Source organism: Polypterus senegalus, chromosome 14 (genome assembly GCF_016835505.1).
Source record: "Polypterus senegalus isolate Bchr_013 chromosome 14, ASM1683550v1, whole genome shotgun sequence".
Taxonomy (NCBI): Eukaryota; Metazoa; Chordata; class Cladistia; order Polypteriformes; family Polypteridae; genus Polypterus; species Polypterus senegalus.
The window spans coordinates 32244853-32389031 of NC_053167.1; the positions used below are offsets into that span (position 1 = coordinate 32244853).

Genomic DNA, 144179 nt, shown 5'->3' on the forward strand with positions numbered 1-144179 from the left:
GTCTAGGAATCTCCCAGTTTCTAATAGTAGATCCACTTTCCTAACATCACTGAAAGAAGCTAAAATCTTTCTACAGCCCATGTCACATTACATGACTTTTCCAGTGATTTTCAGTTATAGCCATCATTTTCATAATCCTAGTGAGTACGAGGCAGTTGGAGGCATATTATCGTTAATGGTTGTGTAATATGACATGCACATCAGCTCACTAGAACTAGTCTGCCACTTGCTCTAATAAAGTCAAATAGATTTGATCTAGTCTTTAATCATAGGGGCAGGCTGTATGTGCATGAGAGCTTACCACCAATGAAAGCTCATCTGGAAGTACAATGCATAGAATATTGCAACGAGGAATAAGAGAAATGCATGTTTTGTGCCTTGCAAAGAGAGGAAAGGCTCGACTTTCTGATGTGTTATGTTTTATGTACTAAATCAAAATGGAAAAAAAAGAGGCAGAGACTGTGGCTGAACTAACTGTACCTGTTAACTTGTTAACCCTTCATCAGGCAGCAAAAAGGGGCAAGCATGATTGTGCTGGAAGGCTGGCACTTACCTGGTAAATGTGACATGGGCAGCAGTTTTCAGTTGTCTAAATGTGACATCAGCTTAAGTAGCCTATCAAGAGAGCCTATTAAGAGAAGAGCCTACCTGGAAGGTAACCCTGTCCACCACATGGCACACATACATGCAATCACTATTAACAGCTTAGACTCTCAGATAAAAACAGTGGAATGACTTCCAGGAAACAGACAATACATTTGCAAGTCACCCATATTAAGCAACCAAACAAATGTCTAATGTTGTAATTTTCTGTCTCAGTTGTTGAAGATAGCAGAATCTATCCTCACCCAGACACTCAACTGTACCATCCTTTCTAAGTTTCTTTGTAACAAACTTTATTGTGCTTTAGAGGATTTTCTGTGCGTTGGGAATTATCTTACAGTATACTCTTTTCCTGACTAATAGGTTTGAATGGCCTTGATTTTAATGTCCCTTTGCTTTTATAGATTTTTTTCAAATAGCGTGACTGTTAGTGGTACTGCCTCATCAGAGGCCTATGTTAAAATCGCATTTACCCTCTGTCCAGGTTTTACACATTTTCCTGTTGTCCAGGCAGAGTATCTCTGTATAGTTCGAATTCCTCCCATATCCCAAAGACAATTACAGTAGTTTTGGTTGATTACTTAGGACACACTAGCCCAGGATTGAGTTTGGGAATGTGAGTAAGTATATCACATGGATGACAGGTGTTCTGATCAAGGGCTAACACAAGCCTTTTACTGGATACTGCTGGGATAGGTTCTGCCTCAACGTGATCCTGTAGTTAATAAGTAGGTTTGGAATATAGAGATGGATGGAGTATACAGTATTTGTTTAGCTACTATACTAATCAGCAGTGAGAACTCTCAGCAACAGGTTTAGGTGAAACACCTTTATCACTCAGAGGTGACTTCTATTTAACTTTATGACTCCAAAAGTTAAGGGAATATCTAGGAGTTTATTTAGGATTGTGATTGAAAGGAAAATACTTGCAGAGGTTTGGTTTCACTTTCACATTATATGTCACTTTGTGTTACTTATTGACAACAAATTCATGAAGGTTCTTCAAAATGTTTCCACGCTTTCTGTTTCCAAGCTATTTTGCGGGGTGCCTCAGTGAGATTTTGCAACACTGAAACCCTTACTCTTACGGTTTAGCATCCTGCTGCTATTGACCTTGTTGCCAGTGTGTGTGAGCTGTTACTTACTTTGCTGCAAGTCTAACAATATCCACCAAAGACAAACAGAGAACAGTTGTTTTATTTTTGTTGGCAGAAGGTGTAAAACGAAACTGAGATTCAAACCTGTTCACACACTCAGTATGGAGACAAGACTTAACCCTGCTGAAGTGTATAGAGATGTGCAAAAATGGTCAGACAATTATGATGGATATGAATTGCTTGGGACAACTGTTAACATCAGCCACTAATGAGAAGTAGGAAGAAGCCAGGGACACTATTCTCACTGACAGAATAGTAGTGATAAACGAAAACTGCATTACAAGAAGGAGAGGTTGTCAGTTTGCAGGTGATGATAAGTGGAGCAGAGGCGAGCATAACTGGTTGCACAATCAATAAAAACCCTGTTTTTTCGGAGTCTTCTTGTCAGTTGATATAAGTGCAGTCAGATACACAGATTAATCAAATTACAAATATCTCTAATAAAAATAGCCTATTTTTGAAAAATAAAATACTAAAACTTTTTGAAGATTGCTTGAACATAAATCAGTCATGTCAAGTTGGGTCACTTTTATTGTCACATAACTTAAATACAAAGGTACAATTGAAAAACGTGTGCGAGGCCAACAGTAATAGAGCAATATTATCACAGCAGAGTATGCACATAGTAAATATATCTATACATATAAAAGGCAAAGCCCTCACAGACTCATCACTGAGTCTCCCACTTTCCATATAGGTGAGAAGCTGAAATTTCGCGAGCTCATTCCTTGCAGTGTACTTACAAAAGTTAGGTATGTTTCATGTCCTATTGCAACACCCAAGGGGGGGAAATGGACATACCCCCTAAATTGTATATATAGATTGGGGAAACTTCTCCTCACTATTTCTGCGACTTCCAATATACGTAGGAAGCCCAAATTTATCATGCTCATCCTTTACACTGTACTGACAAACGTCAAGTACGTTTCATTTCATGCTGTGCCCTGTAACTAACTTTCGAAAATAGTGTCTTCTTTTTGGTGGTTCTCACCATTATGCTGTAAGGAACTTTCGGAACTGGCCTCTCCTTTTGGAAGTTTCAATTCCTTATTTCCGTTAACAGAGGATTTATTTCACGGCAGAGATGCACCTACCACGTGGTTGGCTCCCTGCCCTGCCTATTTACATTAACAATATCCTATGCTCATGTGCCTCCTCATTTGCTTCCTTACTTTCCTCAACTGTTCGTCGTGCTCACTGCTTCCTTCTTCTTTACTCCACCGCTTCAAGGGTGGAAGGACTCCTCATTGTTCTTTTAGGCTACCTCTAAATCTCACCTGATTCCAATTCAAATGCCTCCAATTTCCAGTAACAGTATGCTTCGCGATGACAATAAATACGTCTCAGGGCCCAACTATAGAAAAGGTTGCCATTGACTTGACACAAGTTTGCTTCTCACATGGCCAACTGTACGTTGCATGCTCAAGAGTAAGCACAGACAGCATGGTCATTTTACTGCCTGAGAGCAGAACTGCAAACGTCGTTTACAAAGAGATCTTTACATCCTAAAAATGTGCATTCCTCATACTCAACATTTACAATCATAAATTAAACTCTTTACAATCCCAAATTAACTCTCAATACTAAAATAAGCCTACGACAATTACATTGACAATCATGTTCCGTTACTTTTAAAATGTTTCCTTATCTTTTTCATAACTTCTTTAACACACTACTTCTCCGCTGCGAAGCATGGGTATTTTTCTAGTTTAAATATAAATTCACAAATCACACATTGTGGTAAAATAAGAACATTACAAAATGCTGTGCAGAATTCAGCACCCTGAAATCTTGAAGGGAGAAGATGTCCAAAAGCCTGCTCGTCTGGGACCTGATGCAACAGTATTGCCTGCCTGAATGTAACAGTGCACTCTGTAAAACTACAAAAGATGAAGAAGTCTAAATAGGGCAGAAATACTTTAAAGATTTTTTTGTAGAAGATAACCACTAACTGAGAAAACCATTTGAACAAACATTTGGACTGGTTAACTACTAGCTAACAAAATCGATCAAATGCTCTCATTTTATTTAAAATGTATACTAAATGGCTTCTAGCAAATAAGTAAAAATAGTCATAAGTGACATGTGACATTGGTATGATTCAACAGTAGCAGCCATGCCCAATTAGCAAGTTGGAGTTCCAGTATTTGATAAAAGTTTATTTTATCTTTAATTTGCATTTCTGCCTAACAGCTCCATAGTCCAGAGTTACAAATGACAGCCCAGACACTTTCTATGCAGAGTTAGCACATTCTCCCAGTGTCTTTGTAGAGGGTCTTAATGGAGTTTGGTTCCTTCAGAATCTGAACAATGTTGTCATTCATTTAACTACAAACCGGATTCCAAAAAATTTGGGACACTATACAAATCGTGAATAAAAACTGAATGCAATGATGTGGAGGTGCCAACTTCTAATATTTTATTCAGAATAGAACATAAATCACGGAACAAAAGTTTAAAGTGAGAAAATGTATCATTTTAAGGGAAAAATATGTTGATCCCAAAAAAGTTGGGACAAGGCCATTTTCACCACTGTGTGGCATCTCCCCTTCTTCTTACAACACTCAACAGACGTCTGGGGACTGAGGAGACCAGTTTCTCAAGTTTAGAAATAGGAATGCTCTCCCATTCTTGTCTAATACAGGCCTCTAACTGTTCAATCGTCTTGGGCCTTCTTTGTCGCACCTTCCTCTTTATGATGCGCCAAATGTTCTCTATAGGTGAAAGATCTGGACTGCAGACTGGCCATTTCAGTACCCGGATCCTTCTCCTACGCAGCCATGATGTTGTGATTGATGCAGAATGTGGTCTGGCATTATCTTGTTGAAAAATGCAGGGTCTTCCCTGAAAGAGATGACGTCTGGATGGAAGCATATGTTGTTCTAGAACCTGAATATATTTTTCTGCATTGATGGTGCCTTTCCAGACATGCAAGCTGCCCATGCCACACGCACTCACACTGAGCGTTGATAACAACTTGGGCTGTCCTTGTTCTCTTTGGTCAGGATGACATGGTGTCCCAGATTTCCAAAAAGAACTTCGAATCGTGACTCGTCTGACCACAGAACAGTCTTCCATTTTGCCACACTCCATTTTAAATGATCTCTGGCCCAGTGACAACGCCTGAGCTTGTGGATCTTGCTTAGAAATGGCTTCTTCTTTGCACTGTAGAGTTTCAGCTGGCAACGGCGGATGGCACGGTGGATTGTGTTCACTGACAATGGTTTCTGGAAGTATTCCTGAGCCCATTCTGTGATTTCCTTTACAGTAGCATTCCTGTTTGTGGTGCAGTGTCATTTAAGGGCCCGGAGATCACGGGCATCCAGTATGGTTTTACGGCCTTGACCCTTACGCTCAGAGATTGTTTCAGATTCTCTGAATCTTCGGATGATGTTATGCACAGTTGATGATGATAGCTGCAAAGTCTTTGCAATTTTTCGCTGGGTAACACCTTTCTGATATTGCTCCACTATCTTTCTGCAACATTGTGGGAATTGGTGATCCTCTACCCATCTTGGCTTCTGAGAGACACTGCCACTCTGAGAAGCTCTTTTTATACCCAATCATGTTGCCAATTGACCTAATTAGTGTTTATTGGTCTTCCAGCTCTTCGTTATGCTCAAATTGACTTTTTCCAGCCTCTTATCGCTACTTGTCCCAACTTTTTGGGATTTGTTGACACTGTGAAATTTTGAATCAACATATTTTTCCTTTGAAATGATACATTTACTCGGATTAAACGTTTGATCTGTCATCTACGTTCTATTACAAATAAAATATTGACATTTGCCATCTCCACATCTTTGCATTCAGTTTTTATTCACAATTTGTTTCGTGTCCCAACTTTTTTGGAATCCGGTTTGTAAAATCTTCAAATTGGGTCATGCATGTAAAGGTGTCCCACCCAGTGTTGTTCCCTGCCTTCTACACAATGATTTCCTATGACCCTGAAAAAACTAAACACATTTTAGAGAAAATGGATCCCATCTCTCAGTGTGCTTTCCTAGTCCAATTGATGCTTTGTGCACCAATCCAAGGAGGAACAGACACAACGGGTAGGATCAGCGCAAGATAAGGTAATTAAGTGATGGTTTGGAAAAAGGCCTATAAAAAGTATATATAACCTGGCTGAAATATTTGTATACATTAAAGTATGTTTCATTAGTTAAATTAGTAGAAAAAGACAACTAAGTGTTTCCTTGTTCCTTAAGTCACTTGTAAAGATAGGAAAAATGACACAAAAGGTTATCTGTAATGCTTTAAAAATGAGGAAGCACATACTCATAAATGAAAGTCATATTTATTTTTGTTATCTGTAATAGCTATTATCAAAATAAAAACTAACTCAGTAATAAGTGGTTGAGGAAAATCCAGAAGGTATTTAACTACACCCCTCCACCTATCCCCCATGAACTATTCAAGAGTAATAAAATGGAAATGTCATAAACACTGCGTCATAAAGTGTGGTATTGTCACTTCCCAGTGTCTGAACTCCACAACGGACCTCAGCTGATGTGATTTTCATGTGGAGTTTGCAAATTCCCCCTGTGTTCAGAAAATACTGGTTTAGTCCTACAGGTACAATAATTGCTGCTATTTTAATTAGCTACTTTAATTAAGGATTCTAACCTAAGTCTTTATGAATGTGGGAGCCTGTGTGAAACCCACTGCAATATTCTTGCATCATATTTAAGGGCTGGTTCTTGCATTGTGACTGTTGTTCCAGAAATCTGCTATAGCTCCTAACAACCATCACCATGAGAAAACCAGGTAATAATCTTCACTGGAAAGGAAGAAAAAAAGTAAAAAGAAACTGTCGTAACCCCAAACTCCACCCCAACCAACACCCCTTTACCAGTTCTGCCCAAAAATTCAAACAATAGGATCATTCAAAAGAAAAACTTAACTTTTAAGCATCACAAACTATGAAAATGTGAACAGAAAAAAAAGAAACTCTAGGAACATCCATCATTTTTTTAACCCACTTCTCCAGTTTGGGATCACAGTGGGCCAGTGCTTATCAAGTTATCTCAGGTACATAATGGGAACCAGTCACAGGCTGAGCACCAGTCTATAACAAAGAACACTCATGCTAACATCCACAGTCAATCAAAGTGAACTAATTTAGAGTCATCTTTTCGCTTAACCTGAAACTCTTTAGGATGTAGGAAAACATGGAGTACTGAGTAAAACCTTCTGAGGCAAGGGAGGACATGAATTCCACACAGACAGTGCAAGGGCCTGGATTCAAATACTGTACAGGAAGATAAAAATGAACATAAAATATCGAGAAGTGAATAGGAGAGCAAATGAACTCCCTGACTTGTCTCTGTATGCATACAGTAAATAAACATCTACTCAGTATTTATGTTACATTAAAAACAACCTCACAAATGCATTAACTGCAGATTATAATTGTTCAGTATTTCACTGACACTATAACAGCAAATCGCCACAATGACTGGTATCGATAATGGTCAACACCTCTGCTTCCTTTCAATTTTAACTGCAGATCTCAACATTGATTTTAACGCTCCATCTGGCACTTCAAAATGTTATGTTTACAAAATTTGAAGTACAATTAGCCATAGACCCTCCACAACTAACAGGTAACAATAGACATCAATCAATGGCATTTTTGACATTACCTGAGTTAAAATGTGCTGTCTTTGAAAGATGTTTCGGCCATCAGAAGTTCAATTTTTCACTACATGATACTGCAAAATGTTATTAAAAACACAAGTACTTTAAATACTCTATTAATACATGCAATTACTATTTCCTTGGACATGACTTAATGACACAAAAAAATTGAATAAACAAAAATGTCATGTTTCTGTCTTTTGTCACGTGTATAAACAAAAACTACAAATGCTCTAATACTGTACTTTGGATTAGGCACTACCTATCATGCATCTGTTAGTCCTTTTATTCAGCAAGACCTTAACAAAATCTTCTTTGGTCTTAATAATACTAACAAAACATGAGTAAAGTGATTGTTCATCTCTCTGCATATTAACAGCTTGTAATATGCTGGTACAATTACTTGTTAATATGAGAAATCCGTTTGGTCTGACTAAACACTAAGTAAGGATTCACAAGCTTTATACTGAATTATGCAATATTGAGAGATATAATTTCCCAGATTTAAGCCACCAAAGTAAGGTAATTTTAATGTGCCTCTACACATATAAAGTATTGATAAACTGGTTATTTATCTATATGTTATTAAGAACAAAGGAAGCCTTTGCTAATGTCTTGTTATACAACAGTATGTTAAAAAGTCCCCAAATGCATCCAATTATTACATCATGTATAAATATTGTAATTTGTTGCCTCGGGAGATATTTAAAACAAGACTTACATGAAGCAAACTTAAGATTTTATAATGCCTTACATACCTCAATTAGGCAGAGTTGGTGCAGTAGTTAGTACGGCTGCTTCCCTGCTACAAGCAACTAGGTCTGAAAACCATTTGTGCATGGGACTGAATCTTTGAGTGGGTTTATGTACCAAAGCCATGCATATTAGGTTCATTGGCAACTTTAATTTGGTTCCATATGAATAACTGCTTTATGTGTGAGTATGCCTGGCACCCTGACCAGGGCTGGTTCACTCCAAACATCTGCTTTAGGTGCTAGGACTGGGTGTGGCTGTGTAAGATCCAGAAATTTGAAAGAAATGGACAGAGAGATGGATGAACTGTACAATTTTTAAAAGGTTACTCATAACATAGACTGACAAACGTGTTAAATCTGTTTGCTCTTCTTTTCTATCATGGTGGAGAACGTTTTTCTTCCACAAGCTGCATTTCCAGATGGAAAGCGAAATGTGAGCTGTGCATACTCAAAACAAATGGTAAGTGCTGGGGGATGGGGTTGCAATGGACTATTTTTATACCATGGATTTCCACATTGCTCTAGAGTGGCTAGGTAATGGGTCACCAACAGAAGGCTCAGGTCTGGCACAGAGCATTCCGATAATTTGCAAATGGTTCTTCAAAAAAACATAACACTCCATTTATATTTAACTTTATTCAGAGTATACTTGGCTTAGTCTGGTTACCATGTTTGAGGTCAGCTATTCGAAAAAAATTAGGAATTTGCTTTTACGGTCTTCAATTTTCTTTCATATCTTTCATGTTTGCAGTTGCTTTAACTGCATGTTTGTTACTCTAACAAAATAAAGCCAATCAGGGTAAACTATTTTCACAATTTGTTATCTTACAATAGGTATTTGAATAAAACAGTGACACACTCATTATGGCTGATATGCAAGAGATCTAGCATCCTGGCATTAAACCCTTCAACATATCACTGTCTTTACATATTTTTTTCTTTGTTTCCATACGATTGTCTTAGAAATTTCAGTGTTCTTGCTACATCCCAAATGTGTACATGCCAGTTTACCTGGTAATTCAAAATTGGCCCCATTTGGGTGGGTAGACTGGCAACCAATTTAAGAACTGCTCCTACCATGTGCCTGATGATGTTAGGATAGCCTCCTGCCCCCCTGAAATGGATTTTGTGGCTTTAAGAGTCACTGTTTATTAATTGATCTGTTAAACTAATGAATTATTTGATGCCTCGCTGCAGACAAAAATACAAACAAATTCATTTTTAAACTTATTGAGCATATAGTTTTACTTTAAAGCTATGACCAACTTAGGGTATGAGAAAAGAAATCAACTTTTGGTATCACAAAGACTAAAAAGCTTGTTATTTTAATAGAGCAATGCCTTAACCTACTTTGAGGCACTTTCTAAGCAGCTGTCCTCTCATTTAATGCCTGGACAATGAATTGTTTTGTCAATGCCTGCCATTGACCAGTCTCCAAACATGAGGGAATCTTTGTGCTTGTGTTAATTTAGTCTAGGTTATCGAGCTCAGCTTAGAATTAACATGACACGTCACAGTAAAAGAGGCAGTATTACATTAACACTTGAAATATATACAGTATATGAAAGCAGTGCTGCCATTTATACACTTTCAGGATTCATTTAACACTGGACGTTCTGTGCTCATACAGCTATGTCCTTGCACATGAACATTGAAATAATTAATATAATCAAGACTCACTGAAATATGTTTTATTATTTCATCCTAAACTCATTATATACAGAAATCAGTTATTTAGCTGGTTGATTTCTTTCACTCGATTGAAATATGCTGAGTTTTAAACACATCTAAAATATCCAGACATAATACAAAGAATGTAAAGAATGGTTTACTATTTCAAATTATGTAAAACTTATCTCTTGCTACTTTTCAGACTGGCAGCTATGTGTCCCTGGGGTTGATAACTGATATTAGGTACACCCCAAATTCACATACTGTATTAAAAAATAAAAATTTAAAAGATAGATGCATGGGGCGGCACGGTGGCGCAGTGTTAGCGCTGCTGCCTCGCAGTCAGGAGACCCGGGTTCGCTTCCCGGGTCCTCCCTGTGAGGAGTTTGCATGTTCTCCCCGTGTCTGTGTGGGTTTCCTCCCACAATCCAAAGACATGCAGGTTAGGTGAATTGGCGATTCTAAATTGGCCCTAGTGTGTGCTTGGTGTGTGTGTGTCCTGCGGTGGGTTGGCACCCTGCCCAGGATTGGTTCCTGCCTTGTGCCCTGTGTTGGCTGGGATTGGCTCCAGCAGACCCCCGTGACCCTGTATTCGGATTCAGTAGGTTAGAAAATGGATGGATGGAAGATAGATGCATTCCATTCATTCATCTATCCATAACTGAACCTACTTAATCCAGTTTAGGGTTGACAGGTCAAACACACATATCCATTTTTCTTAATTTGATGATAAATTTGAGAAATTTTAGAAAACAGAAGACAATTTAATTTTTCCAACCTGTTTGTGTCTATGATAGCTACAGTGTTGATATTCATGTATTTTTTTTTTACTATTATTTAATTAATTAAAAACAAAATTGTTTTCAAATACAGGTCATGGTGGGACTGGAGCTTATCCCAGAAGAACTGGGTACTAGGCAGTAAACTACCCTGGATGGACCATCAGTCAGTCACGGGGCCCACTCTTGTAAACACCCAAACATGTTAATTTAGAATTGAAAATTAACTTAATCTGCATGTCACTGGGAATGTGAAAAAGAAAGACTGAGTGTCCATAGGAAAACCCATATGGACAATGGAAAAACAATCAAACTCCACATTGGACAATATCCAGATATGAGTTTCATTCAGTGAGAATGTCGAGAACCCTTTTGTTGAAATAACAGCCTTAGTTCTTTTGGGGTAAGTATATACCAGTTTTGCACATTGTCCAGGAGTAATTCTTTCCTATTCTTCTTAGCAAAATTTATAGAGACAAACTAGGTTGGTGGGATGGTGCCTCTGAATAGCAGTTATCAAATAGTTCCACAGATTCTCAATTACTGCTTGCCCTTGAACCATTTCAGGTCATTTACTGGACTGGAACTACTAAATCTTCAATAAAATTAGAAAAATGGGGGTGTTCTAAAACTTTTAAATGTTAGTGTATTTATATACTGTATATAGTGGGCTGTAGAAGGTCCTTGTGAATTGTGCTTGAACCCAAATGACAAATAGAAGGGCCAAAGTAACGAAAGAAAAGGGATTTTAATAACAAAGAAAGTTAACAATTAAAGTAAACACCAGGAAAAAAAAACATAAGGATTAAAAATAACAAAACCTAACCCTTGTTGCATCCCTGCGTACCCCTTGCTTAGTTCACTTCACCATTTCAACCTTCTCTGTTGACTTCTGGCCTCTTTGCCTATCAAGCCATTGGCAGTGGCTATCTCTCAAGTCCAAGCCCCCTGTATACTAAATTCAAGGGCGTTTACAGTATACCTATATAGGTCCTATAACCCTCCTGCGAAAGCTTTTGCAAGAATTTCTGGGTTACCTGGCCAGCACTCAAAAGCTGCTGCTACCCCTGAGGAACCCCTCTCAGCACCATCAGGTTTCCCTGTGGGCTCCTCACACCACAGAATGTGACTTGGTAGGGCCTGAATGTCTGTACTATCCAATACTCCTGTGAGTCTAACATTTTTATACATTTGCTGGGCTATATACACTCCAGGTTCCTGCTCTGGATAAACTTGTTTAGGAAATGGATGAATCCATCTATCTATCTATTGTAGAACTAGAATGGGCATCCCAGCCAGGAAGGAGGAAGATTTATTACCTGGATGGGAGGTCAGTGAGGAATGACAACTAAATTAGCTGGCGGAAGGAAGAAATAACTTTGGGCCCAGCTGGTATGATACAGTGGATGGACCAGTGGAAGCCAAGAGTGGGGAGCTGTTTCATCCCTCATATGCTAGGTGCCAGTGATCTCCGGCAACCCAGTTCGTACAACCATAGGGGTGCTTGGTAATTGGAGTCCAGAAGTGCAGCCCTGTCTGGTTCCATGTTTCCTGACAGAGGGGGCTGTTGGGGGAGTACTTCCTTACATTCTTTATGGCCCAGAAGTGCTTCCTGAAAGACAGGGCATAGCACCTGAAGCATTCCTGTGTCCAGCTTTAAAAGTGTAGCCCGTTGTCTCACATCAATGAGTCACAGTCGGGAGGCAACACTCAGTGGAAGTAGAAAAAAGGAATACTTGTTTGCATTTATTGTACAATTGTGGCTGCATTTGGAGAGGTGATTGTAAAAAGGTGCTGTGTTTGAATATATACAATTTATTTTATTACAAGAACGAACGTGCTGGAGATTACTGTGTCATGGATGTGGGGCTTGGTGGTGCCCCCTGGTGGTTAATATCTATGTGAACAGTGAACATGTGATAATAATCATGTACTGTATATACAGTAATGTACTTATGCAGTATATACAGATCAGATCACCTTTCATAGTGAATACAGTTCCAAAGAACCTTTACGGGTAACCCTCTACTGCTATTCTTTTAAATGGCAGAATGCTAGCCCCACTATTCTTGCTGCCCTGGAATTTATCCCAGTGGTTACTAATACAGTATAATAATGTCAAATGTAATGTAGCAGTGTCTATTTCTGATAAAAAAACATTTTAAAGTTGAACACAAATACGACGAATTTTCTTCTCCCAAATTTGTTAATAAAAATGACTAGTGCATTGTAAAAGGATAAAAACATTTATAATTACGCTACATTCAAGTGCCTCTGCCAAAGTTTTGAATCACTACCATATATAAATGACATCTGACCAAAAATTATGTTTCAAAGATAAAATACACCCGCAACAGCCTTTTTTCCTAGCTACTGTAAATTCGCCTATGGGGTTCCTTCTACTGCGGTGGGCTGGCGCCCTGCCCGGGTTTTGTTTCCTGCCTTGCGCCCTGTGTTGGCTGGGTTTGGCTCCAGCAGACCCCCGTGACCCTGTAGTTAGGATATAGCGGGTTGGATAATGGATGGATGGGTCCCATCTATTGTATACTACTGAAGGAAGAACTGTATTAATTTCATGCATATTCGTTTCTGTCTCCCAATTAATTAGGATTTCCGATTCCTATATGCAAATATATTGCGAGCATCGACATGTTGCCATTTTTGCCAGGTTCGAGCTATTAAAAGTAGAAGCTGGAAGCTTTAGTTTAGTATCATGGGCTGCTGAGGACATACGCGCGTGCGCTAACGTTAACTACATAATAAAATATCGATCACATATAACAAGGATTTCTTTACGTATGATCGTGCCATAAACTACTTCAAACGGAGTTTTGCCTGCACGCTTACCTGGCTGTAGTAAAGATAGCTAACATTAACCTCCGGCAACGATGTCAGTTATTCTGGTCTATAAAAACACGTGTTTCAACTACTGTACGGCAGATGGCTTATGAAGTGGTCAGTGTTTTAACTTAGATGCCACATGGTCCGTAAAGCCCTTTACTTCTGCTAACAGTGAAAATGCAAGCATTTCATAAAGGGGCGGAGCTACGACGGCTGTACGCAAATGTTACCCATTTAAACGAGAATGAGCATGCGCACTTGACGGAAATCGGGACTTAGTCTGTTACACAACTGCTGTCTCCTTCATTCTGCTATCTGCATTTCACCGGCTCCAGCTCTGTAGATATCTAAAGTTCTTCCCTCTCTTTTAATTTAAATTAATTTTAATCAAATAGTTGGTAAGCAAGAAATGAGTGGGGATCAACTCCATAACGACTCTCAGGTAAAATAATATGTATATATTTAGGATGACAAAAAATGTCATGTAGGGTAAAAGGGCGACTGCGAGTTGGAATATTAGTAAAACTGAAAAAGAACAATAATATGTATTATAGACAGTCTTTAGTTTGTCAGAATTAATACTTTAAACTAGTAAATTTCAGAAAAGTTTATGGGTTTATCTTTTAGCTTAAAACCATGTATGTATAACATTTTGGTTAACCTCGATTGAAACTTACGTACATTTTTCGAGACAAGAAAAACGACAATTTTTAAAGCCTGTGTCTTTCAATTTATTTTACAGATCGATTCTGGTTCTCGAGTTAATGGTGAGTATTTCTGAATGCCTATAGACGCTTCAGCACTGCCCTTTTAAACGGTTTTCTTGCCTGTTTTCTCTCGTCTGGCTCTGATTCTCCAGTTAGTTTTAACGACAGACATGGCGTCCCAGAGACTAAGTCCCCTCTCCTCTACTCACAAGCGCCTATTGTTCAAATGGTGGGCTTAAAAATCCCCTTTAAATGTGTATTTTTCGCATTATGGACCCGGATTCTAATAGAGGGAGAAACTAATTTTAGGATCAGGCCTCCAACTGGCTCTCGGAACATATTTTAGGGCCTTATTTTTGAGCCGAAAGTTGGGGTTTGGGGATTGAAGACTTAGTCTCTACGCCATTTTCTTTTTCCTCTGCTTACCGTCTCTCTCTCCTTCTGTAAGCGAGCGTGAGTGAGTGAGAGAGAGCGAACAAGCAGGCAGAAGCGAGCACAAAGTGCCGATCTGCCGAGATATGGAGGAGGAGGGGATGGAGGAAGGGAAGCAGAAGGCCCGGGCGAGATTCGTACAGTGGCTTGGTTTGTACATAATGTTCTTTGGCCCACGGAGTGTAAAAAAATGAAAGTAAGAGGTCGCCGGTACACGGAGCATTAGCTTTCCTTGGGTAAGCCACCCGTTCGTGGGCCACACAATTTACATTTTAATAAGTGAGTAAAGTAAGTTTTAGCAAACGAAAAAGAGTATTTTAAATTATTCGACCTTTAGAAAATGTGAATGCCCACTTCATTTTCTTAAATATCTGTAAAACTCCGTTCACTTCCACATCGTACTCGTTTCCTGCATCTGGTTGGTTTTCATTTGCCAGTTGGGTTACAAACTTCCAATTCTCGTCTGCTGCTTCCAGTATACAGTCCATTGACCAAAAAAAGTTTAAATACTGCTGGAGCGCGTTTTGAGTTATCGTTTACTTTTTCCATGTTGTGCGCTCGGTTCCCTTAAGAATCGGGAATACTGCCATGTACATTGGAAATGTGTAGGGTAAACGTGTAACAAGAAATTATACCTGTTTTACATCACGTTTGAATCGGCAAAATTTTAAGACGTTTGAGTCAATTTAATATATAATCTCAGTCCCGACAGGTTTTTTTTTTTTAAACTGTTTAAATGTATATATTTGAGTAGGGTAACCGCTGTGGTGAGGCCTTCACAGCTCAAGGAGTCCCGTTCACATCCCAGCCTAAGCGTGCACTGTGGAGTTTGCACACGGTGTTCATTTTCACAAAGATTTTCTTGGGGTTCCTCCTACTACTTGAGGATATCCGACTTGGTGTACCTTAAGACCTGTTGTTTCCTCCCCAGTTTCAGATGGACACCTTTTCCCTGTATCCTTGTAATGATAAACCGACTAGATGGATATTTTGGATTAAAGGCATCATTACTTATATCTTCATTACTTGGTGTTTGCAATAACTGCCTTAGTAGTTATTCCTAGGGTTAACTTTGGTTAGATAGGCATTACATCACCTTTAAGTTTTCTTTCCCTGCTTTTGCTATATATTCCCCATTGTTTTTTATGGGTCCTACCAATCCACATATTAATACAGTATTGCCCTCTGCCTCCTCTTCCAAATCTCCATCACTGTACAACTCCTCCGTCTCTTTTTCTTCATGATGTGACTGTTCCTCTGTGCAGCAACTCTTTCTGGGAGGACTCTGCCATGCATGTGTCACCTTGTCATTTCTTACTTTTGGGCAGATACCCTGTTTTCCATTTGGCATACTAACAAAGCAGATTGAATAATTTTTAACATGCTGAGTTAAGTATTTGAATGTGTTTGTAACAAATGAGCAGTGTGCATTTTTTTAGAAAGTGAGAAGGAAAATCTAAGCAAATTTAGCGTTAGATTATATGGCCATTCTGTTACCCAAGTGTGAGTGTTAATATCTGTGTGAGCGTGCTTAAGATGGCCTGGCACCATGTTTATAGCTTTGTTATGCTTTGGCGTCCATACACATCAATTGAGTTACGTGTTTCTGTTTTTGATAACACCAATCTTTTTATAGTATTTCCCAATACAAAGTATAATTTAAGATACTTTACAAATATTACTAAGTGGAAACAAAGAAAATTTATCAAATAAAGTAAGTATACTGAGGGTAAGTTGGGAGAAAAAGAAAGAAACCCCATTGGACAAAAAAAAAAAAACCTCTGGGGTTCTTCTAAACTAGTTTTTAAGTGAGTAGGTTAAACTTTGTTGTATTTTTATACATCCAGAATTCCTTACTGATGTATTTACTTGAAACCAATTGAGGATTGGCATGTGTGTTGTATATTTAAACCTGTTTTTTTTTTTTTTCCTGACACTTTTCTGTTGATAGATTTTTATGTTTAAATTTAGTGATCAAGTTAAATTTGTAAGTGTAAGAAGTTTCTTCCTAGTCACTAAATTTCTGAAGAGCTTTAATAACATTTTTGAGTAGAGAAGTAGTGAATGGGTAGAAGTGAGAGTGAGCGAGAGTGCTTTATGTAGCCTGATTGACGTGCTGAGTAGGACTAAGATGGCAGAAAGGTAATCTTAAGACAGATCTGTGTTAAATGGTCACTAACCTATTTGCTGTCTGAAACCAAGCAAGTCCAGTGTGCCTGTGCTACTGGTTTTTGTGGGTATGTGGTGTAGCCTTTACCACCTCCTATCTATTATATCTTGATAGTTTTCTTTTTTGTGCATGATGTTTTTGTAAGGTTCACATTTCTTGAAAGATATTATTGATGAGGAGTGCTTGGTAAGTGCTTTTGCCAGCCATAAGGTGGCAGAGCACCATTTGTGTAGATTATACTGTCCAAAGGTGTAAACTATGTTTTTTTGTTTTAGTAAGCCGGTGTTCTTGATGCTCTTCTTTGGGTAGTTGGTGTTTTTGACCTCATTATTTCTGCTAGTGTAGTTTTAGGGTCTTAATGTTAAAATTGAACATTTCTTAATTATTGGCAGCAGCAGATGTGATGGACTCTGCATGACTGAAACTCCACATAAGTAATGTCATTTAGTTGTTTGGATGTTCTGTACAAACTAAGGTGAGCTTAGCTATTGCTGAAACTGCAAGCAAACTTTGAAGACCTTTTATTTTGCTTTTAATGTAATAGTTTTATCAAATGTTTTATAAGTCGCACTTTTCCCAGTTTTCTCCGTGCATGTATAAATCATGTGTTCACTAAATCTTGGAAGCATTTTTTGTGCCACTTGTTTTATTTTCCTTTGTTTGATTTACAATTTAGAAGCATGTGTCTGTGAGAACTAGACAAATTCCAAAGAATTCATAGGCTGCTTCCATGACTCCAAATTGATCCCGTGGGTGTGCATGCAGGGTGTGCTTCTGTTTGACTTTGCTTCTAGATTATATTCTGCCAAATATGACTACTGTAGTATGTGGTGTACAGATTGAAGGATTAAACAATTCAGTTAAGGCAACAACATGAACAGTATTGGCCATAATAAAAAAAAAAAAATGATGCACAGGTTTGCAGCATTTCCAAATGTTGAGTTCCATGTAACTCATTTGGCAAAGGTTGTGGTTAGCAGAGCTGTTAACAGTTTTGTTGGGCATGATTAATTTATAAAAAAAAAAAAAAAAAAAGTTTATAGTATTTTGGGGAAAAATGCATTGTACATTCCAGAATAAATCTTCATGCATTTGTTATCATTTAATTTTGGATGGTGTGTGTGTTTATTTTTTTTTTGGCCTTTGCTTATATACTGTTAGCCTTTTGAATGATGATTTTGATATTGCTAGTGTAATTTGAAAAATGTTCACATTTTATTTGCTTATATAAACGTTTTTTTGTTTTGAAATGGACATGTAAAAACTTGTCATTCTCATTTGAGAAAAATGGTTAACTTACTATCTCACAAGTTAGTGGTTTAATGTGATATGAAATCCAGGTAAGTAACTTCTGTTCAAATGCCCTTGTTATTATGAAGAAAATGGCCAGGAAGCGTTTTTATTCTAGTGTTGGAGTGCTGCTTTGCATCAAAACTTCTCTCTTGATATGCAAAAGTCCTCCAATCACAGCATGGTTTTTTTACTGCTTAACCAGTGCTGGCTGTACCCAATGTGTCAGTTATTTCTCCTTTTGTTATTGTACTATTTAGATCCCTCATTTGCCTTCAGTGCAGTGTTATTGTATTGAGTTGATTGTCAACTTAAGGTCTTAAATTCTTGTACAAGAACTTCAAACTACAGCCTGTTTCAAAATACCACCTCCCCAGTTCCTCTATACAAAAATTTAAAAGGTTAAGCAAAGTGTTCGCTGTATTTGTCATCAACAGTTGACATTGAATTTGGTTATGTTATTGTTAATTTAGGAAAATAGCTACTTTTTGTGTAGTTGATTTAAATTTAGGCCGTGGATTTTAATGTAATAGCCCCAGAATCTCATCAGCCATGAATGTTCTTTGCGGTAAAGGAAAATAAGGTTTATAGATTCAAATTTATATGTGGTGGACTTAGGTATGTATGCTCAAAGCGTACAAAGCAGGCCATTTCTTACTTGCCAAACTGCATTATGGAGAAAAGCTACTGTACTTTCATAACTGTAGAGTTTGTTGAACTGGTAGTATAAACTTCTTTGTATTGTTGCAGAACTTCTTACCTTAGAAGATTTTATAAACCAATTTCTCAAATCCCATCGTAACTAAAGTAGCACGTTGAATGCTTTGTTTTGTATTTGATCTTCTATATGCTCTATGTGTGTGAATCACTATGTGCCTCCGGGCTTTCTCTTCCTCCGACAGGACACAGAATCCATTACTTTCGTAATATTACAGCTCTCTGAATAATTAAAATACTGAGATGTATACGTGATATTTTTATGATGACTGGAGTTAAAGCATATTATTAAACATGGGAACACAGTGGCGCAGTGATGGTTCATGCCTCACACAAGATGCTTGCTGCGCCTTGCGCAACATTCGATGAAATACTTTATTGTAGCAGTACTGTCTCTTTCAAACATACTAACCAATTTGTGTCCTTACTTTTCTTTCTCCAAATACCCAATCACCATACAATCATCTCTGTAATAGACGTTAAGCCATGTGTAACTTTAGAACGCTGATTCTTTGAATCTTTTAAGGAACTTTGAAATATCTTCGTAGTACATGTTTAATTATTCTATCCATCCAGTGTTGTGCCAGCCCCAGCAAATATACATTGCGAGGTAGGAACAATCTGTGAATGGAGCGCCAGCAGCTTGCTAGCACTGCGACACCGTGTCCTCACATGTTTAATTATTAACAATATAGATTATTTAAATGAAGTTAATTTTATCTGTATAATAAACATATTTTGCTGCATTTCATCTTAAAAATATTGTCATCATATATAAATACGCACTTTGAACTGCAAGGAAAGGCTCTGAAGCGTTTGCCATATGAGTGCAGTTCGATAGACAGCATGGCTGAGGCAGTGTGTGCTTGATGCTGTATACTGATAATTCTCTTTCCGATCAGCTGCTGTACAGCTGTGATTCACACTCGGATACAGTGATATAAATACTCTGAGTGGTGCCAGGAGAGTAATTTGGGAAAAAGTTGATCTGCTGTGGCAACCACTAACGGGAGCAGCTGAAAAAAGGTCCGAACCATTATATTGTTGCAGGTCAATTGCAATCGGATGCATTAAACTAATAAACAGTATGCAGTTAACTCAGTGTATAAAGCCACATCAGGGTTGTGGATCTGAAAAAGGAAGGGTAACCACACAAGGAACAGTAGCACTGCTTTGACGCAGGGTGCCGCCAGTCTGCAAAACCGAGCGCAGAACTTGCGTACGACAGGGTATGAGCTACCGTGAAAATGTGCGTGGTTTTACGCCAAGTGTAGGTTTTATACATCGCAATTTAAATGTGGAAACATTCTTGCGCAACATTTTTGTGCGTATGCACCGTTTATACAGGAGGCCCCAGGTCATGAGCTCAGTATTCCAGCCTGTTAAATTTGCTGAAAGTGTTCTTACTGATTCTGTTGCAGGTTTAATTTGCTTTCATAAAATGACGGGTGAAACTAAAAAATATCTGCCTGGAATTGGTACCCAAATTGAATATAGTGAATTAACAGCACTATTGAATTGCTGTGATGAATGTTTTAGAATCTTGTGGTGTTGTGTATGTGAACACAATTTAAACACACTAATGTTAAAAGTTAGCACAAGATTCTCCTCAAATTAAACTGTATTATTTTGCATTCCATATTTAAGATTTTACTACTGTATAACTGTTTTGTCCTTAGGAACTATTTACATTTCATAGTGCTAAGTAGTAAACTAAGTTAGTAAACAGCATGTTTCTTTTTTGTTTTTTATAATTGGAGACCCTTGTGATGAAATGTATATTTTCTGTTCAAGGCTTATAAAGGCAGCTTTCTAAATTATGTACATAAAGGGGAAGATAAATGATTTGCCTACTTTCCAAAAAAACGCGAGTGAGCATTTTAGTTGTTTTTAACTAAGATTTCCTCTGTCATTCATCCTCCATGAGTCTAGATGGTTGATGAGATGGATTTACAAAACATCTCATTATTTCCTCATCTTGTATCCATTGCAGTTATGTTCTTCATAGTCTTAGGATATACTGAAGCCTTTGAATGAGACTTTTAATCCAGTGGTAAATGTCGGAAGTTTATAACGCAATCGGCAAGTTTATGCCAAGAGTTTCATGTCACTGTCAAATTTATTTACATCGTCAAAATTTAACTGGTTTTGAGTATTTATCAGCTTATGGCTTTTATTGTTCCTTTCTGAAATGCTAAGGTGCACATTGTAACTTGCATAACAAAAGGAATATTAGAGATTTGTATTAGTGCATGTTTTTTTTGCTTTGGGCGTTGGTAGACATTTTGATAAACATAATCTTGTATTGATCTGTATATAACTTGAAAGCACACATCAATATATAATTGTTTTTATTCAGTCTAGCAGTAGAAGATTAAAGTTCAATTTCTGATGATACATCTTGAATTTTGAGCAGACTGTTTAGGGGAGAGGTCGTCTCTTTGGCTTTTAGTAAAATAATTCAACAACCCTACATATTGGGGTTAGTGAATGCTAACATAAATATTTTGTAAGGGCAGGTTTCTTTACTGATATAAGGCATTACCTGTCAACTTTAATTCCCTTTGAAATTGCTATATATTGAGGAGCAATATTGAAGAAAAGATGTTCAGATTTTTTTTGAAGAATCCATTTGAACTGTAAGTATATAATATGCAATTAGTGGTAAATGAATGGCACCTTTCATAAACATGAGCATACAGTGCTTTGAAATTGCTGGTACACACTGGGGTCACTGAGAAAAGAAGGGTGCTCATGGCTTGCCTTGAAAGAGGAGCTTTGTCGTCACTTCTTACAAGAGGCGGCAATGGAGAAAGCAAAAGAGAAGCAAAAGAGGATGCATCATCGACAAGCTTCTGTTCCAAGACCGCCGCTCCCCCCAGCATCTTCAGTGTAATAGTAACCACAGCACAGAGAGAAGTGTGTACATTGCAACAAGTACACATGTCATAAATATAGAAAGCACGGTCCTTGGGTGTGTGTGAACTGTTAAGATTTGAATCTGATGATTACACATAGTGCAGAACTGACCTCTCTGTACTATTCATTCCTCTGCATTTCCTGGAGTACAAAAGAGAAAGCACCATGCAACCAAAAGTGGACACTGGCAAGATCGAAAGAAAACAAAACAAAAAAATGCGGTCTTGGGGTAGCTCGCTTCCAGATTATCAAGGCAGGAACTGGGAGAACTTTTTGCCCGTTCTGCAGGGGGGATGGGCTGGGGATGGTATAGCAGGCTGCATGGGCTTATGGACACATTTGGAAGGCGAGAGGTGCGAAGGGTTTTACGAGTTTTTTCATTGGCTCTGGTAATTCTAGTGTTAATACAACAGAGGTTTGTGATTTAATTCATTTGGCGGTTGACTTGTAGTTCTTAGTGACACATTAAGTTGGTGTAGAAAGTGCTCAATAAGAATGCTACTGTAGTTATAACAAGTTTTAAATTGGATGGTTAACATGTTACATTTTGAATATGTGCTTCTTTCTGCATAATATTTTCCATTAATAAATATTGGAGTAGAGCTGTAGAGTAAAAACCCAGATCCCATGTAGATATGTCACAAGAACCAATAACAAGTCAATAGAAAAATTCTGAAAACCTGTTGTAAAAAGCCCAGCATCCATTATTGGATTTGCTGAGTGAAAGTCTGTACTGAACTTGTGTGTCTGCAAGTAGGTTAATTACTTAGGAAGCCACAATAATACTTGTCAGTAAAAACTACATATAAAAATTGCTTGCAGTGGTGATGAAACATTGCATCTATGTGTCAAAGGAAAAACTGCATGTCATGTCTCAGGAAGTGCTTTGTTTTGAAGGTAAAAATTTCAGCACATAATTGGGGGAATTTTTTTTTATTAAAAAAAAAGCCTATATATAAATTCACACAGCCTTTCATTGGTGCCACCTTTATTGCATTTTTTTCAATTAGTTTAGAAATAGATTTGTGTGTGCATTGAGGGGACTGATCACATGCGAGTTTCAATTGTTTAACTTATGTCATGAATTTGTAAAAGGAGATGAAATGATGAGATTTATTGTTTTTTTTAATATAGTGTCCTGCACACTTCCGAGCGGGAACCTTGCATGTATCCACGATCGCGCATGTAGGTAGGACTGTGAGATATGAGTGAACGGGGAAACGTTATACATCTAAAGCTTCAGGTGTTTGTGGAATTTGACACTGGCTTGAATTTGAAACAGCCAGAGTTGCATTGGAATTTGCTAATTCAACAGTACAGTTATATTCAAATTTTTAGTATTTTAAGTAGTACTTTTCAGATACTGGAAAGAGAAATGTCAAGATAACAACTTTTAAAATATATACATGGTGAGATTTCAACACAGGGTTTATAAATATTCCAAGTTTGTTATATGCCCTCACCTGTTACACTGGGGAAAACTCCACATGTCTATCACTCGTTCAGATTCAAGCCTGCATTCTATTTTGATATGTATGAATGCCAATACTACAATATTTTACTTAAAGAATAAGTTGAGTATTTTTCAAGTCAAAGTATTTTCTATACATTTTTAAAAATCCATACCCTGGCATTTTTATAATGGAACCTTGGGGCACGAATGGGAAATGCCTTTAAATTTGCCCAGAATGTCTTTAAATTGGCAACAGTTTTGATATAACAAACCATACATTAAGTTTGTGACAGCATAAGGGATCTAGACATATATCCGGTACTACTTTTCTTGGGGTTAAGGATATATTTTCTATTTCCAACTATGGTAGAAGTAGCCTTCCTGGGAAGAGTTCTCACATAAAAATGGAAGTAAATCAATATCAAACCAAGCACCTGGCACGAACAGTTTACTGTGATTTGTTTCTTGAGAGGAAACTACACCCTGGGAAAAATGAGCACTAATGTGGTATGCACAGCTTGTTGTGTTTTAAAATGGCTGAATTTCATATATATTTTTTTTTCATTCAAAAGGGACGTGTATAAAGCTGTATTACGCTGTTTGTGTGTAATGCCGCAGACATGGATTAATGGTCAACCAACCATATTTTTTTCAAAAATGGATGTATTCTGGAAGATTTTAGGCTTTTTTTTTTCCTGTGTGTGGGTACCATCCCCCTTTGTACTTTATAGAATGCATTTAACTTTTGAACAGTTGAGCGACTTGCATTTTGAAAAAATACATCTTTAAAGAAGATTTTATCATTTAAATGAGACTTGGGCAACTTGATAAAATACTAGGGATACCCATTTCAGGAAAAGGTGTGATTTATGTCAATAAGGGAAGTACTTTTAATAAAGATGCATTGAATGGGATTTCAGTTCTTTGCTACTTTATCGAATAGGTATTCAGTATAGTAAAATTTCAGTGCTATTGGTATCAAACACAAACATTCTGACATTGTGGCATTTCTAATTCATTATGTCTTATGCTTTGAAATGAGTTAATTTTCTGCTTATTTCTAATCACTTTTGCTCGGAATATGAATCATGAGCAACTAGACGTGCATTTTGCCATTTGTAATTTACTTAGCAATATGTTGACTTAAAAAGCAATAATGGTTCTGCTCCGCTTTATGCAAGGATTAAAAGCTACTATAACCTTTTCTATGTGGAGAGATGTTGACTAACTTTTGTTGCTATAAAATGTGTAGAATGACATTTGGCAAAAGGATTACTACTTAATTAAATTAGTGCAAGGAAGGTACAGAGCTCTTACAGTGCATCCGGAAAGTATTCACAGCGCATCACTTTTTCCACATTTTATGTTACAGCCTTATTCCAAAATTGATTAGAATTCTGAGGGAAAAAAATGAATTTACACACAACACACCATAATGACAATGTGAAAAAAGTTTACTTGACGTTTTTGCAAATTTATTAAAAATTTAAACTGAGAAATCACAGGTACATAAGTATTCACAGCCTTTACTCAATACTTTGTTGATGCACCTTTGGCAGCAATTACAGCCTCAAGTCTTTTTGAATATGATGCCACAAGCTTGGCACACTTATCCTTGGCCAGTTTTGCCCATTCCTCTTTGCAGCACCTCTCAAGCTCCATCAGGTTGGATGGGAAGTGTCGGTGCACAGCCATTTTAAGATCTCTCCAGAGATGTTCAATCAGATTCAAGTCTGGGCTCTTCCTGGGCCACTCAAGGACATTCACAGAGTTGTCCTGAAGCCACTCCTTTGATATCTTGGCTGTGTGCTTAGGGTCGTTGTCCTGCTGAAAGATGAACCGTCACCCCAGTCTGAGGTCAAGAGCGCTCTGGAGCAGGTTTTCATCCAGGATGTCTCTGTGCATTGCTGCAGTCATCTTTCCCTTTATCCTGAATAGTCTCCCAGTTCCTGCTGCTGAAAAACATCCCCACAGCATGATGCTGCCACCTCCATGCTTCACTGTAGGGATGGTATTGGCCTGGTGATGAGTGGTACCTGGTTTCCTCCAAACGTGACACCTGGCATTCACACCAAAGAGTTCAATCTTTGTCTCATCAGACCAGAGAATTTTGTTTCTCATGGTCTGAGAGTCCTTCAGGTGCCTTTTGGCAAACTCCAGGCGGGCTGCCATGTGCCTTTTACTAAGGAGTGGCTTCCGTCTGGCCACTCTACCATGCAGGCCTGATTGGTGGATTGCTGCAGAGATGCTTGTCCTTCTGGAAGATTCTCTCTCCACACAGGACCCCTCAAGCTCTGACAGAGTGACCATCTGGTTCTTGGTCACCTCCCTGACTAAGGCCCTTCTCCCCCGATCACTCAGTTTAGATGGCCGGCCAGCTCTAGGAAGAGTCTTGGTGGTTGCAAACTTCTTCCACTTACGGATGATGGAGGCCACTGTGCTCATTGGGACCTTCAAAGCAGCAGAAATGTTTCTGTAACCTTCCCCAGATTTGTGCCTCAAGACAATCCTGTCTCGGAGGTCTACAGACAATTCCTTTGACTTCGTGCTTGGTTTGTGCTCTGACATGAACTGTCAACTGTGGGACCTTCTATAGACAGGGGTGTGCCTTTCCAAATCATGTCCAATTAACTGAATTTACCACAGGTGGACTCCAATTAAGTTGCAGAAACATCTCAAGGATGATCAGGGGAAACAGGATGCACCTGAGCTCAATTTGGAGCTTCATGGCAAAGGCTGTGAATACTTATGTACATGTGCTTTCTCTTTTTTTTTTTTTTTAATACATTTGCAAAAACCTCAAGTAAACATTTTTCACGTTGTCATTATGGGGTGTTGTGCATAGAATTCTGAGGAAAAAAAAAAGAATTTAATCTATTTTGGAATAAGGCTGTAACATAACAAAATGTGGAAAAAGTGATGTGCTGTGAATACTTTCCGGATGCACTGTATGTGTACATTATTGAAGGTTCTATGAAACAAAGGATGGCACTGACTTTTAGCTACTGATGATATTTTCCCCATGAATGACAAGACACATTTTCATTGGTCTCTGAATAGTATATACAGTATTTTACTGACTTTTAAAGTTGATCAGTAATGTTTTTAGCTCCAGAGAATTCTGTATAGAAACTACAGTAGTACTATGTAACCTATAAAGTATTTAAGTATTACCTGATGGTGGTACTTTTGCTATTCTGACAGGGAAAAAAGGTTCTTAACTTATTTGTATCAGGGTGGTTTTCGGAAGGACTGACTTTGTTGTCTTCAGGGCAAATGTGTCAATGAGTCAACCCCAATGTAAGGTGTCTGTCTGTGTCCAGCTGTGTAGCTCATTATGATTCTATTTTGTCTCAAATGATGCATGTCTGCTGAAGGGGCAATTCAGTGCTTCCTCATAATAAGACTATTTTGTCTGCATATATGCTTGACAGTGAGCACCTGAAACCACATCCTTTATGCAATTATGCATGTGTCATGGAGCAATTCACAAGTTGTGAAATTGTTAGTTTTTTTTTTTTTTTGAGGGAAACATTGCATTAAGTGGTGTCAGTGAAGGAATACAGTTAAATGATTTTTTTAAAACTTTTAGTAAACAATATACTGGGAAACTTCTTTAAAGCTATCCCTTAAAGGCTTAAATGATTGGATGTTGTGATGCTTAATTCCTTATGCTGGAAAATGAAATATAGCTCTGTAGTAGTATTTTAAGCCTTTGTTCATTTGTTAAAGCCCATAATTTTAATGGTAGCTATGTATCTTAAATATCTAGTATATATTATCTTTACTGGCTCTGCGCTGATAAGAGTCAATAACATTTGTATCTAACTTTATCCCAAGTTGGTGTGGTATGTGCACCATACCATACCATCATAGGACTTGTAAATGTTTCCTGTGTCACACACAACATTTTTGTCTTGATTTAAGCAAACAACTCTCCTGGCATGGCATGTTCCTTGAAAGTAGTGCTTCAGGTTGGAAAATGAATGGCCTGGGGTGAGGCCTGCAGAATCAGATGGGTGTGACATATTTTTAAATCTATAGATTTGCAGAGAAGCCTTGGCAGCCCGTACAGTTTTGAGTGGTATTGGGAAGCAGAAAGGTGATTGTTAGCTTTCTTTATTGCTGTGCACATTTTAAGTCATATAATCAATTTGGACTACTCTGCCATTATTATTGTGTACATGATTTTGCCATCACTGGTTTAAGCTGTGAATTTCTTTGCTGTTGGACAATTCATGTTGCTTTCATTTTTTTCATATTATTTTTTTTTTTTTTTAAACTGTTGGCAATAGTAATGATGCGTTCAGGCATAATCCCTAGTTTTGAAACACTTGTTGAATTTTTACCACTTTAAACACATTAGCTTGAAATTCTACTTGGAATAATCACTGTAATTTTTCATTTTAAGAGTCCACAGTCCAGCCAGCCACTCGGTTGGCACAGATCCTTTCCCAGAGATGAATGGATTTAACTGACCAATAACTAATTCTTGGAGTGTCTATTTCTTGCTCCTTCACTCTTTGACGCTCCCTTGCAATTTGCTGTCGGGTGGCAGTACTTTTTCTCCCCATCCTCCCACCTAGTCATTGATGTTGTAGGCTGAGCTAATCACAGGCCTGCTTTGAGAGATGTCATCTCATGACACAATTTTGTAGTCCATTGGACTGGTATATAGGTTGTCTTGTGTTAGAAACTTTGTTTCATGTGTTAAATTGAGAAAGCAAAGTACAGAGAGTGTGCAAGCGGTTGGCAGAAACAAAATCAAGCTCCAGTTGTCATTATTCCTAGAGATAATATATCTTTTGCTGGTCCTTGTTCCTTTCATTTTTCCTTAGTCAGCCTGACTGCTCTTGAACAGCTGGCTTTGCTATACATTTCCAAGAGCGGTCTGGTCTGTTTCGGCAGTGGTAAAACTGCATTAATGCCATAGCCTTAAATAAAAATTGCTTCCATAACTCTAAGCAGATTGTTGATTTAAGGACCATAATTTGGATTATTAAAAGCGAGTACGATTCGGGATAGTTTTTATTTTAAATTTGTTTTCCTTGAAAATGATGGCTTTAAAACAGATTCAACGTATTTTAAAGTTGCACAGAAAGTGTTTGTTGGCTACCTTGTAAGATGGCAAGCATTATGGAAGTGGAGGGCACTTACCAATATCCATGCATACGTTTTTGAGGTAGAATATTCTTCACCCTTCCCAATAATACTCTTCCTCTGGTAACAGTCTTTTATGTGAACTACTCATATACAGAAGACCATAAACCGACTTCTTAAAATTTTAAAGTTTATAAAGTAAAATTCTTGGCTCCTTAATGCTTGTCACTCAAAGCTGAAGTTAATGGATGAGTAATCTTCGTTTCAGGCCTGAGTCGTGGCATGGAATAGACTGCTTACTTAAAGGGGTGTGTATTTTAATACTGAGTTTTGCTTCCACAATCTTGTGATCTCCCAATATCACCCATTATTGTTACTGTGTACAGAGTCTCTCTATCTCTCCATTAAGTTCTCCCTCATTAACCTACCAAATGTTACTTAACAATGGGCATTTCTATACCTGCAGGAGGGTTTTTTTTTCCTTTCCCTCCCTTACCTTGTTAAAGGCATGCTCTAGGTTAACCTAAGAAATGAAGATTCATCAAGTTCATAATAGTTCCACAAAATGGAATCATAACCAGTGCTGTGCAGTGTCTGCAAGCTTTAAACCCTGTGACGCATGGGATTTCTTAACTCAAAGTATTCTCAATAATTTGGTATTTCCCCTTTACCTTATTTTGACGACTTGACCTTTTGAGATTTTTTTTCTCTGTCCCCAACCTCTTGGCATTGTTTAGTCTTGTAATAGCTACCAGCAGTGACTAATATTTATTGGTGTAGTGTCTGAGGAAAGGGAAGATCTGCAACACTTAACCCAAAAGGACTGTGTGTGTGTGTGTGTGTGTTTCCCCTTCACCCAATTGTATTTTTAAATGTTGCACTGCACTCAAACTTACAAGAATCCCATTCATCACATTTTTTTTTTTTAATTCTTGGAATAAATAATGGATCCAGTGCAGGACTCTACCCTGGTCAGGTGAAGGGAGGAGCTGGAATGCCAGGAGAACTTTACAGACACGGTGAACATGCAGGTTTCCACTCGGGTGTCTTGGTGGGAGATTTGAACTGAAGATGTCAGATCTTCTAATCACATCTCCACTGCGCTGCCCACCTCTATATATACTTTACATTAAATGGAAAAAAATGTCAGTTTATTTTAGCAGAAATTATTTCCCCTCCTCACAATTACTAGCCTCTATAAAACTGTGCACCCCAATTTCTAACTTCTGTATTTTTTTTTTTATTATATAAATGTATCATAAGTTAAGTCATTTTAATTGTGTTAAGAATTTTCATTCATTAATTTTTTCCGAATGCACCTGGAGTCCCAATTTTAACTACTGTCAGATATTGTCATTGGTAATTTGAGTTTGTCGTCTGACTACTCAAATACTGTTTTTGTTTTCACACTGCCCCAATGTGTCTTTCACAATTTGTCATCTTCGATCGTCTGCTTGATCTCTTCTTTAATATTTGAGTACTTTGCCATATCTGTTTTCAGGTTTTAGAAAAATATCATCAGTGCTTTGAGGTTTAGGAATGAGCAGCACTATATTCTTACTGTGCGTTACACTGCATAGTTTGATGCCAAACAAATTCTATCATGAATATATGATTTATTAAGTGTTCTAAATGTGCTTGCACAGCTTTTCCCAAGTTGTTCATCTTTTAATTCTCATCATTTTTAGACTTTGACATAAGGCCTCCTTTTGGCACTTTTTATAGCCCCATTAAAAAAAATTGTTTCCCCACTTTTTTTTTTAAATAGTGGACATCACTGTGTTGTCTGATTCTTCCACCACCAGATCCCACGAAATACTGCTTCTTCACCCTAGTTAGAGGGCATTGCTTATTTCTCTTTTGGGAGCAAGCAGCTATGAACCATGTGGTTTACAACCATGCACAGATGAGTAAACTCTTCAGTGTGCTTTGTGTCATTAAAACCAAAAGAAGCATTTGTTATAGTCTTGCCACATAAGAGTAAATTAGTAATAGATGCATCTTTGCAGTGCCCAAACTAAAGTGTCACCAGTTTAACACAATGTTCAGTCCAGGAGTATACACTGGGATAGAAGAATCTTTCCCAGATTGTATTGTGAGAGGGTGTATTTCAGAAACTGAAGCCTGTCAATATTAAAGATGATACAAGTTGGCTTTCAAATATGCAAATAGGTGCAGGCTTAATTGAACTGGAAATGATGTGCTAAAACACATCTGTAAAATAAGATGAGAAAATTAGTGTGTGGTAAACCTTTTTTTAATGCACGTAAATATGTCCTGTGCAAAAATCTTAAACTCTAGGGTTTTTTTTATGAAAATATTTATTTTTGTGTCTCTTGCACTAAGGTGTTAGCAGTAAAGAGCACATTTCAGATTTCCAAACATTAATTTTTCAAATAATTAAATTTTAAAATTTCTGTGTTTTGGTTTAAAAAATGTAATTACTTTGTAGCTCTGTAGCCCTGTTCATGATTAAAACTATGGTAACAAATAGGTGCTAATGATGAATGAACTTATGAAGAGTTTGAACCAACTTGGTTAACTGAAACAAACTGGTGTTGAAGGAATTAAAGTAGGCAATCAAAGACATTCATAATAAGTGAGATTTTCACAGATAAAACCATTTAGCTTTCAAGTCATCGGTTCTGACACCATGGCAAGAGTGAGCCACACCAACAAGACACAAGGTGGTTATCTTGCATTGTTGAACTCTCCCAAACAGTTTCAAGATGGGCTCTACAAACGCCACTGAAGAAGCACGAGTAAATGGGCACGGTTGAGGAAGAGAAATAATGGTTAGCTTTTAAAACATGAGTGCAACAAATGAGAATCATGAAAAGTGGCATTCCTTTGATATTAGAAGTCCACCACTACTTCTGTCAGGTCTGAACTTGGTAAAACCATGGGAGCCCAAGTAAACCCCTCTACAATCTAGAGAAACCTTGAAAGAAGTGGGCTTCATGGAAGAGTTGCTGCTAAAGTGTCATTCTTCTAAAGGTGAAACAAAGCCAATAGTTTTGTCTACACCTATAAACACATGAGATATGACAGGAATTGCTCTGGTTTTCCAAGTCAAAATTGCCCTCTAATGAAGCAGACAGCTTTTCATGGAGGATTGTCTGCAGCCAAAAGTGGAGGGCTGCATTTCTGTAAATAGAGTTCTCATTCTGGTATGGAACCCTCAGTGCCGAGTATAATCGGATTCTTATCCATCCCCATAATATCAAGCAGAAAGGTATCGGTCATTATCCCAATCGCCCCAAGCACACAGTCATGGTCATACAGATCTTTCTCCTAGCATAAAGAAAACTGAGTTGAGCACAGAGCCCTGAACTCAACATCAAGGCTGTCTCATATTACCTGCAGAAACCGAAGCAGCGAGAGAGCCCAAGTCTACAGAAGTACTCGAGCAAATTCTCCAGGTTGTTTGGAGGAAGCTTCTATTCCCACCTCCCCCCCAAAAAAAAACTGCATAGCAGTGTACCTTGGACAATTGATAGTTTGACATATTTATTAGTGTTTAGAAACTTCATTTTTGACAGCATCTACACTTTACAGAATGAGTGTAAGAATTCCTGCCTTGTGGTGTGTGTGTGTGTACACAGTATGTAATTTCTCTATACTGTATGTATGTATGTATTTAATGCACTTGTAACATTTTCAGAAGGTTAATCTAAAGCTTTGAGAGAAACCTGATGTAACAGTACATATGACAAAGGTTCCAACTAACACTTGTTTTACAGTGCGAGACTTAAGTGGTTCAGTTTAGAACAGGGGTTTTCAAACTCCATCCTGGGACCCTCTATGGCTGCAGGTTTTTGTCCCAACCAGCTTCTGTTTTTAATTGGACTCCTGGGCTAATTAAGTGAACTATTATTTCCCAGATTCTATGTTTCTGGGAATAATATATGGAAATTAAAGTGATGTTTGGTTAAAAAAAACATTAAAATGTACTAAGCAGTTATATGGGAATACCATTTTATTCTTTTTTTCACCTTATTTTCATTCTATGTTTTTAGGTGTTCTAATCGCTTAATTCATTATTTACTAATTAGTGGGTCTGATGCTAAAGTAGTAGCAGTCTTTCATGATTCAGTGTTTGCCTTACTGTCTGCTCTGCTCTTTTAATTGTTAAGATACAATGAAGAGAACAATCTGCACAGAGGAAGAATAAAATTTAATGAAATTTACAAACGAGTTGAACGTTTAAATCTATAGCAAAAACATATTTCTTCGAAATGTCCTTATAAATGTACAAATCATGCTGCTGTGCTTTTCTGAATGTAGAATAAGAAGAAAAAAAATGCCAGCAAATTAAATGCGATTAGTGTTATCAGTTGTTGTCACTGATTATGAATGTGGTTAAAGTAAAACCCTGAAGCCACAGTGGGCCGCCACAACTGACTTTGAGAACCTCTGGTCTAGAACAAATTAAACTATCTGCATTGAAGATGCTTTGTATACATATTGAATTTTAGGAAAAATACCTGTTGATCTGTAGCAGAAAAGCAAGCATAGTGTCATAGAAAACATTTTGGCTGCACAAGACTTCTTTATGGTTAGTTTAATATTAGGTGCATTAAATGGTCAACATTCAAGTGGGTGTCACTTTTCCAATTAATGTTTAATATAGCAGGGAAGTTCTTCAATACGTAATCTGCTTAATTATGGTATTTTGTTCTCTGTATGTCTGTTTCAGATTCACACAAAGTGAAAGAGAAGCATAAGGACAAAGAACACAAACATAAAGATCACAAGAAAGACAAGGAAAGAGAAAAATCCAAGCACAGTAACAGGTAGAGTAATCATCATGCATAGCCATATTGATAAAAATAGAGTTTTTACCATAAAACTCAAGGGATGGATTAAGCTGTTGTTAAAGCTGGGAATACCTGTTTTTATGAGTTTTAAGGTAGAGGGGTGAAAATCCAGAGCCGCTTCAATAGGATCTCTTCAGTCTACAAGTCCTCTCTTCAAAACGCTCAGGATATTTGAATAAAGCACTTTTTTTTTTTTTCTTCAGGACCTGGTTGTACAGGGAGATTGACTCGAAAGAGGCCCAAATATTCAGTTGTAGCCCCATTACGATGAAGCAATCTGAACCAAAAACACACTATATACTTTAATGTATGTGTAATCGATTACATTACATGCGATGCTATAACATATCTGCAAGTGTCTTGTCAGGGGCAGTAGCAGGAGTTTCATGTTGGATGGTTTCAAATCTTCCACAGTGAAAGGCTTGTTCTGATGCACTTTTCCTTTGAGCATACCCCAAAGGAAGAAGTTTGGTGGTGGCGGATCCGGCGATGGTGGCCAAAGCCCCTTTGAAATTGCCGAAGGACTCCAATTACTGCCATGCTCCTTGCTGATGTGTGACACGTTGCTCCAACTTGCTGAAAGTAACCTTCCATTAACTTGCAGTCAACAGTTGATTCTGACATTGCTTAAACAAATTGGTGACCCAGTAGGTTAGCACCATGAAGACCTGCTGCTCAATACAGTACACCACTATCCTGATGAGAAGTCAAGTGACTTAGTGAAGGGGTATGGGTGGTGTGCACCCAGAAGTTGCAAATGGAGGTTAAACATCACAACAGCTGTCCAGCACCTACCTCGTCGCTTCAACGCAGTGGCGTCGCAAGCTTTCTTGAAGCACCTTGTACTGAGTAGCACATTGTTCCGTTCAGTTTGCTTCATCTTAGCGAGAGCTATTACTGAATATTTGTGACCTCTTTTGAGTGAATCTCCCTGTAGATTACTGAAGACCGCTTCCCTTTATTTAGCTTGTGTGGTGGAAACCTTTTTTCTATATTTTTAGTTTTTACTGCAAATATTTTATTTTCCTTTAGTATTGAATATTCACAATCATTTGTAAGATGATTAAAACACTAGGGGTTTTGTAAATTCCGAAGACTGAGTTGCTAATCTACTTTGTTAGTGTGTGGTTTTTATTTTTTTTTATTTTTTTTTTTACTTTTTTTAAAAGACGATGTCAACATTTTATTGTACAGATGATCTGTGTTATTCTTTACAGTATTCTTGTCATTCAGACTATTCAAAAAATGTTCTCCGATTATGCCATTTACCATTGCTAAGTAATTCTACTTTAGTATGTGACTCACTTCATTTTTATAAGACTGCATAAATGTTTCTTTGGCTGTTTTCCTTTTATGTCTGTAGCATGTTTGTATTTTTGGACTTTATTTTGCAAAAAACCTACTATTTGAAAGGTGGTCTTGAACATTTATCTGAGAAGAGAACAAAGTGGGAAATGGATTATTTTAAAATTTGAAGTAACTATTTTTTGTGTGTAAAATGTTAAATTGATTTAAAATAATGTGGCCAATGTAAATCTGCATGTATCTGTGGAGTTTTTGCAGTATTTGTTAATTACTCCAACTGCTGAACCTGAAGTATTCATGACAGAATGGCTAAAATCCTTTTGATCATAGATAACTGAGCCTGTAAAATGTATTTGTAGGCAAATGTTTGCTTTGTGAAAGTGTTGCATCAGTAAACTGCTCTAGGAAAGCAATCTTGGCTATTTTTGGTGAGAGAGCAGCTCTTCATATTTTATTTTGTGAATTTAGTGAATCGCACACAAGTGAAAAGGGGCTAGCACTACCAGTTTACTGGTCTCCTAGCACTGCTTTTATGATAAACTATCTGGGGACCTACATTTGTGTGATTTTTAGTTCACATCTTTAGATGTATGTGTTGTTGAGGTATTTATAATCTGTAAGTAATTTCTGATAGTTATTTTGCTGTATTCTTTGTAGAAGTTTATAATGTTAAGCATTCTGAGTACAAGTAAGGCTCTTTTTATCAATGCATTTGTCTCATTGTAAATACTTCAACATTAATACAACAAACAATATACCTAATTACTTAGAGCTGAATTCCTTTTTTTTTTTCCAAAACTTGTTGCACTGTTCCATGTTAGTGGTGTCTACGAAAGTTATAATTCTGACCTAATTTTGTCACTTAACCAAAGAAGACTATCTGCAGCAGCCATCTCCTACAGTATGAATTAATTTGTGGTCCTTGAAACTGAAGTAGTTTTTCCTGGAGTGTGGTAAATCACTGAAACACTGCAGTTTCTTCTCAGACCTAAGTTACTTGCTTCAGTGTTGGTATTGTGAAGCACCCTGACAAGGCACGGCTCAGTGAGAGCTACTATTTAAGGAAGATGGTAAACAAAAAGAATGTTTTGCAAACTCTTCTATAATGTTGTCTACTGCTGGTGTTATAGGAATTCTGTGCCCTCACTGCCACATTAATGCATGCAAGTTTTAGTATGAATCATGTAGCAGTTTAACAATACATAAATCCCATGATGGTTTTCTGTATTGTGAACCCAACATCGAGATGCATATTTTGCTGCCATTGTAGTTAACAAGGAAACCATGCTAACTCTGATTTGAACCTTTATCAGGTGAAGTACATATTTAAGAATGGTATTAGCTGTAGTTACTCCCATTTTTACTTTCTTGTGTACAAAGTATAGTGAAAGTATTGTAATCATCCAATAATTTGATTTTGATGAATCTCAACGTTTTAAAACTCCCTGACTTTCTCATATATGAAGTACTGGGAAAGCTTTAGAATCCTCCAAAAATTCCATTTTGAGATTTTTGATGAATCTCAACATTTTAGACCTCCCCGAGTCTGAAAATACCATTTTCGGATTTATCCCTGTCTCTGTGTGTATAAACACGATAAGTTGAGTACGCTTTCTCTTGGGTCAATCAAATTTTGCATACAGGTATTAGGTACAGAACATAGATTTCTATCAACTTTTTGGCAATTTCTGCAAACCGGAAGTGGTACTTTACCTTTTATTTCAGGAGTGCACATTAGGCATGAAGCTGCTGTTTCTGCAACCTTGTTAAATCTGCTGTTTTGACCGGCCTTGTTGCTGCTATGCTTAGTAGATTGGGTATGGTATTATGCATGCTTTATTTTCATGAGATGCATTACTAAGCAGTTTAAAATACCAGTTTCTAGCATGTAACATATACAGAGCTCTGAAGAAGTTTTGTGTTAAGAGGAGGTGTCAGTTTTTCGTTAACATGCTACCTACAGACACACATGCTAATTTACAGACCTATAAATACCTGGGAGTGCAGCTGGATGACAAATTGGACTGCCAATACTGATGCTCTGTGTAAGAAAGGTCAGAGCCGACTATACTTTCTTAGAAGGTTGGCGTCCTTCAACATCTGCAATAAGATGCTGCAGATGTTCTACCAGACGTTTGTGGCGAGTGCCCTCTTCTACGCGGTGGTGTGCTGGGGAGACATCATAAAGGACGACCTCTCACGCCTGGACAAACTTGTTAAGAAGGCAGGCTGTATTGTAGGAATAAAGTTGGACAGTTTAACTTCTGTAGCAGAGCGATGGGCACTAAGCAAACTCCTGTCACTCATGAAGAATCCACTGCATCCACTGAACAGTGTCATCTCCAGGCAGAGGATTAGCTTCAGTGACACTTTTTTGTCACTGTCTTGCTCCACTGACAGACTGAGGAGATCGTTCCTCCCCCACACTATGCGACTTTTCAGTTCCACCCGGGGGAGTAAATGCTAACATTATTCAAAGTTATTGCCTTTTTTTACATGCATTTTTAGTACTCTTTAATTTTTAATATTTTTTTTTTTGTATCAGTATACTGCTGCTGGATTATGTGAATTTCCCCTTGGGATTAATAAAGTGTCTATCTATCTACTTGATGTACAGAAAGCAGTCTAAAATGGTTAACTTGGCAGTGTCTGCTGCATTGTATCTAAATAAAATACCAATGTACAAATGTCTGATGTTGAACATCAGTACTACTTCTTAATCATGAATATTTGTGGTTGTGATTCGGGTCATGATTTTTTATTTTTTTTTATCTACTTGTCAAATTCAGTTACTTTTCCAATTAACTTGTACTTGCAGGCTGCAGTTTGGGTGTGGGTTAACAGATTTGGGTTTGGGTCTGCTGTGATTCTTAAATACTGGATTCACACAGGACTCTTATATTATAAGGTGTAGCAACAGCCTTGGCTAGCAAAATGATATTTATTAGTTCAGTTAACTGCTTATCTTGCAACACAACAATTGAGGGAACATAGCTGATTACCTGTTTCAGTTCAAATTAATACAATTTCCTGTAAAGCCGTATTTTGCAAGTACCTTCAACAAAAACCATGTCACTAGGAAAAGGCAGGAATTTTATCAAATCCTGGAAAGTTTTATTCATGGAGAATTGTGGACAAGTGTAAGCAGCTCCAGTGACCCAAAATATATTATTTCTACTACTTATTATTTGACTGATGTTTTATGCAAGGCTAACTTGCAACATTTGAGATACCACTGATTAAATTTCTTTTGTTTTCCAATTGGAGCATAGGCAGATGAAGTAATTTGCTCATGGTCACACAATGTCAGTAGCAAGATTTGAGTCCACAACTTCATGGTTTGAAGTCCAAAGGCCCAACCAGAGCAACACACTGCCTGCCAATAATATTAGCCCTTGGTGTTTGTTGTGTGTTTTTTTTTTTTTTAAAGTTCAAATATTGCATACTTATGATGTACCCGCTTAACTGACAGCATTGTAACTCACTCCCATTGTCTTATGAAATTTCCTGTGTGAAGCCAGGTAACACAGCAGTTTTGTGCTGTTGTTGAGCGTTAATACCTTTTGGTACTTGCGTTTTAAAAATCAATCGGGTGTTCTGCCTCTCAGTTAAGTAAAAATACTTTTTTCAATTTGTTCTTTCATTGTACTACTTTTATCTTGTACTGAAGTGCAGTCTTGTTTTCACAATGAAGTGGTTAAAGGTGGTGCATTCTGTTAATGATGATAGGTCGCTGATCTGATTGGGTAGCAGTGAATTATATCGCAAACCTCTCATTATTCCGAGAAATCCCCAACACAAATCCCAAAACGACGATACGGCCACCTGATTCATAGATGGGTCTATAACCCCATACACACACCTAAAGTAACATCCAGTGTTTTTCCTCACCTTCATACATACACGGGGGACAAGCTCGTTTTTAAGTATCATCACTGCTTATTTGTTGAGACCTGCTTTGTTAGAGATTTTGCTTGGAAACGATTCACTTATTGACTCAATTTCAGTCTACCATTTTCTTTTCTCTTCTCACCCCCACCCCCTTTTTAATGGAGTAAATGTGGACATTGTTAGGATATTTCAGTTGTGATATTAATCTAAACACAGAAGTATTCATAATTAATATGTACTTTTTGAGTACCTATCAATAAGGTAGCACACTCATTTGTTTGGTTGAGACTTACTAGGCAACTGATAATGATTGATTCACTAATGATTTTTAACCTGGGGGTTGAAATTGTGTTTTAGAAACCTAGTTGATTGGTTACTTTAATATACAGTGTCTGTGTATAATTTTTTTTTTTGCCCTTCGCAGTGAACACAGGGATTTCTCAGAAAAAAAGCATAAAGACAGAGAAAAAGATAAAGCCAAGCATAAAGATGGTAGTTCAGAAAAACTCAAGGACAAACATCGGGACAAAGAGGGACATCGGGAAAAAGAGAAACGTAAAGAGGAAAAGGTACATGTTGGAGGAATTTGTCATTCATTACTGTGTGCTTCGGTTAATTTTTTTTTTTATTTTTTTTTTAGTGCAGTGCAAGTGCAGAAATAGTACTGCTTGGTTCTTTCATTTGTGTTAGATTCTATTGCTGGCTGACTTAACTGTCTAAAAGCCTTACTGCTCCAGTGTTCTCAAATGCACACTGAGGAACTTGGTAACTCAAAATATAAGTCTGCAGTAGTATATGTTCGTTAACTGTGGAGCATCATCCACTTTTATAAGTGACGAGTCATTTACTTTGGTTATCAACCTCTCCACCCCACAGTTTGTCTGTATGAAGTACCTGCCTCCTGAAACCTCTGTTCATACTTGAAGAGCTAGTTATTTTTTTATGGTCCATGTGTTTCCTTCTATCAGTAATATGCAGTAGGGCTACACCTTTTTCATTGGGGGAATACATCACTGGACATCTTTTATCTCCTCTTATAGCATGTGTTCTCCATTTTGGTTCTATGAACAGTGGTGGGGGTGGTGGGGTTTAAGATTCAATCCAGGTATGTTCTTGACGAATGATTTCAAGTTATAGCATCTGTATAAAATAAGTGAATATTTTATTTGTGTTCTAAAATGACACTGTTAATTATGGAGTGAGCACACAGATCTTTGTAAAAACTAGGAAACCAATATTTTTGAAGGTGTTTCCCCCACCACACCCCCTCCCCAGAAGTTGCAGCGGAATGAAATTAAATGAAAGTTGAAGATGCACAATGTTAGGAACACATCAGAATAGGTTTTTACGTAAAATTAAGCATAGTGTCTTGTTAATGGTGCAACTGCTGTTTCTTGAGTAAATGCATAAAAATTCGGTTGTAATTTTTTGATAAAACTATCATTGTAGTTGTTTTGCTTTTAACTTTTGTTTCAACATGCTGCCTCAGGGAGCCATTACCTCTGTGTTCTTATGAATTATCCTTCATTTTACATTGTACCTAATTTTAGTATTTTTTTAAGGTAATTCTTTTCTCTTTCCTTTAGATTAAGTCCTGTGGTGATGTTAAGATAAAGAAGGAAAAAGAAAATGGTTTTCCAAGGTAGGAAACCTGTTTTTGATTTGTTGAATTACGATTACGAGCCCACCTAACCACCTCCCTATATAAATTGGTAACATTATGCAAATCAAACAAAGGTTTATTGTTCATGCACTTTGAGGAGAGGAAGTGTTCAATAAATACTAAACCGCTAATTTGGCACTCGTAAGATATTTTCTGTATTTTTCAGAGGCCAGCAATAGTATTTAAGGTCTTGTGTTCAAGTGCTGGCAAAACTAAGCATGCTCTTCATATTGTGCTAAATATCTTTTTAATTTGTGCTGTGCAAACTTTACCGTTTTTATTTTAGTCCTGTTCGAATCAAAGCTGACCCAGAAACTGATGGTTACTGCCTTTCTCCAAAACATGAGAAGTCATTAAAGAGAGAGCGAGAAGACGACGGGTATGTAATATTTTGAGCTATGTGTGAGCACCTTTTGGTTATGGTGCTAATATTCTCTAAATGTCGTTTTGTTTTCTCAAATTCTATCTGTATATTCTTTTTCACCTTTCCAATTATGCTTTTTTTTGGCTATCTTTCACAGTTGAAAGAATTCAAGATAGACCTGTAACAGAAGGTTGATTACACACAGAATTCCTAACCTTTTTGAATTTGTTGGCTTACTATAGGTCTAAAAGGAATTGGACTTGACACTTCTGTAATACCAGCTGGCTGCTATTTTTGAAAGTGATTAACCTTGGTTATACTTTGAAATAAACCATTCCCATATCATTTTAAAGAACTTCACATTAGGTTTTATTTTTATCTCTAGAATTCACCATGTAATGTCGCGCAGTATAATAGTAGGAATGAGACACTTGTAAAAAAATGTCTGTATATCGTTTTTATCACAGTTGAAGATATCAGGGAACCACATTTGTTACTTGTTGCAAAAGAGATGGTGCATGGTTGGTCTTGGGCATTTTTACCTTCGGACACTCCCAACACTACTTATTCATAATGCACAACCACATCTCCAGTTTTCACTCACTGAAATTATTAGATTTGATGGTGTCTTTGGACATTGAAGTGGACCATTCCCAGACTTCTCTGATCACTGAAGATCCAGAGAAAACTGCGTATGGTTATTTGTTTGTCTTCAAACACTGATGATGATAATTATGTAGCCCTAGATTAAGCACATACTTGGGGCTCCAAGGGAAATGGAGCAGCACAGACTCACAAAAAAAGTACATTGAAAGTAGAATACAACTAAGTATTGGGGAAAAAAAAGTAATATGTATGCAACAATAAGCATTATATTTTACATGTTTGAGCCATTTATGTTGAAATGCTGTATACCTTCAACATTAAAAAACAATGGAATGAGAGATGTTTTGTTTCCTACAAATGTTTCTTCCCATTTTGAAAATCAGTCGAATGAAAAGTATAAAAGATTTCTTTAGTTGGCTGTTTTGTAAAGCTTGGTTTTTGCTAAAGCTGTATTCAGTCGATGGAGATATAAATTTTCATTGGTTTGTCGTTATACTGTATTAAATTAAAAAAGAAAGATTACTGTCTAGTTAGGTTTGCTTGTTTTGGTTCAGGGAGAACCATTTGAGTTGGCAATTAAGAATAGCTCTTTGAATATATATTTTTTGTCAGTCTTGTTTTCTTGCTTCATAGCCTATACTGTATCCATTTTCAAAAGATACTTTGTGTTTTTGATGGTATGTGCAATATTTTTTTTTCTTATTCAGCTCTTATTTTTTATTTTGAACAATGAAGATATTCTGAATATAAATTAGATAAGCTGACTCAAATCTTTCTTTTAAGAGACAACTTAAAACTCATTTGTTTAAGGAAGGGTTTTATTTATTGTGACATTCTGACTCGCCCTTCAAGAAATACCTGAATAGAAAGGTAAACTGGGAGATATTTTTTATTGTGGCTTACTGTTTGTTCTCAATTTCAGAGTTGTTTCCTGTATTTATCTTTATTTAGTATTTTCTGCATATTTTGTCTCCAGTGTTGTGTATTTGATATTTTTTTTTCTCTGCTTCTTCCCTGTTGTTCATTCAGAAAATCTGTGAAGCGCTTTGAGCATGGGAAAGGTGCTGTATGAATAAAATGTATTATTATTACATTTATTGATTTTAAAATGGTCCTACAAAAGAAATATCACAATAGAACTACTCACTGTTAATATACAAGATTGGGCTAACAAAAGCACCTAAACTGGATTCAGTCTGAAAAGTATATATCCATGGGTTATAGCGCGATTTTTATATTGCAGCCTTGATAGTTTTTAATTATATTGTAATACAAATTTTTGGCCATACTGCCCACCCCTATTGCCATGCATATGTTTAAAAAATGCAGCTGAAAAGCACTTTATGCTTTACAAAGGAAAAATTCTCTTTCCCACATCACATTTTTTTTAAATGAAAACAATAGCTTAGGTTTTGTCAGTTTTCCAATTTGAAAGTTTTAGGAAAATGTGGAGAGAAGTACAAGGAGGGATTGTTTGGGAAGAAATGTAGAATTAATGTAGTTGTATGGCAGTACCTGTTATACTTTGGAGTAAAGATTTTTATTTCAACGTAAAGCACCTTTGGGTCTCAAGTATTTCACAAGGTGATATTCAGAAATAGTGTGCAACACCAAAACATTCTTAAGCTTATTTAAATTTACATTCACTTAATTGTTGATGTATGTTTTTATTCTATTGCAGTTTGGAGTTTAAGCCTAAAAAAATCAAGACAGAGAATGAAAAGAAACCAAAAAAGCTGAAACGTGAGCTGGAGGTGGAAGAGGTGGTTCTTCTGTTTATTCACCTTTTAAAAAAATAAATCAATAAAAATTGTGATCTATTGTTGCATTAAAGTATTTTGATAGTTTTAACATGTACATAGGAAGACAGTTTGATCCTTTGTTGTATTTTCTTCAAGATTTTATACATTGTACTACTACATTTTTCAAGCTCTCTTTAATGCACAGCCATAGTCATTTTGATAGAAGCTTCTTATGGGGGGATTGAAGCAATATGAATTTTGCCATTTGTGTTTAACATTGTGTTGCTTTACCATTTGCAGGTAGTTAAATCAAAAAAGATGAAAATGAAGGGACAAGAAAAAGAGGGCAGAAAGAAAATCAAAAAGGAATCTGAAGAAAAATGGAAATGGTGAGCTTTATATTTCTGAAGACCAGTAACTTTATACTGAAAGATTGCCAGAGCAGTAAAATCCATATGTTGATATGGTTTTTATATATTTTAAGCCCTTATAAACTCTCCCACACTCTTATAAACATTTCCCGCACAGTTATACAGCATAAACCCTTTATATTCTCTTAGATATTAGGTAGGATTCGTTGAAATTATGTATGTAAACACACTGTTTATATACTACGCACAAACATACGGATCGTATATCATTGAGTTTTATTTAATACGTAGTATAGTTTTAAACACATTGTAATTGATTAGGTAATATATTTACATGTTGTAGATTATTTTTTATAAGTAAAGCCTAAATGTTATTTTAAAGATATCAAGCATCTCCGATATCATATATGTTACAGTCATTACGATAGACAGGCCACCAGCAATAAATACATACAATGCAAGAAATTTGTATAAAATGTGTGTACAGTTACACTAAACGTACGTACATGTACTAAGTACATGTAGAATTAGTTATGGGTACTCGCCATCAATGACACGGCGACTTGTCCGATAACAATGAGATAAATGTTACTGCCCAACAAACGAGAGCGTTGCAGCTCTTCTAAAGGAGCCTCTTCAGGCGACTGTGGCTCTTGGGCACGGCTGCAGAAGCAGGAGCACATTGTTTTGGAGACATAATGAAGGGCTTGACTGTGCACAAAGATAAACCCAAAAGAGCACAAGAGTTAACTCTTTCCACAGTGAAACACGTTGATGCTGAATGAGCGAAACGAGATGCTGGCTAACGCAAAGCGGAATCAAATGCTGCTCTCCGTCATTGAGCCAATCAGCACCCAGGAACTTAAGCATGTGCTCTGATTGGGTAGCCTCTCAGCCATCCGCCAATAGCGTCCCTTGTATGAAATCAATTAGGCAAACCAACTGAGGAAGCATGTACCAGAAATTAAGACCCATTGTTCGCAAAAATCTGCGAACCAGCGAAAAATCTGTGATATATATTTAGATATGCTTACATATAAAATCTGCGATAGAGTGAAGCCATGAAAGTCTAAGCGAGATATAGCGAGGGATTACTGTGTGTGTGTATACATATTTATTTATTATATATACACATACATTTATGTGACTTTAATGGTAACATGAACTTACAGTGAACTGACTCTTTCAAACCTAAGCACTCATCTGTAATTATTTTTTAAGCGAGAATAGTAAAACTCTGTGCTTTGATCTTCCTAATTTTCATAGCCAAACTGTCCAGTCTGTATATCCACATTTGTAACTGTTGTACATGAAGGAGATGAAATTTGTAGGTCTTTTGTTTGTCCCCAGGGGGAAATTTGGCTTTTTACTGAATCTCTTATAAATAAATACATATATGCATAGAGAAATAAACACACATACATTGGTCTGAGTGCACATCAGAATGACAGTAAAGCGAGAAAATCTATCACTTGGCTGTCATTCCAGTGATGCATTATGCAGACGTATTGCTGTTGGTATAAATGAGCCCCAGTAGCGTTTCTTGTTAAACTTCTGCAAATTGATTTGTCAGCAGAAAGTACTCTGTTAGTGTGTAAGAGAGAGGATGTACAGCATTTTTTCATAATGGCACCCAGTTTTGTTTTAATTCAGTCCAACCTGCTGCTGTTGTGGACCCACAAGTACTTTTTAAAAGTGGACCAACTCTTCATCCATTCTTTGAAAAGTGACCAGACATAGATGCTCCTTAGTGTCTCAAAAGTCAATAACCAGTTCCTTAGTGTTGCTGATGTTAAGATGTGGACAATTCTTTTTGCACCAAGAAGCATAACTTCACTACGTGACTCCTATACTCTTTATCATTATATACCCCATTTATTAAGTTTTTGAGTAGTGATCATGCAAAAATTCCAGACAACTGTAGGGATATTTACACTATAAAGTTAATGTGTTACTTAATGTACTTTAAAAATAGAGGAATAATATTGCTAATTATGCAAGAGAAACCTAGAGCATTATTTCGTTAGTTTTCTTGCAGGTGAAAACCAATCAAGAGGGTACTTGAGTACATAGGAAAGAGAGAGAAAAAAAAAAAAAGATATAAGAAAACTGCAGTTGGGGGTAAGGGCTTTCAGAAAGGTTTTGATAGGATAATTTGTGTGGGGCTATTTGTGGAGCAATAAGTGGCAGACAGGTGTAGAACAGGCACAGAAAATTTCTTTTCTCAGTTGGAAGAGGTTAGAGGTGCTCCACAGCAATTGATAAATGTTCAGGAGAGCTGATCTGGCAGCTTTATAGGTTAGTATTTTACCATGTTGGGGTATGTGTGAGCAAAGCCAGAAAGCTGTCAGAAACGTAAAAAGGTTGGATATCCTCCAAACACACCATGCTAAAGTTCCTATCATTAAATTGACTAAGGGACTGTATTTTAATAAGTTAAATGTATCATTTGTACATTATAAAGATTTTTAATTTAAGATGCAAGAAAAATCCATTAAGAATTATATTTTTAAACATGAAAATACAAACATTGATTTAAAATTGAATACAAAAATGTTCTGATAATCGTGATTACATCTTTAACCTTAAGTTTTTAAAATAACATTTTTCCAATTAGCTTGCGATTGTTGTGATGGAACTTCACTGTAAAGTTCCATTATTAAGATGAACAGCAAGAACTTGGTTTGATACTTGATTTTTGGCAAGAAACACTAGCTTTATGGCTGCAGAATAATACACCTTTTGTAGTCATTCATTTTGTATTGAACATAAACATTGCATTGTTAAAAACTACTTTTGGAGGCTGTATCACTATGAGGCTTGCACTCCACATCAGTTGTGATTTTATTTATGCCTACGGAATCTTTTAAATACTAACTCCATCAAAGTTCTTTAACAGACTGCTCCCATGTTCTTTATTCAAATTTTGTGATTTTTAATTCCGATTAAAGCCTTCATTTTTTTTAGAGTTAAAATGCCACAGTGTTTCCTTGAATCCATTTCAGGGTTTCTGGGCTTTTTAATCAATATAATTTCTTGGGAGTTGTATTATAACTTGTTTGTTCCACAAGATTTCCCAAAAGGGTATGTTATTGAAATCATCCTTTTATAATAAGCAGTTTGAAACACAGGCAGTTGTTTTTGAATCGTGTATGTATGCATGTTTTCATTTTTAAAAATTTTTCAATTTTGCCTCTTTTCTATGCACGTGGCAGTCTTCCTGTAATAGTCTGTGAAAAGAAAGACTTGACACAGTTTCCTAGAACCATCTGACACATTTTGTTCTTGGATGCTTTTCAGATAAAAGATCTGAAATCTGCTGTTTCTTTAGATTTAACATGAAAGCGGTGTACTGCATGTATTTTCTATAGCTGGCGGCTGTCAAATTGATGTTTGAATATGTACTTAAGATCAGGCATGTCCTTCTAAAAATGTGCATTTGATGGAAAATGTAGTATTATGTAAGTGAGGTCCCCCTTAAGTAAAAGTCATTAAGTAGTTTTTGAAAGATTTGTAGGTACTTAGAGGGTTAAATGCAGGGTTGGTCTGAAGGTGTCAAGTGGTCTGTTGGCCATATCTGAACTTTTCTGTTTTTGCTTACAGGTGGGAAGAAGAAAGGTACACTGATGGTGTTAAGTGGAAATTCTTGGAACACAAAGGACCAGTATTTGCACCTCCTTATGAGCCTCTTTCAAGTAAAGTTAAATTCTACTATGATGGTGAGCATTTTTAAATGCTATGTGGTTTGAAACATGGAGAAAGAGATGGTAATTACATGAAAGTATTGCTTATAATAGTTATTTTAAATGTTCACGTTCACTTCTATTTTTAAATTATTTCAGGTAAACTTCTTAAACTAAGTCCAAAGGCAGAGGAAGTTGCTACATTTTTTGCCAAAATGTTGGACCATGAATACACTACCAAGGACATTTTTCGGAAAAACTTTTTCAAGGATTGGCGGAAGGTAACTTTTGCTGCCACAGCAAAACAGATCATCTGAGGAGATGGAAATGAGAATTCAAAATTTAATTTCTTTTTGTGTAAAATTGTTTCTTAGAACTTTCACTCCCCCCTGCCTGTGTTTATTGGGGCACTGTTTAGGGTTTAAGGGTATGGCTTAAACATTTAAACTTTAAATAATGAATAGCCTGTTTATGTTTGAAGGCTGCAAAGCCTGTTGCAGATAAATTTAAAGGATATGTTTTGGTATTTTTCAAGTCGGTTATTTCTTCACAGTCATGGTATATATTTGCCAAATTGTTCTAAAATGTAGGATATTTTTAAAAATTAAAAAAAAAAAAAAAGCTAGCCTTTTATTATGGAGCTAATGGGTATTGGGCCCGATTGTAAACATAAGCTTTAAAACTTAACAAATATGTCCACTCTTCAAACCAAAAATGTTAGAATGTTGACCTGCGTCTTAACTACACACATATTGCAAAGCATTATCAATGTTCTTTTAAGAAGATTATGGGGCAAAGCCCCTTGCTCGCTTCCTTCACCAACCCCCCTTCCGCATGCATAAGTGGATTTCACTTTCACCAAACAAAAAAAAATGTAATTCTTGCGGATAGGCCTCTTCATTTGGAAGAAACACTACTTTTCCTTGATGGCAACACTAATTAGAGATCTACAAATGTCCGATTTAAAGTTTAAATCCAAACAATATCTACATACTTCTGTCAAATTACCTATGTCCATATATTCAATCTTTTTTGCTTTTACCTTTTCATCAATATCGCATTGAATTTTGATTCCATGTTTGTAATTACATTGTGACAATGCAACATATAACTGCCCGTGAGTGAATATAGTTTCTTCATTAATCCCAAGGGTAAATTCATAGCATTCGCACAAATGAGAAATGATTGAACCGTGTGCATGGTTATGCGGGCAGGACTTTTACGTATCTCTTTGCATAAGTTCTTGTGTCGCAGGGCTTAATTTTTTTTTTCTCGTGGAATTTCACGTTCACCAAACAACAAATCTTTTAATTCTCACAGAAACACCTCTTCTTTGGGAAGAAACACTACTTTTCCCTGATGGCAACACAAATTGGATGATCTACAAGTCTCCGACTTAAAGTTTAAATCCGAACAATATATTTGATCTTTTCGCTGTTCCGTTATTTCACTGAGTAATTTCAGTTTGTTTGCGCTAATGCGATCTTTACTATCCTTTTTTTGAGACTTTTACATTTTTGTACTTTATCTCTAACTTGCTCTGCATGTGTACCACGCCTACGTTTTTGAATTCTTTACGACATTCTACTTTGTCATCTACTCTTTGTCGTTTATTTCCGGCCCCAGGTGTGGTTAAATCTCTTGGCATAAAGTCTCAACTCGTGGGACTTGAAAGTATCTGTGAGAAAATCGTATCTCATCTCCTTCCAAGATTATTTTTATAATAGAGAGAAAAAAGTAAAAGATTATTGTGGCATTCAGCCATTTTGAAAGGAGATCGACTGTGTTTTTCTGGCACCAACCCAAAGGGCATGGATTCACTTGGGGAAAGTCCATCGCAAAGTGCTATTACAGACAGTAATTGTTGATGCCGAAATGTGAATTGCTGTCTCTGTTGTGTAGATAGTTTAAGTGATTTTTGTGTATATTGTCTCACTCTATATGGAAGCTTATTTCATCATTTTGCAAAGTTATTGCCACCTGCTGCTGGATTAATATTGCACAGGTGTGTTTCTTTGGGAGAATGTTGTGCACGTATATAGCATGGAGTCAAGTGACGAGAAATGAAAAGCTGTTATAAGCATATGTACAGCCATCTATGCCTCCTAACCTGTTTTATGCAGGGTAGGGTTCTGGGTTAGCTGGAGCTGATCCTATCAAAGATTGGACACAAGGTAGAAACAATTCCTGGACAGGGCACTAGCCCATCATAGGGCGAACACACACAGAGGCCACTTTAGCAGTGCCAGTTCACCTTGTTTAATCAGGTTGAAGTTTTCTGATGTTTTTACATAGGTGAAGTGGTACTGCAGTGCTGGCATTCTTGCCTCAATGCACCAGATTCTACATGGAATCTGTGTTCTCCCCAGGTATTTACAATCTGAGATCTGTGAGTGTTTTTGAGTTTCCTCACTCTAGAACTTCTTCCTTCATTTTATTATTGCCAAATTCTCTGCAAGAGCAACTCATCATGCCTTAAGAAAAATTTGCAATTGGTTTGTGGTGCATCAGTCTGCTCTAGGGATGTCAAAAGAACCGATATTTTTGTTACTGAGTGATGCCAGTGTTCCAAAAACCTAACAGTTCCAGCATTGGTGGTACTTAGACAGTCGTTACTATGCTCATCAGCGATTGCAAATAGACAAATTACTCCAGGAAGCAAAGTAATGTGTGAGAGAAATGTGACCAAAAACTACATGTAAAAGTGACTTACAGTAATGATGGTACAGCTCCGCATCACCACATGTCGAAAAGAAAAACAGAACTCACATCTAGAAATACTTTGTCTTTAAAACAGAAAAATGTTGGCATGCAACTCTGCAAATGGTGCTTATTATTGTATAGAAAATTGGCCAATCACACACTGGCTTTCGTTGATATCACTTTTATCGCATTATGGAGTTAATTCATAAATAGCTCTGTACATGCTGAAAGCATGTATGTCATATATTTGAAAGATATTTTTGAATGTAATAGTCTTATCAGTTAAACCACAGGTCCAGCTGATTTTCTGCTTCTGGACTAGTACACAGACTAAGCAATAAAGTCTGATCAGTCATGCAAGATACTTTTGAAAACGGCACAACATAGGGCGTTTTTGCAGGAGTTCTTGAATAATAAATTGCTGTAAAGTTGACAAGATTGATTTCACACAGAAAATTGAGTTTGGAAAGTAAAAGTTCTAGGATTTTGTGACATTTTAAAATTGAATCGGTTTGACTGGCTTGTTTAGTTTGTTTTTAAACAGCAAATGATGCAAATATAAATCTTACAATAGCAAATGCTAAAAGTATTTAGTTACAAAAAACGTTTTTTTTTTAAATAACTTGGAATTCACTTGTTCAACAGTACATATATAATTTTTGATGCGGTAAGCAGTATTTATTTTCATTTATTGAAGAGAATAAGTCAGAATAAATTTGTAATTTGTACATGGTAAGATAAATTAGCTAGCCCATGTTGAGCATCCTTTATAATCCTTATGTCAAAATCCTCCTAAATTATAACATTTCCCCCATTTGTTGTTACACTGGGGGATCCCCCATGTGTTTCACACAATGAAATTCATGCCTTGTATTGCATTTTGAGCTTTATGAATGTCAGTACTAATTTACTTAAATGATAGTTGGATAAGTTCTTGATGGATATACTAGTATTTTAAAGGAGCTGTTACTGTTGTGGCAGTGTGGCTAAGGCTTTGGACTTCAAACTCTGAGGTTGTGGGTTCATATCCCACTACTCATACTGTGACCATTAGTAGGTCACTTCACTTGTCTGTGCTCCAACTGAACAAACCAAAGAAACGGAACTATTTGTATTTTTGATGTTGTCAATTTGGGTAAAGATGTAAGCAATAATCAGGAAATGTATTAAAATTAATATTCAATAAAACCTTGATTATCCATCGGGGTTGGCACCAAGGCCTTGATGGAGAACAGAACAGGACAGTTACTTTAAAAATGATATACTGCAGATTAGTGTAGCAAATAGTCTTTTTTTTTTTTTTGTGTAAATAAATGACTAACCTATAGTATTAACTAAATATAATTCAATTTATATACCATATATACTCGCTTTTAAATACTCCCGCAGATAAGTTGGTGCTTGATTTTTACCGTATAATTTTCAGTATTTTATAATATTGGTCGTACAAATCGATTGTGGAAAACTCATGCTATTGGTCCAAGAGATTATGATATGCTAACGCCCACCTAAGAGAGTATAACTACACTGCCTCTTTTTTTTTTTTTTTCCCGTGTATTGTGCTTACGTGACCACACGGTAACTATTCCGCATCGACGTTTGCGTTGTTTTGTTGTTTTTTTTTTTTGGTTGGTATCTTACACCCTCATACACCTTTATCGTAAGAGCATTCCTTGTCTATGATGAAGCATTTGATCAGAAGAAAATGTGAAGCTGGTTTTAAATTAAGTCATTGAAGTGGCAAAAGAAATTGGTAACTGTGCTGCTGCAACAAAATTCGTTGTGTCTGAGAAACTGGTGCGAAATTGGAGGAAGCAAGAAGACCCGAGTATATGCGGTAATACAACTCCGAGGTACTAGTGTTTTCTACGTTTTACTTGAATCTATGTTCAGTAACAAATGGAGACCTGCTTTATACTCAGTTATTTGGGTTATGGAGCGCACCCCCATAAACATAAAGCTTTCCCTAACAATCAGTTTATCTCCTGCCCCTTGCATTCCTTTTTTTCTCTATACTTCAACCACTCCTGCTTATTGTCTCCTACCTCCCTACTCCAAGCTTCCTTTTTCTCCTAACTTCTCCTGTCACTCATCTCCTAAGAGGTCTGCCCTTCACCCAGTCCAATCACTTACACAGCATTCTGCCCTTTCTACTGCCACACAGCGCATCACAAGCTGCCCTCATATCACAATATATTAACAAAACATAATACAACAGAATCTAAAAAAAAAAAAAATACAATGCAGAGGAACATTAACATTGCAGTCAGTAGTTTCCATTTTTCAATTTTTTCGGCATCACACTTTATATCGTTCACTGTTTTTTTTTTTTTCCTACTCCGTAAATTGAGGCAATACTAGAAGCGCTTTTACCATTTCGTAAACATTTAAGTGTCATGTATGTTTGTAGTACTAGGGTGTTGTACCGTGTTAGCCATTATAAATGTAGAGAAAAGTCGAGCAAAATGACACCTTTTATTGGCTAACTAAAAAGATTACAATATGCAAGGTTTTGAGGCAACTCCAACACTACATGCATATGTTTATCGGCCGTAACAGCGTATAGTAGTTCTGAAACACACACTATTAAAGATGAAGGTATCTGATGCTGTGATTTCAAAATGCGGGGCATGACACGTGGTGCTAGGGAAAAACAATATGTATTAGCAAAAGGGAGAGATGTTCCAATGCATGTAGCTCGCAGTGTATCATGCGAAAGTAGTACTAGGTAGACGATGGCATGCACAATTTATTTTTTTCCATCTGACGTTTAATGGAGAGTGACAGATAATCAAGGTTTTACTGTATTTTATATTCAGTTACTGAAAAAGGCACAATTAATGTTTCCTTTAATAATGGAGGTAATAAGGTGTAGCATATTGTGAAATTTCACAGCCCCATGATGATTCAGAGGTTCACTGGCAAACTTAAGACGGGCCTGTACATGTGCCTTCTTGAGCAGTGGAACCTTGTGGGTTTTCGATCACTTAACGGCATAGTGTGTTACCAGTGCTGTTCTTAGTGACTGTCTAAGTCAGATCATTTACACGCTCCTCCTTTGTAGTTTTGGGCAGATCTCTTACTTTCCTCATGATCATTCTCACCCCATGAGGCAAATCTTGCATGGAGCTCCTGACCCAGTGTGATTGATTGTCATTTTATATTTCTTCCATTTCCTAATAATCGCACCAGCAGTTGTCACCTTCTCACCAAGCTTCTAGTTGATGGTCTTGTAGCCCATTCCAGCCTTGTGCAGCTCTATAATCTTGTCCCTAACATCCTTTGACTGCTCTTTGGTCTTGCCCATGGTGGTAGAGAGATTGAAATGGAAGAAATTGATTCTGTGGACAGGTGTGCTTTATACACATTAACTAGTTGAGATCAGGAGTATCTGTACTTCATTGATTGTATTCGCCAATCTGTGGAAGCCAGAATTCTGGCTTGGTTGTAGGGGATCAAATTCTTATTTCACTCAGATAAGTTGTAACTTTTTATGTAATGTGCTTTTTTCCTGGATTTTTGGTTGAGATTCTCTCTCCATTAAAATGAAACTAGCATAAAAATCAGAGACTGCTCATTTCTTTGTAAGTGAGGAAACTTACTTACAAATTCAGCAGGGGATCAAATACTTGCTTTCCCACTTTAAATACAATGCATTGCAATAAGTTCAGAAGTATTGTTATATGCGCTCTTCACTACGTTGACATCTGGGTGTACATCTTTCCTAGTAGGTGATGTAAAATAACAGAATGTAACAGATGAAATATAGGTGCCATTAAGAAAAAAATCATTTAATTTGAGCGTGTCATTTATTATAAGCCATGGCATTACATAACTGCTGAAGAAATGGAATTGCAGTAGCAGAAATGCAATAACAGGGCTATAGGTTGGTAAAAGGAGAGGTTGTCTTAACTCCACAATTGCTTCTATGAGTAGAGAAGTGAGCAAGAAAGGTATTCTTACCTTGAGAAAATAGTACAAAGAATCTGTAATAGCGTGGAGTTACCAATTTACTTTTGTCACAAGCATGCCTTAGAAACCCACAAGGCACAGTTTTCTTAAATTTAAACATTTGCTACTTTAAAGAGGTTGTAGTTTGTCAGTTTTAATGCTTTTCTTTAGAGTTGTACCCCAGTACCAATTAGCTCCACTATAAAACACAAATGTCAGTGTGTGTGTATATGTATATGTATGTGTGTGTATGTATGTATGTGTATATATATATATATATATATATATATATATATATATATATATATATATAGCTTTATAGAATGCAAATTCGACTGGCAGACTAATATATTGTGAAGAAGTATACCATACCATATTTATTTGTTGAGCGCTTAAAAACACAGCATTACAACTGACCAAAGTGCTGTACAGTTACAACAAGCAGGACTAAAAGCAAAATATTAAATCTTTAAATTGAAAAATTCCCAACTTTATGGAGCACTTTTTTTTTTTTTTTTTCTCATTTAATATCAACTGATTTAACTAATGATTTTGTATGTTTAGGTTTTTTGTAAAAATACCACATCTAATACTTGCATGAACTTTTACAGGTCTTGTTTAAATTTTTATCATATGAAATGTCTAATTATAGAAGACTGCAATTTTTTGGGGATTAAGTTTGTTTCTTTTTTTTGGAAATTCTGTTAGGAAATGACTAGTGAAGAAAAGGCTCTGATTACAGACTTAAATAAGTGCAATTTTACCGAAATGGCCGAATACTTTAAAGCACAGTCTGAAGCAAGAAAACAGATGACTAAGGAAGATAAGCAGGTAGACATTTGACATTATGAATATATTTGTTAGGCAGAACACCAATACAAATCAAGTTCAATATGTTTATCTCAGTTATTCTTTCCATAGCTTTTGTTTTGACTGCACAGTGTTGTGTGTTTATATAATGTAGTAATACCATCTTCTTTGCCTGCTTTGTCTCCTTTTTGCATGTCACGGAGTATATCTCTCAAATTGTGTTTGTACCTGCTCAAAGACGAAAATGGGCCAGGCTTTCAAAGTGCTTCCACTATTTTTCAGTCTCTTTAGTGACATTTAAATGTTTTTCTTAATATTGTCTTAATATGATCTCTTTATGCACTGAACATATCTTTGGCCTATGTCATTATGACCATAATCTTCTATTTGGACCTGCCTGTATTGTGAAATTAGCATACTTAAAACTGCTTCACCTACTTGACATTTCTACTTGAATGCTTACATTCAGTCATTTAGCTGACACTTTTATCCATTTTGTAACCTTTTGCTACCTTCAGTATACACTTAAGTTTTATCTCATGTTAATGTAATACTTCTCTGCCACAGTCATAATGTTACTCAATCATGAGGTCCATATACTGTATCCTAGAACACCTTGGATTTGTTTTCGTAAAGCCTAATTTACATTAGGACAATAAATCTTGTTTTCTCTTCTTCCTTGACACCCTTATTTAATTTTTTTTATATGTCCCAACAGTAATCTTTTTTTCCTCTCTGTGTGCTGATTTGTTTGTTTTTAACTTGATAGAGTCGTCTTTGTCTCCTTTTTTCATTGGGGGGTGTGTGTGTGTGTGTAATTTATATATATATATATATATATATATATATATATATATATATATATATATATATATATACACACACGCATAACTGCACTGAAAGTCCTCAGTCCATAAACCATATGAAGGTCTTATTTTTTTTTAACTCTGTTCTTTTGTCATATAAAATTATGGGTAGAGTAGTTGCATCCCCTTTACATTTTAATTACTCACTGCAGTTGAAGTTCAGATTTGGAGGTCAATTGTGTAGCTTTTTTTTTTTCTTGTGCATCATGTCTTTCGGTTTAGTCATTTTGTAAGTTATCTTGCCTTTAACTGAATTATTAGTGATGATCCAGAGCAGTTGAGTTTTGTTTTTGCCACAGTAACCTTCATTTTTTGCATGCAATTTTACAATAGGAATAGGACTTGCTAAAAAGAGGTTTTTGAAGTGAAAAGTAATGAATATTGCTCCCTAAGGCCCACTTTTTAGCATTTACCCGTGTCTTGTTTGTTTCTCTGGATCTGCATAATGCAGGTAATTATTGACACAACTGTAAAATCAATTCTATTCTATGGGTGTCATTCACAACAGTGCAGAGGAACTCACTTTGTTTTTGTAAAATGTGACATGCACGTAATTTTTGCAGGATGACAAACCAAAACACACCATTGAGAACGTTGCTACTTTATTCTCCTCAGGAACACTCACTAAACGGAAAGCCTAGCAACCACCCTTTCCTGGGTCTTGATTCTTGCAGGCGAATCTAAGGATATGCACAATCCTAACTCTGTGGATGAATTTCCTAATATCGTTTCTGTCTGTAATGTAGGATTTTGAGTGCCAAGATTGAGCACCTACATTAAAGCTGCAAGGTGTTAACAGAGCGACCACAATACACAACTTAGCAAAATATGTAAACCTAATTGGAATAAGTACTTCTGATTTGTCAACCCCAAGATGCATTTATTTAAAACACTTAACGGGTGCATGCAAATTTGGCACATGAAAACCCTCTCGGACAGAAATTAAACACCATTTAATTTTCTTGCAAAGGGCTTCTGTTTTGCTGCAAATTAAATTTTCAACCAGTCATTGGCTGTTCTACTTTGCATATTTTGTTTCTTTTGCCTTTTAGTCTTATTAACAATGCAGTGTTTTACCATCTACAAAAAATTCTGCCTTCTCAACTGTTCCGTCAGTAGTTGGAATTTTATTGAGATGGAGTATTTTTAAATTCTGCAAATAATTCAGATTTATAACAGCATTTGTGGTTTAGGAAGTTTACCTTCAAATTTTAATTTCTTTTTAATATATTATGCTCTCATTGGGGATGGGGTTTAGAAAATTAAAGAAGAAAATGAACGCACCCTGCAAGAATATGGATTCTGTATCATGGACAATCATAAGGAGCGTATTGCCAACTTTAGGATTGAACCTCCTGGCCTTTTTAGAGGTAGAGGGGACCATCCTAAAATGGGAATGCTTAAACGGCGAATTCAGCCAGAAGATATCATCATTAACTGCAGCAAGTGAGTACTGTTTTGTTAGCATCTTTTGACTTGTTTTTATTATGTTAACATATGTTGCATGTTTAGGAGTCACACATGATTTAATTGGTGATGTAAATAACTTGCTTCTAAAAGTTGTAAGCAACTTTTTTCTTAATGAAATTAATTGAGAGTGAATACCTGAATTGGCATCACACCAGTTGTGACCAGTTTAGCCTTTAAAAAGGTGGGGGGCTCTTCAAAGCAATTTATTCTAAACTCAGATTTTAATATTTTATAGACTGACAGAGTTGGTACATTGTTGCTGTTAACACCATAAGTTCATTTCAATCCGATGTGCAACTGTTAATTCATACAGTGTGAAGCCATTTAAAGGATGGTGCCCTATCCAGCATAGCTTCCAGCCTAGATATTGCCATGGTGGGCTCTAGAGGTTCACCCCTTGATTAAATTCAGGACTTTTGAGAATGTTAATTTAAGTTGCAAGAAAATAAATTAAAATGCAAGAGGAGTATTCAGTCTTGAAGTTTGCTCACAAAGAACCTTAACTAGTTTATTTTCCTCCTGTGCTTTCTCATTGTTAGAGACTCTAAAGTTCCAGAACCCCCTTCTGGCCACAGGTGGAAAGAAGTTAGACATGATAACAAGGTGACCTGGCTGGTTTCTTGGACTGAAAATATCCAGGGGTCCATCAAGTATATAATGCTGAATCCAAGCTCCAGGATCAAGGTAAAATTAGATGCTAATCATATTTTACACCTAATCTAGAATTCCATGGATGCTTTACAAAACCAGACATTAATTCTTCCCACATGTACAAAAGGCGCTTTGCTTAATGCAGACTTTTACTATTTATCTCATTCCTAAATATCGGTACCTCCATTTGGTACCAAATTTTATTTCCACTTGTTGGTTATCCCTTGTTGTTGTTTTCAGTTTGCTTAGTTGGTGAAAGTTTTATTTAAGAAAAAAAGTGATACTCAGTATATTTTGCAATTAGTATCTTTGGATAGTTACCTGTTAATGTAACACTGTTCTGTTACACTGTGCTGGCATGATGAATTTTCTTCCCTTGGATTACTTAAAATTTAAATAGTTTTTAATTGGGTTTAGTGGGAAGAACTCTGGTTTTCAAACTGAATGCAGCAGTGAGTGAGGTAGTGGGATTGTGTTCATAAATTGGCAGATGTGATAAAAGAACCAAAAGTGGTCTTACTGGTGCCTCGAGTATTATATTGAATTAAAAAGACCTCTTTTTCTCCAATATTCATAATACTACTTCCCCCTACCCCCAGGGAGAAAAGGACTGGCAGAAGTATGAAACTGCTCGCTCTTTAAAGAAATGTGTTGATAGAATTCGTAATCAATACAAGGAAGATTGGAAATCCAAAGAAATGAAGATCAGGCAAAGAGCTGTGGCATTGTACTTCATTGACAAAGTGAGTGACCTACCTTTTCACAAATCCCTTATGAAAAATGTAAAAATCTATGGCATAGTCACTGTATTTGTTTGATGTAAGCCAGTTGCTGCTTTTTGTACAGATAGCAGCAAATATCAACTTTCTAAGAAAAAGAAATCTGCATATGTTGTATGCCTTTCTGTTTGCTTTTATTTAAAATCAAAAATGGCCATTTCAACACGAGTCTAAAAAAAAAAAAAATCTTCTGTAGCTTGCTTTGAGAGCAGGTAATGAGAAGGAAGAAGGGGAAACGGCTGACACTGTGGGCTGCTGTTCATTGCGAGTGGAGCACATAAAACTACACCCAGAGCTAGATGGACAAGAATTTGTAGTTGAATTTGACTTCCTGGGAAAGGACTCCATTCGCTATTACAACAAAGTTCCTGTGGAGAAGAGGGTAAGAGAAGAGGCGCCTTGTTAGGGGTTTTAAATAGGACCTTTATTCAAAGAAATTGTATTTGCACAAGCTAAGATGTGTAAGAAGAGTTATTTAGTTTAGACTAACATATAAAATTGTGAAATGTGAGGGATGACTGTTGGATACATGAGTCACTTGAATCACAATGCATCTGACCTGCAGTCAGGCATGACATCCTCTGCACTGTTCAGCTTCTGCCATAGACTGGAACGTAAAACACTATTCTGCCATTAGTGTTATGGGGTGTGTGTGTGTAGGTTCTTTTGTTCTCCCCCATCCCCTCCTATCAGTCCCTACGGATCTGTAAACATTTCAGTGGGGTTAGATTATCCCGGTCAGTGACTAATTTGGAAACATACAAACGCTGAGGCATTCTGATTGTTCACTTGATTGAATTTAATATAGTAGCAAATGTGTTGTACTGGTTAAGTTTGCCACAGAAGGTCTTGTGATCTATGTTTACACATGATCTGTATGTTGGTATTCCTAGTATTTTGCAATGCTTTGAATTGGTGACCAGAAAGTAAAATGCTAAACAATATATAACCTCTTACGTTGTGTTGTGACCTGCAGATTTCATTATGAATGCTGCTTGTCAATTCTGATGTTATGCAGAATAAAGTGTGGTATACAAAGCATTTGAAAGGACGTAGCAACATTGTGCCAATTATTTCATATTTTTCTGTAGGTCTTCAAAAATCTTCAATTATTTATGGAAAACAAACAACCTGAAGATGATCTCTTTGACCGACTCACAGTAAGTTAGGAGAATATTTTAAGGGGAAATTTCATGAGTATTGATATTCTCTATAACCTAAAGGAATCTTATAATTTGGGCAGACAGTCATATTCGAGGTAAGAGTATAATAACAAATTGGCAAATATCTTGAAGCATGGCTTTAATTCTTGGCAGCATAGACAAAGTGTCTGTTTTAATTATATGGACATTTAAATATACAAGTAAGGAAAATGTTTTAGTAGTAAAGACTTATGATGGCACAGACTGGGACATAATGAAAATGGTGTGATATAAGTAATGATCATTGTCTTTAATAGCTTGGAGTATAAATGGTTTAGAAAATTCTTTAATTATATAGATATGGGGCTATTGTCTGCTAGCTGTGATAATTTTACTATTTTAGTTTGAAGCTTTTTGTGCAGAGCTGGAGGATATTTTCAGCCCTAAATAAAATCTCAGTTGTAGCTTGGACTGCCAGTGTAAAATTAGTTTTAAAGGAATACTCCACTGAGAATTTTTTTTTAATAACTACATGTTTGTAATTATGTAGAGAAAAGTTTATATTGGATTAGAAGTATCATAGCTGGTTCATTTGTGTTTTTGAAACCTCCATACATAACTTGAGATGCTTATTTTAAATAACTATCTTACACACTAACCTCCAATACGTCCCAAGATAATTGTTAAGAAAAGCACACAAAGCACAAATCCTATTGTTAAGAGTGTCACTGTAATGACACTTTTCTAGACATTGTCTAGCCTGTTGGATGCTAATGAATTTTATTTACTTGCTACCACAGCCCAGTGGGATCACCAAACCTTTAAATCTAGTTTTAGCCTTACCTGTCACTGTTTCTTGGGTTCAATTCTTTTCTAGTTCACACATGTACGTCTATTTATTTGGGATTTTTTGAAATGGGAGCAGAATTCCCACCATAGAAGTCTGTTGATGAGTTTGCTTTTTATATTACAATATTATTCATTCTTTCAGACATTAATACTGAACAAGCACCTACAAGAACTGATGGATGGACTTACAGCCAAAGTGTTCCGTACCTATAATGCTTCCATTACCTTGCAACAGCAATTGAAGGAGCTCACAAACCGTAAGCATTTTAAAACCATTTGATTTGATCTGTACAATAGAGTTCTGCCTCTGCTGTCAAAACTTTTCTTATATGTATTGAAACATTCTGTAGTCTGGCAATGGTTGATTGAAAACCTATACTGGATTTATGCCTTAGGGAAAGTTTGTTAAAGGTTAAGACATTTTGTATAGGACATGTGCACAAGTATCGACTTCATGAAAGTGATTGTAAATTGACCCATTTGCAGCTGAAGAGAACGTCCCTGCTAAGATTCTGTCCTACAATCGAGCAAACCGAGCTGTTGCTATCCTTTGTAACCATCAGAGGGCGCCACCGAAGACTTTTGAAAAATCCATGCAGAACCTTCAGGCAAAGGTAGTATTTGTATTTTCTCATTCATCTGTGATTATAGTTGAGTATATAATTCAATATATCCCAACAACTTCTTTAGTTTTTCTTTATACAAGATTGATTTGTTGTTGGAGTACTTATTCATTAGATTTCCATAGTAGAGGCTTTTATAAAAACTTGTTTTGTTAATCTGTAGTTTAAGCATTGCCTTCACGTGGTCACTTTTCATCTTTGGATGAATGGCTCTTGTGTGAAACAAACAAACAAACAGAATATGTTGCCAATCATGAAGTAAGTTTATGAAGCAAACTGTGCAAGCCAGGATACAGTAGCTGAATCATTTGGAGCCTGCACATTGTGTTTATTGTAGCATGATTGAGAGAGTGAGTTTATTTTCTTAAAACGTTAAGAAGAGTGTGGTGATTAAAATACCTCCCTGGATTACAGTGCTTGTGTGGCAGCATGTTTAGAATCACCCTAGATGTATGTTTCTTTTATCATGTGGTTTTTGTCTTTAAGATTGATGCCAAGAAGGACCAGCTTGCAGATGCAAGGAGAGAACTGAAAAGCGCCAAGGCTGATGCCAAAGTACGGAAGGATGAAAAGTCCAAAAAGTAAGGTTCTATGGACTCTACCATCGACGTGTTGTCCCAAGATAATGCAAATGCTTGGATATTTAGGAAATATGTTACCATGGAATTGTTGGGAATGGGTGGGCATTCACAGGAAGTTAATTGTTGGAAGCTGACATTGATTGAAAACTCAAAGGATCTGTCTCACTCTTAAAAACTCAGAGCCCACAGCGAGATTTTTAAAAATGTTGACACTTCTCTGCATTAGCTAGAATTAAATATTAGTGTGCATGGGCAGGGTTAGGATTCCAGATCCACCCATGTAACATTGTCTGCATTTGTATAGTTAGATGTGGGTGGCTCGGACGTTTGTTGTCCCAGTCTTTCCTATTTACTACTGTGAGAAGATTTACTCGATCTGCCAAAGCACTTCTTAGTTATCCTTCTGAAATGATCAGTTCATAATGCTACGTAACCTTCAAAATATTATTTTATTATACATCTTAGAATAATTGTCTTCCTTCTGTTTAACACTTACTGTTAACCTGATTTAAAGCTCACGAACTGTAGTGATGTTACAACATGTTAACAAAAGGAACAAAGTCTTTAACTATTTCAAAAAACACAAATTCAGAGAAGGTGAGTCTCTGCATGCAGCCATTGAAAAAGAGCTACTTGATGATACCTGAGGTGGATAGTGATATAAATCCACTCAAATGGTGGAAAACTGAAAAAGTAATTTACCCAAATTGGGGAAAATTTCAAAAAGTACATTGCATCCCTGCATCAAACAATCCTTCTGAGAATGCTTTTATTACTGGAGGAAATGTAACATGTAACTGTTGCTCTGAAGCCAGATGTTGTGGGCAAAGTTTCTGTCACACAGCTTGAAGTTTCCTCAGTAGTATTTTACAATTTTATTTTTTTCCTGATCTCTTTGTGCAAAACTGTACAGAACTTAAGGTTAGTAATTTGTTTAAAAATGTTACGTTTGGGGTTTTTGTATCTTTGTATAATATGTGAAAGAACTTGTTTTATAAATAGTTTTTTTTCTGTGCAGTATTTGACAGAACGTTAGGATTTTACACTATAGTGTACAGTAGGTTGGATGTTTGTCCTTGCATGTATTCTGCACAGTTAACCTTACAACAGTGCAGTTTGTTTAGCCAGACTGTAATGTTCATGCTGTGTAGTTCAGTTACGAATAGCATTTTATTCCCTTTGGATTCATATCTTCTTTACATTAAGGGTTTCTGTTAATCTCTCATACTAGTTTTGTTATTGTAATTTTGTGCAAAATGTGCTGGTGATTTTAATATTTTTGTTTTACTTCATTTTTAAGTAAATAAGTCCTGTTTTTCTTAAATGTTTCCATTAATCATTAGTAAGCTACAATTAATGCCCTATTAAGACCACACTCAATAATAAGACTTTTACAAAAACGTTTTTAAAGAATGCAAAATATTGTCCAATTATCGTTATTGTCAAACTCCAAGAAAACATCTACAGTCCCTGACAAAAGTCTTGTCGCTTGTGTACAAATTGAACTGAAGTGCCGCTAAAATACAAGGTGTGGCAGAAAAGTAATGAGACTGATTTTTTTATTTACCAAAGTTTTTTTTTTTTCTTCAAACATCAATGTTATCCCCTTCAAAGTAGTTCCCTTGGGCAGCTACACACCGATGGAGACGTTGTTCCGACTGTTGGTAGCAGCACTGGAAGTCTTCAACCGGTATGGTCTTCAGCATGTCCGTTACACTCTTTTGGATGTTTTCTAAAGTCCCGAAATGACGTCCTTTGAGGACATTTTTCAGTTTAGGAAAAAGTCACACGGACTGAGGTCAGGTGAATAAGGGGGCTGGGGAACCACAGGAATGCCTTTTGAGGTCAAAAATTCTGTTATGGAGAGGGCAGTGTGACATGGGACATTGTCATGATGGAGCATCCATTTGTCTGCAGTGTCTGGTCTCACGCGAATGACCGTTTTTCTGAGCCTTTCAAGGACGTCTTTATAAAAAACTTGGTTGACAGTTTGTCCTGGAGGAACAAATTCTTTGTGGACGATTCCCCTTTTGTCAAAAAAACAAATCGGCATTGATTTGATCTTCGATTTGCTCATTCGAGCTTTCTTTGGTCGAGGAGAGTTTGTAGTGTGCCACTCCTGACTTTGCCTCTTGGTCTCAGGATCGTATTCAAAAATCCATGATTCATCACCTGTGATCACACGACTAAAGAAATCTTGCTCATTAGCGATTCTGTCAAGAAGATCAAGACACTTGTTTTTTCGATTGTCCTTCTGCTTAATTGTGAGGTTTTTCAGCACCATTTTGGCACAGACCTTTTACATGTGCAAATGTTCAGTCAAAATTTGAACAGTAAATCTGTTCAAATTTAATTTTTCACTCAACATTCTTAATGTTAAACGACGGTCTGATCTCACAAGTATGTTCACACGTTCGATGTTTTCATTGGTTTTCGAAGTTGAAGGCTCCCTGAACGGTGTTCATCTTCAACGTGTTTTCTGCCTTCCAAAAATGATTTGTGCCAGCAAAAAACTTGAGCTCGGGATAAAGAATGTTCCCCATAGGCCTGTTTTAACATTTCAAACGTCACACTTGCCGATTCTCCAAGCTTAACACAAAATTTAATGGCACAGCGTTGCTCCAAATTCCGCTGTTCCATTTTGTGTGACGCACAACCAAAAACACAACTTCGCTAATAGCAGTCACAAAAATCACGTAGTTAACGGAAGGAGTTGAAACTCGCACTGAGCTATGGGAGGGTACTGATACACGTGCTCTATCAAGGACAACAGCGCAGTGTTGCCAGATCGCTTGCAGTGTTGCCAGTCTCATTACTTTTCTGCCACAACTCGTATATTTATAATCAAGATTTTGTTACAAGAAATGGGTCATTTCAATCCCTTCAGCTTTTGTAATAATGTTTCAGTGCAAAACGAAACTGACAAAAAGTATTCTAATATTCACAGCTTGGTAAAGCCCATTGAGTCAGTTTTTGGCAAGACGTAAGTGTTGTCACCTTGTCATATGAGCTTCACCTGTGACTAATAATGGATCAATTAGGTTTCAGGTGTGTATAAAAAGAACCCCAGTACACTAGACCTTCACATCAACTGCAACTAGACCTCTGCAAACATGCCTAAGATTCACCCTGAGACTAAAGTGTTGATTATCAAGAGGCTGAAGACCAAATCCATTGCTGATGTGGCAAACACCTTCAATGTGTCTCAGCGTCAAGTTCATTCAGAGGATAAAAAGATTTGAAGAGACTGGAGACGTTTTTGACAAGCCCAGGTCAGGAAGACCCCGCAAGACAACTGCTCAAGAGGACCGTTTGTTGGCTCGAAAATCCAAGGCCAGCCCATTTTCCACTTCAACAGAGCTCCACGAGACTTGGTCACCTGAAGTCCCTGTGTCAACCAGAACAGTTTGTCGGATTCTGTCTCGAAATGGCCTCTATGGTCGAATCGGTGCCTATAAGCCAGCACTAAACAAAAGACAATTGAAAACCCGTGTGGCATTTGCCAAGGCCCACAGCCTGCTAAAAGGATGGACGCTGGAAAAGTGGCAGAAGGTGGATTTTTCAGATGAATCTTCTGTTGAATTACACCACAGTCACCGCAAATATTGCAGGAAACCTACTGGAACCCGCATGGAGCCGAGATTTACCCAGAAAACAGTGAAGTTTGGTGGAGGCAAAATTATGGACTGGGGTTACATCCAGTATGGTGGTATGCGAGGGATCTGCAGGGTGGAAGGCAACATCAATAGTCTAAAATACCAAGAAATCTTAGCTACCTCTTATTCCCAACCATTAAAAAAGGCCAAATTCTGCAGCAGGATGGGGCTCCATGGCATACTTCCATCTCCACATCAAAGTTCCTTAAAGCGAAGAAGATCAAGATGCTCCAGGATTGGCCAGCCCAGTCACCAGACATGAACATCATTGAGCATATGTGGGGTAGGATGAAAGAGGAAGCATGGAAGATGAAACCAAAGAATATTGATGAACTCTGGGAGGCATGCAAGACTGTTTTCTTTGCTATTCCTGATGACTTCATCAATAAATTGTATGAATCTTTGCCAAACCGAATGGATGCTGTCCTTCAAGCTCTTGGAAGTCATACAAGATATTAAATTTGGATCTCACAGCACCACTGCTTAATTTGCTGACATATTTTTGGATTTGCAGTAAAGTTGTTCATTTTCTGTATAGGCGACAAAACTTTTGACCTTTCTGTCTTGATTAAATGATAAATCTTTTTTCAGTGAAACTAATTTATTTCAGTGCATTAAACATCATTTGGGAGGGCTTTAGCTTTTCATATGAGCTGTTTCTAACACCAGTTGATTAATTAAAAGTCAGGTTAATAGCAGGAGTTTCTACAAAATAGAGAAGCGACAAGACTTTTGTCAGGGACTGTACAGTAGAAATCACAAAATTTTAGGTTATATGCAGTCTTTTAGTTCTCTGGGTAAATAAACCATTGTAGGCATACAGTCTGTTTGAAAAGGGGAAAAAAAAAATCTGGCTAATAGTGTATCTTCATAATCTGTATGGCTCCCAGTTTCAACATGCCTGTATATTTTTCTTCTCTTTGCATTTTCAGAGCTGTGGAAAGCAAGAAAAAAGCTGTACAGAGAATTGAAGAGCAATTAATGAAACTTGAAGTGCAGGCAACAGATAGGGAGGAGAACAAACAGATTGCATTGGGCACATCTAAACTTAACTACCTGGATCCTCGCATCTCAGTAGCATGGTATGCTGGCTTGTTTATTTGTTTTTCTTTATTGAATGAGTGAGTAATGACTAAAAAAATCTGTTCTTAAGGAGCTTATAAATCAAGTTCACACAGAAGAATAGAAAATAATGGTCCAAAATGAAGCAATGTAACAAATTGCATTTCAACAGCTGGAAATTGTCTTGTCTAAAGGCATCGGTCAAATAATTCTGCTTGAACATACCATGTAGAATTTTATATGAACAAATGCAAGAATATTTTACTCAAGAATTGCTTTTCTGTAGTAATTTGGTATTTGTTGATGGTCACTGCAAAAAACAATTTTACAGGAAAGTGAATTCCTTTCAGTTGAAACGGGTAAGGAATAATGTGGAAGTTGAGTATATATTATGATCATTATTGTTAGATGTTTATAATTTTCACATGTACATATTTCACTCAAGAATTCAGGGGGTGACATTCCTATTCAAAGTAAGCAGATATGCATGTAAATGAAAACTATTTTGGAGGTTGGAGCGGTAGTGTACTTTTTAAGTCCATAGACGTGAATGTAGAGTACAATAGCATAGCTCATGGGGGAGCTGTTAAATGTAAACGTATACCATCTGTTTCCTATCTCTTGGAACTGGCAAAGCCGTTCTTGCCTGTATTTCTCAGTCCCTACCGTTTTGATTCTAGTGAGGCAACACCAAAGGTCACATCCACTCCACAGCCCTCAAATTTTAAAGCACTCTTGCTAAGTATGTTTTCCTGGAACTTTACCAATCTTTATCTGTCCACTGGGCACTTTGCTTTCTTCGCTAAAAGGGATGCCATCACTTTTTTCCTTTTGTGTCCATGCTGTTAGTCAGAGCAACTGTTCACATGGCCTGTCAATTGTTTGTGCTGCACTCTTCATTTGCATAAAACCCAATGAAGTCTAGTCTATAATCTTCCCCCGATCAAATAAGGAAGCAGTGTAAATAATGGAATTATTTGGTCCAGCTGTGTGGATTTGTATACTGGACATAAATAAAACATACCTGCAGATTTTAAGTGTGTTATATTAGAAGATCGAGTGATTTATTCTTGCAGTTGTGTGTGTGTGTGTGTGTGTATGTATGTATGACAGACACTTGGTTATTTATTCTTCATAAAAATATTAAATGTCCATTTCTACATGTTTCAATATCCAAATTAAAAGTTAGCATAATCCAACTTTGCTTTCATCAGTAATGATTGTGCTTTATGGTACAATAAAACAGCCTGGTTTTAAGTGACCAACCGAAAACTTGTTGTGCATTAAAGCACATATTCTGTTTAATGAAAACCATTGCAGAAGCATCAGGCTGGTTGTCAATTAATAACCTGTTCTGAAACTAGAAGAGAGCTTTTTTTCTCTAAGTAACGCAGACACTAGTGATTTGGCTGGAGATCGGGCAGAGCAAAAAATAACCTAAATCTGGAAATAGTTATCCAAGTGGGCAATTTTGTGCCTTTCTCTATAACAGAGTGAAAAATGTATAAATATTCATAATAACCGCAAATTTACAATAGTGTTATCAGTCAAGTAGTTACCCCGCAATCATTTTAAGTAAACCAGTATTGATATTCATAAATACCCAAATAAAATGCAAGACCTGAATGTAATATGTGATAAATATGGGAATTTTCCCAGAGTAGAAAAAAATTGGGTCAGAGTATGTTTTTATTATCAAAGGAGGATTTTAACTTAGGATTTATAAACTGTATCTTGCCATGCGCACATTCTGATTTTATTCTGACTTTATTCTCTCTAATCTCACCTGTAAGTGAAAAACACAGCTTAAAATCAATATTAAAAAATTGAAACTGATCTGTACTAATTCATGTACAGTATTTCAAAATAAACTGTTTTTGTGACAACATGCTTTAAAAATCTGGTTTGTCAGGTAATTAATTCCTCTGCTAAGTTTCTAAGATTTACTGTTGTAAAATTTTAATATTCGCATCATTTATCTGATAAGAAAATGAAATTACTAGAGAGTAATATTTAACTGATAAGTCAGTTTGATTCAGGTTTCAAAAGACAAAAACACCCGGTGCTTTAATCTGTCCCTTTCCTGTGTGAAATTAGACCTGTGTTGTTGTTTTTTACTTTATAATCCATTATTCAGGAATTAATGTTAAGCAGTCTTTGTTTTTCTATTTTCAGAACATCGCACATGACTGTAATCTTAATATACAAATCCAAAATTACACTGGCATTACTTCTGTTTAATTAACTGAATCTGAGACTGCATTACATATGCCAATGTGCCATTCAAATATGTATTACTGTGCGTTCACAAAGTTTGTCATGTTAGGAATTATACTAACGAACATTAGTTTGCTTTCAAACACCAGATGCCCTATACAGGTTTAGTGTTTGTAGATTCATATTCAGTGTGCTGTTTTTGCCATTATTGCTATAACTGCATATGTCTGCAATGTGTTAACACAGCACATGTTGTATTACTAGAGATTTAGATTGTGTTTTGAAACATTAAAACACTCGATACATTTTATTTTTGTATTCTCAAATGTAGCAGCTCATTTCATCTGTGGCATAGACAAACATATAGCCGCGTTGTTTGAAACTTGCTTTAATTTTTACTTGTTATAACTTGTTGGCACAGCCGCAGTGCAGCTTCCTACCACCTCCCTCATTCCTATACGTGTGACCATGACAGCCCTTAGAAAAAGGGCCACTCTTGCTATATCTGGGTTTGGTAGGATATGGTGGTAATGGTTGTTTTGCCCCCACCCCACCTTTGTGCACTGAAGTTATTTCTTGACATGCCTGCGTTTTTTTGTTTTTGAGTTATATTAATGGAGTGGTGTAGCACTGTGAACCATTTTACTTTAGGTTTTACTCACTTTTTTATTATTGTGCCTTTTGAAGTACTACATCTACACTATATGGACAAAAGTATTGGGACACCTGACATTACACCAACAGGGACTTTAATGACATTCCATTCAAATACATAAACTTTAATATGGAGTTGGTAGCCTCTTTGCAGCTATAACAGTTTCCACTCTTCTTGGAGGGCTTTCCACAAGATTTTGGAGTATTTCTGTTGGAATTTGTGCCCATTCATTCTGTAGATGCCGGGTGCTGATGTTGGGTGAGAAGGCCTGGCTCGCAATCTCCATTCCAGTTAATCCCGATGGAATTGAGGTCAGGGCTCTGTGTGGGCCAGTCAAATTCTTCCACACCAAACTTGTCCAACCATATCTTTATGGACCTTGCCTTAAGCAGTGGGGCACAGTCATGCTGAATTAGGAAAGGGCCTTCTCCAAACTGTTTCCACAAAGTTGGAAGCATAGTGTTGTCCAAAATGTCTTCATATGCTAAAGCAATAAGATTGCCCTTCACTGAAAGTAAGGGACCTAGCCTAAACCCTGAAAACCAGCCCCACACCATTATCCCTTCTCCACCAAACTTCACAGTTGGCACAATGCAGTTAGGTAGGTAACATTCTCTTGGCATCCATCCAACCCAGACTTGCTCATCTAACTGCCAAACAGAGAAGTGTGGTACATTAACTCCATAGAACACGTTCACACCGCTCCACAGTCCTGTGACAGTGTCCATTACACCACTGCATTGCACATGGTGTTGTGAGGATTGCATGCAGCTGCTTGGCCATGGAAAACCATTCCATGAAGCTCCTGTCTCACAGTTAATGCCAGTGGAAGTCTGGAACTCTTCAGCTATGGAATCTGCAGAGTTTTGGCGACTTTTATGCACCCTGCACCTAAGCAGTCATTGATCTCATTCTTTGACTTTACATGATCTTCCGCCTCTTGGCTGAGTTGCTGTTTTTCCTAAACGATTGAACTTTCCAATAATACCACTTACAGTTGACCGTGGAATATCCAGAAGGGATGAAATTTCACAAACGTCTTAATGCAAAGGTGGCATCCTATCGCAGTACCATGCTGGAAGTCACTGAGCTCTCCAGAATGACCCATTTTGTTTCACAAATGTTTGTAAATGGTACTGTAAAGCTAGGTGCTTGATTTTGTACACCTGTGACAATGGGTCTGATTGAAACACCTGAATTCAATAATTAAGAGGTGTGTCCCAATACTTTTGTCAATATAGTGTACTTGTAGTTGGTCATCATTTTGTACAGATGTTGATAGGTGGATATTGGAATTCCCACAGCAATGCTAACGTTTATGCCATGCCATATGTGGGAATATGAAAGCATTATAATTGGTGTGCCACCGACATCAGCAATAATGGAAACATTGTTGTATCGGATGCTTTTTCACATAGTAATTTGAGCATTTGAATTTTTTGATTTTTCACAATGTCAAATTCAAGAAAGATCCTATTAAAAAAACAAGTGTTCGCTTGATTAAAGTCAAGGTGAGTGGCGTGTTACAAACTACTGTACAACTGTCTATCCAATTTCAGCTGACAGGGTTATTTTGGAGGTAGTGGGTACTGAATTCCAAATTCTCCATGTAACAGTGGAGAAGCAAGAAAACTTTGCTGAAATTGACTATCCTGCTTGGCTGCGGTGTTCACAGGCTCACATGGATACTTTTTTCTGCACCCATCCTGACTGGCCAAAGTTCACTGCTGCTTAAACCATATCAAAACATCATTATCCAATACTAATGTCCTTCAAATAAAAGGAAAATAAGCATCATAACATTTTTTTTCTTTCATAGTTGGTTTGTACTGAACCTAGTGAGTATTTGAGATGTGAATTGTGTTCATCATATTTTGCATGTTAAATGACAGTTTTAATTGCTTGTTAATAGTCTGTGTACCCCATCATAAATTTAAGTGGTAAGATTTTTAAATATATATGTTGGTGGAGTGGAAGAATGGATGAGGTGAGAATAATCTGTTTTGGCTTTGCTTTCAGCAGTGCCAATAATTCGACATTTTGGTAATGCTCTTTTCTCAGTATACGGAGATTTCTTATTGTCAGACTTTTATCAAGGTAACTGAGCCACACTTGTTTTTTTGTTTTTTTTTTAAGAAATAGAATTGTATGGTTTGATATACATAAGGATTATAGAAATATGAGAATTATTTGACAAAAAGACATGATGCAGTATAACATAAATGGCTACTTTTAGTTCATCCTAATTTTTTTTTTCCTGGAGGTTCTTAATGCTGCAATCTTTTATGTGTGTTTTTTTTCTCTCTCCACTTTTGCCATTTTAATAAGACATCACCATCATAATTTATGACCACAGCAGAAATAAGAGCATAGATATATAGGTCTTGTGTGCCACTCAGAACCTACCAAATGGGTCAATGCCCACTTTGCCTTGTATCTGCATATACAGGTAAAATTGCATTACAACAAACTCCCAGGGACCACAAAAATAATTTGTTGTAACGAGATTTTGTGTTTGTTACTATGGTGCTTTCTTTAACTTGCGTCCAGGCGTTTGCAATCATTTCAATAGTTTTTTCTGGTTAATTTTAATCTCCTCCTGCCTACAAGTTATGCTGACAAGAATTTTTCTCAGCATTTTCTTGCAATAATACACTTTGAGAGTGCGAATGATGCCCAAATCTAATGTCTGAAGCACTGCTGTGCAATTGGGTGGGAGGAATTCAACACGAACATTAACTAAATGTAGAAGCATGTTGTGGGCAGCACAGTTATCATTCAGGAGCCGAATCATTCTTTATATTGTGAGGTTTCTGAACTCTTTTCAGACCCCCACTTCCCACTCAACGGGAACGACATGCTGAAGTGTGTCCCGAAGCACAATTGCAGCGTCTGTGAAAGATTTTGTCTGTTGCCAGGGCAGGGCAACAGCAGGCTTATAGCCGTGCAGTGAAGCACCACAGAAGCGAATCATAAAAGATCGGGGTTGTGCTAGATAAGTCCCTTAGCTGTGAGCCTGCTGTTGTCCCGGCAACAGATACAGTCTTCCATAGACGCGGAGAGATCGGACTTGGGATGCTCTTCAACGTGCTGTCTAGTTTGGGGGAGGTCCCAAGAGTTTACAAACCTCACATTTTCTTGAGTGAGTGCCACATTAAGAGGGCTGTTTCTTGAACGAGCATCACTGAACCACATAAACACTGCTTTTTGATGTCTTCAAATGCAGCAGTTCACATACGTTTGCAACCTGAGATTTTTTTTTTTTTTTTTTTTGCTCGGTCTTTCAAGAAAGTTGACAGCGTCGATGGCAAAATTCCGAATTTACTGACGTCTTTTTATTTCTTTTTGCCACAATTGAAAGCTGCAAAAATGTAAAGTTTTTTTTCCTAATATGAACTGTTATTGTTTTTTCGTGTCTGCCGTTTGTATGAGGGTGACAATGAGTTAAATTTCAGTGGATGTTTTTTAAATGTTGATGAGCAATAAGCAAAACATATCACTGAAAACCGCACGAAACAAAAAAGGCAAAAAAACAGTACGAGGAAAGTTAGAAAAAAGAAAAAAAGACAATGTTTCTGTTTGGGGGATCGTTGTGCACAACTGAGCTGCGGCCACAGAACTAGCTGCTCTGTGGATGATTCATTCAGGCATTTCAAGGTCTTTTGGGTGCTTCATTGTAATGAAAGTTCTGCTGAATGTACTTCTTAGTAATGAGATTTCTAAGGACTTGCGTCATATGGGGAAACTGTCGGGACCATAAAAATACTTCATTGTAATGAAAATTTCGGTGTTAAGATATTCGTTGTAACGGAATTTTACCTGTATTCTAAAATTAGTTTAAAGATTATTCTTTCTAATTTTGGACTGACGGTCCTAACACCACAAGGGCTCATCTTGCAACATTATTGGCATTGTGCTCGTTCCCAGTCTCTTTGTGGAGACATTTAATATTTTAAAACCTAAAATCACAATATTTTATTGTGGCACAAGTATAAGGATATTGTGTAACATAGAAAATCAAGGAGCATTTGAAGGAAACTGCAAACCAGACGACTTTGTCTGGACAGATGATATACAACTGCTGTTAAACTTCCAAGTGTAGCTGTGAAAAATACAGACTGCAAAAATAACTAAGGTAAAAATAAAGTGCTTCAAAATGACCTAATGCTATATATTTTTTTTTTTAAAACCATTTGTCTGCTTTTTTTATTTATGTAACAGTGTCTGACTTTAATGATTTCTTCTCTCAACTTGGCAGGTGTAAAAAGTGGGGTGTGCCTATAGAGAAGATCTACAACAAAACCCAGAGGGAGAAGTTTGCCTGGGCTATTGATATGGCTGAGAAGGATTATGAATTTTAATATGTACTGCAATTTAACCTCTTTTAAAAAAAAAAAAAGTAATAATAATTTTGTAAACTGAAACTGGTTCCATCCAGCAGGGGATACCTAGTGGGGAGAAAGGGCAGGAGAGGGAATAGCGAGTTTTGTGTTTTTTTTTTTTTTTTTCCATCTCCAAAGCAGGTTCTGTGCCTTTGGTGTTCGAATATTTGTGGAATGTTTGAAGCCTTTGGAACAAGGTAGCAAATTGGTTACTTTAAAACTATGAAAACCAGAGACCAGATGTATAGCACATGATACATGGCTGCTTCTCCTTGGAGAACCTGCTTTGTTCCTTTCTCTCTCATGCTCTCTCTCCTCCCCATACCAGTATAGGTAGGAGGTAAACTGACTCTGCTGAGCAAGCTTCAACCCCATCATTTTTAGGGGGTTGAAATTTGAGTGATGAAGTTGGTGGCTACTGTATACAGATGGATTACTTGTGGTTTTATTTCAATATTTAATTTTTATCTTTGGATTTCTCATTTCTATATTTTGATAGAAAGATGAAGAATTCCTTAATGAACATGAACCTGCAAAAAAAAAATCCCTTCTCTATGAACAAAAGCTTGTTTGTAACTGATAGGTTTATTTTCCTCCTTTCTCCACCCTGTGAATCCCTCCTTTCATCACTAAAGATAATTCTGAAATAGGATGATGTGAAACCAATTTTCAGATTAGCGTGTTTTTAAAAAAAAAAAAAAGTTTTTAAATTTCATAATGTGAATTTTGTTTGTCTTTTGCTTTTATTTTAAACCAATGTGAACATGTTTCTCCTTACAGCCACTAGCAGATGTTTTTTAAACCGGGGAGGGGAGGTATTTCATAGGGTATGGAACATATTTGGGTTTTTATTTAAATATTTTATGAACTGTTGAAAAAAAAAAAAAGCTCCCTGAAATCTGTTACTTGAAGGAATATGGATGCTGTTCTATCGTGTGGTCATGGGGTGGGGAGGGAGTGAGTTCCACAGGGCTGGATGATTTACAGAAGCAAATATCTTTGCCAAAAAAGAAACTACTATCTAATAAGTTACTAGTTAGGGCTTTTATTTTTTGTAATTGTGTAATAAAAATGGACAAAAAAGACTTTAAGGAGAATTTTAATGTGAATTTTCCCCTTTCCCTGAGAAGAATTTTATTCCAAATCAAGTTTTGTTTTTAGGAGCATTGTTAATGTAGCTACTGTTATTTTATTCCTTATCCAGCTTATCAGCTATTACTCCTTGGCTTAAAATCATGATTTTTATTTTTTTAATTTTTTTTTTGGTCCAAGTAGGTTATTTAAAAATAAAAAAATCCTACAATTCCAAATGTGCCTGACTTTTTGTACTTCTTTCAGTCTATTGGATTTGAGCCTTGTGTTTTCCTTTTTGTTTAATAATGGTGTGTTTGTGACAAAATGCTTTTAATGACTAGGAAGGCATCGGAGTTATATGAACAGCAGGTTTTCTGTGCAAATTGTCATTGACTCCTGCCTGGTGTGTTGCAATCTTTATCGTAATCCTTAGAGAGAAGAGGATCTTCTTTCTACAAAATACAGAGAACAGAATTTAACTAATAATCTCACTAATAATCTTCTAATCTGAGTCTGTAAATAACATACAGATTGGTTTAAAAGTAGTAAATGTGTGATGTATGAAAAGGCTTGAAATAACTGAACATCAAAAACCACATTGGTTGCTTTTAAATGTGGAATGTAGTTAATTACTTCATTTAAAGTAGACTGTCCTCCAAGGGTTGATTAATCATGTACAACAACAGAATGGCAAATTTGATAGCTGAATATTTTTAGAAATGTTTAAAGTGTAGTGTTACTTTGCATGATCATTTAACTGACATGTTCAGGTGTTTTGGCGCATCATGGAATCTACAACTTGAGGATTGAACCTGTATGCAATTGAACATTTCAGGCATGATATTCATCTGTTTCAGCTGCATCATCTCTACAGTTCTACAAATGAACAGTGTTCTGGCATACCATGCAATATGCCTCTTTTGTATAAATCCACAGGGCGCCAGTCTTATAAATAACTTTACCTCATATCAGTGACGGAAGACTTCAGTCTTCATTTCTTATGTAATCACTCTTGCAACCCTTCAGCTTACTCTTGCGTACATCATTGCATTCCCCATAATTCTTTCCAGTAAACTTCACCAGGTACTTGTTAGAAATTTTTTTGATCTCATTGATTTTTGTTAGGAAGTTTTAGTTTGACCTATTTCGACTAGTTTGCATCTCTGAACCCATGCTGATGTTTATTTTAACAGATATGAAAGGTTGTCTTTCTGTCCTACATACTTTATATTGTGATTGTGTTGGCAATATGGACACCTTTTTCCCAAAAGTGAATAGTGGTTAGTGTTACGGTTTACAAGGATCTGCTAATCTTGCCCCGGTCACAATAATACCAATTTTATTTTCTCTGCATTTGTGCAGGCTTTACCAAGTATACTTATAATTCCACATGCCCCAAATTGTGTAGGTTAAATTAGTGACTTCAGCTTGGCCTGGTATTAAGTGTGTGTGTGTCTGGCAGAGTGTCCTGTTTAGAGTTGGCACCCGACAGGGTGATCCAGATCTAATTATGCAGATCCAGATCGTCTGGATGACATTGATTTATGCGGGGACGATTCCAGTTCGGTGCAAAGATGATTCTTCATGTCGTCAGTGGTCCGGGATTTTTCGGGAGATTTTTCTATGTAATAAACTTTTAAGTTATTGCGTAGTAAAAATTGCATAATTAGGTCTGGACCACTCTATACATGCATACATCCATCTTAGATTATATGATAGTTATTTGTTATAAAAAAAAAAAAAGAAAGACGGGTACTCTGCAGAGCTTTAAAACGCTAAACAGGTCTAGACCTCTGTGGTGGACCATAGGCCCGTTCACTGCCTGTGGCGTTTCGCAAGTTCTGCGTACCCGCTGATTTAATGCTATAAATCAAAGCTTTTGAATGCACAAGTGTAAGACTGCTTGAGAAGTGAACCAACATTGGGTTGTTAGATATCTGAGTAGTGGGGGATTACCATTTTCGAGTTTTTTTTTTATTTTATTGGAAACTTTGCCTTTGGAATGAAGGAGGTGTCCTTTGGCTGGACTGGACGTTTAGGAATCTTAAAGTAACAGAAATATGACTCGTTATTTGCTCAAAGGTTTTACTTTGTATTAACATAAAATACTGGTGTGGTGATTACGAACTGGTACAAAAGTACAAGTAGTATTTTATCAGTCCAGAACAGAGATGTTTCGTGTTTAATAATTAAATGGTGGCCTAATTCTACAGTTAGTAGCCCGGGATACCGTCTAAGAAAGACAACGACGAAACTTCACATAGGCAACCTTGCGCTGCTTTCAGTCTCCCGCTTTTTCTAATCGTCCTCTTAATCCGAGTCATCAGAAATTCTTCCTCAGCCTCACGGGCTCCATTTCATTTGATAACCCTCTCCAGTCGGGTGGGAAGCAAACGCCGTGCAGCTTTGCAGCTCGTCTCTACCTGGTGCTTGACTGCACCCTGACGTCGGCCATATTCGCCGGACGTTGCTGGATTTACATTTCATAGTCCCAGATTGTAGCCATGTATTCACATGAAACTGTCCTCTTTAGAAAAAGTGTTAACATCGGAAGACTGAGCGAATATAATACAGCCTAAATAGACTGCAAAAGAGAACAATTTTCATGCGCATTAAAATATTTTATCGGCCGCAGCATTTTTCAACTTCTTTTCCTTACAGTTTGCTTAAAAATCAAGTTATTTTACACGTCCCATTAGACGTACTTCCAAGTTTCATTAGGTAAGGCGGTTGTTCAGAAAGCTTTGGCCAGTTGGGGGCGCACGAACACAAAAGACACACTTGACTGTGGACATCAGCGGCTGCCTCAGAAAGAACGCTGAAACACCATACCGTGAATCCATTTGATAATACTAGCTTCAGGGGGAAGTATTGGCCCCTCCCTTACGTCTTTCATGCTCCAATGAACTCTGTTACAGGGTTCATCGTACAGCATGTGTGTTCGTGCTGAGAAGGTCCAAAATCTCAGAGGTAGTGAAAACGGGACAGATGCGACTTCTAGCCCCAGTTTGGAGTGAGGGGTATGTCAGTTTAACAGGGCTGAATGGCTGTGTAGACTTGAAACTACAGGCATTCAGAGTATGTGGCAAGGAGCTTTGTGGAGCAGGAATCTTTCGTGGGTGGGAAGTACTGTACATGGTGATGTGCTTTGTCACTGTCCCCAACTTATTCTCATGAAAATTGGGTCCACGAAATGGATGGATAGATGATGGGCAACTCATTCCACATCTTTGTGACATTTCTGAAAAGTAAATGATAATGTGGAAATATTATTCAGCGCAGCAAATTTTATTGCTTAAGATAATTTATTGTAATACAGCTCTCATCAGTTTCCTAAAACCATTTAATACAAGTTGACACTGACCAAAATACAGTTTACATGTTGCACTTAAGTCACAAAGTCCATTGCTGGAAAAATTGTAATTCACATTACAGAAGATTCTATGTTGTAATTTTCAGATGACAAGGTACTGATTTCAAGGAAAATGTGTCTAGATCGAGTTTATTTTTCACACATAAATCCACACTTCTTTAGAGCAGGGATTACTTTATATTGCAGGTTGGCAGCTGATAGACTGAAATATTAAAGGTGATGTAAAAATGTCTAGCAGCTTAAAATACATGAAGAGTTTCCAGGTAAGTAAATCAAAATCAAGTGTTGTGTGTTAAATGTGCAGGTTTTGCTGTCCGGTTGGCGCTTTTATACCATATTTGTGTGTAATTAGTAATTAAAATAATTGCATCTATCTATTATTTCATTATTTTCCTAATTTGAGGACTGGGGGGTGTAGATTTAGACACTTTCAGGCACTCGTTTCGAATGGGACAACAGCCAATCAAATGAGATGAATATCGGAATAATGCGGTATAAAGAAATAAGGCAGCACTCGTGAACTGTTTTGTTAAGACTCCAAAAGACTGTCACGGTGAAATTATAAGAAGGCTTTGGTACAGTTAGTAGCAAGATAATTAGTTACAAAAGTAAAGGTGTAGCATACATTACAGAGGTTGTACACAAATAACCTGAAAATGGCAAAGGGGCCTGTATATTCCACAGTCCTTTTCTACAACCCTAAATAATTTAAGATTTTTTTTTTTTTTGGTAAAACGAACACAACCATTCTCTACACTTTAAAAATAAAAGATGTCTGAGGGGTTCTTCAGAATGGTGTCGCATTGTAACCCTTTTTTGTTCTAAAAGGATCCATCCACATAAAGGTTGCAGAGAGAACCTTTACTTAGACCTGCAACAGTCTCCGTACAGTATATAATAACCATGACTAGATAGTAACAGATTTGTGAATACCTAAAAGGTCAGGATTTTTAAAAGGACTCTTGCTGCATAGGTAGGTGCAGTGCATCCGGAAAGAATTCACACCGCATCACTTTTTTCACATTTTGTTATGTTACAGCCTTATTCCAGAATGGATTAAATTCATTTTTTTCCTCAGAGTTCTACACACAACACCCCATAATGACAACATGAAAAAAAGTTTACTTGAGGTTTTTGCAGATGTATTAAAAATAAAAAAACGGAGTAATCACAGGTACATAAGTATTCACAGCCTTTGCTCAATACTTTTTCAATGCACCTTTGGCAGCAATTACAGCCTCAAGTATTTTTGAATAAGCTTGGCACACCTATCCTTGGCCAGTTTCGCCCATTCCTCTTTGCAGCACCTCTCAAGCTCCATCAGGTTGGATGGGAAGCGTCGGTGCACAGCCATTTTAAGTTCTCTCCAGAGATGTTCAATTGGATTCAAGTCTGGGCGTTGGCTGGGCCATTCAAGGACATTCACAGAGTTGTCCTGAAGCCACTCCTTTGATATCTTGGCTGTGTGCTTAGGGTCGTTGTCCTGCTGAAAGATGAACCGTCGCCCCAGTCTGAGGTCAAGAGTGCTCTGGAGCAGTTTTTCATCCAGGATGTCTCTGTGCATTGCTGCAGTCATCTTTCCCTTTTTCCTGACTAGTCTCCCAGTTCCTGCCACTGAGAAACATCCCCACAGCATGATGCTGCCACCACCATGCTTCACTGTAGGGATGGTATTGGCCTGGTGATGAGCGGTGCCTGGTTTACTCCAAACGTGACACCTGGCATTCACACCAAAGAGTTCAATCTTTGCCTCATCAAACCAGAGAATTTTGTTTCTCATGGTCTGAGAGTCCTTCAGCTGCCTTTTGGCAAACTCCAGGCGGGCTGCCATGTGCCTTTTACTAAGGAGTGGCTTCCGTCTGGCCACTCTACCATACAGACCTGATTGGTGGATTACTGCAGAGATGGTTGTCCTTCTGGAAGGCTGTCCTCTTTCCACAGAGGACCTCTGGAGCTCTGGCAGTGTCCCATAGGGTTCTTGGTCACCTCCCTGACTAAGGCCCTTCTCCCCCGATCGCTCAGTTTAGATGGCCAGCCAGCTCTAGGAAGAGTCCTGGTGGTTTCAAACTTCTTCCACTAACGGATGATGGAGGCCACTGTGCTCATTGGGACCTTCAAAGCAGCAGAAAGTTTTCTGTAACCTTCCCCAGATTTGTGCCTCGATACAATCTTGTCTCCGAGGTCTACAGACAATTCCTTTGACTTCATGCTTGGTTTGTGCTCTGACATGAACTGTCAACTGTGGGACCTTATAGACAGGTGTGTGCCTTTCCAAATCATGTCCAATCAACTGAATTTACCACAGGTGGACTCCAATTAAGCTGCAGAAACATCTCAAGGATTATCAGGGAAACAGGATGCCCCTGAGCTCAATTTGGAGCTTCATGGCAAAGGCCGTGAATACTTATGTATGTACTTTCTCAGTTTTTTTATTTTTAATAAATTTGCAAAAACCTCAAGTAAACTTTTTTCACGTTGTCATTATGGGGTGTTTTGTGTAGAATTTTGAGGAAAAAAAAATGAATTTAATCCATTTTGTAATAAGGGTGTAACATAACAAAATGTGGAAAAAATGATGCGCTGTATGTAATACAGGCTAAGTCCAGGTTTTCTTGATATATTGGTGCCCTGCTAGGTAGCCCACATTGGATGGGTAGCTTTACCTTTAATATTTCAGCTTTATTCTACATATTAGAACCCTTTATGTCAGGAAATGGTGCTTGGTCAAGCAATTGTTCTACAAGGAACCACATAACCTAACAAAGAAGCATAAAATGCTATTAAAGAACTGTTATTTTTAGGAGTGCACTGCCACTTTCCAGAGTACCAGCTTCTTCCTGACTTGTTATTTTTACACTCTGAAATAAGTGCCTGAAATCCTTAGAATGGCACATAATGCCTATCAATTTACACTCTACACGCACATACACAAAATACATGGATAATTTCACTGGCCACTCTGTTAGGTACACCTACCCAATAACTGTAGGACCCCTTTTTTCTGTTCAGCCTAGGGGAACCATCCATCCATTTTCTAAACCCACTTCTTTGGTTTGAAGGGTTGGGGGGAACCATGGGCATTTCAGGACCTGGATGGAGTGCAAGTCCATCCTACACTCTTAAAAATCAAGATGCCAAAATGATTCTTAAAAGCAATGCCAAAGGGGACCCTTTTTACTTGCCAAAAGAATCAAATTTAACTATTTTAATCCATAACAGATTCCTTAAATAGCAATGAACATATCTGTGAATTAACACATTAAAATGACTACATATAATAACAAAGGGTAAGTTAGATTTTCTTGATCTGTTACTATCCTACAAGGTAGAATACTATACTGTTATTAAAGGTTTATATTTTGTCCATATATTTAGAAACGTTTTTTAAGGCACAAAAAATCCATTTCATATGACAAAACAAAAACCTTCCCAGATTGAAATGGTTCTTTATCAAGCAGTGGTTCTACGGGGAACCACACAACCCATTAAAATTTCTTTAATAAACCATTTTCTAAGACTGATGGGAGACACATGAATATACACACACAAACAAAGCTCAATGGCCTCACTGTGTGTACAGTCAGGTGTTTTCAATGGCTGCGGCGTGCAATGACAATGAGGAGGTGACATACTGAGATAGCTTTGGGGCATCTTCTTTGTTTACCTGTTGAATAACTCAGTATAATTTGGATTAAATAATAAAATGCTAAAGTTAAACAGTTCTTCAGGTAAAATGAAACTGATTAATGTAACAATAAATATCCAGCCATTAATTCATTATTCATCTGTATTAAATCAGTTTTCTGATATTAAATGATTTTTACAGAAGACAGGTCACTAGTCTATCACAGGACCAGTCCAACACACTGGGCCAATTTGAAATCGCCAGTTATCAGACCTACATGTTTGTGGGAGAAGATTCTGCAAGATTCACTTATGTGACAACCGAGCATGACATTTGAACACGGGATACTAGACCACTGTGCCACATTTACACCTCACATATAAAACTGTAAGAGAAATGTACATAACCAAGCAACATTGGCCTAGTATAAATTAGCATACATGTCAATTAAAAAATATAATAAAGCATAAACTCTTTTTTTTTTTACTGTTACTAAAAATTCAGTTTATGAAAGATCCATTTTCATTCAGCTTAAAACTTTCACATCCCAACCCACCGCTGTTACTTCAGGTGTGCTCTGTTCTGGGGCATCTTTTTATTATTTACCTTCTTTCCCTTGGCAATATATTTCGGAAATATAACATTAATTTTCACTGTTATGCTGATGACACCCAGCTCTACCTTGCTAGTAAACCCACCTCTTCTTTTCCACCATCTTTGCTTATTGACTGCATTGTTGAAATTAAATCCTGGTTTTCTTCAAATTTTCTTAAATTAAACAGTAACAAAACTGAGGTTCTCCTCATTGGTACAAAATCATCATTGTCCAAAGCCGATAATCTTTCACTTGCTATTGATAACTCCTTTGTTTCCCCTTCACCTCAGGTCAAGAGTCTGGGTGCCATCCTTGATAGTACTCAATCTTTCCAATCTCGCATTAATAACATCACCCGGTCTACTTACTTCAACCTACGTAATATTAAACACATCCGCCCCTCCCTCACTCTCCATACCACTGCCATTCTTGTTCACAGTCTTGTTACTTCTTGTGGACTATTACAATTCTCTCCTCTTTGGTTTCTCTAATAAATCTCTCCATAAGCTTCAGCTATTCCGGAATTCTGCTGCTCGCATCATTACTCGAACCTCGTCTATTCACCATATTACTCCGGTCTTGCAGCCCAATTAAGTTACGAATTGATTTTACAATTCTGCTGTTACCATTTAAGGCCATTCTAAACCTCGTCCCTCCATATCTGTTCAACCTTCTTCATGTTGCCATTCCCTCCGGTAACCTTAGATCCTCTTCCTCCATCCATCTGACCGTCCCTCTCGCCCGTCTAACCACTATTGGGAGCAGAGCATTCAGCCGTTCTGCTCCCAAGCTCTCAAACTCACTACCTTCTGAGCTTAGCAATAATGAATCATTTTCAGCTTCCAAATGTAAACTTAAAACCCATCTGTTTAAAATGGCTTTTTCTTAATGATTACAGTGGCTTTGTTTGGTTTTAATTTTTATATTTTCTGATGTTTTAAGTTTTGTTTATAATGTGCTTTTTTTATTGCTTGTTCAGTGTCCTGGAGTGCTTAGAAAGGCGCCTTGTATAAATAAAATGTATTATTATTTTGTCAATCTTACTTCTAGAAAGCAGAATAATACTTTTATACCGGATAAAGTAATACTTTATTCACTGCTCTCAGAATGATTGGAATGAACTTGAAAAACAGGAGTTTGACTATAGTAAGAATAGCTGATGGTGGATTTGATGATGCAGTGGTTATAATGTTGCGCATATTGTCTTTTCAATGTGTATGCAGAAGCCATGATAAAAGTGAGATAAATGAGAGAGAACCTGGGAGAAAGTGCCTTGATTAAAAGACATAATGTAAAATCTGACAGATTTGCAGATGACAGGGTAGATTTACTAGCACAGAGGAAGGATAACAGGCTTTATAACAGTTACCAAGCTAAATGAAGCATCAAACATTGTGGAAGGATGATAAATATAAAAAAGGTTAAATTGATGATGGTATTATAAAGAGAAGGCAGAAGATTAAATATCACGGTTTGGGAGCAAAGTCTTGGAAATGGGGGAAGAGTTTCTGCCCTTTAAGTAGCCTTCGCCCATCAGAATGGCCAAAGTAGCATCAGAAAGACAAAATGCTATTAAGGCTTTTTGACAAAAACCTAAGAAGAAAATAATAAAAAGTTACAACCGGAGTGTGGTGACATATGTGTGTGAGCTGTGGACAATGTGACTGGAAGACACTGGAACCTTTTGAAACCTTTGGATCTGAGAAAGAGTGAAAAATATAAGTAGGATAGAAAGCAATGCAAACATTCTTCAGTTTTGATACTTTTGAATCTTCTTGTTATCATTTTGGGAGAAGAGAGCTTCTATACAAATGGTATCCTCTCCTGTTACAAACAATGTCTCCTTGCTCATGTTGCGAGTGGCGGTTTTGGATCACCATATGCTCCTTTTAATTTAATCTCTCCATTGCTTTTTTACACGGTTAACACAAATCTCTATTGATCAGCTGCATGTGCTATGCTAGACCGAACTGGCTACATCTGAATATGTTACTGCCAACCCAGCCTCATACAATCCTCTCATTTAATGAAGCATGCTATTCCCTAATTTTGATTTCTTGTGATGACCCTCAAGGCTCTACACTTGGTCTAGTGTCTCTTTATTTCCAATGTGTAATGTCATCTGTCAAAATGACCCATGTTTCTTTTTTAAGCTGATGAACTTAACTTGTATATGGAAATCTCTTCTGGATACCCAAAAGCCATAAATAATCACTGCTTACATCAATCATGTCAGTGTTTTTATGAATGTAGATATTTTTTAATGAGATAACCGCTTCTTGTGGGATCTTCAGCATTAGATGGGAGACTCTACACCTACTTCTTGAATAATGGAACCTGTTGAGAAATACCCTTTAGCCAGGACTTCATTAAACCATATGTGTAAAATCATGAGAGTCCTCAATTACCTATCCTTGTCAGAAGATATATATATATTTTTTAAACCTTTACACTTTAGTCTGCATTACTGTTACTGTCTCTTCAATAGTCCAACTTACAGCAGGCTAGAACAATATTCAAAATTCAGGTAGCTGCTTGACTGTGGATGTGGATTAGTACTCCTATAATCTGAAACTCTCTTCCATGGAACATTTCTAACACTCCATTCATGCCTGCCTTTATAATCAAGGGTGCTCTTGTTTTCTAGAAGTGGTTGCCTTGCAGTACCACTCTGAAATGAATTTTGCTGTGTCTGACTATTGCATAGCCTCTGTTATTTCCAATGTTTTTTGCCTAAGAGCAATGTTTATATTTAATGTGTTTATTGTGTAATGTTCTTTACTGAGTACAGGCTCTGTGCACTTGACATATTTCAATAAGCAAAAAGATATGATGCTTGCTATATTAACCCTACAAATTTAACTCATGGATTGGCATGGGTTTATGCACACAAAAAATGTATTTTTTCTTATATTAGAACACCATAACAGAATAACTTTTCAAACTATAAGACAAGGTCATTTTCAGTTACACAGCTAAAGCATAATATATTTCTTTTGAACAAGAAGTTGCTGGAATTACCTTTTTACAGAAAGAAATGAGGAAATAAAGGACAAGTGCATCATTTGAAGGATTACTTTTTATGAACAATTTTTAAATAACATGATAATAAAATAACTCACCAGACCCTAAAATTCCATTCAGCCTACAATGACTTTTCTCTATACTAAGCCGTATTAAAGGCCAGGAAATTCACTTGTTTTCACTGCTGGCCCAAAAACTCTTCTTCTCAGTTGGTTTTGCTAGTGAGTGTCTGCGATGGACTAGTATGGTTGTCTGGTTGTAAGGTCTTCTTTCATCACTGGCTCAAAATTAAATTGTGTGTAACTCACATAACAGTGCTTCATTTTGAGACGTGTAAACAATAAAATACAGAGATTTGCAAAACTCAGTGTTTTTGACAGCTTTTATGGTTCACAATTGAGACAGGACTCATTAAAAATATTAACGCAAAAGCATGTCAAGTGTCATTATTTTAAGTAAAACTGCATTACCTTGGTAATGATACAATTTTCATTCAAAATGTATGTTGTGTTCCTTCAGTTAATAGATTCTATTATTTACAGCTAATCATTTCTTTGTCTAGGCTTCAGGATGTTCAGCCTCAGAAGCGGCACACGCTTACGTACGCCAAGCGTCGGCGCCTATTGCAAAACGAAAACCCGACTCCGCCCACGGCTTTCTTGCGCCTGCGCAATAGCGTCTTGTCGAAAGTCGTTGTGTGTGTCTTTAAGAGGCAGAGGCTTTGTTGCGCTGTGGGGGTACACGGGGGAGGGATGGGCGGCCGCTAAGAGACCTGGTAGCAGCCGTTCTCAATGGAGGATGTCAGGAGGGCAACAAAAGACACAAGTCCCCCTTGCCCAGAACGCATAGTCTAGCTTAAGGGAAAGCTCTCCCAACTCCCAGAATGGATCACCAAGACGGAACAGTGGGATAATTGCATTTCGCTTGCAGAAGGAGCTGCTGATCGCAGTACGGGGATGCATTGGCCACTCTTTTGTTGCGCCATTCGTTTGCTTTGATTTATTCTTTAAAGAGAATAAAAAGGAGAAAAGAGGACGAGCGAGGCTGTATCTGAAAACTCGGTGTTGGGCCAACCTGTGCTCGTAGTCAGCCATTCTCCCCGCGCCTTGCTCGCATTCAGCGGAGCGATTCCCTCGTTTCTAAAAAAGAAGGGATAGGGGGTGGGGAGGAAGGGGGTGTTTGCAAAGTACCGCAAAAGCAGGATCTGTGCTTGCTAGTCGGAGGCAGCAGAAAGACGCTCGACGGCGAGATAGCCAGGCGGCATCAACGGGATGATAGTTGCACCTTTTTGTGCTTTTGTTGGTATTCACGTTAAACGGATTACATTTGACTCGTAGTTCTGAGGAATGTTCTACTCGGTGTTATATGCATTAAGAAAAAAAAGTATTTTTGCTGGCTTCGTGCTAATGCAGTAATTTAGCATCATTACGCATCTTGGAAGGTGTTCAAGCTCTTTGCCAATGAGGGACTAACTTTCAATGGAGTAATGTGAGCCATCCTAGACATTCAGTTTGGTAAAGCTGGGGAAATTACTTTTTGGGGATACAGTATTTAAAAATCAGTATTATTAGACATGGCTTCTAGTTTCCTTCCCAATGGATCATGGACAGAAAACGACAGTGAAGTGAATGAGCTATGTCGGAACCTGGAGCTCGGTACCGTCCTCACTTTGTTCCACGCGAAGAAGTCTCAGCGACCCGAACGGAGAACTTTCCAGGTGAAGCTGGAGACGCGGCAGATAATCTGGAGCCGCGCCAACGACAAGATAGAGGGAGAGAGTAAGTATCAGTTATTTGTATTGATATGAAAGGATAGTACAGTTACGTTTTTTGGGTTGGTATGTGAATGCAAATAAATGAGCAACTGTACTGGCTTTTAACACGCATGTGACCCAATATTAGACGCTGAAGCACAGTTTGGTAGAATGAAAACGCGCTAGGCTAAAAGTAGCGTCCAAAATCGTAGGCTCACGGAGTATGAATAGATAAAGAAATGCTCGAATCTGTCAAAGGTAAACGATCAAAACAGTGTATTGATGTATTTTAAGTTCAAGTACGTCGCTCACGTCACGTCTGACTGATAAAAGAGATGCCATTCCGTTTGAATGGCTTGAATTATGAAATCGAAGTTTGACAATCACCGGAATCCTATCGTAGACCGTCGATGTATCTGAAGTAAGTCGGATTGTACTGTCGCTGGTGGGCACGCACATTGTGCTCGTGTCTTTTCCTCCTAGTATGCGTTTCGTGGAACATTGCAAATCCTGAAAGACGCGATCTTTGGAATCTCTGTTTGAACCTTTGCTGTACTTGGAGTGGGCACCACTGTGGCATCTGGACAACTTCAAAATCATGGGTTCGATCAACCCGTTAGCTCCCTGCACAGACTTCCCTTCCACATTGCAAAAACGTGGATGCTGGCAACACAAAATTGGTCCAAATGAGTGTGCCCACCAACAGATTGACTCCACATCCATGAACTGCAGAAGCGGATAAGCAAACGTAGGGTTCGACTTATTTAGTCGAGCTTCTCTACGTGAAGTTAATGGCTAAAAACTGGGACACAGCCACGCTAAAGCGCACGCACTCGATCAGCCATTACCGATATGCTGGGTAAAGGACAACTGTGATGAAGTGATTGATTAGTATTTATAACGCCATTGATTTGTTAATATTTTAACAGTGTAAAAATAGGTTGGCATTTAGTTTTAAAGATGTGCAGGATTATACACTGTTTATAACATATGAAGGTTCCTTAGGTTAGACGCCTTTTAATCTGAAATCTTTAAAAAGTACTGTACGTACGTCTTGGTATAAAGTGTCATTTTAAATTGTACTTTTATTGAAATACTCATTTTGTTTTAGACTTCAGCCGTCAATCTTTGAATCATCTTTAGCAGTTCAGAGATATGGCCAGGGATACATTTATTCAGATCTATCCTTAATTTTCCCTTTTTGCCATATTTTAAAAAATGTAAACATTTTTAATCCTGTCTGTTGCTGAACATTATTCACACGACTGATGGTTTGTGGTCTCTGAGAAGTGACTCATACAAGTACTAATAAATTAGTTTTGCAGAGTCTTAGTGGCTGTGACTTCTGGCGGTTGTCCAGCTCAACATGGGTGCTCTTGGCAGAGTAGTGGTCTCTGTGGGCTCACTCACCAAGGTGGTGCTCCTGGATCTACCAATATGTGGTGGTTTTCCGCAAGCAGCAACACATTTGTTGTAGCTTATTCTGTTCTCTGGTTCTGTAAGTTGTTAACAGGCAGCCAGACCAGTATGTTGTTTATAATGCCAAAAGAAGCTACTTTATCTTCAATACAATGTTCCACAACACCATAATGAAATAAGAGGGTTCAGGAGATGGTTAGACAGATGTTTAATTTCTTGGGAAGCACTTTAATTCTATTAAGACAAGCAATAAAGTTAATTGGTGTTCATTTTCAGAATATCTGTAGTTATAAAAGTACATGCAGTTCATTCATTATTATTATTATGGCTATTGTTATTCGTGTAGCAAAAGTTGTGTATTTGTTTAATGCAAAAATGTGTATAAGTGTGCAGGTTTTGCTAAAAACCATGGTGTACCCTGTTGGTAGGCTGGATTTCCATAAAATGTATAATTGGCAGTAGCATAAGGTGAAAGACAGGGAGAATACTGAAAGGAGGGCCATTCTATAGAGTTGTCATCTAACTAACTTGCACATCCCTGGGTTGAGGGGTTAAACCAAAAAGAAATATGGGAATAATGTGCAAGCTCCACATGAATGTAGAGCTAGTTGGCATTCCAATTTGGGGCTGTAGTACAGCAATACTGACCACTGTGCCACCCTAATGCATTCCTTGGGGAACAGAATCATAAGGTCAGCCAATCACCTTCTAAACATTTTAGTCCCATTACATGGTCATATGGATTGGGGTCTCATTTGTAGCAACTGGCTCAAGGTAGAAACCAGCCCCAGATGGGATGCCGATTGATCACAAAAATAAATTGCTGCACTAATATAAATTAAAAATTCCATTAACACATGCTGAAAAAAACACTGTGTATATACAACATTTACATTGTCAAAATGTAACTGTTAAGTTTCTCCTGGGCCTCTGTAGGATGCCTTTGCCATCACATGATCTGCAGTTTCAACTGTTTTTCATTGTGGTGCATAATAAACATGAAAGTAACAGCTGCTTTTGCATTTTGGAATTTTTTTATGTGTTCATTTGGAATATTTCCTACATTCCTAAGGTGTGCAATTAGTCAAAGGCCATGTCAAATTATACAACTTTTCCAGCAATTTTCACTTGTAGATGCCCTAATTTTAGTAAGTTGAATGTGGTCACAGCTCTCTCCCGTGACAGTCATGTAGTCTGACATACCTAACAACTCAGTTCAATCAGTCTGTGACAGTCTTCCAACAGTAGACTCTGTTTGTGTGAGAGATAATGAGTGCTAAGCCAGAAGTACAATATCTATATATAGAGTGTGTATATTGTAGCTACAAAGACTTAGTGGACACAAGGGTTTTGGACCTTGAAAACAGGTGAAAGGCTCCTCTGTCTGATGTGTCATGTTTTATGTACCAAGACAGAATGGTGAAGAGTAAAAACAAAAAACATCTGTGATTGCAACTGAGTTCACCATACCTGGAAAGTGTTCATGTAGCATTGGTGCAGTCAGGCAGCAGGTGATTGGCTGGCTGACAGAAAAAGGGGTGAGATTACAATTCTTTAGAAATGCAAAACTGTGTTGAAAAATCGTTAGGGAGTTGTGTAATTTGTCGTGCCATGTGTTATCTAGTTGTGTATTATGATAGACAGGTGCACAGTCGGTGAACTCGCAGTATGTAGTTTATCTGATTTGAAGATTAATGAAATGATTAAGCTGTGCCTAATTAAAAAAGCAACCAGGATCTTCTGCCCAGCCATCTGATTTCTGTGTCATCACGGTGTAAATTCTCTGTAACAATGTTCATATACTAGTACCACAATGTCTGTTTAAAGTATGACCAGCAGGATGAGTGATGCTGTTAGACTTGTAATGTCCTTTATTTTTAAAATCGCTTAATACATTTTAGTTACGCTTTCCATGACCCAGGCAAAAATGAATGTCTTTAGACTGAGTGAATTTAAAAAATACATCCTGTTGGGTGATCAGTCTGCATCCACCTACCCATCCTTTCTCTAACTCACTTAATCTGGTTTAAGGCTATATAGCAATCAGTCAGTATAATTATGAGCTTATTACATTACACGCTTTTTCCCTCTCAGATTTTAATTTTCTCCTTTTGCATTATGTATCTAATTACCTTTTGAGTTATTAATTTTGAGAGTGAGTAAGGTTTTATTCTAGGACTTGCCAGGTCACATCTGTAACATGCGGAACGTCTGCGGTTGCTTGTTGGATGTAAAACCACATTTTAAACCATTGAGTAAAAAAGATGTCTTGAACCCGCACAGATTAACAAAGACACAAAGTATGTATCACAAGTGAACATGGTTGCACAAGCTATAAATTCAAGAGGCACTAGTGAAAGTCAAATCATGTCCTGGTTCAACATAATCTGCTGAGGCAGGAAGTGTGACTGGGCTGAAAGCTACAAGCCTGCACATTGAGCCTCCTCCTCTGACACATGAGATCATAAGCTTATCATCCTGAGCATATCACTTAACCAGGATGGCCTTCAATTGCAAGGATGTGTGAAAAACTTGAATAATAATATTAACTACAATTATGTACAATGCTGTCAACCCCACTAACATTGAGCACTTTTAGGCAATGAATTATTCAGCAGAAGTGCTTCTGGGGCTCCTTTATACCTACTACAATATGCCCTTATAATGCCTCACAGTGACTGTGACTGCTCCTTTTATCTTTGGCCATGTTTGAAGTACCACACTATAACATTTTCTAAGTCTCTTTAATCTCATTGTTTTTAGTTGTCTTTCCTTTTAGTTATTCTGGTGTGTATTTGACAGGGGTTTTGCCGTTTGTCATGACATCGTATTTATTTATTTGTTGAACTTCTATAAAAAGTGAAATTTCCCTCTTGTGCCGAATCATCCATCCATCCATCCTTTCTGCTGTCTTCCAGTTTCATGATTGTTCTGGTCTAGGGTGGGCATGGCTGTAGCTCCTGTGTGCATTCTTCCCTTGTTTATTTTTCCTGAAGGTTTATTTTTTTATTTGTTAAAGTTTATTAAGTTTTATATTCCTGTGATTGTGACTTGCTTACAAGAACTTAAGATATGGCATGGTATTGTCAGTAATTTCTGTCATTCTGTTGGGTTGTAAACTGCAGGATATAAAACACGTTTTTCATTTAGGAGACAAATTTTTATATGATCCAGAATGATATACTGGGTAAATAGCTCCGATTACATTGTCTTTATTTCATCCGAATCGATGAAGTGTTTTAAATGTGGATAGACAGGACATAAAGCAAGCAAATGCAAACATGGTGAAATGAAATGCCACATAATCTTGAAGTACCTGATACTTCAGAGGAAAAGATGATTTGGATTGCATAAATGAGGTTGAAAATGAATCTTCAACTACAGATTTACTGTAGATAACCGGATCGGAATAAGGCTACAATGGCAAAAACTGAACCCATCAGCTCCAGTTATGAACCTGCTAGCAAGAATGCGCTGAGTGCCGATCATGCCCTAGAGATGGGATTCTCCTGCTATGGTTGTTACAACATCTTTAGATTTGATAACTGAAGGAGCCAGGAATACACAGCTACCTGCGAGCAGAGCAGCATCTGAGAATGTTACAGATGAAATAGTTAAAGGTGCTCGGCCTGACCCTAATACTAAGGCTACTAATGCTGCACAGACTGAGAAAAATCTCAAAGTGCAGCATCCAGCTTAGGATGGAGCTGCTAAGATGAGTACTGAGAGTGCAGTGTAGGACACAGAGGACCAGCGGGAGTGGGTGAAACCAATGACAAAGGAAAGAAACGACAGACTCTGCAATAGTGAAATAGCTTCTAAGCTTAATAAATCTGAAAGTTCAGTTTCTGCCTCTGATGGTCCATTAAAGGCAAAAAGTGCTACCAACAATAGGGTGAGTACAGACACACTGAGTGAGGATGAGGAGAAAGAAGCCATTGATTCAGACATGTCAATTCAGAGCAATCTGTCATCTCACCCGTGCTCTTGCAGAAACCATAAGCATATTGTCATTTTTAAATTTTATTGAAGGAAAGTGTGGAGTAGATGTCATAAAGGATTTTCGTGATCTTCGCCTATTTATGAGCTCCACAAGGAGTATGTTACACCAGACCTCAGCTCTCGGGTTGAAAAGGAAAGATGCAAAATGTCTAAAGAATGTTATTATCAAAGTTAAATGCTCTCTACTTTCTAAACCATTATGATAGTTAAGGTAACTTTTTTTTTTTTTCTTTTTTATTTTTAATGTGCTTTTCACTTTACTCAAAGTTTTCGTATTTTTCTTACTGATGCTTTTTTGCATTTAAATATTACCACCTTAGTGGTGGATGTTGGGATGCTGTTAAAATAGAATTCATGTTTGACTATTTAAAACAAAAAAATACTTAACATGAGGTTTTGTTTTATTTTTTTTTCCAAGAAATGCACACAGGTATGAGCAGTAAATCAGACTGGCATAAAGGCAGGGAGGGTACAGCTTTTCAAAGTCCTGAGACCTGTGTTAGTGCTAGGGTGGCCGTTCTTTTTTTAGTATAACACATATTTAATGTGAGACTCCTAAAAGTGGAGGCCTGTTTGGGAAGGAAAAGTAGTGTGTTTAATAATCATGTATACTCCAGATAGAAAGTGTGCTTACAGTCTCTCTCCTCCCACCCCAATCCTTCAGTTATTTATTGCTGTAGCTCAAGAGTAAGAATTTTGTCTTTGTGCTAGACAGGAATGGGCCGCAAACCCATCCCTGCTTGTCCAGTTACTTGTATTCAGTTTGAGTGGACCAACCTGGTGGATATTCTCAGGGTTTTACAGCGAAACAGCCTGACTGTATTCTTGGCTGAGAGGGGTTGTCAAGTTGGATTACTATGGACAGTTTAGGTAGCATCTATTGTTTGTTTCACCAAAGAAGTTTTTGCCCTAACTTTCCATCTGGATTCTCTGATTACAGTCTAGTGTCTCTAAACATATCTGCCTCTTTCAGTTCCAACTGACAGGTCATTAACAGCTTAATGTAAGATACGAGGTCTGTCTATTAAATAGTGAGACTGTGTTTCTATTTCTTAAACAAAGAAGTGAAAACTGATTATGAGCACTTGCCATGCAGGTTTAAATCTCTCTAAACCTACACAACAAACGACAACACTCTCTGCTGTTTAGTTGAATACCAGTCACTGTTTAATGCAGTTGTGTTTCCCCTTGTGTGCCGGAATCATGCTAAGTTTAAAGTTTGAGCAACGTCAATTTTAGTAAAACATTTTAAATAAAAGTGAACAAAACACCAACGGAATCTTTTCAAACGCTTACTGAGGCTTATGGGGAGGACTGCATGTCTTGTGTGTGTGCGTTTTCTAAATTGAAATTGGTGCTTAAAGGAACAAGTTTTGAGTCAATGGATGCAGTAAAGAAGAAAATGTCAGATGTCTTGAAATGGCTGACAGAAACTGATCTGCCCCACACCTTCGACGAGTGCAAGCCAAGACTGCATTGGTGTATAAAATTGCGAATGGGGAGTATATTGAAGGGGCCAAGCATTAGAATTCTTATATAAATAAAAGGGAGTTATTGTGTCAGTCTCGTTATTTAATAGACAGACCTTGTACATCTGCACAAAGTTTTTACATTTTTTTAGAAGAGATGGAGACCGCTGAGAGGGAACTGCTTGGGGAATTTTTTCCTAGGTCAAGCAAAATTGTCTAGTCTTATGACAAAGAGAAGTAAGGAAAAGAATTTGATAGGCACCGATGTGCAACTTCTGTTTAAGGAGCTGCTAAGGTGCAGACATGGGCTGCAATTTTGCATTTTATAATTTGATCTGAGACTTTGCATGCTTTCATGATCTGTGAGGACCTTGTGCTGTTTTCTGTTGAGGGGGCTAATTTGGAAAACAATTTCTGACTGAAATTATTAAAAACACATCACACAGAGTTTACAATGAACAGGTATACTTTAAATGTGACTGTAGTGTTGGATTTTATGTCTGTAATTAGGTGTGTGTAATTTTTCTGAGTCCTCCTATAAAGAAAAGATCAAAGGAAGTGAATCCATTATTAACTGGTGCAATGGTTGGAAAAATAAATAATTTAGAGACATTTAATTTAATGGTAAAGTTCTTTATTGTTTTTATGTTTGTGTGCTCATTATTCCAGGATGGGTTTTGCTGGTTTTACGTGACCTATATCTGAAAAAGCTGTTTATGGAAATCAATGAATGTGTTTATTCTATTACTTCTTCTCTTTCATCTTATTATATTACTTCAACACTTCATCCTTCCATTTTCTTTACTGCTTATTTTTATTTCATTTATTTATTATTTTATTATAATATTTTATTTTTTGCATGTTTTATTTTTTTCTCTCCAGCCGTCTGCAGTTGTTTTTTTTTTTTTGTTTTTTCTGTCCTCCCTGGCCATCGGACCTTACTCTTATTCTATGGTAATTAGTGTTGTTTTATTTTAATTCTTAATTTGTCTTTTTTTTTCTCTTCATCATGTAAAGCACTTTGAGCTACATTATTTGTATGAAAATGTGCTATATAAATAAATGTTGTTGTTGTTATCTAGGTCAGGGTCACTGGGAAGCTAGAGCTTACTAGTATTCTACAATATTATTTTAATCTTGGTTTTCAGATGTTTCAGCAATTATACTTTAAATATATTCTTCTTTCACAGCAGCCCTAGTTTTATTCATATTTTAAACTTTCTCGAACATAAGCCACCAAGTTATTTTTTATTAGGATGCATCTTTTACGTACCTGGTTGTATTAATGAGGAAGTTTCAAATTTGGTTTCAATTTTTTTCCTCTCTCTTCGCATGTGTGTGTTTGTATGTGTGTGTTGGGTTGATTGGTAATCCTAAATGGGCTCCATGTAGATGTGTAGGTATTAGTTGGCCCTTCGATAGACTGAGGCCTTGTCCGAGGTTGTTTCCGAACTTGTTGACAGGATAGACTCTGGATAGTCAGTATCAGGATAAGTCTTCATGGTATGTGTTAGGTTGAGCAGATTTGAGAATGTTCTGCAGCCCCACCTTGCCTTCTTGGTTTTTTGTAAAATTCTGCATTTTTAATTCCTCCCAGAGGAAATCTGTTCAGTTTTTTTTCCCTACTTTTTAAGAACATTTCCCAGCTAAGCATTTCTGAGTGAGTCCCGACTGCCAACTAATGCAGTTTAGAGGAGCTTATCTTTCTCTCGTCTGGTTTTACATGAGGAGCAATTCTACATGTACAAATTGAGGACACAATTCCAGCTAGTAATGTGGTGTCTTACTGTTAGGTTAAATATAATGTAGGACTTGTGTAGTGTAAAAACAGCCTCACTAGATTAACAAGTTTGCCATTGAGAATTCTTTCAGCTGTAGTATATACTGAATACAGAATACTGAAGACAGAAGTTTGTTACGTTCTTTACATATATAGACACTGAGGATCAGATTAAAAAAAAACACACACAAGTGTTATTTATAAAATATTTTCTTTAGTTTACTAAATTAAGCTTGAAAAAACTTGCCAGTGGTGTTTAATTGTGTGTGGTGTGTGTTTTTTTTTTTTTTTAATGAGTAGGCAAATGAAAAGCTAGGAAGCGAGGGTTAGTGTTTGTACCTTTCTTCAAAACTCCTTATCAATTTTACGTCCTGTCATTTTCCTTCCCGTTTAATGCAGACCTAGGATGGCCGACTGTAGCCTATCCTAGCTACCATAGGGCACAAGGCAGGAACAAACACTGGACAGGGCATCAGTCTATCGCTGGGCAAACACACACACACACACACACACACACACAAGGGCCAATTTAGTGATACCAATTCATCTAACCGGCATGTCTTTAGACGTTGAGTTGAAAACACACACAGACATGGGGGGAAAAAAACATACAAACTACATGCAGGGAGGACCACTTGTTCCACCATGCTGTTCCCCTTACCAATGTGAGGTTTCATTTATTTACAAACTCTGGGTTACCAGATATTCTCTGTGTGAGCTTTCGATCTTTATTCTTGGGAGACCATCAGTGCTGCATTTTTTTTTTTTTTGTTTCAAACACTTTCTTAATCACTTCTTACTAGTAATGAAATATGACATTTAGTAACATTTAGTAAGTTTAAATGAGATAACTTGACTTTTGCCAAGTTCCCAGTTTTGATTTTCCAAGAAGGCTATTCAGTCTGACATTGGCTCAAAACTTTTATTGTGTTTTTTTAATAATGTTTATTTCTGATATTCGCATTTAAATATTTGTCCATACAGTAATGTGTGTTCTACACACTTTTAAATGAAGTTTACACTGACGTTTGCCCAGTGCATTGTTTTCTGTGTTGTTTGTGATTTATACTAGTGTCTTTTCTGTGGTATCATTTCCTCTTTCAGGGCAGTGAGACCATAAAAATAACTTCTGGAAATTTTGTTGGAAAAACCAAAATAGGCTGAATACAATAATTGTGCTTACCTTATTGAGTCACCTACATTTGACATTCCATGGACCTGTTAAAGTCCTGGGCTCAGAACCTGATCGGGTATAAGCATCTAGCTAAAGCAGTGTCATGTCCGGTTTATTGACTTTATTTGCTCTGCCCAGCCACATTAGGCATGCATCTTTGAGTATGTGTATACCCCATTAGTTATTAAAAGCTGTTTGTGCCTCATGGCTTCCTTAGATTGGGTTTGTATTCCAGCTTGGGTCACTATTTGCATTTCCTCCTTGACTAGTGGAGATTTTTTCTCTTGATCTTCCATTGTCTTTGATTGACTTGCTTTATGGGAATTGGCTCAGCAATGGGCTGGCACAGCATTCAGAATAGGTTTCTGCCATGTGCACAAAGGTTCAGACTTCCTGCAATGCTGATTAGAATTAAATAGCTTTGAAAATTCATGGATGGATTAGAAGCAGTACATCTTTAATCTCTTTTCTGCAAAACAATTAGAAGTACCTATTTCTGGTTAACAAGTATAGTCAAGCAACTGTAAGGTAACTTTTCACAAAAAGGCAAGTTACCCACCTTATCTCATCTGTTCCACCCTTTTCCGGCTTAAAATCTTCATGCTTGAAATTAATGTCATGATATATGAGCTGCATGTTTGTTAGCATCCCCCGGTCTCTTTTCTAACCTGGTTATCCAGCTCTGCTTACATGGGGAGCTGCTGCCTATCCAAGCATCATTGTGCAGAAGACAGAAATGAACCATGGGTGGGGTGCAAACAAGGACACTTCTATAGGTTTTTGGATTTCCTGTAGATGGGTGGGCATCTTGCCCCAATCTTCTATAGCAAGAAACATCCTGCATTAGCGATTATGTAACCCTAATGTCATACACTTTACTCTTTAGCGCAGACATTTCCCATATTTTCAACACACAAACTGATTTTCTTTTTCTTGGGTGGTTACCAGCCCATTTGTACGTACAGGCATATCACTCTAATAAAGATGAGAACAGCTTCACTAATTAAACATTCACATATGTAGGTAAAGGAAAATATTAATAGCCATTTTCTTTCTGTGAACATACATTTTGGGGTATAATTAAAGACAATAGTTTTCACAAAGTAATTTTAATGAAGGCATTTAAAGAGCTACTGTACCTCTGTCCTCTTTTCTATGATCATCTGTGTCTATAGGTGAAGAGATGGAATATATAGACATTCAAGTGGAGCTCATACTGATTTGATGATTGGTGGATATAGTGCTCTGTTTATGCCAAATTTGTATTTCCTATATTAAAAAAGAAACAATGTGGAAGCCTTGTGATGCACCCATTAATCATTGTACATTACAGGGACATATTTCTTTTAATTAGCACTAAATCTGATAGTGGAATACAACAGGATAATAGAAAAGTGTTGTAATGAAAAAGAGACTGTGATCATGTAGCTCATATTTTATTAAGTGCCATCAAGTAATGAGGCTTACCTGTCTCCTACTAATGTGCGAGTGTGTAAATGAACCTGTGGTATTTGTGCTGATAGACCTTGACATGTTGATTGTGTGTGTGTGTTTGTTTTTTTCCTGTGTTTCAAAGTAATTTAATGGTAGACTGTTTGCATGCCTCTGCAGAGCACGGTGGGTGCCTTATGTCATGCATATAACTGCCACTGGAAGCAGTTGCTCATAATGAAGCGTTTTACTTGCAAAGCATCTTCTTCACTTAGACTTACAGTTCTGACAGAAACATCATTGCCTCAGCTGTGTTGTGTTTCTGTGAGATTCTGTACGTTCTGATTCTGCAGATGGAAATACGTTGCTTTAGTCTTACTGTGTTTTTGGAATGTTCTAATTTTCTTTCTTGATACAAGTTGCTAAAATGTTAAAGCAATTTACGTACTTTACAAACTACATGATATAATTATGTTTTTTAGGATAGTTTTTGTCCCAGATATTCCATCCTCAAGAGTTTTGTTACGTCGATAGATAGCTGATTGTTGGCCTGTGTGAGTGGATTGGTCCCTCTCTAGGGTTCCCATCTTACTCTCAGTGATCCTGGGATAAGTTCAAGTTTCTGTAACACCCAACTGGATTGAAGGGATTTGTCGATGGATGGATGGCTGTTTCTTTTTAGAACAGGCAGCGTCTTAACTGCTGTAGAACAATTGTGACAAGAACTGGTCATTCAGCCAACAAAGGTTGTCAATCCTTTTCATTAATTTCTTAAGCATGGTATCAAGTCATTTTTAGAAAATCCATGAAGTGCCTCTTTCCACCACATTACTTTAAAAACATTTTGATGTTTGCACAAAAATTCTGCAAGTTGCCATCTGTGTCCCCATGTTCGATTTGAAGAATCAATTTTCAAGTAATTCTAGGGATCCAGATGTGTTTCTGTCATGTCATTGCTTAATCTGTTTATTTAAAAAGAAAAGTTTCAGTCCTTCAGTTTTTATCTCTCACTCATTCTTTTTTGCAATATGGAGACTAAAACTGCACACAGGACTCCAGACAAGGCTGTGTGTTCTGTAGCTTAATCATGTCCTCCCTTGGCTTGTACTCTACATGCTTTGATATGTAAGCTAACACCCCGTTTATCGTCTTCATCCCTTCTATACACTGCCTGGATGCAGAAAGTAATGAGAGCACTACAACCTCTAGGTCCTTCTCATAAGCTTCCAAAGTCAGAATTCTCTCCAGGTCCAAATTAATTTGTCTGGTTCTAAAATGTTTATCATTCTATCTAGTTTGGTACCATCTGCAAACTTTACTATCTTGAAATTTGTTTTTTAATTAAGATCATTTTTAAAAAAGCATGAGCCCCAGCAGTGATTCCTTAGAGACATCAATTTAACATCACCCCTAAGTCTTAATAGGTTCCCCTCAGCCATTACCTTTTGTTTCTGGTATTTAAGCCAGTTTTTCCATTATGAGTACCTATAAGATGCTTGGTTAATTAGATGATCCAAACAGACAAAGGCTTAAGGCTCTGTTGCATTACACAACTTTTCCAGCAATTTTTGGTCATAGCCTTCATTCCCATAATCTTATTGGTCAGAGGCACACTCTTGTGGAGCCAATCACCTAATATGACATACTTAGTGGCTAGCTCCAACAACATTAAGTTTGAGTTTTTCTTTAGTTTGAGCAGCAGGCTCTGTTTACACGATAACCAATGATAATGTATAGAACATAACTGCTAAGAATAAGGAACATGTGCATTTCGAACATCACAAACTAAAGAGAGCCTTCTCTTTCTGATATCTTGTGATTTTACTTTTTAAACATAATGGAAAAGAGAAAAAACAAAAGCTGGGATTGTGGCTGGAACTCCCTACAGCTACAGACATCACAAACAATAGGGAACCTTGTCTGTCTGATGTCTCGTGTTTTACATACTACGACAGAAACGAAAAAAAAGCGTACAGTAGAGTTTGCTGCTGAACTTGGTCTCAGCTCTAAAACCTTCATACAGGACAGGCTTTGTCGGACAGCATGTTATTGGTTGTTAGAAAAAGGGGCAAGCATAACTGTGGTTGACAGGTGTGGGCAGCAATTTTCAGTCATTTAAATTGCCATTGTCTGGCGACATGATCAGGGACTGCAGTTGATTAATCGGTCATACCACACAGCTAGAAGTTACGTAATGAGACATGTATAATGTTCACTAGCACTCTGAAGTTTATGGGAGATAACAGGTGTACTCAGTGCAGTTTTACCATTTTCAGTGGACTGTTTAATATCATTGTTTATGTGCTTTTTAAAAACTGCTTTTATATTTTTATGAAATGTTTTACAGTTGGTTTTGAATCTACTCTTCAAAAAACTGAAACACAGAGGCAGTAAATTTAATATTAAAAGTTTATTGCTGAAAAGCCCTTAAAATCTGAAATATTTTATATTTTGTGTAGTTTTTGTACTATAAAGAATAATATTCAAAATGTAGGCTTTTTGTTTTTTGGTAAAAATAAAATAAATATGAAGACATGCCATGGAAATAGTTGGTCCCCTTAATAGTGTGTTTAAAAGTAAATAAATAAATAAAAATAATTTGAAAACTCACTTAACAGTTGCATCAAATGTTAAATGGATGCCAGCTCTGAAAACTAAGAGTAAAATCCTTATGGACAACAAAGGCCAAAAAAGGGAGACGTCATAAGAGTAAGGACATTACATTTACATTGAGAGATTTTAAAAATTGTGATTTCATACTGGGCTGAAATGTTTGAGGGATGGTTGTTTGCAGTACTGAAATTATATAGAGGGTACATTTTTTTTTCACATGGACGTGTTGCATCCTGTTGCTGGATAATAGTGGTGAATGATTTTCCAGACTGTAGTGGTGAGGCCAAACTTCAGCACTGCAAGCTAACTAAGATACATAAGTAGGCAACAAAGAGAAATCAGCCATGTGTGATACAACTCCAGTTAACTCTTTGAGGGCTGAATATTTTTTCCACAAAAACTGTTTCTGAAAAGCAATTGTTTCACACAGAAATCAACGTAATGCTGTGGCTGCCAGTTTACCAAGAATATGCGTCAGGCTTGCTGCCCGGCTGTCTTTGCGTGGCTGGGTCAAAGTCACAGTGCATTGCAATCTGGTTTCTACTTCTTATTATTGTTAAGTGGCAGTCCTCCCTGGCGAACATTGTCAGTACAATGATTAGCCGGGGACCAATCAGCTGTAGTTGGAACCTCACATTCATTTTCAATCACTTGTGTCAAAATCTGAGTTCGACAAGTCATAGTCCAGTTCAGAGAGAATAGGCAAAACGTCGTCCACGGAGTGTTTTGCTTTACGCATTCACTCTGATCTCTCGCCAAACGTCAGTGCTATTTTTGCAGTTGTTTGCGGATTGCTACTCACACGAGCTCAGGAAATCTCGGTCAAACCAATGAATCTAACTTTCCTTCTAGCGACAAGAGTCCAACTAAAACATAACGGTTGGTTTTGTCAAAGTTTACAGTCAATTACCATCGTCAACTCCTCCTTTTGACAAAAGTCGACATCAGCCCTGAAAGAATTAATGTGATGGAGGAACCACTATGCCACTATGGATGAAATGGCTGAGAACCAACCTTCTCATTTAGGACTTGGACGAGTAATGCTGTGTGTGGCTCTTGGATTTTTTTCCCAGTTTGTCCATTTCTCTGTAGGTGCTCCAGTTTACTAACACATACTAAAATGTACATGAAAGGCAAAATAGCTACCCTTGAATTGTTCATTTGTGTATGTGTGTAACTTGAGATATACTGCTGCCCCATCCAAAGACTTGGGGAGCATAAAGTCCAAAGACCTTGTGTATGCTGTGATTTTTTTTTTTTTATATATAAACTGTACTCTTGTGATTAAAAAAGAAGTTCTGGAAGCAGATGGATTTTTGGACATCGCTGTTAGTTCACATCTCAAATGGCCAAATCCAACTCTGATAAGGATTGCGCTTGCTCTGGGATTTTAGATAATCCACATTTTGTTTAATATGCTGCTGTGTGGAAAGTGGGAGGAAGTGGCAGTACCTGTAGAAAATCTGGAAAGGCAAGGAAAGTGTAAATCCTATACCGGCTCTTAACCAGGTGTGGGCAACAATGGGGCCCGTGTTGCTTTGTTTCTTGTAATGGTACATTGGACTGTAGCCAGCTAGATGAGAACAGTAAAACTTTGTCAGATGATCTAAGTGAAGCAAGGTGATAGTCAGATTCTGTTTATGCCTCCTGTTTGAAAAGCGACTCATTCCAGTCAAGTAAGTTTTCTGTTTTGTATTTGTTCTGTTGTATTTTGTGATATGTTTGTCTGTGATTCATTGGAATGAAGCCGAGTTAAATGTGCGGTGAGCTTTGACTATTACAGAAGAGTTTTGTGTTTTTTACATTCTGTTTGGTTCTGAATGAAGTAATGGTTGTATTGGCACAATGCATTTAGAGAATTTAAGTTTCACTTTACAAATTTTTGATATGATAGCAGCAGTTATAAGAGAGAACATGCTGGCTTGTCTCACTTTTTCCTCATACGTGTTTAATAATCCTGTTGCACAGCTGTTCACGTTCACAGTTTCTTTTATCGTTGTTACTTAATCAAGATTTATTCTGTTCTATCCTTACCCAAAACCTTTACTGGAGAGTATAGCAATATATACTGTATGATAGTCTGAAATCCTTGACTAGTGATTGAGCCACCATATTTCTGCTTGCACAACTTTTCCTTAACGAGGAAATCCTATCTCTGTTGATCCTTTTATAAAAAAAGTATGAGGCTCAATAGGCTGCTTAAATTGCCATGTTGGAAACTAAAATACCCTAGGTTCTCGTGTCACACTGAAAGACCTCAAAGTCTTTCACAAATTTTCATAACTCTGTTAAATTGGGTTCATGAAAGTTCATTGCTACATACCAGCCCTCTTCCTGGAATGTTTCATTTTGATCACATGGATGTGGTAAGAAGAGATGAGGATCCATGGCAGTGTGCTGTTTTTAATTAAAAGTAGTGAGCCTGAGGTTGGCGCAGTTGAGTATGGTAGCTTGGAGGAGCGGTGTTGATGGGGGGGATTGGTGAAGCATATTTTTTTGTGCAGGCTCATGCAATTGGGCCCGTTTCCTTTTTAGCACTCTGGGGTTTAATAATTAGGCACCCATGCCTGCTAAAATATAAAAGAAGCCCGAGTGATGAAAAAAACAAATGACAGAAATGTTAAAATGAAAGATCAGAGATTAAAATGAAATTGAAAAAGGAGAGAGGCCGGATCAAGGATCAACCAGTTATGTTGTGGAGAGGAGGCAGGAGTTTGGTAATGGCCGCAAAGAAGTGATCAGACGGCGCTCAAGGGGCAGGGTTGCTCAGCAGGAGAAACCAACTGCTCCATTTGATTCACACAGAATTCTAGGGGATGGTAACAGGAGGAGGTAGCTGGGCTTACGGAGGTCCCCTGCTGAATGCTGAGGCATGGTGATGGGGAGCCTAACCCAGATTAATGGAGGACTGCTCCTTTCAGTGGACGTCTCCTCATGCTGAAAAGGTCCACTTTTATCACTGCTTTTCTGGGGATTATATATAAAAGAATACTTACAGAAGATTGCACTGCATTTTATTGTTGTAGACACTTTATTTTCGGTGTACTCATTGCCCAGCTCATCCTTGGGCATAATGATCAAGAGTTCTGGGTCCAAGGGAGTATGTTAGTTGTGGGTACCCAGGCCATTACAATGGCTTATGTTGGTTACCTTAAAATCCAAGTCAAAAAGTAATGCGCTAAACAGGAGATACTAAAAAATGTGTACTGTTTTTGATCTTGATAAAATTTAAGTTATGTTTCAGGTACCATTGTTTTGTCCATTTAATGTCATTCACTTAAGCCACACATAAATCTCGCACTTGTATGGAGTATAGACCTACTAAAGCTGAGCACACTCTGAACTGTTTTATATAATAAAAAATGGACATTTCTAGGAAATTATTTTTGTAATTTTGTGGAGCGTGCTGTGCTTTAGCAGTGTGCTGCAGCAACATTTTCATTTTGCAGCCCTTTTACCTATATGACTTCCGCTCCTATCGAAGGCTCTGTTGAACATCTACCAATGTGAACATACCCTGGTGCAGAGATGGTTTTTTAAACTGTGCGTTCTTCCTCCCTTTTTAAAAAAAACCAAAAAAAACCACAGCCTTGCAACCTTAAAATGCAGGCATCCTGTTGCCTAAAAATCTCCTCTTGAGATCTTTGTTTTTAACTGTAGAGAGAGAACTGTAGGTTAACGTTAAATGTCAAGACTGAACAAACTGGCAGAAAGGGTAGTAAATCTGCTTGAATGCTTTGTAATCCATATTGTGGTATGTCCATTCTGAGAATGGTGATGACCTGCTAGGGAAGGGTAGAGATGTAGTTTCATTTGGTGCAGTCTCCTTCATTATGAGGCTTTGTTTTTGTTTATATTTTGGCACATTGACAATATTTTATCCTGACCTGTATATAGTTTTTGCTCACTGGTAGACGGGGCCAAGTAACCGAATGTCATAATGTTGATAGTCTACTTCACAGAAGGTAAATCAACACTGTTTGCAGACGCACAGTCTTTTATGGTGCCTTTAGTTGTGTAGCAGTTCTCAGCCTCAAGACCTAAAGAACAAACACAAATACATTTGAATTTATTGGAGTTATGAAAATGACTGTATGGTGAACATTCAATTTATTCAGAGTACGAGCTCATAGAACTTATATACAGTATATATATATATATATATATATATATATATATATATATACACAGTAATTCCTCCTCGATCGTGGGGGTTGCGTTCCAGACCCCCCCGCGATAGGTGAAAATCCGCGAAGTAGAAACCATATGTTTGTATGGTTATTTTTATATATTTTAAGCCCTTATAAACTCTCCCACACTGTTTATAAATATTCCCCGCAGAGTTATACAGCATAATCCCTTTGTATTCTCTTAGATATTAGGTAAGATTCATTGAAATTATTTATATAAATTATGATAGATATATATAGATATAGATATACTGCTCAAAAGAATTAAAGGAACACTTTTTAATCAGAGTATAGCATAAAGTCAATGAAACTTATGGGATATTAATCTGGTCAGTTAAGTAGCAGAGGGGGTTGTTAATCAGTTTCAGCTGCTGTGGTGTTAATAAAATTAACAACAGATGCACTAGAGGGGCAACAATGAGATGACCCCCAAAACAGGAATGGTTTAACAGGTGGAGGCCACTGACATTTTTCCCTCCTCATCTTTTCTGACTGTTTCTTCACTAGTTTTGCATTTGGCTACAGTCAGTGTCACTACTGGTAGCATGAGGCGATACCTGGACCCTACAGAGGTTGCACAGGTAGTCCAACTTCTCCAGGATGGCACATCAATACGTGTCATTGCCAGAAGGTTTGCTGTGTCACCCTGCGCAGTCTCAAGGGCATGGAGGAGATTCTAGGAGACAAGCAGTTACTCTAGGAGAGCTGGAGAGGGCCATAGAAGGTCCATAACCCATCAGCAGGACCGGTATCTGCTCCTTTGGGCAAGGAGGAACAGGATGAGCACTGCCAGAGCCCTACAAAATCACCTCCAGCAGGCCACTGGTGTGAATGTCTCTGACCAAACAACCAGAAAGACTTCACGAGGCTGACCCAAGGGCCCCATGTCCTCTAATGGGCCCTGAGCTCACTGCCCAGCAGCATGCAGCTCGATTGGCATTCGCCATAGAATACCAGAATTGGCAGATGCACCACTGGTGCCCTGTGCTTTTTACAGATGAGAGCAGGTTCACCCTGAGCACGTGACAGAAGTGAAAGGGTCTGGAGAAGCCATGGAGAACATTATGCTGCCTGTAACATCATATAGCATGAACAGTTTGGTGGTGGGTTAATGATTGTCTGGGGAGGCATATCCATGGAGGGTCACACAGACCGCTACAGGCTTGACAAAGGCACCTTGGCTGCCATTAGGTATCAGGATGAAATCCTTGGACCCATTGTCAGACCCTATGCTGGTACAGTGGCTCCTGGTGCACGACAATTCCTGGCCTCATGTGGTGAGAGTATGCAGGCAGTTCCTGGAGGATGAAGGAATTGATACCATTGACTGGCCACCACACTTTCCTGACCTAAATCCAATAGAACACCTCTGGGACATTATGTTTTGGTCCATCCAATGCCACCAGGTTGCACCTCAGACTGTCCAGGAGCTCAGTGATGCCCTCGTCCAGATCTGGGAGGAGATCCCCCACAACACCATCTGTCATCTCATTAGAAGCATGCACCGAAGTTGTCAGGCATGTATACAAGAACACAGGGGCCATACAAAGTGCTGCGTACAATTTTGAGTTGCTGCAATTAAATTTTGGCAAAATGGACTAGCCTGCCACATCATTTTTTCACTCTGATTTTTGGGGCGTCTTTGAATTCAGGGCTCTGTAGGTTGATCATTTTCATTTCCATCAAACGATGTGGCATCCTTTCGTTCCTAACACATTACCCAGTCTATATCAGTATAGATATCCAGGAGGATTTCTTTTTCCCATTGAGATCTGATGTGTTTTCAAAGTGTTCCTTTAATTTTTTTGAGCAGTTCATACATACAGTGGTGTTAAAAACTATTTGCCCCCTTCCTGATTTCTTATTCTTTTGCATGTTTGTCACACAAAATGTTTCTGATCATCAAACACATTTAACCATTAGTCAAATATAACACAAGTAAACACAAAATGCAGTTTTTAAATGATGGTTTTATTATTTAGGGAGAAAAAAATCCAAACCTACATGGCCCTGTGTGAAAAAGTAATTGCCCCCTGAACCTAATAACTGGTTGGGCCACCCTTAGCAGCAATAACTGCAATCAAGCGTTTGCGATAACTTGCAATGAGTCTTTTACAGCACTCTGGAGGAATTTTGGCCCACTCATCTTTGCAGAATTGTTGTAATTCAACTTTATTTGAGGGTTTTCTAGCATGAACCACCTTTTTAAGCTCATGCCATAGCATCTCAATTGGATTCAGGTCAGGACTTTGACTAGGCCACTCCAAAGTCTTCATTTTGTTTTTCTTCAGCCATTCAGAGGTGGATTTGCTGGTGTGTTTTGGGTCATTGTCCTGTTGCAGCACCCAAGATCGCTTCAGCTTGAGTTGACGAACAGATGGCGGACATTCTCCTTCAGGATTTTTGGTAGACAGTAGAATTCATGGTTCCATCTATCACAGCAAGCCTTCCAGGTCCTGAAGCAGCAAAACAACCCCAGACCATCACACTACCACCACCATATTTTACTGTTGGTATGATGTTCTTTTCTGAAATGCTGTGTTCCTTTTACGCCAGATGTAACGGGACATTTGCCTTCCAAAAAGTTCAACTTTTGTCTCATCAGTCCACAAGGTATTTTCCCTAAAGTCTTGGCAATCATTGAGATGTTTCTTAGCAAAATTGAGACGAGCCCTAATGTTCTTTTGCTTAACAGTGGTTTGCGTCTTGAAATCTGCCATGCAGGCCGTTTTGCCCAGTCTCTTTCTTATGGTGGAGTCGTGAACACTGACCTTAATTGAGGCAAGTGAGGCCTGCAGTTCTTTAGACATTGTCCTGGGGTTTTTTGTGACCTCTCGGATGAGTCGTCTCTGCGCTCTTGGGGTAATTTTGGTCGGCCGGCCACTCCTGGGAAGGTTCACCACTGTTCCATGTTTTTGCCATTTGTGGATAATGGCTCTCACTGTGGTTCGCTGGAGTCCCAAAGCTTTAGAAATGGCTTTATAACCTTTATCAGACTGATAGATCTCAGTTACTTCTGTTCTCATTTGTTCCTGAATTTCTTTGGATCTTGGCATGATGTCTAGCTTTTGAGGTGCTTTTGGTCTACTTCTCTGTGTCAGGCAGCTCCTATTTAAGTGATTTCTTGATTGAAACAGGTGTGGCAGTAATCAGGCCTGGGGTGGCTACGGAAATTGAACTCAGGTGTGATACACCACAGTTAGGTTATTTTTTAACAAGGGGCAATTACTTTTCACACAGGGCCATGTAGGTTTGGATTTTTTTCTCCCTAAATAATAAAACCATCATTTAAAAACTGCATTTTGTGTTTACTTGTGTTATATTTGACTAATGGTTAAATGTGTTTGATGATCAGAAACATTTTGTGTGACAAACATGCAAAAGAATAAGAAATCAGGAAGGGGGCAAATAGTTTTTCACACCACTGTATACATATATATATATATATATATACATATACATATATATATATATATATATATATATATATAAAAGGCAAAGCCCTCACTGACTCATCACTAATTCTCCAAGTTCCCGTGTAGGTAGAAGGCTGAAATTTGGCAGGCTCATTCCTTACAGTTTACTTACAAAAGTTGGGCAGGTTTCATTTCGAAATTCTACGCGTAATGGTCATAACTGGAAGCTATTTTTTTACATTTACTGTAATGGAGTTGAGCTCGAAAGCCGTGGGGGTGGAGCTTCGTGTGACATCATCACGCCTCCCACGTAATCGCGTGAACTGACTGTCAACGCAGTGCGTAGAAAACCAGGAAGACCTCCAAAAAGCGCTGAATAAAACATGCATTATATAATTGAGAAGGCAGCGAAACAATAAAAAGCGAGCGAGTGACATATACTACCATATTCATGAGTGCAGCTACTTCGGACAGAAAGCAAGGTGTAAACCTAAACTTTACATTAAGTTCATAGACAGGCTGCCGCTGGCGTTTCTCATGCCCACGGGTAATGCGGGATACAAGTTTAATGAGAGGACGCAGGATATAAACGAGAGTTTTGATCACTTTGTAACTAAGTTAAAATTGCAGGTGAAGGGCTGTGCTTATGCATATTCCGAGAGACTGTGTTTGTGTGGGATTGACAGTTAAGGCGGGTGGGGAGTCGCGTCATCATCTCCCCTCTCATTTACCTCATTTCGCTCTGAGCTGAGCTCCGCGGCTAACGCCGTCTTTCGAAGCAACTTCGTCACAGTGCCACCAAATACTCAAAGAAAAATCCACAAGTTAATACACACGCTGTCTCTAGAGTTTCTCCACACTGAATCCTCCAGGCACTACTTACAAAAGGTTACATTGACAATTGCGTTACGTTATTTTTCAAATCTTTCCTTTTCTTAGCACAAGCACAGCTGAGAAGCTTCAATGCATGTGCTCCATAATGCGTTAAAAAATAATGCATTTCATCACACTTTGCATTACAAGCAAAGGGGAACTTTTGTCAATGCAAGATTTCCTGGTACACCGATTACATTGATCAGCACATCCCAGTTCATTTTACCCTCGCACCACCTTGGTTTGAGAAGAAGTCTGACAAAATATGAGGTTAACGCAGAAAAACAGATCACCAATTCAAGCTTTATGAATAATCGATTCGCCATCAATAATTGTTTTGGTAAAGCCATACTCAGTGTAATCCTCCTTCCATTTTATAATTTTTCTGCCACTAGCCATGATTAAATGATCGGTAAAAAAGTAAGAGCGAAGTGAGGGTGACTTATTTAGGCAGGCATATATATGACAGCAACACTCATGACCATGTCAATCATGTTACGTTATTATTAAAATGTTTCCTTTTCTTTTTCATTACTTCTTTAACTCACTACTTCTCTGTTGCGATGCGCGGGTATTTTGATCTCTCTCTCTCTCTCTCTATATATATATATATATATATATATATATATATATATGAATGAATGACCTCCGAACAGCGCTGAGACTTTTGATATCGTGAACGTGTCTGCAAAAACTGGGGTCTCCTGCCCAGCAAAAGTTGAGCAGCCGGCGCACGCATAGCTGTGCCGGCCGTAGAGACGCTGACTGCGCTTCTGCCTTAAGTCAAAGTGAGCACTTTTAATTTTTTTCATCCTCCCCCTGAGCTATAGCCCAGACAAGTGCAAACACGGGACCCCTTTTCTACACCGCGGCAAACTAATATTAAGGCGATTCAAACTTTCTTTTGCACGTATTCGATTATGAGGTTGTCAGCTCGGATTATGAAGACACGCACAGGAGTGGAGGACTGACAGTGCCATCACAGCCGATTAATGGCAGGGACGTCTCACCAGTCTACACAAGACCCACCGCGACTGTCCCCAAAAGGCGATCATATCGTCAGCAAACGCATCTCTCTATACTACAGTATATAAAAGAAAAAGGCAACTTTCCTTTCTTCACACCTTTTTTCCTTTTATCCCAAACCAAAGCCTTTCTCTCTTAACACTGCAGAGGACACAAAACTAATTTTCTTTAATTGCTGGTAATGCCGGTAAGGCACATTACCAGAGGCAGAAATTTGAACGTTCACATAGAAAATGTAATTTCTATACCACAGCCGTCGTGTAGCGCCTTTCAAAAGGGATCAGCTACCGAGAGATGATCCATATACATTTTAGCTGCTGTTAGTACTACTTACCTGTTGTGTTACACAGTCTTTAAAATGTAGTTTACCTGCAACCACTCCAGTAGTGCTCAATGTACCTGTACTTCTTAAAATGTTAATGTTTTACTGTTTAATAACTATGTTATTATTTTTCCCTTGCACTCAGTGACCAAAGCTGTACACACACACAGACACATACATATATATACACATATATATACCTGTGTGTATGTTTGTATGTATGTGTATATATACATACATATATATATATATATATATATGTATATGTGTATATGTATATGTGTATATGTATATGTATATATGTATATGTGTATATGTATATGTATATATATATATATATATATATATATATATATATATATATATATATATATATATATATATATGACAGCAACACTCATCACTCACAACAGTGACAAAACAATTACATTTATAATCCTGTTACTTTATTTTCAAAATGTTTCCTTTTCTTTTTCATTGCTTCTTTAACACACTACTTCTCCTCTGCAAGACGCAGGTATTTTGCTCTATATATATATATATATATATATATATACACACACACAATCTTTGGGGTGCGAGCAACTGTTGCTGGGGGTTTTTATTTATTGGACAGAATATTATTCAACTCAAACCTTAAGTAACTTATAATATTTTGCTCTCCATAAAAATATATCCTGTCTAAATTATACAAGTTAGAAATAAAGTAAACGTTAAAAGAACAAACATTCAAATTTCTTTATTCTTATGTAATTTTATATAAAAAATAAACTTAAATTTTAAATATCCCAAAAGATTTTGCTCTCCATAAAAATATATCCTGTCAAAATTATACAAATTCAAATATGAACATGATGCATAACAAAACCTGGAAATATAAATAAAATTTGTTCTTTTCAGCAATAACAAATCAAATCATTCAGTTGTCTTTGCTCATATGTCATTTTATCAGAGCGGATGCCTGGCATCTTTTTTTGGCAACAAGTTCGTTTCTGTTTGGTGTGAGGTTCTGTGTTGTGGAGATTCTCAGGATGGACTGTAGGTGCTCATCAGTGAGGCGACTCCTGTGTGCTGTTTTGTTAGTCTTCATGACTGAGAAGAGCTTCTCACACAGATATGTGCTACCAAACATGCACAAGGTTCGAGCCGCATGTAGACAGAGCTGGAGCATTTCTGCGGGAATGGAGTGAATAAACTGTGCGGGTCGAGCAGTATCGTACTCTGCCTTCAGTGTGCCATTACATTGCAGCTCAATCACCTCAATCTGAATCTGCACAGGTGCAGTTTCCACATCAACAGCAAATGGGTTGCGAAACAACTCAAGATTATTTTTTTGTTCTTCAAAGTAACCAAAGCGCCGTGCGAACTCAGTGCGCAGTACGCTCAGTTTATCAGCAAAGTGCGTATTTGGGAACACCGTTGTGCTGACTTTGTTCAACATTACTTGGCAACAGGGAAAGTGGGGCAAGTTGCACTGGTGCATTTGTGTCTCCCATAAAAGTAGCTTCACTTGAAATCACTTTGTGATTTTGCACAGGTAAAAACGTCTGCTGAAGTGTCAGATTCTTCTTTAACTCTTCTGCTTTCTGTATCTTGTGCATTGCATTCAGGTCTTTCAGGTTATCTTGATGTTTTGTCTCATAGTGCCGTCTTAGATTAAATTCTGTAATTACAGCCTCATTAGCTCCACAAATGAGACACACGGGTTTACGGACAATGTCAGTAAACATATACTCAGCCTCCCATCGGTTTTTAAAGGCTCTATGTTCAGAATCACCTTTTCTCTTCGGCATCGTGTGGGCTAGCTTCGCAATAACTTGCAGCATCATAAGCTAGACTTGATTAACGCGGTAAGTGTTCGGCAAGGCAGCTGAAGCGCTGCATTATGGGATCTGTAGTTTATTGTGTTACCAGAGCTTCATATCCCCAGGCCATTAATAACAATAATATATAAAATGATCTCGCGGGTCGGATATAATTACACGGCGGGCCGGATGTGGCCTGTGGGCCTTGAGTTTGACACACATGGACTAAATAGAACTTGAAAAGATATATTTTTTCAAATGTGATCGCGCAATTCAGATCAAGTTGACGCACACTACAGTACATCGAGCCCGTGTGCTATTGTGGTTTTGCCTGCGTGCCTCAATAAGTTACCCTCCCCTCGCTCTTACTTTTTTACCGTTCATCTAATGAATACACTGAGTATGGCTTTACCAAAACAATCATTGATCCCGAATAAAGTATCCATTATTCATAAAGCTTCAATTGGTGATCTGTCTTTCTGCGTTAACCGCTTATTTTTTCATACGTCTCAAACCAAGGGGATGCGAGGCTAAAATGAATCGGGAAGCGCGCGTACATACTCGGTGTATCCCTCTCGGGAATCGAACCTCGGACGCCGGCACTAGAGGCGAAGCCTCTACTATTGCGCCACGGCGTGTGGTTTGTTTATTTGAGCGTAGCAGTGTAATTCGTTTTTTGTTCAGCACTCTTTGGAACTGTTTCTTTTTGTCTGCGCACTGCGTCAATTCACGTGAGCCGCTGAATAAGGTTTTATATGTCGCTCGCTTCTAATTGTTTCGCTGCCTTCTTAATTATATAATGTATGTTTTCTTCAGTGGTTTTTGGAACTCTTCCTGGTTTCTATGTACTGCGTGATTACGTGGAAGGCGTGATGATGTCACACGAAACTCCGCCCCCCACGACTTTCGAGCTCAACTCCATTACAGTAAATGGAGAAAAATAGCTTCTAGTTATGACCATTACGCGTAGAATTTCGAAATGAATCCTGCCCAACTTTTGTAAGTAAGCTGTAAGTAATGAGCCTGCCAAATTTCAGCCTTCTACGTACACAGGAAGTTGGAGAATTAGTGATGAGTCAGTAAGGGCTTTGCCTTTGATTAGTGTGTGTATATGTATATGTGTGTGTATATATATAGATATAGATAGATATATAGATATATAGATATATATAGATATATATAGATATATATATATATATATATAGATATAGACCATTGTCTTGTTGGAATATCCAACCCCTGCATAACTTCAACTTTGTGACTGATGCTTGAACATTATCCTGAAGAATTTGTTGATATTGGGTTGAATTCATCCGACCCTAGACTTCAACAAGGGCACCAGTCCCTGAACTAGCCACACAGCCCCACAGCATGATGGAGCCTCCACCAAATTTACAGTAGGTAGCAGGCATTTTTCTTGGAATATGTTGTTCTGTTTCTGCCATGCAAAGCGCTTTTTGTTGTGACCAGATATCTCATTTTTTGTCTAATCAGTCCAAAGCTCTTTGTTCCAAAATGAATCTGGCTTGTCTAGATGAGCATTTGCATACAGCAAGCACCTCTGTTTGTGGCGTAAGTGCAGAAAGAGCTTCTTTCTCATCACGCTGCCATACAGATGTTCTTTGTGCAAATTACGGTGAATTGTAGAACGATGTATAGATGCACCATCTGCAGCAAGATGTTCTTGCAGGTCTTTGGAGGTGATCTGTGGGTTGTTTATAATCATTCTCACAATCCTGCGCATATGCCGCTCCTGTATTTTTCTTGGTCTGCCAGACCTGGGTTTAACAGCAACTGTGCCCGTGACCTTCCATTTCCTGATTACATTCCTTACAGTTGAAACTGACCGTTTAAACCTCTGAGATAGCTTTTTGTAGCCTTCCCCAAACCATGATACTGAACAATCTTTGTTTTCAGATCTTTTGAGAGTTTCTTTGAGGATCCCATGCTGTTATTCTTTAGAGGAGATTCAAAGGGAAGCACAACTTGTAATTGACCATCTTTAATACCTTTTTTCATGATTGGACCCACCTGTCTATGACGTTCAAGGCTTAACGAACTAATCCAACCAATTTGGTGTTGCAAGTAATCAGTATTGAGCAGTTACATGCATTCAAATCAGCAAAATTATAAGGGGACCCAAAGTTTTGCACTGCCAGTTTTTCACATTTGATTTAATTTCATAAAACTAAATACTGCTTCACTAAAAATCTTTGTTCAGAAAACACCCCAGTACTCAGATGTTCCTAGGAAATGAAAGACATACCACTGTTATCTTTTTTTTATTGAAAGTAAATTATTATGCAGGCTGAGAGGGGTTCCCAAAAGTTTTCATATGACTGTATGTGTATGTATATGTACATATGTATACGTATACAGTAATATTCTGCATAGCATTTAGCACCCTCTGCAGTGCTTTTCAATCTTGAGCTGAGCAGGATCCACACCAGAATGTCATGCAGTCAGTGAGCATGGATTCCACTGCGACCTCGAGATATTTTTGAGAATGTTGGTGGAAATACGAGCAGTTTTTAGAGGTCTAGAGAAATAGAGCAGTTGGTGAGCTGCCTGGACCTGAGCACAATAATTTGTGCCCACTTAAGTTCATCAATTTTGGTCACTTTAAGGAATTTAAAGCTGCTCACTATTTTAACAGACTCTCTAATGACGATAGCAGTGTGGTCTGCCTTTTTTTGGAATATTCTATTTAATGTTACCCAACAGCAGACCCTCAAAGCATTTAATCACGATTTGAATGAATGCTACTGGTCTGTAATCATTCAGACAGTCCACTTTTGTTTTTGTAGGTTCCTGCTGAAGAAGGCAGGGACAACGGATTCTCTTTGTGGAATGTTTAAGATGCCGTTGAAGACATCAGGTAATTGGCTGCTGCTTAGTTTTAGTAGTGATCCAGAGTACTGAGAAATCCTGCAGTAGATGAAACAGGTGAGACTTAATAAATACACCATGTCAGGCGAACAAGTTTTGGGACAATTATAACATTATGCTCTATACATTGTTCCACATAAAATATGTGCCTTATTCCCATTAATCCCCTCTTTCATCATTAGTTTGTATGCCTTTGAATTTGGGATGTGAGAAGAAACTGGGGTTTATTGGTGTAGTAACCCTTTAAGACCCAAGAAGAACATACAAACAGCACTGTGGCAGTGAATGGTTGGCAATTTATCCATGGTTAGTTAAATTATGAGCGAGCAGCAATAACCGTCTTACCCTCATGCTACCCTTTGCAAAGGTTTTTTAAGATACTGCAAACTTGTCTTAAAGGCACATGATATTATTGACAGATTGCAAATGATAAAGCCATGCATTTCCTGTCAAAATGTATATGTTTGGTTACTTGTTTCAGTATAATTTAGGTCAGGGTAGGGAGGTAGGGGCAAAGTCAGTTTTGGTAGAACACAAGGTTTCCTTCTAACAATAAAACAAATTAGACCTACTTAATTGTACCTTATGCTTAATGTAATTGTTGATTTTCTTGTGGTCTTCTTACACCAGTTTGTGTTGTTGACATTGCTGGTCTGATTTTAGGCCCTTTGTTTAGACAGAGACCATTTTTTTGTGAATACATACTATAACAGAACACATTTCTAACGTGTAGGAACTGTTGATACATAATAATGTGCTAATAGTATGTCTAACTGATACAAGCTGTCTTTGGATCAGCGATTATCATGGAAGAAAGTAACCCTGAATGGGATAGCAGCCCACTGCAGGCACGCTTATGTTCACAGCTACACTGTCGAGTCGCCATTTCACCTGATATAACAACTGTGGGTTTTGAAAGGGAAACTGAATTGCCTGAAGAAAACTCCCACACAGCCAGGAAGATAACTCCACCATTCACCTCCTCATGAGAAATGACCTGCCCTTTTCAAAGTATGTGATTTTTACCTAAAGCAGGTACAATGAATATATTGCTGTGATCACCAAAAGAAAAAGTGAGACAGACAGACAGACTTCATACTGCATATTCTTATGCAGTAAATAGCGAGAGATATTTCACTTTTAAGGCCATTCAATATATATAATATATAGATTATACCTCTTTATATGTACTGTACAGGACTCCATGATATGCTGCTGAGCAACTCTGTCTGTCTATATATATATATATATATATATATTAGTATGTGTGTGTATGTATCTCACATAAAAGTGGTTCTCAAAAATGACTGTTGATCACTTTACTGAAACCAAAGACATCTATGGCCATCTGGCATGTCTTAGACTAAATGCCATGTTACAGTTATTCCATATATTTTACTACAGGCATTCAAATTCGTTGTTGCTCAATTTTCCTAGCAAAGTCCCAGATTTCGATTATTGTAATGTATAATAACCCCTTGACTTTGCAAATAGTATACGTTAAGGCAGGTTGACAGTGCTGATGCAGCCTAAGTGGTGTTCATCATTAGTTACAGAGAAGTAAGGGATTGCCTTAACCAGTGTTTGGCTGTTCAGGCACACATCTAGTCTAAAGTAAAAGAGAGTCCCAAACAGTGACAAAAATTTTTTGGACTAAAGAGAGATGGTGAGCTTGAAAATGTCTAGAGAGAGAGGTTATGATTGCTATAAATGAGCACGAGTGGAGTAGAAAGCAATGGAGTGATATCAGTATATACAAGCAATTTGGATAGGGTGTTCCATGGTTGTTGCTTTAGAACGATTTTGCCTGGCTGTAGCAACAGGGATGTTGGGGAGCAGGGTGGTTGTTATACATTAATTAAATATAGCACATTGGTATGTTTATGCATTGGATTCTGGTTCCTCACTGGCTATAGCCACTGTGGACCTTCAGGTCCAAGTCTGCTTAACCCTGATGCTGGTCTTGGTAGTTTCTTAACATGTTAACAAAGTTAATATTAATATTGTGCAAATGGTAAATGGTGCTACTGATGCAGACAAAAAGTAAAACCTCCGATCCCCAGAAATATTCAAAAATGAACTAGAAACGCACACATTCTTTTTTGGCAGTCGAAGGTTGACTTAAAGAAGCTTTGCCGTATTTAGCTGCGTTAGGATCCTGAATTTGTACTTTTTCACCACCTTGTTGCAGTCCTTTGATTGACTTTAAACTTCAAAAGATCATCGGCTTTTGCATGTGCCTTTGTGTTTGTTCTCATGTTTCAGCTTCTAGCAAGTGCCTTCTGTTTTGCTTTGGGTTTTGAATTCTATCAGATTCATTTGCGTTTTTCTCTGAAATGTACTTCAAGTACTTGTGCAGTGGGAAAATGTTAGCATTTGTATCTTGCATGTAGCTCCATTTATTATTTTTTGTTTGTTTTATAATGCTTAATTTTAGAACATATTTTTATGTGGTAAATATAAACCATGGTTGTAAAGAAACCACTTTGATTTGAAAAATACCTAATTTATTTTTTAATTCCAATGTTACATTAGGTGAACAGTGCAGTGTGAAGTCAATTTCAAAATCTTTCAAATCTGAATCACCCAACGTTACATTGATTAATATTTTACCAACTAGCTCTTTCAGCGTGAAGAGTAACGCTCATGCACGTGCCTGCTGTCCCGCCCTACCTCCTCCCAGAATTATGCCTCTTTGAATACGCAAATCACTATAAATAGCCATTAAGATCAGCCTTCTGTGAAAAGACAATGTGAAAGCACAGGGGAAAATAGAAGAATTTCAGCGAATACTAAGTGGAGGCAAGGAAAAACGTACTATTTGTTGGTTTAAACAGTGGTATAAACAACAAAAGGAAATCGATCGAGTGACACAGCATGTCGGAGAAACTCGAAAGCTCATGTTCACAAAGTCGCACAGTACCCGAAATAAAAAAAGAAGTTGTCACATATCAAAGTTGGCGTGAAAACGCAAGTCGTAGCCCACCGGCCGAGTGTATGTAAAAGCTTATTAGGGTACAGAGAAAAAAAAAATAGACACACGGTGGGAAAAAAAGCACGAAATGTCAACTTTAATCTCAAAATTTCCACTTTAATCACATAGTTTATTTTGTCATTAAAGTAGAATGTCATAAATGTCATCTTAAAATTGTTTAAATTATTAGTTTCTCAAGTCCCATCGTAACTAAAGTAGCAAGTTAAATGCTTTGTTTTGTATTTGAACTTCTATGTGTGTGAAACACCACGTGCTTCTTAAACTGGCTTTCTCTTCCTCCAACAGGACATAGAATCCATTACATTCGTGATATTACAGCTCTCTTACTTTTCTTTCTCCAAATACCCAATCGCCACACAATCAGCTCTGTAATAGACATTAAGCCATCTGTAAGCTTAGAACGCAGATTCTTCAGAACTTTTAAGGAACATTGAAATATCTTCGTCGTATGTGTTGTGAGATGTGGCCGGCTTGTCATCCCGGCCAATACCCCCAGGCCGCCAGTTGGAGCCCTCTCTGCAGTATGGAGGTGCCCCGAAAACCAGCAGGGAGTAATGGGACATGTAGTTTTTATACAAGACCCTGCTGGATACCATAGGGGCCGCAAGAGGGAGCTACAGGGAGGACCGAAGACTTTTGTGCCCTTTAACCCGGAAGTTCGTCAAAGGAAGAGCGACGGGCTTCCGTGGTGAAAAGAAAGGACTTGTACCTGACCTGGAAGGGATTGAGAGTCACATGGACTGGGGATTGTAACACTTCCGGGTCAGGGAATATAAAAGGACTATGGGAGCTCCCAGACGGAGAGCTGAGCTGGGTGGAAGGGTGGCAACGCATCTGGGAGTGGAGGATTGTATTATTGTGATTATTATTGGTTTGTGTATGAGTATAGTGGAGGAGAGGGTGCTTTGTGCACTGTGGCAATTTAATAAAGTCAACTTGTGGACTTTTACCTGGTGTTTGGAGTTGTGGACAAGGGTTCAAGGGAGCGATAGCGCCTCCTATCTGTCATAATGTTTAATTATTCTATCCATCTATCCTTCCAGAGTCACGCCAGTCCCAGTAAGAATATATTGCAAGGCAGGAACAATCCGTGAATGGAGCGCAAGCTAATAGCTAGCGCTGCGGCACTGTGTCCTGGCATGTTTAGTTATTGACAATATAGATTATTTAAATGAAGTTAAAGTTTTATCTGCATAATATAATAAACATATTTTGCTGCATTTCATCTTAAAAATGATATCATCATCATATGTAAATACACGCTTTATAAAGTGGCTCAGGTTGTGCAATATTATAACTGTAGTGCAAGTTTACAGTGAGGTGATTGTACTTATAAGTACAAACAGTTCTACAAGGAGCACTTGATTGAGTGCGTTTATAGTTCTTGGGGTGAAACTCTTTCTGAACCGTGAGGTGCGTACAGAAAAGGCTTTGAAACGTTTGCCGTGTGAAAGCAATTCAGTAGACAGCATGGCTGAGGTAGTGTGTGCTTGATGCTGTATACTGATAATTCTCTTTCTCAGCTTCTGTAGATCTTTGATTCCCCACTCAGATACAATATGCGGTTAATTTCAGTGTATTTATAAAGCCGCGTCAGGGATGTTGATCTAAAGAAGAAAGGATAACCACACAGGAACAGTAGCACTGCTTTGACGCTGGGTACCGTCAGTCTGCAAAACCGAGCAAAGAACTTGCGTACGACAGGGTATGAGGTACCGTGGAAATGTGCGTGGCTTTACACCAAGTTTAGATTTTATACATCGTGATTTGAACGTGGAAACGTTCTTACGCAACATTTCTGTGTGTACCCATTATTTATACATGAGGCCCCAGGTCTTATAACTGAGAAACCTCTTGTGGTTTGTTTAAGTTAAATTCCGCACATTTGCCTGCTGTCTTATGGCTTCACAGTCTTGGCCCTCTCACTATCTTTGTGGAGCTGCACTTTCTCTGAGGGTCTTAAGGAATTTTTCTCTGGGTATTCCAGATATCTTTCCAAAAATGTGAGGGTTATTTGTTGACTGCCTTAATTTAGGATGGTGTGAGTGTGCCCTACAGTTAACTAGCATCCTTTAGTGGGTTGGTTGCTACCTTGCACCTGAAACCTCTGAAACAGTTATTAGCAACTGCAACCTTGTACTACATTAAAAAGGTTTGACAATGATTGATTTCTAACCTGTGCACGGACATTTTATGTTTTAAGGGCAGAGGACCTTTTAATTCAACAGAATTACCAGAAACAATAAGTAAAATATGGGCTTTGTGGTGTTTTGAGGTTTTTGTGTCCTTGTTGGCAAGCATGAGAATTGGACTCTGACTCAGTTTACAGATGTCTCAATTCATACCGTAAAGGTTTGGCATCACACTACACAACTAAGTCAGACAGCATGTCACAGTCAGAATAATTTCAGTTTCTGGATCTGGTAGCTTTGAGGATATTCAATTACACGACTAAAATCTGCAGAGGATTACTGATTATGTGACTAACTGTTTCAGATCTCCTCTTGCACCATAAACATATTGTGACATGGACACATTTTTGTCAGCTGATTAAGGTGGAGCACACCAAAATAAGAATTGCTGCACTGTGCAAAAGTAACAAGCAACACAGAGAACAACCGGGTAGAAGTAGTGTAATGAGAAATCAAGGAAGAGGACATATTGTCGAACCTAAAGGAGACCACTTTATTTTTATTTATTTATTTATTTTTTAAATGTAGACAACAAGGTTGATACATTTTACTTCCAGCTAAATAGTCTTTGGTCATTTGCCCCATTTGATATTTGTCATGGGTAATCGTAGTATGCTATTAAGTTACTAGGGATGTCACACTACATGACTTTTGGTCATGAGCTTTTTTATAATTGCCCATGACACACTAGGGTTATGTAAATGAGGGCTGAAACCCACTGAAAAAGTCATGCAGGATGAAGGAGGTCGAGTTTACAGTTGCCTGCACTTGTGCCAGCCATGAATGCCCTTTTACTTTTTGCTGTATCAGACCACATGCTGCTGTTTGAGATTAGCTGAAATATGAAAAACAGTGTGTTAAACTACTTACATTTTATTTTTTTTTTTATTTTTTTTACTTAAATCTACCCACCTTGATTAGAGGTTATTTGATTGATTGATAATTTAAGAAAATTTAAATAAATAATTCTGCTATGCTAATGATAAACTAGAAGCACCTAAAGTAATGCAGTAGATGCTATGTGTGGTGTACCATGTACCACCTTCATTTTCTTCTTCTTCTAGCAGTTTTCAAATGCAACGCATTACCATATATCCAGTGAGCTGCTTATTCCAAACTGAATGGGCTGCTGGCTTTTAAACAGGTATAATGCCGTAGTGATTTCCTTTTTCAGCTTTAATAATACATTTGTCTTTAATAAACTTGGAAATCATATATTTGGCTGTTTAGCTGTAGCACATTTGGCACAGTGATTTATTAACAATGTCTTAAAGGCCTATGTTTCTGCTTTTGAATTCTGTACCTGATTTGTTGTTTGCTGGGGTTTTCCTGTTGTAATCCTGTGAGTGTGGATGGACCCTCTAATGCACTGGTGCTACAGTAATCTCAGGGTTGGTTACTAGTTTTTTGATCAGTGCTACACAGATAGGCCGAGTTCCCTTGCATCCATGAACTGGATTAAGATGGTTTTATAATGTATAAATATATGTATTTATTTACATATATAAATATGACTGCTTAGGCCATGCTATAAATGAAAAGCAAAAATATTACTTTTCCAGAAAAAGTTATTTTTCATTGAGTGATATAGGTGCCTTATAGTATGATACGTAAAATTAGGAATATTATAAGTGACCAATGACACTATCTGATGGCCTTTTCCACCATCGGGTAAGTATGTTCCATTCTAGCTCGCTAAAATTGTCCACTATGTTGTATCCCCCAAATCTCTTTGAGTAGTTTGGCTTAATCCAAATCATGCACTGCTGCATTCTTTAAACTTCCCAAATTTTGTGTTGACTCTACATTTTACACTGTGCTTTAGAAGGCATCCATGAGGTTTCCTGATCGGTAGCTAATCTATAATACACTGCGTTGGAGCCAACTGACTGTGACCATCCAGAATAATGATATTCCCTGGGGGAGATGACTTGCTGCTTGGATGTCCAGGACAGCACATTCTTTGTGCATGTATCGTATTTCATTCTGGTCGATTGGTGCTCAGTGCACTTCCTATAAAAGCATTTCTTTAAAAAAATCAATTTTGTTCACTTAGGTTGGTTCACTTAGGTCAAGGAGATAAAATACTGCCAAGCTGACCTTATGACACTGGAGCCAAAAAGTAATGATTATTGTTCATTGTCTACAAAAACAGAACAGATAATCCTCCATATATGTGTGAGAACAATGAAGTTGTGCAAATAAATCCAGCAATTTTGGAAAAACGTATTCAAATATATTTAAAGTCATCCATTCATTTGTGCTATTGCTTAACACAATCCAGTTTTAGGACTGGATGAAACAGCAGTGATTCAAAGCAGGATTTAAGTGTCAGTCCATTACTGTTATCTGATCTTAGCATCTTGGGGCTTCTTGCGGAACAACCGACCCTGACACAGAGAAGAGGTACCTTAGTCTATAGGAGCTGTGAGACCACTAACTGCTGTTGCCCCTTTTTTACAGTGTTAATATTATGGTGCTTTGCAAGCCATAGAAGAACAGACATCAATGTAACATTACATTCTGCAATATAATAAATTGGATGTCAAGTTACAGGGAACACTAGGATCCTACTAATTTTCTAACCATATAGAGTAGCAACAAAAGAAACAAAGTGATTGTAGGGCTTATCCAACTCTGTTAAAAGTGCATTTTAAAAAGCAAGGCCTAGACACACAAAGTAAGTCTGGTCCTGAAACTCTTAGCTGGGTGTGGCCTGAAGGATGAATGAAGGATGAGCAAGCTTACCAATGCTAAAGAGAGAGGAGAACCTTAAAAAAAAAAAAAAAAAAAATTGACCAAAATAACAAACTGGATCTTGTTATAATACGGTAGTAGTATATTCAGTTTTATTAAGTTTATTCAGAAATATTCAAAAATGTAAACAAAAATTTAATTCAAACACTTAGTTGGAATCTTTTTTAAATGTTTCAGCATTATTTCTACAGGTTTTTGTTTCTTGAACCTTTTATAATGGGATTTTGAAATGTGCCAGATTCATATCTGCGCTGTAAAGATGTTTTTCAGATTCAAGTTTCAAAACATTAATATTTTTCCATGTCTTTCTTGAGTCTATTTATTGTCTTTATGGGTGTCGCCATTTGTTCTCGTTGCTATTTTACTTAGCGAGAGGAATGTGACACTTTATGTCACTGATGTGACCACATTACAGTTGGTCTTAAGAATCTTTGCATGATTTAAATAAAAACAAAAGACTGTTCATTTGGTGTGTGTTTTGTAGTGAATTCAGTTTATTTGAGAAACTTCTAGTAATTATGATGATGATGATTCCAAGTTGCAATTTGTGCGTTTATGCAGGATAGCACAAGTTTTTGCCAAAAATGCTCCAATAGCAGAGCTGCATGAGTGCACTGAAAGTATACCTGATGGACTTCAAACTGAACTGAGCTGTACATTGTATCAGATAGACAGCCACGGTGAAAAGGGAAGAACATACAAACTCCACATAGACAATGGCCAGGCAGAGAAATAAATGTTGTCTCTGAAACTGTGCCATCCAGTGAACTGAAGTTTGTACTTGGAACTTAAATGTACAGTGGGTATGATTTCATCATGTGAGGTATAAAATCACAAATTTTAAAAGAAGTATGTAAAAGTAGTTTTTAGGAGGTTCTACCTGTTCAGGTGTAGCAGAATTGCCAGAGAATTTAATTTTAAAGAACTCTCATAGGGTGGCACAGTGCTTAAAGCTTTTGCATTATGAATCCATTGTCCTAGGTGTAAATCCCAGCTTGGTCTCAACATCACTTTTTATCCCACCAAAACAAGGACTATACAGACTGTACTGTATATTGAAAGAAACCATTTCTTAATATTTAATCACCATCACTAAACTGGACTTGCCTGCATGCAAGTTTGTTGGTATGTGTGCCCTGTGATAGACTGGTTCCTGTTGCTGTTGGTATAGGCTTTTACTCGAGTGAAATGAACCAGAGAAAACTGGCACAGCAAATCTAAAAGATGTAACATTGAAGAAGTGGCAATGATGATGCCAGACAGAAGGAGGGCATCCAGAGACTTCCACAAACCTACAAGGTTTTGTAAAGAGCTATGCATTGAAATTTGGAGGAAAGTGTCAAACCATGTGCATAGATCTTGGGTGTCTTGTAGGTCTGTTGTCTAGGGTGTTGAAACTGTCATTTTAGCCAAGTGAGTTGATAGATGGTGTGATTGGGGCTTGAAGGCTAGAGCCCTTTTAAGCAACTCCTTGATTGATTTTTCTGACACAACTTATGGAGTGCATAAACTTGCGCATGTGGTTGTTTTGGAGTAGTCGTCATTGCTGCTGTGAATCCTGTTCATTACTTATGTAAAATACGATTTAGCACTAGCCCACTGAATAAAATTTGGAAATTTATGTATATTCATTTGTGTTTGTGTGGAGTATGTGATGTTGATCTAAATATATTTTTTAATACTTTCATTTGGCTATTGTACTCCATAACAAAATAATATAGAGCCTCATTGTGTGTGTGTATTTTATTTTTATTTTTTTTAAAGAACATTATTCGGCTGACATTCTATTATCATTAATGCTAGTAGACTAAAACATTGTGAAACACAGGTTTATTGGAAGGCATCTCCTTCCTCAGCCACCCCCAATGCAGCCTCCACTTCTCCAACCTCCTACAACTCGTTGCATGTGGCTCCAATGATCTTTTCTCTGCAATGTCTACTGCTTGCTCATTCATATCACCAACTTTGCCTCCACCCTACACCTCTCACTTGGGGTTAAAGGTGATACAATCTACACTCACTGTCTCCATTTCCATGAGCTCATTCAAGCCAAGATCCTTCTCAAGGTCTCAGAAGTGCCACACCTTAAGTACTCAATCATCATTCTCTCTCTTGCCCAATCACACATGGCTTATCAAGGTTGCTGTACCCCTTCTGGCATTTTCTTTCACCCAGGTCCAAGTAGTCCCACCAGAATTTTAATTCCAAAAATGCCAATGGCCAGAAGCTGTGGTATTCTGGCTTAGATGAGAGTGTCAATAATAGAAATAAATGGGCAGATTTTGGCAAATGTTATTAGATGATTGTAAAAACTTAACAGTTCAGCCAAGATCTGCGAAATCACAAACAGGATTGTTGATAATTCTTTTCTAGCCTTTTTAAGACTGTACACTTTTTTTTTTTTTTATGACCACGTGTCTACCATGTGCGCTGGTGTAAACATAACCTCTACACATTTGTGTTTTATACAAATATAATTATAAGAAATAATCGTAAATATGGTCTCTTGTTTTTTGCTTATTGTGTAATCTGTATGTCTAGCTGACCACCATCTCTCTCTTGTATGACATTGAGGTGTTGTGTGGTGAGTTTTTTTTAAGCTTTACCTTGGAAGAAGAGCTTCACTGTATAAGATTATGGTGATATCAGTGAGGTTGCATGCAGGCCTGATTATCATGTTGAAGCTTTACAGCTTTAATTTAGGCACCTGTTTTAATTATTCTTTTATTTTTCAGTTTCTTCTTTGTTTTTGTCAATCCAGAATATAAAATGTACAACAGATTTTCTGATCTTACGTCTTTACGATTTTGCAGTTTTTTTGTTTTAGGATGTTTTGATTATTTAAGTAGCTGTTTGCTCGTGGTCCCACAAGCTCTTTGTTAGCTGAAACTACCGGTATTTGACTAAATTAATACTTTTACTTCTAAAAACAATTTATTGTGTTATATCGATGGTAAAAACTTCAGTTATAGGTTCATAGGATCAGTATTGTCATATTTACAGAGTACAGTAAAGGTCTACCACTCTGGCAACGTGATCAGGGAACATAACAACCTTACCTCGAAAGTCGAGAAGAGTTTTTTTTTTTCTTGGGTGGAGTTTTCATACATAACTGTATCCAATTAATAACACTTACCAAAAGAAGCACACAAGCACTATGTGCTGATGTGAAGGTGAAGTTTCAATAAGATTATTACTGAAATCAGCAAATGTAGTAACCATTTCAATTAAAATTAAATAACAGAGTGACTAAAGCTTCAAGAATTGTAAGCGGTTATACTTATCAAATTTTCTATTAAATGTAATTAAGATGTTTTTATAATGTCTGTAATAATGCAGTCAAGCTCTAAACTAGTAAACAATTAATAAAAAAGTGTTTATTTAAAAAATGGTTTGGTAGAAACAAAAGCCTGGGTCCACTGTGGCCCTCCTTGGGCTTTGTTAAAGAGCCATACAGTAAACAGTTGTACATTTAAAAATTACTTTGTATACTCAACTTTCTGAAGAGATTTTTTATAGTGGGGTGGTTATGGGTAGTACTGCTATCTCACAAGTGCAAGGACCTGAATTCATGTCCATCTCTTTTTGTCTTTGTGGGTTTTCTCTGAATGTTTTGGTTTCCTTCTACACTCTAAAGGACTGCATTTTTCAGTTATTTGGCTTCTGTACATTTATTGGCCTACTGTGAGTGTCTGTGAGTATATACTGGGATGGACTGGCATCAGCTGCAGGTTTAAAGTTCTGCTTTCTATCCAAGGTATTCGCCAGTGATGCATCCTGTCATCCTTGGCCCTGTACTGGAAAAGCTTATTTTCAGGTAATAAATGACTAGATTAGTCAATTAACCCTCTTTCCAATGATTACATAGTCCTTTGCAGATAGATTGTTACTGTATTTGAAGAAGCTATGTAATGAACAGGAACAAAAGTTTGTTAGATCTTGTAAAACAAAGATTTGTAGAAGTGGCCCATTATGTCTCATAATAAGAGAACATTAAATAAATGTACAGCATCTGTGGACAAGAGAATATAGGTAATAAGGTCCTTCTTTATTGGAAATTTTAAAGTAAAAGATTATTAAGGTTATGACTGCACTTCTACGTTTTTGTTTAGAAATGCAGGCATTGGTCTCAGTTTTCATTTTTTGTTCACATACATATGGATAACTCATTAAAATGGAGACTTTTGAAAACACTCTGCAGAACCCTATATATTTGTAAATGCCGGCTCAGTTTGGCATGGTGGATGGGTGAAAACTGAGAGCTTTGAATAAACTCGGACTCTAATCATACTCTCAATCGGTTTGTGCTTATTACATGGTCCATACCTGAAAGGATATTGCTCATTACATTTTCTCTCTTCAATAAACATTCCAGCTCATTGTCTGTCCAAATAAAACAATTTCTTTTTTCTTCATATATGTGGGAAGTGAACTTTGTCTTTCTGTTTCCACCAATGCGCACATGCTCAGTGTAGAGGAATGGCTATGTTTTGTGCACATTCGGGTGTTTTAATGTTGGAAAGAGTTTCATACATGATGTGAAAACGCGACTGTGGGCTAGAGATAATTTTCTGAAAACAGCAGATGTGCATCCTTTTGTACAGCAGCTTTAATAGAACACATCATGCCATCTACATCTCACACACACACACACACACACACACACACACACAGATTTTCAAGATAATAGTCCTCATATAATCAGAGGTGGGTAGAGTAGCCAAAAATTGTACTCAAGTAAGAGTAGCGTTACTTCAAAATAATGTTACTCAAGTAGAAGTAAAAAGTAGTCCACCAAAAACTTACTCAAGTAAGAGTAAAAAAGTACTTGGTGAAAAGACTACTCAAGTACTGAGTAACTGTTGGAACATAATAAATTATTTATTTTTTAGAAATGTTGTAATAAGACAGACAAATATACAAAATAATGTGCAAATTCTGCTATTTCCAAATAATAAAATAAAAAAATGAGTAAAAATAAATCACATCTTTACAAAATAAAGATGCACAAATAACACAAAGTTCCAAATCTGTTTTTCACAACAAAGCTTTTGAAGCCAATGCCTACAGTAGTTAACATTTATGTTTGAACAGTGCAAACTACTTACAGTGACAAGATATACTGTACACTGACATCATAATAATGCATATGCACTTTGTGGTGTAGCAGGTCTGCGGCTTCAAAAAAAGGCCAGTTTCAAATCCATAAAGCCGTGTCACTCTCCGTGGGTGGAATTGCATGACCACGGGTAGTTAATGAGGTAGTTGGAGCGAGTTGCACCTGCACATGCGGGTCCGATTATTCTCAATTGATTTATTGGCTTCCTGTGGCGTGTAACTAAGGCCCAGGGAGACGAGAGTGTATATATACGGGTCGGCACAAAAAAGAAGGGGGAATCAAACAAAAGGAGAAAAGACATGAGGTTTAAAGACATGAAAGGCAGGCTTGGGAATGACGATCTGGTTCTTGCAGTGAAGCTGTGACCATTTAGCAGTGAGCAGGAGCCCCACATGACTAAAGTCTCTCACAGGCTGCAAGATGCAGGACGTTTGTGTGTGGCCATGTGACTGCATGGCTATGTCTGATTGGTGAAACAGTCATGCAGCAGATCCACTGGCAACTTCTCTCTTGCAAAAATATAGTGTAAATGGAAAAAAGTAACAAGTCGAGTGTTACCTCGTGTAGTGGAGTAAGAGTAGCTTTTCTTCTTCAAAAATGTATTCAAGTAAAAGTAAAAAGTATGGTGCAGTAAAACTACTCTTAGAAGTACAATTTTTTTAAAAAGTTACTCAAGTAAATGTAACTCGTTACTACCCACCTCTGCATATAATATGCTGTAGGACCCACCAAAGAAGATTTCCATTGCATTTTCTATTCATTGGGTATGCCTAACCATTCAGAAAGGAAACTGAAATTGAACAAATACACACAGTAGTCAAAATTGATAGAATTATTAGTAATCTGAAATATGTCAATTGCACCACATTAACAGTGAAAAATGGTCATGATTGGGAAATAAGTGCCAATGCTAGCTTGAGACTTACTACATAATAATTGCTGGCTTTACAATGTCAAGAAAAGATGTGTCATAAAGATGCAGAGAAAGTTAAAGGTGTAATTTTTGTATTCTCAGATATTTGGCTGGATGGAAGTTGTAATCACACAATTAAACTAACTTAAAAAATAACAAACATGCAAAACCTTGGATAGGCTGCTTGTTTTAGTAACCGTATTCTAGGGTTTATGGAGAGAGCAGGATTGCAGGATTTTTTTTAACCGGTTTATATACAGTCCACCCTCAAAATCCGTGGGGTTTGTGTTCCTAGAGCAACCGCGAATTATGGATGTGGCTAAAAAAATGCCTATTTTTATAGTTTAAACCGTCAAAACACTTTAATTTAATTTCAACCTCAGCTTAATGTATTACCTAAAAAAAGAATGTAAAGGTAAACCCGTATACTTTTCGTACTGTACTGTTATGTCACCCGCAGTGCTAGAATGTAAAATACCAATGTTACTGCTATATGTACTGTAATTCATGCAAGCGCATTTTCATTACCAGAAGCCTTAGAAGGTGAAGGGCGTTTCGACTGCATCTTTGGGCTTTAACCTTTAAACTGCCATATACTTGGGGGTTAATGCATCTCTGGTTGCCAAATACTTTTTTGCTGCACTTTTTAAGTAAACGTCACAATTCACAAAGAAAAAATGAAATTTTAATGGAACACATTTTGTCCATCCAAAGAGTATCACAATTGCTGCAACACTGATCATTTTACACACATGAGAGATCCTGTTGTGATGGTCAACAGGCTAGGATGGTTCAAGGTCCCTTACTCAGCCAGGAGGCCAGTTTAATGGAAGGACAGTTGGAGACCAATCGTATGGACTATTTCCTCCCCCAAAACAATAGGTGGTAGTCCTCCTGGACTATGGTGCCTGAAAGGATACCCATGGGGCAGGCTGGGAAATGTGTAGTACAGCTTGACCCGGAAGTACCTCCTATTTGTGGTAGTGTCACACTGGAAGTGCTCCTGGGTCTGGCATAAAAGAAGCGGCCCATCTTTATTCATTTGAGCCAGAGTCGGTTGGATATGGATGAAGCTTTTCTGGAGGAGTAAAAGGAGAGGACGAAATGACAGAATAATGGGAATTGTGCTTGTGCAATATTTGAGTATCATCTGTGAGGTATTTGTGAAAATCACTTTTTGAACTGATACTTGTGTTGGCGTATTGGAGGGTATGGGAGCTCACTAGTGTCCCCTACAGGTCACACTGTCTTTGCATTTTTATGTGTATTTACAGTATATTATTTATATTTATCCCATTATTTATATAATACTAGGAAACTTGAGGATTACCAATCCGCAAATAAAAATGGTTCATATAGAGCAAGCTTTTTCATTATGGCAGTGTTTTGTTTCCACAAAGAAAAAATAAAGCTTCCCAGTGATCACATTGGTGATGTAACTTTCCAAAGCTTTGCTTGTTTGTCAGTGTGCATTTCTGTCTTGTTCTCATTCGTGCCTACTGTATTCTGTTCCTCTGTCAAGTACAGTGGAACCTTGGTTTACGAGCATAATTCATTCTGGAAACATGCAATCCAAAGCACTTGTATATCAAAGCGAATTTCCCCAGAAGAAATAATGGAATCTCGGATGATTCGTTCCATAACCCAAAACTATTCATATAAAAATGATCAAAACAAAATATATATTATACACACACACACATATATATATATATATATATATATATATATATATATATATATATATATATATATATATATATATATATATATATATATACACACACACACACACACAAACCATTTTTCATATCAGTGCAATACGCTGCTTGTTAAAACGGATAACTCCCGCTCTTACGTGCAAGTCTGCGTGGATATTATGAACTATCGTATTTGTTCAAGTTCTATTTAAATTTTAAATAGAAGGAATTTTTATTTAGTCGACAGAAATATCTTTGGTAGGAATGGTAAAAACAGACAGGAATATTATTCCTGAATAAATTAACTCAAACCTTAAACAACTTATAATATTTTGCTCTCCATAAAAATATATCCTGTCTAAATTATACAAGTTAAATGTGTTCCTTTCAGCAATAACAAATCAAATCATTCAGTTGTCTTTGCTCATATGTCATTTTAGAGCTGGATGCCTGCCATCTTTTTTTGGCCACAGGTTCGTTTCTGTTTGGTGTGAGGTTCTGTGTTGTGGAGATTCTCAGGATGGACTGCAGGTGCTCATCAGTGAGGCGACTCCTGTGTGCTGTTTTGTTAGTCTTTATCACTGAGAAGAGCTTCTCACACAGATATGTGCTACCAAACATGCACAAGGTTCGAGCCGCATGTAGACGGACTTTTTTTGTTCTTCAAAGTCACCAAAGCGCCGTGCAAACTCAGTGCGCTCAGTTTATCAGCAAAGTGCGTATTTGGGAACACCGTAGTGACGACTTGGTTCAACATTACTTGGCAACAGGGAAAGTGGGGCAAGTTGCACTGGTGCATTTGTGTCTCCCATAAAAGCAGCTTCACTTGAAATCACTTTGTGATTGTGCACGGGTAAAAACGTCCGCTGAAGTGTCAGATTCTTATTTAACTCTTCTGCTTTCTGTATCTTGTGCATTGCATTCAGGTCTTTCAGGTTATCTTGATGTTTTGTCTCATAGTGCCGTCTTAGATTAAATTCTGTAATTACAGCCACATTAGCTCCACAAATGAGACACACGGGGTCAGTAAACATATACTCAGCCTCCCATTGCTTTTTAAAGGCTCTATTTTCAGAATCAACTTTTCTCTTCAGCATCGTGTGAGCTAGCTTCGCAATAACTTGCAGCATCATAAGGTAGACTTGATTAACGTGGTAAGTGTTCGGCAAGGCAGCTGAAGCGCTGCATTATGGGATCTGTAGTTTGTGTTACCAGCGCTTCATATACCCGGGCCATTAATAACAATAATACAGTATATAAAATGATCTCGGGCGGATATATTTACACGCCGGGCGGATGTGGCTCATGGCCCTTGAGTTTGACACATATGGACTAAATAGAACTTGAAAAGATATATTTTTTCAAATGTGATCGCTAATTCAGATAGAGTTGACGCAAGCACTACAGCCTGCATGCCTCAATAAGTCATCCTCCTCTCGCTCTTACTTTTTTACCGTTCATCTAATGAATACACTGAGTATGGCTTTACCAAAACAATCATTGATGGCGAATAAAGTATCTCTTATTCGAGTATGTAGATCGGGGTATACCCGCGTATCGCAGCGGAGACGTAGTGTGTTAAAGAAGCTATGAAAAAGAAAAGGGAACATTTTAAAAATAACGTAACATGACTGTCAATATACAGTATTTGTTTTGTGAGTGTTACTGAGTGTTGCTGTCATCAAGGATTTGATTATCATTATTTCTTTCAATCAGGTTCGTATTTGTAGGATGTGTTGTGTTCAAGTTACATTCCGTTGTTTGTCAATCGTTGTAAAGATGACAGTTTTCATTCATCGATTCGTTTCTTACTGCATCAATAAGCAGCTCGTCTTCTTCTTTATCTGAGACCTACTGCCCACCTCCATCCGTACTGCTGACTCCCTCGGTGTATTTAAGAAGCATTTGAAAATCCATCTGTTCTGTGAATATCTGTCTAATTGATAGGGAAAATAAAAAACAAAAAAAAACCTTTGCTCTGTGATATTTTATATGATTGGTTTATTTGTCATTAGAGTTTAACTTTATTGATTGAAATTTATGATTGTAAATTTATTAGTTATTACATCTTTTTAATTTGCGGCAATCAATATTTTGTTACCAAAGCCAGAGTTGGGAGGAGGCGGATGAAGCCTGCTCAGAGAGGAGTGGAGGTGGCATATGAAGAGAAAAGGAAAAGCGGGAGAAGGAGCAGGGATTGCTGGGAATTGTGCATTGTGCACTGTAAAGGAAAGGAAATGTTGATAAATTGTGTGGTGGCTTTGTACTTGTGTGTCTCTTAGCCTGTCTGTTTTCAGGTTAGGGGGCTGCATTCCCCAGTATTCCACATCTGCAATTTTTAAAGTAATATCTTATAATATCTATAACATTTTTTGACATTTTAATTACTTCTCTGGTTTGGTTGGACAGTTTAGGTGTTGCATCAACATTGACCTCTAAATCATTTAAAGGGGTTTCTTCCTGTAGGTTAATGTTGGTCATCTTATATTTAATATTGCTTTTGTCCATTTGTTTGCATAAAAGTGAGTTTTTCTGGATTTTACTCAGTCTTCTAAATTGTGCTGGTCTGAATTGATTTTGCTGCCTTCTTGATATTTGCTGTCCCTCTAATGTTTGAGTCATTTGTAAATATCACAAGCATACCAACCACACCACAATCTGTGTTATTAATGTAATTTACAGAGGGCAACGGCTAGAGGACTCCACATTTGATCTTGAATTGCATATTCTCCTCTTATCTGGGTTCATGGTGTCCTGCCCATTACTGAGTTCCATTCTCCTGCTGTTCTCATAATTTGTGACCCAAAATTTGTAGCTCAATGTTACACCTTTTGTGTACCTCACAACTCTCATCAGGGACATACAGCCGCCGAGCTTGTTTCTGTAAAGGAAGCCGTTTCTAGATTATGCTGTGCAGCTGTGTGCGCTCCTTTTTCTTTTATCAGATAATGTGCTTTCTGTTTCCCATCACTGCTGTGCTGCTAGCTGCCAACATGCTGGTGTATGAAAAGTCAATTTGTATGTGTATGTCTTTACCTGTGTGTAGCTGCAGCAGCACTCTGCTGTTTTACAGTGCACGTCATGGTGCATCTTCAGTGCGCACACACCTTATGCCACTTCCTGAACTCGCTTATACAGAAAGTGTTATTGTTTCTGCATTATGTTGTGCAGTAAGTTGACATTTAAAATTAGAATTGCCTCTGTATTGAGGTGCTGGTTATGTCTTATGACAGTGCAACAAGTTAAGTAGTCAATCAGCCTCACCCCAATTCAGTTTATCAGTGAAAACACCATTAAATACTTTGCTTGCGATTGTTTTTCTGGCCAGTTTAAGAACAGATCAGCACCCCATAGCATAGGTGAACCTTTTTGTTTAAACATCAATCAATCAGTTTGTGCATGTCAATCCAGACCATGGCTCATATGATGTGTTTTACTCTGGATGCATATCACGGGTGGTACACTGGTGAAACAGTAGTTCAGTTCCAGGTCCAGTCACCATTTGTATAAAGTTTTTGGATTGTAGTATGTGATGTCCCCTGGATCTCTCTCTTTTACTGACTGTTATTGGGTTGGGATAACCTTTTATGTTTAATATTTTGAATACTAATTACCTAACTTATAAGCCTAACATAGCATACTATATTGCAATTCAATGACAGTACCCCCATCTATTCTCACTTGTTTTTTTTTTTTTTGGTTATTTCGCCTTTTACAATTTCTTGTATTAGGAATTTGTTCGTTTTTGCATACCCCTTGGGGTCAGAGTGCAGGGTCAGCCATTGTACAGTGACCCTGGAGCAATTACAGGTTAAGGGTCTTACTCAACACTTGAACAAAAATAAAAATTGGTTATACATAAGCAAATTCATTGCTGTAAATGTTGTATCTTTTGTATACATTTGAAGTCTGTCAGTGTGAATGTGCACACATTAAATGCGTTTTGTGTGAGTGTTTTTTTTGTAAATTAATGAAAACCCCATTATTGGAAAATTGCAGCAATAAAAGAATTGAATTTGAGATGGTTTGATGAGAAAGGTATCCAGAGGCATTGGTAGAAGGAAGCTTTGACATGAAGTGCAATGCATGTGGTAAAATTTAAGCCACCCTCAAAGAGCAAACCCAAGGCTAATCACGGAAAGTAAGTGGAAACTGTGCATAAATCGAGGCAATATTCTTTATCTATGTGAATCCCAAAAGACAGCGGTGTCTGAATGATTAAAAGGAGATTTGACACTGGGTATGCATGCAGCATAGACGTCTTAAACCAGGCATATACTATGCAATTTTAAAGCTCAATTTGCAGCCACTGAGCAATTTTTATTTATTTACCCCCCAGTACCCCTTGAATTTCAGTTTAATCAGCTGTCACATACACTATAAAAATGTTTGTGATGCCCATTTCCATTTTAAAACTGGTCTGTTTTATGATCAGATTATTTTCTGTCGTATCAGAAATTTTAGTTGGCTGTCCTGTGTTGTGAGCAATCTCACAAGCTGGATTTCTGTTGTCGCCATCAAATTTCCCAAAATGCATTGTACAGCATCTGCAGTGAGTGTGCATTGTACAGTCTGAGTGCCCATGTTGGGTATATCAATCTGACTAAACATGCTCATGCAGTCTGAGCACATATCTAGTATGACTGCCGACTTGATCATGCAGTGTGAGTAGCTGATTGACCACAATGCCTAAAAATCATAGATAATCACAATTTAGATGCATGCAGGTAAGCAACACAACAAGCACCATAGAAAGCAAATCTTTTATGCCCACTGTGCTGAAGTATGTTTTTCTTTTGAGAAACATGACCAGTCAGGGAAGGAGGCATTGTAATAAGCAGGGTCCAGTCAAGGAAGAGCTACCTAATAAGCACAAACCAACCAGTGCATGATGGAGTCTGCTTTTTTTTTTTTATATTTTATTTATTAATTTTATTACAATCAATACATAGCAATCAAGTTTTTACAAAAAAAAAAAGAATTATGCTAAGAACAGATCGATCCCCACCCTTGAGAGAGAGAGCAAGCCAAACGGTGTAAAATTTAAGGCTTGTAAAAATACCTAAATCAACAAATTTTCTGTGCTTTATAAAATCATTTCAAAATATTACTGATTAGATCCTGCCATGTTTTGAAAAAGTCTGCACAGATCCTCTAACTGAGTATTTGATTTTTTCCAATTTTAAATAATATAACACATCAGTTTCCCACTGACTTAAAAGAGGAGAGTTTGGGTTCTTCCAGTTTATCAGAATAAGTCTGCGTGCCAACAGTGTAGTGAATGCAATCACAATTTGTTTGTCTTTCTCCACTTTAAGACCCTCTGGAAGAACCCCAAACACAGCTGTTAATGGGTTAGGAGGGATTGTGAGTCCAAGACTGTCTGAGAGGTAATTAAAAATTTTTGTCCAGAATAATGTTAATTTGGAGCAGGCCCAGAACATGTGACCTAGTGAGGCTGGGGCTTGGTTGCAACGTTCGCAGGTTGGATCATGCCCTGGAAACATTTTGAGAGTTTTAGTCGAGACAGATGTGCTCGATATATAATTTTGAGTTGTATAATTGTATGCTTTGCATATGGAGCTTGAGTGAATTCTCTGCATTGCTACTTTCCACTCCTTTTCTGATATATTAATTGAGAGGTCATTTTCCCAGTGTCCTCTTGGATCTTTGAAAGGAAGGGATTGTAAAAGGATTTTATATATTGTAGAGATGGAGTCTAACTCCTTGAAATTGAGCAATAATTTTTCCAGCGTGGATGAGGGTGCAAGATGAGGAAAATCTGGAAGGTTCTGTTTAACAAAGTTCCTGATTTGAAGATAGTGAAAGAAATTTGTAGCTGGAATGTTAAATTTGGAATGTAATTGTTCATAGGATGCAAAGACGTTGTCTATATAAAGATCTCTAAGCAAGTTAATTCCAAATTTTTCCAGATATTAAAACTGCATATGTTTGTGAGGGTTGAAAGAGGTGGTTCTTTTGCAGGGTGCCACAGAAAGAAGCTTCTCCGTCTTAAAATGCTTTCTACATTGGTTCCAGATTCTAAGTGAGTGGAGCACAATTGGGTTATTAGTGTATTGCCGATAACGTGTGTTTATTGGAGCACAAAGCAAGGAATACAAAGAAGTACTGCAGGATTTTACTTCTATTGCGGTCCATGCCTGTGTATGTTCTTCTATTTGTGTCCAGGTTCTTATCGACTGTATATTTGCGCCCAGTAATAAAACTGGAAGTTAGGTAGAGCCATGCCGCCTTCTGCCTTTTGTCTTTGTAGGGTCGCTCTTTTGATGCGTGGATGTTTAGAATTCCAAATAAATGAGGTTATTGTTGAATCTAATTGCTTAAAGAACGATTTATTAATGTATATTGGTATGTTTTGAAATAAAAAGGAGCTTAGGAAGAATATTCATCTTAACAGTGTTAATTCTTCCAGCTAGTGTGAGATGAAGGGTTGACCATCTATGCAAGTCTTGTTTAATTTTTTCCATACAGACACGAAATTTTGTTGATAAAGAGCTTTATGTTTACTTGTGATGTTTACCCCGAGGTATTTAAACTGTTCTGCAATGATAAAAGGAAGGGTGTCTAATCTAATATTATATGCTTGCGAATTCACCGGAAAGAGTACACTTTTATTCAGATTAATTCTGAGACCAGAGAGCTTTTGAAATTCTGTGAGTGCTGCTAAGACTGCAGGCACAGAATTTTCTGGGTCCGATATATACAGTACCATGTCATCTGCATATAATGAGATTTTCTGTTCCAGTCCTTCTCTGCTAATCCCCTTTATCTGATCAGTATTTCGACAATGTATTGCCAGTGGTTCAATGGCAATTGCAAACAGCAGTGGTGACAAAGGGCATCCTTGTCTTGTGCCACGCTCTAGTTTAAAGTAGTCTGAGCAAATGTTATTGATGCAAACTGAAGCTTCTGGGTTAGTATACAGTAATTTAATCCATGCACAAATGTTCGGGCCAAACCCAAACTTCTCCAAAATAGTAAAAAGGTATTTCCATTCAATCATGTCGAATGCTTTTTCTGCATCCAATGATAATAATATTTCTGGGGTGTTTGATTTAGTTGGTGAGTATATTACATTAAACAGGCGTCAAGATTTGAAGATAAGTGTCGGCCCCTAATAAATCCAGTTTGGTCTTGTGATATTACTGAGGGAGCACTTTCTCCATCCTTCTAGCTATGATTTTAGAGAGTATTTTAACGTCGTTATTCAGAAGTGAAATTGGTCTGTATGATGCACATTGTAATAAGTCCTTATTTTGTTTTGGAAAGACAGTGATTAGTGCTTGGCGAAAGGTTTGTGGAAGAGATTGGTTATCTCTGGCTTCTGTAAATGTTGCTAATAGGAGGGAGCTAGCTGAGCGGAGAATTTCTTGTAAAACTCTGCAGGGTAGCCATCAGGGCCTGCTGCTTTTCCACCTTGGAGTGACTTTATAGCATCCAGTAATTCTGATAATGACAGAGGTTTATCGAGCTCCTCCACACTAATAGCGTCAATTTGTGGTATCTGTAATTTATCCAGAAATGCATTAGATTGTATATTGTCTTCTTTAAACTCAGTAGTATATAGGGATTTATAGTAGTCTCTAAAAGTGTACATTATATTTTTGTGTTCGATGATTTTATCTCCATTCGTGTTAGTAATTACCGAGATTGCGCTATGCACATCTTGCTTGTGAATTTGTTGCGCTAAAAGCTTATTAGCTTTCTCCATGTTCATAATAATGATGTCTGGATTTGTAAATTAGTTGTTCGGTTTCTTTAGTTGTCAAGAGGTTTAATTCTGAATGTAGAGCCTGCCTCCTCTTATGTAGAGTCTCGCTTGGTAGTCTGGCATGTTCTTCATCTATTTTAGTAATTTCGCTTTTATCTCTGCTACTTTCTTCGCTTCGGATTTATTTCTGTGGGAAAGATATGAGATAATCTGTCCTCTTAAGAAGGCCTTAAGAGTTTCCCAGAGTATTCCTGCAGAGATCTCAGGGGATGTATTTGTCTCTAGAAAGAATTCAATTTGTTTGGATATAAATTCAGTACAATTCTCGTCAGCTAATAGAAGCGGATTGAGACGCCATCTGCGGGTGAGTGTATGGGGCTTAGTAATTTCAGCTCCAAGATCATCGGAGCATGGTCTGAAATAACAATAGCATCGTATTTACAAGATTTAATCTTAGGCAAGAAGTTATTATCTATAAAGAAGTAATCAATCCTTGAGTAGCAATGATGTACTGGTGAGTAGAAAGAATATGTTCTTGAATTTGGGTTTAAAAACCTCCAGGGATCTGATAAGTTGTGATCAGTTATAAACTTTGTAATTATCTTTGCGGTGTTAGTTGCGTTCCCCTGTGGAGGAAGTCTTATCTAAAAGTGGATTTAGAACACAATTAAAGTCCCCAGCCATTATAAGTTTATGAGTGTTCAGATTGGGAATGGATGCAAATAAATTTTGTATAAATTCCTTATCATCAACATTAGGTGCATAAACATTTATCAAAATCATTTTACAGTTAGATAAGTCTCCCATGACCATCACATATCTCCCTTCAGGATCCAATACTACATCTGATGCTACAAATGGTACTGTTCTATGTATGAGAATTCCCACCCCTCTAGTTTTCTTTGTAAAACTAGAATGGAACATTTGGCCAGTCCAGTCTTTTTGCAGCCGGAACTGATCCTTACTCAGTAAGTGGGTTTCCTGTAAAAATACTATTTTAGCATTTAGACCTGTTAGGTGAGAAAGTACTTTCTTTCTCTTTAATTCGTGATTCAGGCCTTTAACATTCCAGCTTACGGTTAACTGTCCCATCATGGAGACACTGATTCTGAGTTTTTGGTGTCATATTATAGTCTTAACTGGAAGTGAAATAGTTTAGGTCTTAATTTCCTATTCCCCTAAGAGTTGTTGCCATGCAGCTTATTATTACGTTGATAGTTATAATTATAAAGATTGAGATGATAGATTAGATATAGATCAAGCCTGCTCTCTTTCTCTTCCCCTTAACCCCCACCCTCCCTTTTGCCTCCCCAGGTGAGGCTAAAACCCACTTCATGCAGTCCCAGTCCTCTGACATACCCAGAGACAGAGCACGTCCAAAGCACATCAAGCCCCCATGCAGTGGCGCTTTAAGGTTAAAAGATAGAGATATCTGTTACCAATATAGTCTTTAAAAGAGGAAAAAGAAAAAAAAAAGAATTTTGCACTTATATATATATATATATATATATATATATATATATATATATATATATATATATATATATATATATAATCTTCATCAATTTTAGTGCATTAAGATGATATCCCCAGATAATAAACCCAGGTGATGGTGTTAAAGATGTGTCCAAAACAAGCATAACAAGTCTTAATGCAGTAATAGCAATAACAGCAAACCAAGGGTATGATATTGAACAGTCTCATTTAGGGTACACATGAAATAATTAGAAAAGAAAAAAGAGGAGGAAAACGTAATTAAGCACAATAAAACATAAACATTTAGCCCTAGTAATACTAAGTAATGATAAGTAATAAGTAAGTAATAATAATATAAGAATATGAGAATATATGCTGATAAAAACCCGTATTTTAAAACAAATAGATCAGACAGTAGATTATTAATCCTAGCTTTATCATTTACCGCCATGACTCACAATTATGTATCAGAATAGTCCCGGATCAGCTTTCTTAACTCATTTTCTGCCTCCTCCTTGCTAGCGAAAACATAGAAATGACCCTGCCATTCCACTTTCAGTTTTGCCGGATACAGGAGGCCGTATTTGACATTGGCTTGCCGTAGCAGCTGTTTAATATTATAGAAGGCGGCGTTTGATAGCTGTTGCTGGAGAGAAGTCAGGGAAGACGCGAATGTGGCAATCTTCATATATAATATCTTCCTTTTTTTCCTGAGGAGTTCCATCACCTCTAACTTAAATGATAATCGCTCAAAACGACTATAAAAGATCTTGGTCGGGTCTGACGGTGTTTGATCAGCGACGCGTAAGCGCTGCTATCTCAGATTCTGCTTTAAAGTCGCCCCGATTATTTTAGAAAAAGTTCAGTTGCGAATTTCACGGGTTTAAACTTTCTCGATTCTCCGGCAGGCCTTCAATTCTGACATTATACCTTCTATTCCCATCTTCTAAAGCAGCCAGTCTGTCTCCAAGTTTTTCTCCGAGTTTTTACATTCCGAACTGACATTTACTGCTCTTTCCTCGGCACTGGCAGCTAGATGTTCGGCTATTTCGATCCGATTCGTGAATGTCTCACTAAGATGCTCCAATCGATCAGCAAGCGTGCTCAGTTTAGCGAGTTTTTCTCAATGCGCTCTTCAATTTTACCCAGCACCTGTCGAAGTTCAAGTTGTACTTCTTGACGCAGCCTTTCATTTGCCTGTTGGATTTCCTGTTTTAATTCCTGTTTCAGTCTCTCAAGTGCCTTTGCCGTTGCTTTCTTATTAGCCTTCTCGCTTTTCTTTATATCTTGCGTGAGCTCAGCGAGCAACACTTTCAGTTCAGATAGCTCAAATGTGCCTTCTTGTACCGTAGATGAAGCAGCAGACTCTGCTGAAGCGGTGTCCCGCTGCTCCAGTCCCGCGTATTGCGTAACTGAAGCCGCGGACCTCCTGGCCTTTTCCAGTTTCAGGTAATCCTCTCCAATCGGCGAGCTATCCACATCTGCACTCACGATCGCACCTTCGCTCCCCTTTTCGCTCTCAGCCGGCGACGATGTAGCGGACCGTGGTCCCGATCGTGGTCCCGACCGTGGTCCCGACCGTGGTCCCGAGGAGTCTGTACTTTCGCCCATCTGATCCAGGTCTGTCTCTGAGAGGCCGTATCTCAAACTAGGGCTTGCTGATCGCAGCTTGGATGTAGCTTTAGTCTTCGATTCTTTCGGATCCCCCTTCTTGTTGGCCATGTTTATATGTGTTTACATATACTGTAGCGGTCCCTCTCGGGTTGAATAAATACAGGATATCTCAGAATAATAAGCAAATAATATGAAAAATAGCACCACTGCTAGCGGAGCTCCACTTCAGACGTCCATCTCTCGCATCGGACGAGACCAAGGAGTCTGCTTTTTTTTAAAAAAAAATTTCATTTTTGTTTGTCCACACTTTTTCAGAAGTCTCCAGCTTTGGAGAGCAAAAAAAAAAAAAATTCAAAAATATTTAATTTTTGTTGATTGAAAATGCAGGTTTATTGTGGATGAAAAGCAAAAACTGAGACAAATACCTGCCATTTTAAATGAAATGTAGTACTGTCGATGGGGCCTGAGGCAGGACATGCATCCAAGAGTGGACTCCATGGGGTCATTCTAGCAAGTCTGATAACAAGACAGACACACAGACTTTGAGTTTTATACAATATGTGAGAAGTACAGTTCAAATTAATTTCTTTTTGTACTTCTCAGTAGACTCTTGCTCCTTTTCAGCCATGTTCTTGCCACGTTGTCTCTAATAAGGAAACCACTTGATAAATGGAACAAACACACAACTATACATTCAGGGCTTAGTCACAAGTAATCTAGACTGCAAGGCAAAGAACAGCAGCATTATTTTATTTATGATTTTGTTTGGGTATTAATCAGTGTAGATGTTTGTCATGGAAAAATTAGTAATTCTCAAAAAAATGTTGCTCTCTTAGTGACCTTAGGAAAGAATAATAAAGTGGAGCAACATGGATATCATTTCAAAGCCAAATATAAATTCTACAGTTTGGATTCATTTCAATTTCAAGCTCAATAATAAAGGAGTGCCTGAAATGTATGAGGCAAATTGCCAGCTTTACTGAAAGAAGCAGCCTTTAAATTGTCTAATATGAGCAATCTGCAGACCCCCTTAAAACATAATTGATATGATCCTAATTTCTTCATCATTGGCCGAAGCGGTTACAACTTATAGCCTTTTTTATTTGTTATTAGTAGCCTACTGTTTGCAGAGAAATGTTTCTTTTTTAAAATAGAACATATCCACTGGTTCATACATACAAATAAATGTCTAATACTTAAACACATTTTACAGGCTACAGTTGGTAGGAAAATGATGTCATTTTTTTTTTTTTTTTACATGACTTTGAAAATAATGTATTAAAAACCATTTGTTTAAATAAAAAAAAAGGTGGAGAGCAGCAGTACCTTAACCAACACAACATACACTCCCCACATTCATTTTACAGTCAATCTTATTTTGTTACTAATAAGATAAATGGTCTACTGGCACACTCCTAACTCAAGGAATCCCCGTACAGGCATGGGGAAAACGCACTCCACACAGGAAAGAGCGATGCACAGAAACTAAGCTCAGGACAGCACTTACCTCCTACACCTTCATGCCAAACTTTTAAAAAATGTGCTCACTCAGAATTCTGATCATGTTCGATGAAGCACCGACTACATGGAGACACAATTCAGTCTTTAAGTTTGCTTATGAAGAACATTTTAACAAAGAGTGCTAACGTGGCTAAAGATGAAATAAAAACAAAAACAGTTGAGCCATTTGTCCTGCTAGCATGCCAGTTGCAGCACTTGAGGTGACACAGGCAAGCTATATTTTGTATATCTTTTGATTTTTGGAGTATTTGAGAGTGAACACGTAAGATTATTTGACTTATGGCAAAGAGCATTACAAACATTTTTTCCTTGGAAGTGTGAATTGTTTTACTGTATATGATGCAGTCACCCATGATAGCTTATCTTCAAATTTGTATTGAACCCTTAATACATAATGGCATTTTAGTCCAGTAAAATATGAGTTGTTAGGTTTGTCACAATTGTAAAGAAGTGTGAAGCATTACCTGATTAGAAGCTATCATCAGATGAAATGCAGGAACAAAATCTGGCTTCTTTGCCATTCCATCACAAGTCATATTTACTCACTCATCAGTAGACCAGTTTATAGTCACAATTTACTGTAACGTGCTTTTAGGATGTGGAAGGTAAGCTGGAGTACCCAGAAGAAAACCCATTCAGATATGGTTAGAATGTGCAAACTCCTCATAGACCATGACCAAGCCCAGGCTTTCAGCCCAAGAATTTGAAGTTGGTTTTGACCCACTGTGAAGAGAGTTTGTGAGCATGAGCTCATGTGCTCTGTATATTTGTATGGAATTCTGGTACACGTGACCATTAGTACTACTGCTTTCATGCATACAATTAATTGATTTAAAGGAAACATTTTCTTCAAAATTTAAATAAATACAGTGGTGTGAAAAACTATTTGCCCCCTTCCTGATTTCTTCTTCTTTTGCATGTTTGTCACACAAAATGTTTCTGATCATCAAACACATTTAACCATAAGTCAAATATAACACAAGTAAACACAAAATGCAGTTTTTAAATGATGGTTTTTATTATTTAGGAAGAAAAAAAAATCCAAACCTACATGGCCCTGTGTGAAAAAGTAATTGTCCCCCGAACCTAATAACTGGTTGGGCCACCCTTAGCAGCAATAACTGCAATCAAGCTGCCATGATAACTTGCAATGAGTCTTTTCCAGCTCTGGAGGAATTTTGGCCCACTCATCTTTGCAGAATTGTTGTAATTCAGCTTTATTTGAGGG

General features: G+C 37.5%; 2 protein-coding genes across 3 annotated transcripts in view; both read left to right on the forward strand.

The window, feature by feature from the left end:
• Window positions 1-13728: 13728 nt before the first annotated feature.
• On the forward strand, window positions 13729-73966 carry top1 (DNA topoisomerase I). Its single transcript, XM_039736121.1, has 21 exons — window positions 13729-13891; window positions 14192-14216; window positions 32937-33033; window positions 38678-38822; window positions 39840-39895; window positions 40203-40295; window positions 42568-42649; window positions 42929-43017; window positions 46603-46718; window positions 46842-46963; window positions 54045-54167; window positions 56271-56458; window positions 57022-57166; window positions 57733-57876; window positions 58109-58294; window positions 59004-59072; window positions 60046-60160; window positions 60390-60517; window positions 61013-61107; window positions 65696-65845; window positions 72956-73966. Exons 1-21 carry the CDS (start codon window positions 13859-13861, stop codon window positions 73056-73058), a joined length of 2304 nt encoding a protein of 767 aa, XP_039592055.1. The 5' UTR covers window positions 13729-13858; the 3' UTR covers window positions 73059-73966.
• An 11551-nt stretch (window positions 73967-85517) lies between these two features.
• The window catches only part of plcg1 (phospholipase C, gamma 1), a 190540-nt gene continuing 131878 nt past the window's right edge, over window positions 85518-144179 (forward strand). For both annotated transcript variants that reach the window (XM_039735804.1, XM_039735803.1), the window contains exon 1: window positions 85518-86548. In XM_039735804.1, the coding sequence (XP_039591738.1) occupies window positions 86344-86548 (205 nt within the window). In that variant the 5' untranslated portion in view covers window positions 85518-86343. The remainder of the gene's footprint in view (window positions 86549-144179) is intronic.

Excerpts from the sequence above, each read along its gene's own strand:
- top1 (XM_039736121.1), top strand. The coding sequence starts at position 13,859 with ATGAGTGGGGATCAACTCCATAACGACTCTCAG. Across the intron at positions 38,823-39,839 it reads AGAAACGTAAAGAGGAAAAG|ATTAAGTCCTGTGGTGATGT; the intron begins GTACATGTTGGA and ends TCTTTCCTTTAG. Across the intron at positions 57,877-58,108 it reads CATTGTACTTCATTGACAAA|CTTGCTTTGAGAGCAGGTAA; the intron begins GTGAGTGACCTA and ends AATCTTCTGTAG.